Genomic DNA, 144,179 nt, shown 5'->3' with positions numbered 1-144,179 from the left:
ATGTGCATATTAAGAATGCATTCTATTAATAAATGCCAGGAAATGTAGCACATTCTCTTGATAAGTAGAGATAGCTGTTTATTGATGCCCCCTGGTGGCAGAGTGCAGGTAACCGAAACGGTCCTCTCGTTGCCCTCTTTTGTGTTGACAGAAATGGGAATTGTGGGCTTTTTGTTCACTAAGCTCTTCTGTTGATCATACATTAGTGTAGATTGCAGCTGTTTCTTGGTAGTAAACTGTCACGCTGGAGCAGCTTTAATGGTCAGTTCTTTAATTTGGAAAGGAGAAGTGCAGGTGCCGACCCATTCGAGTGGGGGTGGGGTTAGGGGCGGGGTTTGGGGTAGAGCTTACAGCAGGGCTAGGATAGGAGGGGCGTGGCCTGTTGCAGCAGGTGCACTGCACCGGGCCCAAAGGTGGAAAAGGGCCAATCTGCCCCGCACCACCTGATGTTATTTCAGAGGCCACCTGTTCTGGGTTTTTAAACCCACACAGTGCACGCCAGAGGCTTGGCTGCGTTTAATTTCAATGGAGAGGAGCACAGTGGGAGTAGAGGATAAGGGAATAACAAAGGAGTGATTTGAAAGAGAAGGAGGGGGTGAAAGAACAGAGAGGAGGGCAGAAAAAGGTGTCAGAATGAGAGAAAGAAATACGGCTGAGCGAGAAAGAGAAAAGAGACATGGGTGAGAAAAGTGGGCAAAGGAAGAGAAAGGAACCATGAAATAAGGAAAGAAGGGGGGGCGGTCATGAGAATGAGTTAGAGAGAGGGGAAAGCGAGGCTGAGAAAAGGGATAGAGAGGAGAGCATTCAACGGAGGGTGTGGTGGCGATAGGGAGGGGAGAAGGAAATATTAGTAGCATGAGAAACTTGGGGACCCATAAATTACATAAGTGAAGTAGGTACAGTAACACTGGGGTCCAGGAGTATCATGGGCGTACTACACCTCAATTATTGTGCTTTTTAAAACTGCCTGGGGGCATAGATGTATTGCTTGCTGCAAAGGCTATGACCCCAGGCTATGCCACGGTAAGACAGATGTGCCTCAGTGGTGGCTGGAGATCTTTGAAAGTGGGGCTGTGTAACATCTGTTAAGGTGGCTGTAGCGGAAGCCCACTTGTAGCACAAGTTACTGAATATTTGGGGAATTATGGGAAGGGATTCTGCAAGACGGAGAGAAGCCCTACTCTTCTACCTGGCTTGGCACAAAACACTACCTATAAATCACTACAACACAAATACTTTTTGGGGTAAATAAAACCTCCTTTACAGTGTGATTTATACAATAAAAGTAACTGTAGGAACATACATATTATTAATGCCACATGTGTTATGCCAAGATTTAGAGCATGCACTATTAAAAATTAGTTCTATGGCGTGTGTCTCCAAATTCTCATGATTCTGTGCGATCTGAGATGTTCTCTACAGGTGAGACCTGGTTCCTGGACTCTCCTAGCTCCAATCTATGGGCATCTTTGACCATTTTGCCATTGTCACAAGCTCCCCTTCCTGGGTAATTCAAGCTCTGCTTCTGTGTAGGCCTCTTAGATCTTCTACTGCTGTGCCTAGCTCCCGTCCTGGGTCATCCCATCTCCATTTCAAGGTGATCCTCGCAGGCCAACTGCTGTAGTATCTAACGCCCACTCCTGTGTTACCCTAACCCTCACTTCTGGGAACGCCTCTCAGACCTATTACTGTAGTGACTGAACTACTTCCTCTTTGTCTAGCTCCCCGCTCCCTTCCTGTGTTTTCATAACTCACCTTTCTGGGTGGGTCTCTCAGAATTATCACTGAAGTGTCTAGCTCCCATTCCTGGATGCTACTAGGTCCACTTCTGGATGGATCTATCAGCCCTTCTTCTGTAGTGACTAGATCCCTCCATCTGTTATCCTTGCTCCACTTGGCCGGTACAAACTAGTAACGCAGTGCTTAGTTTGTCTTCTTTTCTTTTCGTAACCCCACACTCCTATGTATGAGTCTCAGACCCACAACTGTTATGTACAACTCTCTTTTTCTGTTGTACTAACTCAGATTTGAACTGGACCTTTCAGAGCAGTAACTCTACAGTCTACTAGGCCGGACTAGGGAACCAAAAGATGCCCGGACAAACATGCCCACACCAGCCTTGCTCCATTCCTCTCCTTGCCCTATCTCTCTCCTTGCATCCATCCATTCTTTCTCTCTCCTTTTCTCCTTGCTCTCTTCCCCCTTTCAGATATTTTTTTCTTTTCTCTACCTTCCTCCTCTGCTCTCTCTTTCTCTTGTTCCTGAAGGTTCCTTGTGTCTGTAATTAATCCCTGGAATATGTCAGAAGAATCAGGAGCAGTGCTGGGATTTCAAATGTAGCATCTAAGGATTCCAGTTCACCGGCAAAATTCCCGGAGGAATAAAAGTCCTGTCCGCCCCTGCCTGTCTAGCTCCCTTCTGGGTTTGCTCTAACTCTAATTGGGGTCGGGTTGCTTAGGCAATTGTAGTGTCTATATGCCATGTCTGGGTTCCTCAGTTTGTGGTGGGCCTCTCTACTGTACTACTGCAGTGACTAGCTCAGATCCTGGGTTGTTCTTGCTCTGCTTCTGCTGGGCCTCCTAGACCTGCTACTCCAGTTACTGCAGTGCCTAGCTCTCTTCTTGTGTTATCACACCTTCCCTTTGGAGTGTGGCTCTTAGACCTACTAGTGAAGTGTCAACCTCCTGTGTTCCCTTAGGCCCACTTCTGGGTAGGTTTGCCAGACCCACTCCTTAGAGCCTTGCTCCTCTCCTGGGTGATCCTTACTTCATTTTTGGTGTGGGCCTTTTGGGTCTACTATTGCAGTGTCTAGCTGCTTCTCTTGGGTGCTCCTAACTCTGCTCCTGGATCGGCCTTTCAAACCACACACTCACAGTACTGCTTATGCACATTCCCCACTGAACTCAATAGCTGTTACTACTATAAATCACAAGAGCCTGAGTAAACTAGGGGAACTCAACATCTGGTGTGACAAACTAGAACTAACAATTAATCAGTAGATTTGTAGAGCGCTTCTTGTCACCTGTGAGAGTTTTGAGGCACTGGCAGGGTCTGGTTGATTAGCCGAGTAGCCAGGTCTTCAGAGACCTTCAGCACTCTGCAAAGTGATGGGGAGGTCTGTAGATGAAAGGGTAGCTCGCTCCATGTCTTTGCTGCTAGGAAGGGGAAGCAGAGACCAATACTTCTGCAATGCCAGGTTCGGAGGCTCAGGGTTAGAGAAAGGAACTTGGACTGGATATGTCCGGTGAGCTGATGGAAGTTCAGGCAGTAATTGAAGTAGGCGGGACCACCGTTGTGTAAGGCCTTGTATGCATGGTCCAGGAGCTTGAACTGAGATCTTTTCTGTCCAGGGAGCCAGTGGAGCTCCCTGAGGTAGGTAGTGATCTGGGTTTGTCTAGGGATATCCAGGATGAGTCTGGCAGTGGCGTTCTGTGTGGCCCGTAGTCCTCAGAGAAGGTGAGCTGCCACCCCTGCATAGAGTGCATTGTTGCATCCGAGTAGACTAGGGATGAGGGTCTGAGTAATGATGTATCTTGAGCTTTGGGATAGCCATTTGAACATCTTACAAAACATGCAAAGGATGAACAAGCAGAAGAAGGACACAGATTTGAACTGAGTCGTCATGGTTAGCTTCTTGCCCAGAATAATGAATAGGTTCCTAGCATAGTCAGTAGGGGGTAAAAGTAGGCCCAAGGGTTGAGGGACACCAGAATGCATCCTGTGGGTTGGGTTTTGTCTCAGAAAATCAGTACCTCTTTCTTGTCAGTGTTGTCAGCTCAACCGTTAAGGCTCTGCCCTTAGTGCCAACTTGAGCTTCAAGTAGGTGTTTGAGGCCCTCCTCCACCTGCAAACTCCTGCCTGTGCTTCATCCCTGGTGATCTAGCGAAAGAGCCTGCTCTTCTGCTAGTCCGCTCTCTGTCTGTCATCCTTTTCTGTTTTACCTTTTTCTGTCTTGCCTTCTTCTGTCTCATCTTTTTCTGCCTTGCCTTTTTCTGTTTTGTCTTTTTCTGTTTGCCCTTTTCTACTTGCCTCTTCTGTTATCTGTTGCTTCCCGCCGCTGCTGCTCCCACGGCCGCTCCACCCCAGCGGTTTGCTCCTACCTCCCAGCTGCTCCCCCTTCCCTGACCCCCACTTAATGGTAGCTGCAGGGCACCAAGGAGAACAAGACCTCTGACCTCCTGGTTGGATTCACTGCCCTCCCCCCGAGCAGCTCCACTGTTAAGGCTCTGCCCTTAGAGCCAACTTGAGCTTTAGGTAGGTGTTGGAGGCCCTCCTCCACCCACAGGGTCCTGCCTGCACCTCATCCCTGTTGGTCTAGTGGAAGAACCTGCTCTTCTGCTATTCTGCTCTGTGTGTGTTATATTTCTCTGTTTTGCCATTTTTTGTCTTGCTTTTTTCTGATTGCCCTTTTCTAGTTGCCTGTTCAATTTTTTTTTGCTCCTTGAGGATGTTGCCCCCACGGCCCATCCCAACCAGCGTGTCACCCCCTCTCCCACCTTCCAGCTGCTCACCCTCTCCCTGGCCCCTACTTTATGGCAGATGTGTGTAGAAGGCGTGCCGCTGGTGCGCCAAAGGCAAGCCCGTCTGCGTTTGTCAGGGAATCGACTGTGACCAGCGCATAGGGACCCTGGTTCTCCGACCCCACCACAGCTATTACCCCGGCACTCTCCATGCACTCAACCCCGGACGAAACAACTGCCAGCCCTCAATGCCGAGCTAAACCCAGAGCCTGATCTCCTGCTGACACTGCCTTCACCTTCCCCCGGACCCAGGCAGCCACCCCCAACCCACTGAAGGCCACCCCACAGAAGCCACTGAACTGCATCCTCCTCTATGTATGCTCCCTGCACAGACACACCGTAGAAATCTGGGACCTCCTCAACACTCATTCACCTGATCTTGCCTCCCTCACAGAGACATGGACCAACACCAGCTCTGCGCCCGACATTGCAACTATCATCCCCAAGATTCTGAGGAAAGACCAACCAAACTCCCCAGGAGAAGGCCTCTCAAGTGTCTACAAAGGCTCCCTCCTACTGACAACCACCAACTCAGACGATGCCTTGCTCCTCATGGAACACGTCCGCTTCCAGATCCAGCCCAACCCTATAACGAATGCTCTGGACAGACCACCATTGCATCCACTTGGACTTCTCAAAATCCATCGCACACAAGCGCAAACCCTGCCCCCCATGCAGAAGCTGGAATAAAGTCTCGGAAAAACACCTCACTTTTGCCATCAACTGCACTCCTCCCCCAAATATGACAGATGCCAACACAGTGGAGAGCAACCTTCACCAATGGATTGCCAACTGCGGTAACACTCTCGCCCCCCTCCAGAACACTACCAGACGACACAACAAGAAAGCCAACTGGTTCACCATGGACTGCCAAGAATCCAAGCGCTCTTGCCAATGACTGGAGAAGACTGTAGAAACAGCAAAACCCCAGAGGCACGCTCCGCCTACAAGGCAAAAGACACACAATTAATGGATGGAATGCAGAACAAATCAAAGCATTCACCCCCAGTCAAGAGATCTGAGTTAAATCCATCATTCTTTTGCTCACCATGTTACCCCAGTTTAGACCTGGCCATATGCAAATCAGTCTTTACCCTGTGCCCCATGGGAACAGTCCAGCCGAACTACCAAGCCAGGTCCCCCCTGGAATGGAAGCAAGCATCCTACGACCGGTTTTGGGAATTCACCACTCTTCAGCCAGGATAGCTTGATTCCAGTGGCACAGTGAGCCCAGGACCCACGTCTGGGCATACCTGGCACACTTAGGGCGAGAAAGCAAAAGACACACAATTGATGAACGGAATGCAGAAAAAAATCAAAACATTCATCCCCAGTCAAGAGATCTGGGATAAATCCATCATTCTTTTGCACACCATGCTGCCTCACTTCACCTTCCCCCAGACCCAGGCAGCCACCCCCAACCCAGCGGAAACCACCCCACAGAAGCCAATAAACTGCACCCTCCTCTATGTATGCTCTTTGCATAGACACACCATAGAAATCTGGGACCTCCTCAACACTCACTCACCTGATGCCACCTCAATCACAGAGACCTGGACCAACACCAGCTCTGTGTCTGACATTGCAACCGTCATCCCAGACGAATGCAAGATTCTGACTAAAGACTGCCCCAACTACCCAGGAGAAGGTCTAACCATTGTCTACAAAAGCTCGCTCTGACTGACAACCACCAACTCAGACGACGCCTCACCCCTCTTGGAACACATCCACTCCAGATCCAGCCCAACCCTAGAATGACCTCTCTGGACAGACCACCACTGCATCCACTTGGACTTCTCAAAATCCACTGCACACAAGCGCACACCCCATGCCCCACACAGAAGCTGGAATAAAGTTGCTGAAAAACACCTCACCTCTGCCATCAACTGCACTCCTCCCCCAAATATGACAGACGCCAACACAGTGGCGAGCAACTTCCACCAATGGATTGCCAACTGCGGTAACACCCTCACCCCCCTCCAGAACACCACCAGACAACACAATAAGAAAGCCAACTGGTTTACCACGGACTGCCAAGAATCCAAGCTCTCTTGTCGATGACTGGAGAGGGCATGGAGAAACAGCAAAACCCCGGAGGCACGCTCCTCCTACAAGGCAGCCACCATGGCACGCCACCAACTCATCTAATCAACAAAGAGACAAAATCCTCTCCAACGCCCACAATTCCAATGAACTCTTGGCCATCATACAAATACTCACTAGACCCAACAACAAAGCAACCAAATTCCCTCCCTCCCTCCCAAGACCTCTGCAACAAACTTGGGGCCAGATGTAGGTGTCAAAATACCGGTCGGAAACGGCCGAAAATACAGATTTTCGGCCGTTTCCAACCGGTATTTTGACATTGGTATGTAGGGCATTGAAAATCCTACAGATTCAGTAATTTTACCGAATCAGTAATTTTACCGAATCGGTAAAATTACCGATTCTGTAAAATTACAGAATCAGTAAATGTTACCGATTCTGTAAATTTACAGATCGGTAAAATTACCGAATCTGTATTTTCCTATGTAGGTAGCACTTCTAACAATGTTACAGGGCCTTTAGAATTCGTTATTTACCATGTAATACAATTGCATGGTAAATAACAAATTCTTGTGTACATGCACATCTGTGCATGTACACCAGTTCCATGTGACCCACATATATGCCCTTGGGCATGTATGTGTGCCACATGGCACACAAGCCAGAAACAGGGGTGTAACAGGGTGTCAAAGTGACACCCTGTCCCCCTTGGCAATTCGTTATTTTTACCGATTCGGTAAATACCGAATCGGTATTTGCTATTGAATCCCATGGGCTTCATGGCCCATAGGATTCAATAGCAAATACCCATTCGGTATTTATCGAATCGGTAAATACCAAATCTTAACGATTCGGTAAAAAATACCGAATTATTACCTTCATCAGATTTACCGATTCTAAAATACCGAATCGGTAAAATTTGGTATTTTAGGATCGGTAAATCTAATTTACCTACATCTAGCCTATAGCTCCTTCTTTTACCTCAAGATGAAGATGCTCTACGACAACTTCGATGATGAAGACCACAGAAATGCGTCAACTCCCAACCCCCAGTGACGCTATCCAACAGACCCTCCTCACCAGGACCCCTCTCACCAGAAAAGGCACTGTAAAGACAATGAGAAGCATCCACTCCGGAGTCCCGGACTCCCGCCCTTCCTCTCAGAAGCAACAGAGATCAGATGAGGAGTATCCCAAGGATCCTTCCTCCCCCGACACTCTCCAACGTCCACATGCCCCCCTCGCAACCATCGTCAGAAACCACGGACTGAACATAGTCTAATATGCTGACGACACCCTGCTCATACTCTTCCTCACCAAGGAACACAACATTACCAGGCTTAAAGACTTCTCAACCTGGATGAGCAACAGCTGCCTGAAGCTCAACTCGGAGAAAACAGAAGTCCACATCCTCTGCTCCACCCCTCCGCATGGGACAACACCCGGTGGCCCCCGCCCTTGGAAACCCACCCACCCCAATGGCCACACACGCAACCTCGGCATCATACTCAACACTTTACTCACCATGAACCACCAGATTAACACAGTGTCCTCCACATGCTTCAACACCCTCCGTATACATTGGAAGAACTTCAAGTGGGTCACCCCCAGCTCCAGGAATACTCTCACCCACACACTCATCACCAGGAGAAAGACTACGGAAATGCTGTCTACACCGGGAATCAACAAAAACTTGTCTGCAAAGTCCAGAGCATCCAGAACACCGCAGCCAGACTTATCCTCAACATCCCATGACATGACCACATCACCTAACACCTCCACAACCTCCACTGGCTCCAGATTGAAAGAAGAATAACCTTCAAACTGCTCAGATACACCTACAAAGCACGTCAACAACACTAATCTCCTTCTGGGCCCTCAAGAAAAAGCTCTGCTCTGCCAACCTCACCCTAACCATGGTCCCTCGCATCCACAGGGCCAAAGCAGGTGGCAGATCCTTCTCCTACCTCACAGCCAAGACCTGGAACAAACTCCTTTTTGCATCCAACGAAGCCCAACACTGCACCAGTTCAGAAAGGACCTCATGACCTCGCTCTTCGAATGACCAATGGAGATGCTCAGCCCCCCCCCCCCCCCCCCCCCATTCCCCTGGGCCTTGAGACTGCATGGGTGAGCAGTGATTGATTGATTTATTGAAGAAGAAGTCTGACTCCATTCTGATTAGCTATTAAGTGGGTTTATTGGTAACATCCAAGGTCAACACCAAACAGGTCCTGCTCAATCCTCAGCCCTTTCCAACTGCTGATGTCCTGCCCTTCCAACATTCCAGCCAGAACCCAGTGTCACAGTTGCCTATTATTCCCTCACAGCAACAGCCCTGGCTATTAAAACATAACACATCCTCCTTCCATAATACAGAGAACACAAATTAAAAGCTAAGAACATAGTCTGTACAACTAATAACTAGATAATATTGCAAAATATAATATAAATACAACACATTTACAAAAAAACAAATGTACCTAAAACAACTTAAAAGAAAATTTGAAATGAATATATACATATATATGTATTCTTGAAAACATGGTTGACCAAACTTTTATTTTTTGCAATAATCTTTCATCCATACAAGAATCCTCACCATTTTTTGTGGTCAATTGTCACCACCGAAATGTGAGCTGTTGCCAACCCATTGCTTGAGAGCATCAACCACGTTTTTTGTGATATTCAATTTCAGCCACATCCTTTCCATCCATCTTTTACTCTCACCCCAACAAGCTCCACCATTCCCCTGTAAGTACTCACATAACATTGTGTTTCACTTCAATTACTCTGGAAGGTCCAAAAAATGCACTCTTCCCTTTTGCATGAAACCATGGTCACGTGATCCACACCTCATCCTCCACTGATCATACCATGTTCTTCATGCCATGTTTGCGAACAAAGTTGACTTTGTACTTCTCTCGATATTTGGTAATTCTTTCTCTTACATTATGAATGAATGTGAGACTTTTAAAGCGCGGACTTAGCCCAAGGGCGTCAAGGCGCTAAAAACAGATCAACATGCACGCAATACAGATTTACTACTCAAACTCGTCTCTCAGGGAACAACCATGTCTTCAGAGTCTTACGAAAGATTGAGTGTACTCGTTCCCCTGAAAGAAAATCCGGGAGAGAGTTCCAAACATTGGCAGCCGCAAATGAAAAGGCCCTCCCGCCCCATCTCATTTTTTTGACCCTAGAAACAACAAGGAGGTTCTTTTTTGCTGACCTCAGGTTCCTGGAGAGCACATACTGTTGGAAAATGGTCAATGCCTGGAGGGCCCAGGCAATGGTATGTGTTGTGAGTGAGGCAGAGGGTCTTAAACACAATTCTGCGATCCACAGGGAGCCAGTGAAACGAACCAAGAGGTGACAAGACCGAATGATGTTTGGGAAGGTCCATCACAAGCCTTGCAGCGGCATTGTGCACCAACTGGAGGCAGCTCAACTGACCTTTATTGATGCCTAAATAGAAGCCGTTGCAATAGTCCAATCTGGAAAATATTAGTGCTTCCACCACTCTTTGCGTGCTTCAAATGAAAGGAACTGAGAGATTTTCCTTATGATCCGAATAAGCCCAAAGCAGGTGGCAACTGTCCTAGAGACCTGCAAATGAATGGATAGGGAGTCATCCACCACCACACCCAGATTTTTACCATGGGAGACAGGAGTTGGACAGGCGCCCAGGGAGTCAGGCCACCACTTCTTAGACCAGATGTCAGACCTGTCTCCAAAAATCAGAACTTCCGTCTTCTCGCCGTTCAGTTTTAGATAGTTTTGTACCATCCATGACAAGAATGCTAACATACAGTTCTTAAAATTCAGCGCGGAGTCCGTGGTGTTTTGCGTGATTGACACCATGATTTGGGTATTGTCCGCATAGGACAGAACTTCCAGCCCAAATGACTTAACCACCCTTGCAAGCGGGTCCACATAGATATTAAATAAAGTTGGGCTCAGGGAGGAGCCCTGAGGCACTCCGCAGACAAGGGGGTTAGACTCCGAATAGAAGCTTCCCAGTTTGACTTTTTCAGACTGCTCATCCAGGAAGGTAGCCAGTAGGTCCAAAGCCGAGCCCCCAACCAGGGCCGGACTGGGAACTGAAAGCAGCCCTGGCACATCTTGCCAGACCAGCCCCCGTCTGGCGCGTTGCGAGCTCGCCCACTAGCAAGAGGTTTTGGGGGGGTTTCCTCCCAAGAAAAGTTTGGAAAAAGACAGGCCAAAATGTTGAATTTTACAGCACATTTTTCATTACATAATCAATTGTATCAACTATCAAAGCACAGTAAATAGTAGATGATGACCTTAAAGTGCCCCAGGTTACACACCTAGTCATATGTACCCCTAGACATGCCTACAGAGAGCACCAAAAATAGACACGAGTAGTGAATCAGAGAGAACAAAGTAAAAGTGAGACCAGCCCCTATATGGTGTGTAGCTAGCAAGTGTAGTGAGCAGGCACTATTAGGGGGAGTTTGGGGGGGTTCTCCCACAAAGAAAATTTGGGAGACATAAAGGCCAAAACAAAGCATTTTTCAACACATTTTTCATTACATATTAGATATTATTAACTTTTAAAGCATATTAAATGACCTGAATTTAATTTGGAGGAATCTGAGGCCGTAAAGGACTAACCATGTCTCAGCAGTCAGTATGAACAATTTGTATCTAAAAAACACCTCACAAAGGAGGCCTGTGGAAGACTTGTGCTACAGCTCACCATCCCTGAAGAGCATCTCCCCACCAAGTCCCAGTATCATTTTGAATGTTTAACACAGGAGAGAGTTTACGGATGAATAGTCTTTAACCCCTTCGCTGCGGGGTGTTTTCCCCCATGGTGGTGACGAGCCGAGCTCGTCATGAGGCACAGCGGAGCAGCCCTCATGACGAGCTAAGCTCATCACAGCCGCACCCATTTTTAGAACGTTCAGCACAGTGGGGTAATTACCCCCGCGTGCGAACGTTCCAACGACCGTGACAATCTCAGCACATCATGATTACAGCTCAACTGTACTCCATGACGAGCTGAGCTCGTCATCAGCATGGATGAGGTTAAAGCACTGTGAGTGCAACTACTTTAGTAAGTGTATGGCTAGTGTAGTGTATCACTATTCATTGTTGCACTTTTCTGAGCATAGCTATTTCCACTGGGATTAAGAGTGCTAGCACCGCTGGCAAGGGCTCTATTGCTCCACACCTTATTGGGTTGATTTAATATTGCCTCTTATATCATATGGTAACTCCTTCTAGCAGTGTTTAGATATTGACAAGGCTTCAAAGGCCCAGATGTGCCCTCTAGTAGTAGTGCTTAGTAGACATTGACTGGGGCATGTGCTTCGTCTGAAGGTAACCTGTACCTACACCCTGCTTCTGCTAAAAATAACTACTCTAGAGAGTGCAACAGCAGGGAAAGCGTTGGATAGCGTAGGCATAAACTGTACTATTCCCACTCCAGTGAGTGCAACAGTAGAGAAAGTGTTGGATAGCGTAGGGGTAAAGATTACTATTCCCACTCCAGTGAGTGCAACAGTAGCGAAAGTATTGGATAGCGGGAGGGTAAAAATTACTAATCCCACTACAGAGAGTGCAACAGTAGAGAAAGAGTTGGATAGCGTAGGGGTAAAAATTACTATTCCCACTCCAGTGAGTGCAACAGTAGGGAAAGCGTTGGATAGCGGAAGGGTAAAAATTACTATTCCCACTCCAGAGAGTGCAACAGTAGGGAAAGCGTTGGATAGCATAGGTATAACATATACTATTCCCACTCCAGTGAGTGCAACAGTAGGGAAAGCGTTGGATAGCGTAGAGGTAAAAATTACTATTCCCTCTCCAGTGAGTGCAACAGTAGGGAAAGCGTTGGATAGCGTGGGGGTAAAAATTACTATTCCCACTCCAGTGAGTGCAACAGTAGGGAAAGCTTTGGATAGCGGGAGGGTAAACATTTCTATTCCCAGTCCAGAGAGTGCAACTGTAGGGAAAGCGTTGGATAGCGTAGTAGTAAAAATTACTATTCCCACTCCAGTGAGTGCAGCAGTAGGGAAAGCGTTGGATAGCGTAGGGGTAAAAATTACCATTCCCAATCCAGAGACTGCAACAATATGGAAAGCGTTGGATAGCGGGAGTGTAAAAATGACTATTCCCACTCCAGAGAGTGCAACAGTAGGGAAAGCGTTGGATAGCGTAGGTATAAAATACACTATTCCCACTCCAGTGAGTGCAAAAGTAGGGAAAGCATTGGATAGCAGGAGGGTAAAAATTACTATTCCCTCTCCAGAGAGTGGAGCAGTAGGGAAAGCATTGGATAGCGCAGAGGCAAACATTACTATTCCCACTCCAGTGAGTGCAACAGTAGGGAAAGCGTTGGATAGTGTATGGGTAAAAATTACTATTCCCACACCAGTGAATGCAACAGTAGGGAAAGCGTTGGATAACGGGAGGGTAAAACTTACTATTCCCATTCCAGAGAGTGCAACAGTAGGGAAAACGCTGGATAGCGTGGGAGTAAAAATTACTATTCCCACTCCAGTGAGTGCAACAGTAGGGAAAGCGTTGGATAATGTGGAGGAGTAAAAATTACTATTCCCACTCCAGTGAGTGCAGCAGTAGGGAAAGTGTTGGATAGCGTAGGGGTAAAAATTACTATTCCCACTCTGGAGACTGCAACAGTAGGGAAAGTTTTGGAAAGCGTATGAGTAAAAATTCCTATTCCCACTCCAGTGAGTGCAACATTAGGGAAAGCTTTGGATAGCATAGGGGTAAAAATTACCATTTCCACTCCAGTGAGTGCAACAGTAGAGAAAGCGTTGGATAGCGTAGGGGTAAAAAATTCCTATTCCCACTCCAGAGAGTGTAACAGTAGGGAAAGTAAATACTTCACATATGAATAAAAATAAATTAAATATTAATACCAATTACAAATTAATTAAAAGTAATTAACTATTGTATATAATATAATAATTAATCAATTAAAAATACAAATAAAAATTATTGTTAAAAATAATTACATATTAATACACATTATTTACCAATTAACAATTAATTAATTAAAAATTACAAAATATTTAAAAATTAAGAAAAAAACAATAAATAAAGGATTTTTTTAAAATTAATTACAATTAAATTACTTCCCACCCTATTCCCCTATAAACCAACAACCCGCAACAGAAAATACATTAATAAAATTAACATAGTTATCAATTAATCAATTAATAAAAAATAATTACCAATGATATTTTAATTAATCACCAATTAAAAATGTAATTAACAATTAATTCAAAATAAATACCAATAAATAAATTAAAATATTTAATTAATTATAATTTAATTACTTCCCACCCTGTCATATAGTTAATGCTTTTCTATATATTGTGTTAAGTTAGCATGAGTTTATTAAATGTTTAAACGACAAATTTTCCTTCGGCTTCAGTTTGCACACGGCACATAATTATTATTGTAGCTTTCAACCTAGACGAAAGATGTGATTTATTGAAAATAATATGTTATTGCTCTGATATCAGTCGTGCCTGGGACACTTGGTACACTGTCTGCACACTGAGAGCTATAGCCTCTGCGAATAATCTAACACAAGGTTGTTGGGAGGCCTGATCCTCGCACCACATTAGACATAACACAAACAATGTTGCTGCCAACAATGGGCTCTACGCGGGTTTAAGATAGAGTTACTGAGAATGCAAAAACACACTTGATGGTGCTTCACATGCAGGGAGTTGCTAGCTGATGATGTGATCTGCTTCTGCTGACATTTAGAGGTATGGGCCCGCCCTGCTAAAACCCAAATGAGACCTTCTTAGATATTATATAGTATGCTAAATAGGGTGCGCGAAATATAGGTGATACAGATTTCTATAGATTTTGCATTATAATATGCTATCACCGTTCGCTTACTATGGATTAGTGACTATGCTGATAACTCTGATTTTTATAATATGTATGTTTGTATTATATAAGATACTGCGTTTGAGAACCTTGCATTGAAAAAATAAATATTTCAAACTTGCACGTGTGTTCTTTTACTCCCCGTTGTGGTTTGAAATGATTATAGAGCGAAAGAGTGTTCATGTGTTCCACAATACCTGAGGTACCCTAAGTTCATGTTCCGGATTGCCTAAGTCATTGGGAGTTTGTTATGACCAATGAGACACTGTAGCTAGCTTGGTAAGGGGATTTCTGATACTAAGGTGAGTTTTGGGTCACCCTAATTCACCCAGGTTCTAGATCTCTGTGCCCCAGTTCTGTGGGAGAACGGAAACCCTGCTACAACCCTATTCCCCTACAAACCCACAACCCGCTACAGAAATTAAATTAATACAATTAACATAATTATCAATTAATCAATTAATAAAAATGAATTACCAATAATATTTTAATTAATTACCAATTAAACATTAATTAACAATTAATTCGAAATAAATACCAATAAATAAATCAACATATTTATTTAATTATATTTAAATTACTTTCCACCCTATTCCCCTATAAACCCACAACCTGCTACAGAATTGTATTAGGCAAAAATTAAATACCATAAAATTAATTAATTAAAATAAAGTATAAAATAAATATACACTTTTCACACATATACTAACATAAAAAACACTTTAAAAAATTGGATATTATTAAAAAATGTATATTAACTTACTTACCTCAAATTTGATATTTTTGTTGTCTATATTCTGTCCATTCAATATTTTTGTTGTCTATATTCTGTCCATTAAATATTTTGTCCATTCTATATTTTGAATTCGATATTACTGCTATTCTATTCGATATTTTTGTGGTCTATATTCTGTCCATTCGATATTGTGTCCATTCTATATTTTTAATTCGTTATTGATGCAAATCGATATTTAAAACACGATATTTTGACTGCATACCTGCTACCACTATATAGATGAACTACGTTTTTAAAACTCAAACTTCTTTCCCACATATAATATTCAAGACTCAGAGTATGCTTTTTGAAAACAGAAATACCCTCCTGTGGAATGTAGAAACACTAAAACTACAGTTCTTCTTGTCCCCAGGAATTGGGCAACCACGTACCATGTCGACGGAAGTGAAAAACGTGGACTGATTATGGAGTTTTTATAATCTTTCTTTAATCTTTACTCAAAAAAGTGAATAGAGACTCATTCTATATGATGATAATGTTATGATGCATTTACCCTAGCCTTTGGCTCTCACATGCAATACTTTCATGCGTGATGCTTGTGATATCAAAACTGTAAATGGATTTTATATCAGTCTGACAAAGAAATTAATTGGCAAACTACAAAGACTTTGAGACATGGCATCTTGTCAAATCCTCAACCAAAGCAGGTGGGTCTATATTACCCCTGCACCTAAAGCACAGGACTGGTGAAGAGTAGGAGATCCATGGATTAGGACCTGGATTGTTACAATTGGTACTCAAAGAAGTATCTTCATATAAAGGCTGGGCCCGGTACTGATAATTCCTACATTACATAAAACCTGCATAGATAGCAGATGCTGCATGGTACAGACATGTGAGCTATACTATAAACTGCCAAAGAAATAAGTTTCATCAAGAATCATTTACAATTCAGGAGAGACAAACAGTCTTGATTTGTTCTATAGTCTATGACACGATTACATCTTGGGCTGCCAACCCAACAGATTTGAAGTTCATGCTGCTTGCAAACCTATACTTACACTTCCTTACTTTCCTCCACACACCTAAAATGTGATAATACACTGCCATGTCGCAAACACAATAAAAGTTTAAGGCGAGGTCTCAATAAATGAATCCCTTGCTCATCCCTTGACAACTGGCAATGAGCAGACAGGCTTAACATAGGAGACAGGCATTTTAAAACACCAATACATAAAATAAGAAAGACACAACACACAATAAAAATCTACGTATAAAAAGAAAAAAATATCTTTATGATTAAAATGACATCAATACAATACAAATCCAAAGTAGAGAACTAGAGGTATGAATTTTTAATGATTAAAAGTAAAGGTAAAGTTTAGAAGCAAATAGCGCTGAAAAGGTTAGAAAAGGTTCTACTGGAACAAAGTCCAGAGTTCAGGCCATCCATGATATAACACTTTTATAGTTAGCTCTGGGAGTGTTTCTTGATGCAGAATAGTGGTCCACAGTGCCAGCCAAGTGTTCAGATGGTCTGGTTTCACTCTTGGGGTTTTGGACTACAACTCCCACAATGCTCCTGGAGCAATTTACAAACTTTGTGCCAAGCTTGTCCAAACGTCTGGAATTTCCTCCTAAAGTTCCTCTTTTGGGTTCAAAGTGTCCAAAACACAAATTAAAGCGTCTAGAAGCTCTGTGATGGTCTTTGAGATATTTGGACTACAAATCCTACAATTCACCTGGCAACATCCTTAAAAGTCCACTGGACGCACTCCAGGATGGGTACTTCTTTTTAGAGATGATGCAGGTGGGCTCTGTGAGGCTGCAGCTTGCATGAAGTCCACTCCTTCACTTTTGTGAAGCCAGGCAAAGTCCTTAGGGCTGTTGTACCCGACTGTGCAGCATGTGCAGTCCTTCAGATTTCAGTCCTTTGGTTGCAGATCAGGATTCCAGCAAGGTAGTCCTTTTTGCCTTGTTGTTTCAGGCAGTAGATCTGTTTGGCAACTCTTCAATATTTATTCAGTGTTCCTAGGTATCAAGCAGGGGGGCACCCCTGACCATTGTGATGCAGGTTGCCACCCTCAGGACCGTACCCCATGTTCGCTGGGTGTACGGTGCGTACATCCTGTGATCACAGGGGTACGGTGCGTACACACCATGATCGCAGGGGTACGCACCGTACCCCGCGATCATGGGGTGTACGGACTTTACGGTGTGTATGTGATTTTGTGCTTTTCTGTACGAATCGCCCTTACCTGATGTGGACCGTACGAATCGTGTCCTCATACCCTGATCCGGATCGTACTTGTCGGGTCGTACGGCATGTTTAGGAATCGTACGGAGACGGCTCCGGATACGAATCGTACGGACGTTTTTTTTCCAGGATCGGAATCGACCCCTATGTAATGTAAATATTGTAGACTGACACAGCAGTCAAAAAGAATATGTGATATCACAGACCAATTCAAACATTCAAAAGCTGGCTGAGGAGCCAAATGTACATCCCTGAAATGTGCCGGTGACAAAGCTCTCTAAAGAATTGTCCTTATTTCCAGGGTATTCCTACTCCCCTAGGTCTCCCAAACTGTGATGACAAATGGTTAACCTTGTAAAGGGCAGCAGATAGTGCAGGATGTTGACCTCTTTAAGAGATTCTACAACTCTAATCACAATGGATAATGAGCTTTGGGACTTTAATATTAAATGAACCAATTTCATTAATATGCGCTGCCTAGCGCCAACACAGGTACCCTTGCACCACAGTGCAAAGGTGCCTGTGTTGAGGGAATGGTTGTTTATGTGCATGAAGGTGCACTTTCCTGTCCATAAACAATCAATAATGGTGATCTGTAACTCCTATGTGTGCGCAGCACACATAGCAGTTGCATATCAGCATTTGTTTAATGATTATTTATGTGTAGGAAGGTATACTTTCCTGTACATAAACAATCATTCATGGTGATTTGCTGTTTCTATGTGTGCTGCACAATGCGGCGCACATAAAAACATCAAAAACATGGAACAATTAATAATTTCTCTTAGTTTCACCATGTTAAGATCAGGTTATTTTTGGTCTTAATTTTGACAACTGGCAATGAGCAGACAGGCTTAACATAGGAGACAGGCATTTTAAAACACCAATACATAGAGTAAGTAAGACGCAACACACAATAAAAATCTATGTTTAAAAAGAGAAAATATATTTATGATTAAAATGACACCAATACAATACAAATCCAAAGTAGAGAAATAGAGGTATGAATTTGTAATGATTAAAAGTAAAGGTAGAGTTTAGAAGCAAATAGCGCTGAAAGGGTTAAAAAAGGTCATGCTGGACCGGAACAAAGTCCAGAGTTCAGGCCATCCATGATATAACACTTTTATACTTAGCTCTGGAAGTGTTTCTTGATGCAGAATAGTGGTCCACAGTGCCAGCCAATTGTTCAGATGGTCAGGTTTGCCTCTTGGGGTTATTGGGTCAAGAAGCTCTTTGATGGTCTTTAAGATATTAGGACTACAAATCCTACAATGCACCTGGCGAAATCCACTGGACGCACTCCAGGATGGGTACTTCTTATTAGAGATGATGCAGGTGGGCTCTGTGAGCCAGCAGCTTGCATGAAGTCCACTCCTTAACTTTTGTGAAGCCAGGCAAAGTCCTTATGTCTGTTGTACCCAATTGTGCAGCATGTGCAGTCCTTCAGAGTTCAGTGCTTTGGTTGCAGATCAGGATTCCAGCAAGGTAGTCCTTTTTTGCCTTGTTGTTTCAGGCAGTAGATCTGCATGGCAACTCTTCCATATTTATTCAGTGTTCCTAGGTATCAAGCAGGGGGGCACCCCTGACCATTGTGATGCAGTTTGCCACCCTCAGGTATGACCACTTCCTCCAAAGCAAGGCATATTCTTTACTCAGAAAGTACTATTCTTCTAAAGTCCAAGATGGAGAAACTTTCTCCTGGAGGTTTAGATCTGGCGAAATCAACCAACTGGAGTGGCTAAACCACAGGAAATCCTTTGTCTCTTTAGCAAGCCTCTTCACACATCATTAAGACAGCTTGGCTCAGTCTGGCAGAGGCTGTCCAATCAGGAGAGGGCAAGTGGAACACTGGATATTGGCTTACAGAAAAGAAAGTTCTATGACTTCTTTTCTGTAATAGTTATAACAAATCTAAAAGTGGCAAGTTGTTGGATTTATCATAACTATTTTTTTTAATGTCTTGAAATACATTTCCAGCTTGCATCTTTCAATATTTACACTTAAATAAAATATTCCCTTGTTAGCCCATGGAGCTAGTTTTTACAATGGGGTATTATAAAAGTGGTGTTTTTTTCTTCACCAGGGCTCATAAAACATATTTTAGAATGTTCCTGCGTATAGTTACTAGGTGCCCTACCCCTAGGGTATCTGGGAAACACCTTATTGCTGACTTGTATGTAAAAATAAGGTAGCCTGAGACTTTGGAATTACGTTTAAATACAAAGTTGATTTTGCGTATACATGTATTGCAAAGGAATCTTGAAAAGCATGGCTGCCTTTAAAATCACAGCAGGCACCACATTAGTGCACACTTAAGTGCTTTGTCTACTAGTCCTCTAAAACTACTGACCCTATTATATGATAGGGACTTACAAATAGGCTCTCATTACCAATTTTAATTACACTTAATTACCATTTACTTTTAATCAGAACACAGGTCCCAGGTCTGGTTAGCAGAGCCCAGGGCACAATCAAAGTCAGAAAACCAAAACCTAGTAGTCAAGATGGGGGCACAATTTGGGGAGACACTGCAAACAGGTCCTGATGTTTCACAGCTATCTACATATGAATGCCCTGGGAGGCAAAGGTCTTTCCATTGATTACATATGGTGCAGAGAACTTCGGGGTCCTCTTCCCAGGTAGTTACATATACTTGGATGAGAGTCCTGGAGATGGTTTCTTGGCTTACTTCTTTTGGACTCCTTGCCTCACCATACAGAGTAAGCTAGGCCAAGTCCCATTACATTGGCCACCTTGTAGTTGATCAAGGTGGGTGAGACGCTAGTGGGGAGAATGTTCACTGAACAGCAGAAAACATTATGCTTGTGGATAAGATATGAAAGTAGAGGCATATATATTTCTGTACACGGTGCTCTGAGGAATTATTTCACTCTTTATATGCATCTTCTTTATTTAACACGTGTGTGAATAATACCACTAAATTAGTGTTGCGATGGGCATTAGTTTGTATACTACATATCCCAGTAGGCAACGTACGCTGCACGCATGCGCGTAAGATTAGTGTAATTGGCACCCGCCTGCGATGTACCTTCCAGTTTTTTTCGGGACACACACCTGTTCCGAGTCAGATCTCTTAGATACCGTATTTAAGGCACGACCGAATGGGCGTCTTTAACTTTCGGTCATTTTGGGTACCAATGGATAGGGGAGTGGTTGATAACTAGATGCTTGACTTAGGAATGTATTATTACTTTTACTGTGGCTGATTGATTTATTGTTGCTACATTTATCAGCACTCTGGTCTGATGTTACCAATATTGAGTGCGAGGGATGGGAGTAGCAGAAAATGTGTCTATCTTTGAATATATTCTTTTCAGGTAAAGGCGGTGGTGTTTTAGAACCATCCACTTTAAGACTTCTTGTGTGGAAGTGTGTCTTTGAAGACAACTTAGTGCTGAGCTTTCTGTCATTATTGTTAACTAAATGACTGGATTTATACACTATCGTTCTAGCATTTTATGACTAAATATCTGTTACCCAGATATCAAGATACAGTTTTATGAACTCTGAGTTTTGTACAGAGATCTCTCACTTTGCCTCATGTTTGCTCATTCATTTAATTGTTGCGTGATAAACACACGCTTGAACAGCGCTTTGTTCTGACACTTGCACCCTGCTCACTTTTCTTTAGAGCGGTGCCCCCTATCCTGAGCTGTTGCCAGGTTGAGGTGAAGCCTTCTACCCAGTCGTCACAGTTAAGAAACTGGTGTTCATCTCATTCTCTACACACATATATGGTGTATGGTGCAAGGAGAGGAATGGTGTTCGTTCCCTCTTGTATTTTTAATGTGTTTTGTTGTAAGCCACTGACGTTGTTACATATGTGTTTATCTCTTTCCATTAGGTACAGCCATATTTCTGAGTACAAGGACCGGAAGTGCCTTTGGTTCCGTATTCCAATTTCTTATTTTTCAATTTCTCTTTTGTTCAAACACAATATTTTGCAGCAGCATCAATAGGGTCCAGACGAAAGCCTTGCCACAGTATGTGTTGTTATGGCTTAAACATGTTAACCACACTATTTCGTATGACACATGCGATTTAAATTTATACCGCAGGTGCACTGTTTTTAATCCTGGCAGCGAGAATCTATATCTATACTAACATAATAAAGAGAGAGCCCAAACCTTTGAGGCGGGTAATCTCAGGAACCACAGCACCAATCACAACAACCAATACAGCGTTTTGAAAGGGCAGTTGCAGCAGAAGGACATAGGCTATGCAGACGCCCACCATATACATTTAAAAGGTAAAAGAACCGTGCCAGCAAAGTAGTCCCTTGTGGGCGTGTCTGCGTTGTGCTGTGGGCGTGTGCTGTGGGCGTGACAAATGCTGGGGGCGTGTGGTACGCTCCGCCCTTCATGCCATGTCTCATATCGTGTGCTGTGGGCATGTGCTGGGGGCGTGGGCCTGTGCAGGGCGCGGAATTACGGAAAACAAAAGCGAGCGGTGTGCCCAATATTTCATTGTTTTTTCTTCCCAGGTTCTGTACATTCCAGCTCCGGGTGTCCACCCTGCTCCCTTTAAATACCCGTGCACCTCATAATCATAACCCACCCTTACTCCTTAAAATACCCCAACACCCTTAAACACTAACCCATCTTAGCCCTATAAATATACCCTGTACCCCAAAACCCAAACCTATCCCTGAACCCTAAAAATACTCCTCTACACCAAAACCCAAACCTACCCCTGAACCCAAAAATACCCCTGTACCACAAAACCCATACCTAGCCCGAACCCTTAAAATACTCCTGTACCCCAAAACCCAAACCTACCCCTGAACCCTAAAAGTAGTCCTGTACCCCAAAACCCAAACCTAGCCCTGAACCATAAAAATAACCCTTTACCCCAAAACCCAAACATACCCCTGAACCCTAAAATAACCCTGCCCCCAAAACACAAACCAAGCCCTGAACCCTAAAAATACCCCTGTACCCCAAAACCCAAACCTAGCCCTGAACCCTTAAAATACCCCTGTACCTCAAAACCCAAACCTAACCCTGAACCCTAAAAATACCCCTATTCCCCAAAACCCAAACATAGCCCTGAACCCTAAAAATACCCCAGTACCCCAAAACCCATACCTATCCCTAAACCCTAAAACTATCCCTGTACCCCATAACCCAAGACTATATTTGAACCCTTAAAATACCCAAACACACCAAAACATATACCCTTATACCCATACATACCTTATCCAAAACTTTAAAAAATCATGCTTTTACCATTCATGCATTTACAGCGAATTTCGTTGTAAATGTATGCGTGGTAAAAGCATATAAAATGTAATGCCATGCAGTATAATAGCATTGGGGAGTCATGGTACTTTCGTAATGAAAGTATGCGGAGTGATGGTATACGGAAAGAAAGTTGCGGAATAATGGGTGTTTACCCTCCCCCGGTAAGTACATTGGTGGCACGGCGGCCCACATCTCCAGCAACATACTCATATTTTTTCACCACCAATTTGAAAAATGCACAGGTCTCTCTCATTGATGGCCAGCACCGACATACACTTTTAGACACACCTCCCGCCTCAAGTTCTAGAATTGCGAACTTTAGAGCTGGGGAACTACGTTCGAATCTCGGCAGCAGCTCAACATCCTGTGATTCCAGGCAAATCGCTTTGTCTACCCGTGCCTACCACAAATGAATATGTTCTTCTGTAATGTAAATTGTGCTCATACCATGTTGTTAAGTTCGCGCTATATAATATTGCAAGGAAAAATAAAGTAGGGAAAATCGAGCTCACACACTACTGAACGCGCACTCTTAAGTGCATCAGCAGTGCACTATGAATCGGAGCGTTTCACAGGCCTGTCACAGGTAAGAAATGCTATCAAAACGAAATCCTACAAAACAATATACTACTGGCCGGCAGCAATTCATACCCAGACAACGTCGGGACGGGCTGCCAGTATATGAAAAAAGGATGTGCCATATTCTCTCTAGCTAGTTTTCACATCACTCCCTTCACGTTACTTCCCTCTTTTGCGCTGCACCCTCACCCATACCTTTGCTCTCATTTAGTGGATATATAATATCCGTGTCGGATAGACCTTAAAACGTCCCTGAGGTTCTCCCTCTCAGAGAGAGGGTAGTAGCCCTCAGAGGAACTAGGTTTCCTCTGAGAGGAGAATCCCAAATGATGAAGCATGCCACCTTTGGTGGGTGAGGGATTTCGTCCTAAAAAGGGATTTTCCCATAGTCAGATCTGTGTGATATTGTCAGTGTCTTCTTCTTCTTTTTCTTTTGTATGTGTGTTCTTTTTCTAGATCCCAGGATTTTTGCTTAGTATTTTGTTATGTTAAATTGGGGATGTAATCATGTGCAGGTCTTAAAACTTTCCCTAGGTGGAGAGACGCCCTGATGGCGCCTAAAGTATTTGCGGTCTCGGCAAGGCTCCGGCTGGTCCAAAGGAACTTCCTACATGCAGCCTATCTTACACTGCTGCATCTCAACCATGTGGGGCTTTAGCCTGATGCCCTCTACCCCGCTGTCCCCACTCCCAGGCAGACTTCTATCATATGGTATGACTTTGCCCTGTGATACAGGGGTATTGGGAGTCAGTAACGGGAGAACTCATGAAGGTCTTGGGCTGGGAGGTTCCTCTTGATCCTACACATGTTCTCCTGGGCATCGCTGAGGGGCTGGATGGCAACAGGGCTGAGAAACTCTTCCTTGATACAGCACTAGTAGTAGCCAAGAGGGATATTGCAGCTCACTGGTTGAACGCTACCGCACCTACATTGGCGCGATGGCGCAGAGGTGCGGACTGGTGTGCCATGCAGGAACGGCCTCTCTATGTGGGCAGGGGATGTCCTAAGAAATTTCACCGAATGTGGGGCAAATGGGTTGGAGTGATAGAAGACTAATTTGGATTGATATGATATCTAAATTGGAAGTGGATATGCTGATATTGGCCTTATGTGTGTCTTTCCTTTTATGCCAATGTGATGTGCTGTTGCCTTGGTTCTGCCTTTTAAGATGTAGTCCAGAATGGTGCTGTTTACTTTGTTGCAATCAAAACTCAATAAAATTGGTTATAAAAAAATAAAACTTTCCCTAGGACTGTCCATTCAAATTTTTCTTTGTTGACTACAAATTAGCCACGTATCAACAAGGAGAGAGGTAGGGAGAAGGGAACATTCTTTTTCCCCACTGATCAACATTAACAACAACAGAAGAGTGTTTAGAGCTCGTCGGGAAGGACGGGTTTCAGAGCACAAAGAGAAGAAAGTAGAAACACCCTCTTGGTGTCTATAGAAAGCCCTCACTCGCCGACCTGGTCGGTGACATGCTTCATCATCGGGCCCCACTGGGAGTGGCCGAGAGCCACCCCAGTGTGCTTCAACGCCAGATTACTGCGGAGCGGGTAATGTGAAGTCGTGAATGGCTAAGTGGTTGTGTAAGAGACTAGAGAAAGTGTAAGTGTTGAGATTAAAAATGCCTTAATTTTATCAAAAAGTTCTTTATTGCCTGATCAATAAGACATATTAAAAATATGTGTTGGAAAACTCAGCCAGATGAATTGAGTGGCTTGTTTCCTCTAGATTTATGTGCTGGTCAACATGTTTCTGCAAATGTCGGTGTTAATTTACCTGGCATTTGTCAGGACCTATAGTGTAATAAACCCCAGCGGTATGGACGAGCTAAGTCCCACCCTACCAAGGGACGTGAAAGTAAAAATAAAAATACTGTCAAAAAGAAGTGCAACAAAATGGTAGGTTCTCGCAGTTTAGGAGACCACACAAAAATTAAAATGCACTTGACCGTTGTGAAACTATCACACCATAGACTTCGGGATGGGGGTGGTGATGCAATTGGCACACCGCCCTCAGCATCAAGCACCCGCTTGGTACCTGCGTCTGCCCTCGGTAACCGGGTCTCGTTAGACAACCAGAAGCACAAAATTATTAAATTATCATCTGCCATCAATGAAACACTATCTATCCATGGATCGAGCTCCAGGTCTCTGGTCAAATGCAGCATGCTCTTTCAATGCTTCCTCCCAAAGTCTCTTTTTGAAATTGCACCTGGATATTTTTAAAACCCCATACAAATTAGGGCTCAAATTTATGAAGCCTTCGCTTTCTCCTTGGGTTGTGCAGTGCAATGCATGGAAAATGCAAAGGTTTTTGTAGCATGTACAGAGCCACGCAAGGTGCGATTTGTGTCACTGTACGTGACTTTATAACGAAAAGTAACACAACACAGCAGGTTGCACTGCGTTAAGATACATTTCAGCTTGGGAGACATGGGTGGAGCATGGGCATTTCCATGTATCCACCACTGGATTCTGGCAAATTCCCAGATTTATTAAAGCTGGTAAACTTTAGAATGAGTAACAAGGAAAATATCTTTATTTCCTCTCGGTATTGCCTCTTCCGACATGCTCTACCTTCTGCAGCACACATAGAGAGAGGAAAGTGCCTCTAAGGACAATTTTTGTGCAGGAAGGTGCCCCTTACTTTGCAGAAACAACCCTGCCTGTAACACGGCACTCCTGCACAATGGTAAAAAAAGCAGGAGTGCTCCTTATCTTTGTAAATATGGAACATTTTTGCTCTCTCCTTTTCACACAGCACAGCATCTTGGCTTTCTGCCCTGCGTGAAATATTAGTTAATGTGCCCCAGGGTCTTTATGCAGAGGTAGTGCGAAATGACAGATTCTGATTTTGCAAGGGTAATGTTTTATGTACTTTGGTGCGAACACATTATCTTGACGGGTCTTTAATATGTAGAGAATACAATGATTTATTGGGTTTTAACAGTGCATCAGGGTAGTGCATTGCCCGCAGTGATCCTCCTTATAATGCTCCTAGTCTTCTACATTGCTCTGTCTTCCTGAAAACCCAACGTTTTCATGAACAGTGCAGGGCTCCGGTCAGCTGATAACAAGAGGGGGAATGAGCCCACCCCACTATCCATCAGCATAGTGCTGCTTAAGAAAATGTCTGGGTTGTGTACTTCAATTGCATCCCCTCACACAGGTGCAATCCATATTATTCATGAGACATAATTTGCATGCCAAGGATAGAGCTGCATATGTAATAAAATGGGTCTGTCAGGGAACTATTCAGTGTATTCCTGTGGACAAATAAAATCCACACAGAGTAGCAGTGACAGGATCCCAAGCCCTGTTCCAGCTTTTGGTAGGCACATCTTGGACTTTCAGAAGCTAGGAGCGGTCTTGAGGCTAGTCTTCCTTTCATCAATTATGCCTCTTCTGTCCTGTCAGTCTCCTCATTTTCAGTTCCTATTTCTAGACCAAATTCCTATTCTGCTGCTCACACCAGTGGAGGACGCAAGGTAAGTAAAACATGTTTCCATTGTTGCCCTGTGCACATGAGTGAGTGAGTGAGCGTGACTGTGAGAGTTAGTGAGATTGGGTGTGAGAGTTAAATTGAGGTGAGTGAAAGTGAGTAAGAGAGAGAGACTGACTGATAGTGAGATTAAGTGTGTGTGAGAGTGAGTGAAAGAGAGTGACTATTACTGAGTGAGTGAGTGAGTGAGTGAGTGAGTGAGTGAGTGAGTGAGTGAGTGAGTGAGTGAGTGAGTGAGTGAGTGAGTGAGTGAGTGAGTGAGTGAGTGAGTGAGTGATTGAGGGAGTGAGTGAGAATGAATGAAAGAGTGACTCAGTGAGTGTGTATTTGGAAGAGCATCAGTGAGCAAGGAATTAAACGAGAAAGATTGAATGAGTGTGATAGTGAATGGGTAATGAGTAATACATTAATAAATAAAAAAGTGATTAAAGGAGAAGGTTAGTGGGTGAGTGTGAATGTGAAATAGAATGTGTTACTGAGTGTGAGTGCGTGAGAGTGAGTGAGAATGAGTTTGAGAGAAAGTGAGAATGTCTGATAGTGTGTGAACATGATTGAATTGGAGACTGAGTGTGGTTGAGTTTGGCTATGTGTATGTGTTTGAATTAACATGTGTGCATGTGAGATTAACATAACATAAAATGTGTATTTGTAAAGCACACTTTCAACACTATGGGTATCTTGACGCTGAATAACAGATGCTTGTTGTTACCCAACTCAATGGAACTTTTATCGATCTCAGGTAAATGAAAGGTTGAGTGCACCCGCAGGGGTTTGAACCTGTGACCATGAGGTCAAACACAGGACCATGCAGTAGACACATTAGTCCACTGAGCCACCAGACCCAGAATGTGTGTAAACGTGCGTATCATGCTTGTCTGAATGTGACTGAACCTTGCATTTGAGAGACAAGTATTGGCTTACGAAGGCACCAATGGCAGAATGCATGCTGGATTTGACATTCTGGATGTAATTCTTCAATAATGAAATCAGTTGTGGTTTTTGATGTACTGGGCAACCATGTCAAATGTCAGTCCCCAGCATACCGAAAGTAATTCTTAGCTTGGGAGACACTTGTGGTAAAATGCTGACATACTGGAGGTCATTCTTGGTATTTGCGGACATCATGGCTAAAGCTAGCTTCACAAATTGGATGTAATTCCTAGTACATTGGAGGTAATTCATAGCATAAGGGAAAGTAATCATGGAATATATATGAGAGGCTGGTGCCCGAGGCAAAATTATAGCAAAAGACACACAATTGATGGATGGAATGGACAAAAATCTAAACATCCAAACCCAGTCAAGAGATCTGGGTTAAATCCACCATTCTTTTTCCTCACCATGCCACCCCAGTTTAGACCTGGCCATATGCAAATCAATCATGACCCTGTGCCTCATGGGAACAGTCCAGCCCGAACTGCCAAGCCAGGTCCTCCCCGGACCGGAAACACGCATCTTGGACCGGTTTTGGGGTTTCACCCCTCTTCAGCCAGGATAGCTTGATTCCAGTGGCACAGTGAGCCCAGGACCAACGTCTGGGCATACCTGAGGCACATAGGGCAAGAAAGCAAAAGACACACAATTGATGGACGGAATGCAGAACAAATCAAAAAATTCACCCCCAGTCAAGAGATCTGGGTTAAATCCATCATTCTTTTTCCTCACCATGCCACTCCAGTTTACACCTGGCCATATGCAAATCAGTCTTGACCCCGTGCCTGTCCATCAATAGTTCTTTTTGCATTTGTCACACCGAGTGGGACGGGTATGCTCAGACTCAGTCCCATTATCTCCATGCCACTGTAATCAAGCTATCCTGGCTGAAGAGGGTTGAAACCCCCGAAACCAGTCCTAGGATGCTGGTGTCCAGTCCAGGAAGCACCTGGCCTGGTAGTTCGGGCCGGACTGTTCCCATTGGGCGCAGGGTCAAGACTGATTTGCATATGGCTGGGTCCAAATTGGAATGGCATGTTGAGCAAAAAAAACGATGGATTTAGGCCCAGATCTCTGTATTGGGGTGAATGTATGACATTGTTCTGCATTCTGTTCATCAATAGTTCATTTTGCATTTGTCACCATGAGTGGGACAGGTATGCTCAGATGTGAGTCCCGTGCTCTCCATGCCACTAGAATCAAGCTATCCTGGCTGAAGAAGGGTTAAACCCCGAAACCGGTCCTAGGATGCTTGTTTCCAGTTCAGGTAAATGTAAATGTAAATGTAAATGTATAGGCATTTATATAGCGCACTACTTACCCGGAGGGTCCCAAGGCGCTTCGACCGCTGCAAAACCCTTCCTGGCTTCCCTGAGAGATGGTCCCTTACTGGATATCTCCAGGGTGAGACCAGGCATCCCCGGCGGTCTGGTGGGGCCGTTAGTGAAGATGAGGCAAGCTAATGCCCAGAGTTGCCGAGTGTGATCGCTGATCAGAGTGGGCACCGAGGCGAGAGAATTATCGAGTCCGCTGACCCTGGTCCAGAAACCTGCCGCGCCGGGAATCGAACCCTGGTCCTGGGCCGTCCTCTGCTCTAGGGTCTGCCGCCTCTAACCAGTGAGCCACACTACTTCACTAGGTAGGACCTGGCCTGGCAGTTCGGGCTGGACTGTTTCCATTGGGCGCAGGGTCAAGACTGATTTGCATATGGCTGGGTCCAAACTGGAATGGCATGGTGAGCAAACACACAATGGATTTAGGCCCAGATCTCTAAACTTGGTGAATGTATGACATTGTTCTCCGTTCTGTCCATCAATAGTTCTTCTTGCAAGGTAAAATGATGACACTGGCATCTTGAAGGTAATTCTTAGCGTATGGTAAAGAGCAAATAATCTGCCACTGGATATTGTAGCTTATTATGGTATTACAGGGCAGCCCATGACATGAGGGGGGGGGGGGGTGAGAGGGCAACCATGACAAAATGCTAGCACTGGAGTTAACTCTTGACATGTGGGAACATTCACATGAACCCATGTCTTCAAAAGTTGAAGGGAGAAATGCTTGCAACAAGTCTCATAGGCGGCAGTTGCTCTGGGTAGCATTCCAACCCATTATTCTTTTGCCAACCATTCCTCCTCGGTTTGGACTAGACATTTGAGAATCAGTTTTGATCCTGCTTCAAAAGGAGCATCCAGCCGGAACTGCCAAGTGAAGTCCTCCTTGAACGTGAACAAAAGCAACCAAAGACATGTTTTGCCCTGATTAGTACTCTTCAGTCGGGTCTAATTGCGGTGTCTCCAAAATAATAGGACATATAGTGGGCATATTCTACTCAATGTTCTTGTAATATTTATCAGTTGGTAAATCTGGTGGGATTAGGCACAATTGATCTGATGCATTTTCTCAATTGATGTATTTTCGAATATTGACTTACACAATTTAATCAAAATTGGGCAAATTTAGATAAACATAGATAAAGTGTACCCTGCTGTAGATTTGCAAAAAATTGTCCAGAAATTGTTATAGATCTTTCTGGCTGAGAATGTGGCGCTGCCAGCATCATCTTGAAGTGTTCTTAGTTGAAGACTATGGAGCATATTTAATAATTCTGTGCCGTGGGGCAGCGCATCAATTCAGTTTTCTGCGCTTCACTACATCAAAGGGAATCGGAAGGAATACACTGTATTTATCCAATACAACACATCCCTGTCCTTTTTCCTTGCACTGGTGCCGTTTTAGCAGCCAAGCATCAACACAGGCACTTGTGCACCAAGGTGCAAGGCAGGGCCGGACTGGCCGTAGCGGTCATGGGTCAATCCCCCAGTGGGCCGTGTGGGTGGGGGCCAGTTTTGGGCCCCTGGGGGCCGATTTTGTTACAGGGCCGTTTTTGCAGGGGGAGTGAGGGGGCCAGCCGAGCACTTTGCCAGGGCCGGTTGTGGTTCCCAGTCCGGTCCTGGTGCAAGGGTGCTTGTGTTGTAAGCAGGTTTGTTTTTGTGCAGGAAGACGCACCTCCATGCACAAAACCAATCTTGTGAGGCTTCTCTGGCATTCTGCAGCACACATAGAAATAGGAAGTAGTGAGGAGGTGAACATTTTTGGCACATTCCCAAGTTTACAAGGTCTTGTAAATCTGGAAATGCGTCAATAACCATATGAGTTTTGTGGGAACACCCACACAGCACCCATGAAACGCCTACCCATGGAAGAGAAATGCATGAAGCGATTATCGCTGCCTTGTGTTACTCAATATATTTTGAGCCACTCCAAGGCACACCAAGTGGCTTTGGTTGGCTTAAAAAATATGACTTTAGGTTTGTGTTGCTTTTGTACCCCGTTGCATGGTGCAGGAGCGACACAAACTGGGTAAGAAATGTAACTCCATGTACATAAGTAAGCTGAAACACATAAATCCATTTCTAGTTACAAGTGCCCTTGGAAATTATAATCCTTGTGGAAACCGGTGTAGGGCACCATCAGTAAACTATAATCTAAATCCATAAATAAATATAATCATTCACTCTCCCTAAAATGCCACAAGATAGCAATCCAATGAAATAGGATTGCTCACGACACACACCTTTAAACAGTATAGCGTATTGTTGTCTTGTTTGTGTCCTTTCCATATGGAGTTATATCGCTGTAATAGTAAAAATATTTTACCCTCTGGACTAAGAAATGAATCAGCTACTCACTCCAGACACTCAGCTTTCATACTCTGAAACAACTCCAAAAGAAGTATTCTATATAGATTGTACAAAAGCTTATTTCTTATAAAATCATATAATATTAAAAAACATAAGTTCATTTTATGGTTTTTAATATTATATGATTTTTTATGAAATAAACTTTTGTAAAATCTATATAGATTCTTCTTTTGGAGTTGTTCCAGGGTATGAAAGATGAGTGTCTGGAGTAAGTAGCTGATTCATTTCCTAGTCCAGAGGGTAAATATTTTTACTATTACTGTAAGTGGTGCTCTGACCCTTTTTGGACTATACAAGCCCCTCTCCTTGGTTTTCAAAGTTATATCACTGTGCCATTATTGTGCAGCAATGAAAAGGTCATAGCACTTTTTGAAATATAACATCATTCATCTGCGAGCTAAAATTATGGACTCCAATTTCAACAACAAATTGAGCTCATGAACCCATCCTGCCTTGTAGTGCCAAATAATGCAATTTTTTTCAAAAGAAAATTCACAGAGCTGAAGATGTCGCTTATGCATACAGCAAAATAAAATGAATTTAGAGGGTGCTAAAAATGTTTCAAGAAATGTATTCATGAATATTGGTTTGCTTTGCTTTTCATTCCTCCTTTGTATTTTCAGCTTGACACTAATGGCGCTACGATTTATTGTTCTGATAATTGTTTTTCTACAGTGTGCAAAATGGAAAAGCTTTTAGAGACTTCCGTTGCTGAATGACAGTGGAGGTGAAGGCAGCGTGAGATTTAAACTTTGTAGGAGACAGTTCGGTGCACAGATGTCACCCATATGAAATGCACGTTGATATGTCTCAGTCAGCCCACTCCTTTTGATATATTTCCACATATCTCATTCTTTACACATAGCCAGCAGTGTAATTTTTTCAGTAATAGATACACGTATAACTTATTTTCATATTACTTTGTCACGGTTAACTACCTGAGGGATCTCGTATGCATTATGCACTCAAAGACACTGGAACTTCAGTCGTAAACAGTGACTCAGGTAAGTGCGGTGGGGTGGGGTGGGGAGGGCGCGGAAGGGGGGAAGCCGACAGACGACGGAATAGGTATTATTTATTTAATTATACCTATTACGTCGTCTGTCGGCTTCAAAGCCCTCCCTCCCATGCCCTGCCCCGCCCTACCTCCCCAAAGTGCTTACCTGAGCCAGCCGGGGCTGGTCCTAAAAGTCAAAATGGGCCAACACCTCCAAAGAAAGTTACAAAGTAAGAAATATAAAATACAATCAAATTCTGAGAGGAGCTAGAAAGCTTTCTTTCTTTTATATGTACTCCATATGGGGTACTTTTTCTTTCTTGACATAATTCCCCATTGACTACTTACTTCAAGCTCTTCTCTCACATGCTGCATCCTTTATAATTCAACAGGTCTGTTATCATGGAGGCAGTGGGAGGCCAGCCCACACATTCAATGGTGTATGTTATTTACCGAGTAGAAATCCCACCAGATCAATTTTGGAAACCTATTCTAAGTAAGTATACCTCTCCTGGCACGTCTTCTATTATATGAATAGATGCACCAAATTGGCCTACACATCCCTAAGTTAAGGTAACAGGTACATGCCTGAATCAATCATATTTTGGGGGGAGGGGGGGTTTGTGATACACTGCTCAGCAACAGACCTTATGAACCCACACATCTGCAGAGTATGTTTATGTTTTAAAAGATACATCAAAGAATTCTCCAGGATCTTAAAGCACTACAGATTGTTGTGCAATCGAATGTGCATAATTATTAAACCAAAACATTACATGAGTGATGGTTTTGTTACTGCACTGATTTTACAGCAATGTCTCACACGTTGCAAAAGAGATACATAAAACTTGTGGGCAGACATGATACATGTGAGTTTGATATAGCCATATTTTGCATGATATACATATAGCAATAATGTATATTCATCCATTAAATACAGAGATGTGCTAGTTATTTGTGGGCAATGTGACTTGATCCCTTTCCAACCTTATCTCTAATTTCCCTTTTTCCATACAACAATTATTTTCCCCACATCTTTTGATGGCTTCCCCACCCTACCTAGAGCAGGACACAAGTCACTAGATCTTCCTGCATTGGATAATCAAGTCTGGCATGGCAGGGTAAACAAGCAATAGCCCAAACACAAAGAGAGAAAATATCATGAGTTGCAAGGTCGAAGATTTTTATTTCTGAAACAAACTCCCACTTTGTAGTAGTAGTAGTAGTGATTTATTCGACCAGTTAATGAGTATTCACAAAATAAAACTGTTGAAAAGTATGAATGAATGATGAAGGAGCCAAGGAATGTGAGTAGGAGTCTTTATTCTGGTCACACACTCTCCACAATGAACAGTAACCCCAACATTCTAACATGAACTCCCAGAACGTTCTATCAGGCAGGAAAGGGGGGGGGGGAGGGAAGGAACGTATCAAGGGGAACAGAGAAGGGGTAAAGCAAGGAAGGGGAGTAGGTCACAACAACTCTCCCTACACAGGGAGGGATGAACATGACAGCATTGGAGCCTGTGCACTTCACTATATCCAACTAATCAGCCATTACAAGCATATCCCCACTCCATGTGTGCCCATCCTCAAGGCGTACCACATTTCTGCCTATATTTCTTAATCGTTGGGATGGGTAAAATTTGCTGTGCCTAGCCTGGACATGGGTAGGTTTCTTTACCATAACCGAGTTGTTGATTCTGAGGTTATGTTCTTTTACCTCATGTTTTTCGTCATACCAATTTTTGTAATCACCTTGGTGTTGCTAGACTTTCTTTTGACCTTCTCTGTGGTTGTTTACCACTTCCTTTCCACCTTTCAGCAAGAGAGGGTTCATCTTGGTGCCTGTCTCTCTTCCTCTTAGTGCCACAAAAGGGGAAATTCCGGTGATTAGATTAGGCACGGAGTGGTAAGCCCATATGCATTCTCTGAGAGAATCTTCTATCTTGTGGCCATTAGTGTATATGTTCTTTGATCATGCGGTTCGTTCTTTCTGCTAAGCCATTGGCTTTTGGGCAGTAGAGTGCAGTTTTCTCATGCTTGATTTTTAATTCCTCCAGAAATGTCTTCATGTCTTCAGATGTAAACCGCACCCCGTTGTCTGTTACAAGAACTGCTGGTATACCTTAATTCGAAAAGACAGATTTTAGAAACATGATGAGACTGTTAGTTGTAGTTGTGGATGTGAATCTGACATTTACTCAGTGTGATGTGTAGTCCACCAGGATGAACATAATTCTCTTTTGTGACCCCGATGTTTCCATAGGGCCAATTATTTCCATAGCAAGTTTTGTCCATGGTACCGTGGGTACCTCCACCGGAGACAAGGGAACTTTGAGTAAGATCTTCCTTTTGTCGCTTCTAGCACAGCTGATGCACTCTTTTGTCGTGTTTATATCTAGGACCCTAATTCAATATTCCCGCTTTATGCCCTTGTGAGGTTATAATCAATAATATCCTGATAAAGGCATAAGAATCAGATCCATATTCAGTAATAGCCCATGCAGTCCAAAGCACAGCACGGCTACTACCATCGACTCCTAGAAAGCATAACGCGTTCTTTAAACAAACCAAGCCTCCAGCAGCCCGGGAAAATCCCCCCTGCTTTTGTTTTGATTTGAACAAGAACTCCTGAAGTCCAGAAAGAACTGTTAGTTCTTAGTGACGTCTTATGTCCAACATTACGTCAAACCCGGCACCTTCCAGCTATAAAATACCAACAGTTGCCTTAAGCAAACACACAGTAGTTTGGAGCAGAGCGGCCATCTACTTGCACGAGAGCCCAGCTGATGCGAGAGCCCACGGAAGCTGCCCCTCCCATTTGACACACTGAGAGAGACGCTGTCTTTTTCCCCAGCCGAGAAAATCCAGCTCCGGTGTTTCCAGCCTACTCTTGCGGGTGGCTGGGAGTTCGAGTCCTGAGGAAAGAGATACCAGACCTCCCACATTTTATTACCAAGGTACGGAGCTGACTACACCCCTAAGAGAAATCTTGATGCAGATTCTTGGCAAAACAATCTTAAACAACTTAACTTAAACTGCTACTTACTCATCCCTTCCCAAGTATTAGGCTTAGGTCAGCTACACCGGGGTAGGCTTAGTTAGAAGCACCAGTTGAGTACGTTAGTCAATGTATTTATGTATGTATATATGTTATCCATTTTAAAGTATCATATGGCTAAGAAACCATATCAATGCTTTTACAGTATTATTTCCTAATACTACTTTTATTGTACGCACTTTACTTTACTTTAAGTATTGCAATTGTGGCAATTCATTTCTCTTGCAAGAGAAAGAAGACTGCTCAATAAATAACACCTTTTATTGAAAACGCCCGTCTCTCTATTTCTCTGCACTCTGGTGAAACTAAGTATGCACGATTGACTGAGCGAAATAGCTGTCTATTGTTTTCCCACGACTCAAGAGTACACTCTTATTCTGAGGGAGCAAAGTTGTCATGTTTATGCGGTTGTCGGAAACTGAATCCCTTCTTGTCTGAGCCAGGGAAGTTTTTTTTTTTTGTTGTTTTTTTTTTTTTGTTCCAAGACCTTTATTGTTTGTATGCACACAAGTTACACAGTGTAGCGCCTACAACCTTATAAGAGAAGGCCGGCGGCATGTTATTGAAGCAAATTACCGTGAGCAGATTGCATGCATAACATACGTTAACGTACACAGCAAGTCGCCTACAACCACTGTGGGCCGGCCGCGTTTACAAAATCAGTTGGTCTCAGTTTTTGTCTAATTTTATTTAACAAACCAATGTCTTAACTTAACTTGATCAGTCCACTACCGCATTCCAACACCAGCTCCACACGTCTATTGACTCGATATATGGGAAACCACTATACAGTAATACACATGCTTGCCACCAGGTAATATCAGTGACGTTATGTGCCCCTCATTCCTCTAGTTGTGTGTTTAAATACGCTGTGAAGTATGACCAGTAGTCTCTAGGTCTAGATCTCAGTGGTAGAGATTCCTCGTATGTTATTAGAGTATCTTGGCAATACGCCATATCTTGCATCCATAATTTGACTTGGGGTGTGTGTGAGCTATCCCAACACATTGATAGTCTGCGTTTGGCTAGTAATAGTGCTATGACACAGAATTTACGGCGCACCGCCTTCACGTTATGCAGCAGGCCCAATAAACAACTGGTTACCGTGCATGCGATCGGCACTCCCACCATGTCGGTTAGTTTTCCGGTCACTGCTGCCCAATAAGCTTGTATCGCTACACAGTTCCAAGCCAGGTGTATAAAGTCTGCTTGGTCGTAACCACATCTTTTACATCGTGCTTCTTCGTGTAATCCGTATCTGTATAGTTGGGCCGGAGTGTAATAGACCTGGTGGAGATATTTGAAGTGGATTATACGTAGGTTGCCATTCAGCGTTAACATTTTCGTGAGTGTGCATGTAGCCTCCCATTCTTTATCTGTAAGTGGGGTGTCTAACAGTGCATTCCATTTCCCCAGTGCACTAGTAGCCCTGTGATCTAATTCCGTCTGTGCTTGCGTGTACAGTCGCGAGACCAGATGTGAGGTATTCTTAGATGTTATCAACATTTGTAGGGTGTCCATCGTTTGGGGTTCGTTCGGGAAGGTCGGAAAATGTTGTTTCAGTGCTTGTTTAAGTCTATAAAATGTAAAGCGGAAGAGTGATGTCTGATTTTGAATAAAGGCTAAATCCTGATCATTTAGAAAGACCCCGTCCTTATAGACGTCACCCATTGTGCATAAGCCCACCTGCTTTAATAAGCCCATGCCCACTTCTTCGCTTGTGACAGATAGATTTGGGTGATGATGTAGTGGCAGTGCCGGAGCGTAGAGTGGGAGTTTGCGCATCATATGGCCTAGAGTTTTCCAGGCAGCATTGGTAGTGTCTATCGTGTTAATATCCTTGTTATGGAGTGGGGGTCTGTTATGCGTTATTATAGCGTCCAGTGGGGTAGGGGCCGCGTCTCCCTCCTCCACTGCTACATGAGTCAAGTATGGTGTCGTGTGATACCAATGTGTGGCAAATTGGGCCTGTGCGCACAGATAGTACAACCAAAAATCTGGCACCCCCCAACCCCCCTTGTGAACTGGTAGAGTTAATGTGTCTAGTTTTATGCGTGCTTTTTTACCTGCCCAAATGAGCGTCAAAATCATGGACGTGATGCGGTTGAAAACCACTCTCGGTGGTCGTATCGGGATGTTGTTGAAAAGGTAAAGTAATTTAGGGAGCACTACCATTTTCACAATCGCCATCCTATCGGCCAATGATAGCGGGAGTTGGATCCATCTTGCGATTTTATCTTCAAGCGCGTCAATCGCCCTACCATAATTGGTTCTAATAACCACCTCTGGGTCTCGGTGGAACCAAATGCCTAGATATCGGACAGGGTCCGTCTGCCACTCTAGTGGGTATTCCGTCATATGTCGTTGGGTGGAGTCAGTCAGTGGGAATATGGAGGATTTATCCCAATTGATTTGCAGCCCTGAGTATCCACCGAAACGGATGTATACTCTTAGGAGCGGGTCCAGATTGACAGCTGGGTCCCTGACGTATAATAACATGTCATCCGCATATAAGGATATATGCAGAGGCCGGTTCGGAAATTGGAGTGCTAGGTGGTGATGTTTCTGTCGAACTATGCAGGCTAGAGGTTCCAGCGCCAGTGCAAATAGAAGAGGGGACAGGGGGCAACCCTGTCTAGTCCCTCTCTCTATGGCAATGGTCTCTGACACGTAACCATTGATCTTAATTCTAGCCACTGGTTTGGTGTAGAGTAGTTGTACCCATTGAACGAAAAGCTGTGGAAAACCCATTCTATGCAGTATCGTTATAAGGTATGACCATTCGATTGAGTCGAACGCTTTAGCAGCGTCCAGCATGATCGCTGCTGCCTTGGTGGATGGTGTAAGATAATGTGCGGTGGCAAATAATGTTCTGGTGTTGTGCGTGGTGTTTCTGGAGGGGATGAATCCCGATTGGTCTGGAAGAACTAGTGAGGCCATAAGCGGTTGCAATCGGGTGGCAAGGACTTTAGCTAGTATTTTGGAATCGACATTTAAGAGCGACAGAGGGCGATAGGAAGCGCAGGCCTCTGGATCTTTACCTGGCTTCAATAATGCTATTATCACAGCCTCACGTAACGTTGCTGGGAGGATCTGGGCTTCTAGTGCTTCTCCAAACATGTCTACTAGGTATGGGGACAGTAATTCGCTCAAGGTCTTATAGAATTCACAAGTGAATCCGTCGGGCCCCGGTGCCTTCCCATTCGGTAAGGATGCTATGACTTCAGCAATCTCTTCTTTTGTCAGTGGGTGGGCCAAGTATTGTCTCTGATTATCTGACAGCCAGCCAATAGCAATATCATCAAGGTACTGTAGTGTTTCGTGTTGTGTGGCAGTGGGTCGTGAGGTATATAGGTCCTGATAAGTGCGTACAAAGCTCCGGAGTATGCCTTCCTGGTCGATGTGAGTTTGCCCGTCTTCACCAACAACCTTTGTGATGATGTGTTGTTTGTGCCCTGTGCATATTTTGGTAGCTAGGGCACTTCCTGGTCTGCCACCCTCCCCGTATGCTCTGGCCACAGGACGCTTGTTTAGATATTTAATTTCGTCAGCAGCGAAGTCTTGGTGTTCAGTGAGTGTAGTTCTGATGTCGCTTAGTATGCTTTGTGTCGGGGTTTGTTCGTATTGTCGTTCTAGAGCACGGAGTGTAGATTCACATCTTGCGATCTGTGCTCTGATGTCTTTCAGTATACCGGCGGTTGTACTTATACAAACTCCCCGTATGGTCGCCTTAAAGGCTTCCCATAGAAGCCCTGCGTCTTCCGTGGTGTCTGCATTATGGTTGAAGTACTCTTTGATAGCCTTACCAATGGTATCAACATATAGTGGGTCTGTAAGTGCAGTGGAATTGAAACGCCAACTGTATGGCGGTGGCACGAAATTAGGGATGGTAAATGACAGTTTGACAGGGTTGTGGTCAGATAGTGTCTTGGGCATGTGATCGACTGCGTGTGTCCACAGTGAAATGTCAGCCGTCCCCAACCAGTAATCTATCCTCGACCAGCTAGCATGGGCTATCGATGTGTGTGTCGCCTCAGTAGTCTCAGGGTTTCTCACCCTCCAGATATCCTGTAAGGATAGATCTCGCATGATGTCTAGCAGCTCAGTTCTAGCACGTGTGTGATGTTCCATTGTGCCTTCTGATCTATCAAGGGCGTCGTCCAGAGCAATGTTGAAATCTCCGCCCCACAGTATTGTCTGATCGGTAGCCGTGTGTAGGTGGCGCCAGATTTCTCGGAAGAATTCCGGGGTGTCCGTGTTCGGTCCGTAGGTGTTAACTAGTGTTATGTGCTTACCACGTATGTCACCCTGAACTATGACATATCTCCCACCGTCATCTATTTTTGTCGTGCTCACTTTAAAGTTCGTGCCTTTTTTAACCATAATAGACACACCCCTAGCATAAGATGAATATCTCGAACAGTGCATAGACTCAGCCCATCTGCGCCCCACTTGGGCATGTGTGTGTGGAGGTTCGTGCGTTTCCTGAAACATAACTATGTCTACGTTCCATCTGTTCAGGCAGGCAAATATACGACGGATTTTCTTGGGATTGGCGTAGCCTCTGATGTTCCATGAGAGGACGTTTAGGACTTTGGATTGAAATGCGGGATTAACCATAATAGGGGTCATATATAAATTCATACGCTCTCTGTGTCCCGCCTGAGGGGAAGTTTAGTAGCTTAGGAGTGTAATGCAAGTGGTTACCGTAGTCACAGTGATAAATGTGGTACAACCGGTTACAGGCAATGCATCTCAAGCGGTCCGATCCATAAATAACAAGAACAGCCCCACCACCCTCCCCCCGCCCCACAACAGCAGCCCAAATCTGCTGAGGCCATACCCTCAATGAACATCCCATCAATATGCAAACTGTGGTGGGGGTCACCCATGTGGGGGGCCCGCCAGGACTGCACATCCCTGTCCGAGATAACGAACGTGGACGGTTACTTAAATGTACAAGGTCATAGGTCACACCGCCATGAATACTATAACAGTGCATAATATCCACACAAATGCCCAAGGCTAATAGAGGTGTAGCAACAGTCCCACACAGCCACTCTAAAATGCAAAAAGGAACATAACCATAGTCACATCATAGCATGCATGTGTCTTCTTACATGTCTAGCGTAACTATATGAAGCTTGCAATATATACGGGTTACCACAGAGATCATACGCTATATAACTCGTTATGGTTGCGTAGGAACAAGAAAAACAGAGCGTATGAAGCTGTGACATTTATAACAGTTCTACCTGGGCCCTGCGACCGAATAATGATATGGTACAGCTGTGCGACTCATCATACCGTATTAGGAGTGGGGGACCATTAGTGTTCTGCACCTTTGTGCATCAACAATAGTTAGTATCTGTTACAGCAACACTGTCTATACCAGAAAAGTCTGTAGGTACAGAGATTGCCTCGCTGTGCAGATGAGTAACATTGGGTCAGATTATGCATGTGTGCATCAAAGGGTGCATCAGCCACATATGATGTCAATGGACAGCTTAGTTCAGTATTTAGTAAAGAGCTGTCTGCACGAACGTGTCCTGCTGTTTTTCAACCTTGGTATGTCATACATGCCAGATAGTTTGCACACTTATACATACTGTTGTGTGGTGCAGGACCTTCAGTAGCAGTTAATGGTGCAGTGCAAACAATCCTTACCCGCTGATGCCATATTTAAACACAGTTTACGCACCAGTTAGGGGCTGGTAGCATCCCCAATGTATAGCTGCGCATAGTCCGGCAAAGTGACTAGTCGGTGCGTTGCATCCTCTCCCTGTGGTCAGCCTTCTTCTTGATCCTGCTGTTGACGTTGATCACTTTTCCGGTGGCTCGCGATTTTCTTTATGAACTCGTTTGCTGCTTTGGGTGAGGTGAGCAGCGTGGATTTGCCTTCCCAGTTGATTTTCAGCCGAGCCGGGTAGAGCATGGCGTAGTCCACCTGGAGTTCACGCAATTTCAACTTCGCTCCGTTAAATTCTCTTCTTGCCTGTTGGACTGCTTGCGTATAGTCGGGATAGAATGCAAGTTTGTTGGATTGATATTGAAGATCTTTTTTCTCCCGGGCCATACGTAGTATTGCATCTCTATCCCGGTAGTTTAGTATGCGGGCCACTATGGGTCTTGGTGGTGTACCAGGAGGTGGTCGTGGTGCAAGTGTCCTGTGTGCCCTTTCTACGATGAAGACTTGGGACAGTTTGTCTTTGCCAAACAGGGATAGGCACATTTCCTCCACATAAGCTTCCATATTACCAATGTTTGTTGATTCTGGTACACCCGCTACACGTATGTTATTGCGACGTGACCTCGCTTCCAAATCCTCAGACTTGGATTTAATAACTTCTAGGATCTTCTCAAATCCCGTGCATTTAGAGGTGCTTGCACGCGATTCATCTTCCACTGCAGACAATCTTGTCTCTGCTTCATCCAGCCGTTCTCCATGTCGATCCACCTTGGCCGCCATGTTATCCAATCGCGTCGTTAGATGGTCCATTTTACCATGCATATCCTGCAGGCTGTCTTGAATTGCTTTCAACATCACCTCCATACTGTTAGGCGCTGTGCGCTCCGAGTCAGTCTCTGTGTCTGATTGGGGATGGGACCCTCTCACAGTCCGGCGTTGTTCAAAGTTGAGCTTTGGTTGTTGCTTGTCCGGTTTCCCCATCCTGCGGGGTATCTGCACCTTTGTATCTTGTGATGATGGGTTATGCAGCTAGTAGAGGCTCATAGAGCAGGCACGCTGTGCACCGGTGCCCTGACAGCATGTAGAGGTGAGATCAGCAGTTACGCGTTTTTGCGCCAATGAGACGGTCGAACAGTGCAGATGAAGAAGGCAATGAGGGCATTCACACTGCCATTAGTGCCACGTGAAAATGACAGGCAGTGACATTGAAGTTGGAGGTCTCTGCCCTGGTGGACTGTTGTGTGTATCACATTAAAGAGCAGTCACAGACATGGAGAGAGCGGTACAACACAGCGCTGAATGGTATGACAGTATCCTCCAGCAGTATTAAAAGAGCTCCTGTTCACCCTCAGCAGCGGTTTGGAAAGCCTGCCACTGTATTTGCTCGTGGTTAATGTCACTTAAAGTAAAAGGAGCAAAATATTGGAAGGAGCCGTCTCCGTGTTACATATATCTGGTGCACTAATCAGGTAGCCGCCGCCTATTCACAGCGGGGACAGACACAGGAGCTGTTCCGTTGTCAGGTTAGCAACCGAGTGCTATATTGCGTGGTGTGACATATAAAGCGTTAATTTGGGCACATCAACGTGTTTAACACGGGCGCTGCACATGCGTGACCGGCACGATCGACATTCCAAAACGTGGTGTAGATCACTTCCAAAAGTCTATCAATGTGTGTGCATGGTTGCTGCAGACACAAACCAACGTTTCAGTAGATGATCCGGTGTCAGCGGTGTGTTATCTCTGAGCGGGCACCGCCATTTCGGGGAATATGTTTCGCGCCTTTAGCCACAATGCTGCCCTGCAATGAACACTTTATTGCTGAGTCGCTGCTGAACGGCAGCTACGGCCGTGATTACTCTCGCAGCGGCGCAGTACAGGCAGCCCAGCGATGTTGCAGACAGTCCCGGACTTGATAATTCCCCCATGAAGCGGGAGGGGTCTGGTGATCAGTCGCCGTTATGAGCCCAGATTGTGTTTATGCCATAATTGCGTTAGTTAGTCCGACAGCCTTCGCCAGCATCGTGGTGTATTGTAAGGAGTACTCACGGGTCCGTGATTAGGCTGCTTCGGGGCTCTGTGACGCGTGTCACTGTCACTGTCCCAACCGCTTACAGGCAGCCGCCATCCCGCTCGCATAGGTCGCGGACCATGGCGGAGCTTGGTTCTCGGATTTCTCTGCCGCACCCGCTCACAGAGCTACGAAAAGGGTATCAGGATGCGCCGCTCATCTTCCGCCGTCCGATGGTACCTTTTGGCAGCGGGTTCCTTGATCTTGTTCACGTTATTATTACGGATAAACGGAACCGTCCGGCGGAGCTGCCTGACTAGCCAGCCATCCCGCAGTGCGCCCTCTAGCGCCACCCCCTGAGCCAGGGAAGTTCATCCCTCCCTATTCATTCAAGAAAGTTTCCCGTGACCTCTGAGTTAGCTGGCGCAAACCTAAATTAAGTTTAACATAGTCAGTAGAGACCTAGATGACCTCAGTCCTATGTCTACTCTGCTGTTTATGTTATTCCAATGCGCATAGCCTATTGGGAAAATAGGAACTACACTACATGGCGCCCAACTTTTGGTAAGGCGATAATCTAACGCAAGACACTAGAGTAAGTCAGTCGTGCTTTTTCACACAGAACCCTTTTCCCGTAAAAACTCCAATAGACGTCTGGAGTGGGTGAAAGGTTAATATCCGCCGGAACTTAGAAGCATGAGAATCCTATGTAGTAGTTTTTGGTTTGATCAACATTGAAGGATACAGTGTTCCAAAATATTGTGCACCTAATCTTTGTTTCCTTGAAACTCGATCTGCAAACAAAAAATGAAAGTGACGAAGAGAGAGAAAGAGAAGCCTTAGCAGCTCAACTCATAGCGGACGACACACTTCTGCAAAACACCGACCCGGATGCAATAATTATTCCGGTCAATATAAGAAGAACTATAACTCTTAAAATTATAGAAAATGGACTGACACCACGAGGTGGTACAGTCATATTCGTGGTAGGGGCACATGAATATCGGCAGACAGAAGTATTCTATTCATGGATACATTTTCCAGCAGCACACGCTATGACAAAAGACTTCCACTATTACAAAATAGAGGAACCTCCGGGAGAATACACTTCTTTCGAGGAGATCGACATCCCACTAAATAACCAAGAGCACCTGCTCTGGTTTAATGGAGCCCTAAAACATAATAATCACATCAGCAGGCTTGGTCCACTAAGTAGACCAGGAGCAACGTGGCCGGTTCTAGCCAGCTACACACCACATCCAGACATTGATAAAATGTCAGTTCCTGGACTTTTAGCCCAACTAAAACTCCTAATAAAAATACATAGACAATTGGTCCAGTATGTCATGCGGACTTCAACAGTACAACCGAATATTCCACAGCAGACCCCTCACCAGGGGAACACAAACAAAATCACACCACAGAACATACAATCATGTCTTAGTAAAGTACCCATAAAACGGGAACAAATTCCATTCTGGTTAGCACAAAAAATTAGTCAAATAGAGGCAGTATTTCCAGATACTACTCCTACTGAGAAACACAGAATTCTGACTATCTGTCTTCCAATGGGGATCGCACCACATGTGGAAGACTGTGACACTTGGGGCACAGTCTTTGCTTTGATCTACACAAAAACACATGGTGTCCCGTCTATGGCAGTGATACCAGATATACTAAGACAGATTCAAAATGAATACGCACCAGAACCTGCTTTAACGCTGGGTATGAAATTACTAAAAGACTTCAAGCAAGTCTCGGCTATATTATTAGCCAACATAAAAGGAGAAGCAGCATCTGTGGCGATCCGCCAAAAATTGAAGGAAACAGATGTAGCAGACCAACCACTTGAACTCGCCGGAATCATAGAAAAATCCTATGAAGAGCTAGGAAGAGATAGTTTGGGTCGGAAACCGGTAAAACCCCAACTAACTGAAAATCCTGAAAAAATATTTATTAAAAATAATTTAAGAACTCCAAAAAAGAGTTGGGATGGTAATAAACAATCCACTCCCAGGGAAAAACATTTCCAGTCCAGAGGAAGGTCTCCTCAGCGTAGAGAGAGATCTCCAGGCCGAGAAGACAAGTCTCCCCAAAGGGAGCCCTCTGAAAAAAGATGCAACCTTGGAGATAGGGATAAAATAAGAAAACCAGACAGATATCAAGATGTTGATTTACGTCCCTGTCGATCCTTCTCACTCAATCTTTCTCTATCTTCTTCACACAAATCGGAAAGAAGAGGACGGTCAGAACACAGAGAAGAGCACGTCAAGTCCAAAGACAAGGAACCTGCTCATCAAAGTAAAAAATTACAATTTCCCAGAAAGAAGGTAGCAAGTAAGCATGGGGGAATTTTGCAAATTTGCGATCCGCGAATTTGCAGATTTGCGAATTTGCAATCCGCAAAATTCGTGAGTTTGTGCGAATTTGCGGATTTTTTTATTTTTACGAGTTTGCGGGTGTTTGCGGTGCCCTTTGCGTGTTCGCGGGTGTTCGCGGGGCGCTTTGCGTGTTCGCGTTTTTTTTTTTTGGCCTGGTTAATCACTGCCACCCTCTCATTTTTTATGCCCTTCTGCCCTCTGTACCACTTGTTTCTGTGCCCTTCTGCCCTCTGCCCCACTCATTTTTTGTCCCCTTATGCCTTCTAATCCACTTTAGTGCCCTTCTGCCCTTAGCCCCACTTAGAATGGCGCCGGCAAGCTGCCAGCGCCATTCTAAAACAGCTACAAAGAGCTTCAACAGGAAGCACTAATAGATAAAGTAAAGCAGGTGCTCGAGTTGAAGGTCAAATTAAGTTACACAATCATTAATCCCCCCAAGTTTGGGGTGGTTAATGATTGTGTAACTGAATTTGAGCTCGAGCACCTGCTTTACTTTATCTATTAGAGCTTCCTGTTGAAGCTGACTTTTGTAACTATTTTAAATGGCTCTGGCAGCTTGCCGGTGCCATTCTAAAAGAGTTACAAAAGTCAGCTTGAACTTTTGACCCAATCCGTTCCGCTCGCGGATTTTGCGGGAAATTCGCGAATCTCGCGGATTGCGAATTTACCGAAAATCCGCAAAATCCGCCAGCAGAACGGATTTTCGGCCCATGCTTAGTAGCAAGTATTAAAATTAAACATGCCAAGAATTCTGAGGACACAACTGAAAAACGGAGAGTGGGCACAGACAATGCTAGACAGCACAGCAGAAGTGACCATAGCTCACAACATCCTGATGAATCTTCTGGAGACAGTGGACACGAATGAGTACATTCAGGTGGAAACTGCAGACACACGAGTTAGTGTGCCCCATAAATTATATGAAATAACATTACGTATAGAGGGAGATAGAACTAGGAAAATAAAAGGTCTTTTTTGGGAAAAACTTTCTAAAGGCTATGACATCCTGTTAGCTGAGAAAGACTGGCCACCAGAGATTGTCAGGGAGTGCCCTCATAGCGAAGAAAGGATTATGCCTGCCTTCTCAAATCAAATTCCGATTCATAAAAAGTACACATTGGCAAGAAAATGGGCAGTGGCTCAAGCTCCTGCTTTATACAAAAATCATGTAGGATGGGATGAGGATTCGCCTCACCACAAAATCTAGTTAAAAAAATCAGCCCACTGTACAAAGGCAGTACCCAGTTAAACAAGAAGCTAAAAAGCAAGTCAGGGAGATCTTAAATCAACTTGAATTTCAAGGGGTGATCAAAACATGCACCTCTCAAATGAACAATCCTTTGTTTCCTGTCTCCAAGCCAGAGGATTCATATCGTCTAGTTTTGGACTACATACATTTAAACTCCTGTTGTAAAACATTTGCAGTACAAAACTCACATAGTGCAGCACTAATGAATAACATTGTGCGCAAAAATATAAAACGACATTAGATATCTCTAATGGATTCTTCTATCAAAACATTGCACCTGAAAGCAAGTATTTGACCGCTTTCTCAATAATGGGGTCGCAAAAACAATTTTTCCGACTCCCACAGGGATTCAAGAATAGCCCAGAATTATTCTCAGCAAGGGTAACAGAGTTACTACAAATATATGATGATGAAGCATTATCATATGTCGATGACATCTATCTTACAGATGATGACCTGGAGACTCACTTAAAAAGGGTGAACACCATAATACTTGGGTTCGCAGCAGAGGGTTACAAATTCAACTTTAAAAAGTCACGAATTGCCCATCTAACTGTCCTACTTTTAGGATATGAATTATCAAGTGAAGGCAAAAGCCTGGCAGACAATTTCTTAGAGAAATGTGAGGTACTCCAAGCACCAAAAACGCTGAAGAATTTACAATCAATACTAGGTTTCCTGAATTTCGGAAGAACATACATTCTAAATTATGCAGAGAGGGTTAAACCTCTCTATGAATTAATAAGACCAGATTTCAAACAAATCAGTTGGATTCAGAAACACACAGAGATTTTGAGATCATTGCAAACAGACATGTTAGCTAAAACAAAATTACAAACTCGCAAAAACATATGCAATCTTGTAATCCGAGTCATCCCAGGAAGGTGCGGATTCACATACCTGACCTCTAATGAGGGAGAAACGGTACCTATAGCTTACAAATCTTATTTGTACACTCAAGCTGAAATGAAATGCAGTTCTACAGAAAAAATTCTGACAGCGGTTAAAACTGCTGTAACAACAGAAAGACATCTAGCCCAAGGCAGAAGAATAGCTGTTTTTACAGCAGAATCAGCCCTTGAGGCATTAACAAGTCCACGTAATCTGATTACAGTGGCCTTAGATCCAAAATGGATAGAATGGGAAAATACTTTTGCTACAGAAGACGTGAAATACTATTTTGACCCAAAAACTGAAAAAACTAGATGATCTAGAATCTGAACGAGAATATCCTCTGCCAGCTGAAATTCTGCCTCTGGAACAATACACCTGTGTAATCTATATGGACAGATTCGCACAACACTACAATGTAGATAAAAAATCCTACAATGCAGCGTGTGCGATTGTTAAAGGTCGCTGGTGCTCTGGTAAATTCAAACCAATGATTACCAAAACTGAATCACTCAGGAACTGTTCAGCTCAGAGAGCTGAAATAAGATCATTAAAAATGGCGCTTGAAAATGCCGACCGCGAATTCCCCACACTAATAGTGTGTGATTCGTATTTCTGCGTCAAATCTTACAACAGTGATATGCAGACATGGAGTAAAAACGGTTACAAAGATGACACAGGTGCCACAATCAAGCATAAAATGCATTGGGAACAAGTAGTTCTTTTAAAGAAAGAACTACGAAAGACTCACGTGATACACGCACTGAGTGATCGACGTGATGGCATTCACGTTGCAAGGAATTCATTGGCTAACACAGCCACAGCAGAAGTGGTTCAACCGGCTTCCGTAGCCACTGAAAAGCGTTCAGAAAAACAAATAGATGGAGAAACCATGCTGGCGGTAAAAGCCTCATTAGAAGGCGATTATGCAGCATTACCTCTCAACTATCCACTCAGTAATAATTGATGCAAACTCCGTTCCGTTTGCTCGAATCCCTGGAGTGGGGGATAGAGTAATTCCAAACACGAACCGGAGAATCTTCTTGCTACAAGAAGCTCATATGGGGTTGGGTTGAGGCACCAAGAAATCCTGAAATCTCTGATGGAACTACAATCAGAGTACTGGTGGCCGGGAATGAGCGTAGATATTTACAAATTTGCAACAAATTGTGAGGACTGCAACAGAGATCGCAGTTGTGAACCAGACCAGCCTGTAGCCCAGATACCACTATTAGATAGCATCAGGCTATCTATAGCGCAGAAATCCAGTCGGAGAAATGCGTCCCATAATTAATAAAGACTTAATTTACTTGAAAATGAGGCCCCCAGCACTCGGCTGAAGCCATAACTGTTATAAAAGATTTGCGAGTCTTTATCGGCACATACGCAATTGGCATGCTATATTCTGATCAGGGTCCTGCGTTTAGCTCTCGCGCTTACAAAGAGGCCATGAACAGCATGGGCATCACATTGCGGTACTCTTCTCCCTTCCATCCTGAGCGAAATGCGGTTGTGGAAAGAAAAAACCGGGACATAAAGCAATCTATAACGGCGAGGTTATTTAGTTCGGCTGATGAGTGGGTCAAACATTTAACAAGTCTTAATAATCTGCCAAGAAACTCTCTAAAAGGTCTCACTCAATACGAACTATTGTTCGGAACTAGAATGCTCATTCGGGACCTTGATTGTCACACTTCAGTGGTAGAAGAAAAATCCTTTGATATCAAAGATCGTTTGGCTGTTTTACAGGACTTAAATGAAACAAGAAAAAACCTGAGTAACATAAAGTTGAAACAGCCGACAGCCACTGAAGAAAAACCACCTGTCCCAGCAAGACCTGTCTGGATTCCAAAGATTGGGGATCTGGTCAGAGAGAAGATTGCGGTAAAGAAGGAATTTGGGCCTTCTTACAGAAAAGCAGTACCTCTCTTAGCTATCAGCGGAACAAGATCAGTTGTACTACCGCCCCTTGCTGGTAAAAAGGAGAACAGAGTTGTATCCATCGACCTGGTAAAACCACAATCATGTGGCCAATAATAAGTAGTAGGCCAAGTGGACTACCAACAAATAGCAGAATACCGAAATTTGCTACAATCCAAGAGGGTATTACTGAAAGACTAATCACATTTGATAAATCTGCAGTGGGTAACAAAGGACTAAGCAATAATGCCATGGAACTAATGTTATGTTATGTTATGTTATGTTAAATGGGATTTGTAAAGCGCGCTGACACCATGGGTTTCCTGGCGCTGTAGGACAGAGGTAAGGCTGAGGACGGGAGGCGCGTGGTTTAGCAAGGTGGGGGAAAAAGGAAGGTTTTGAGCAGTTTCCTGAAATGAAGGAGGGAACTACAGGATTTGATGGTCAGGGGAGAGAATTTCAGAATTTAGGGGCCAGGAGGGCGAACCGACGGCCACCGAATTTGTTGGTTTTGGTTTTGGGGACATCAAGCAGATTGAGGTGAGCTGAGCGGAGGTTGCGAGTAGGGCGGTGTTGGTTGATGAGTGAGGTAAGGAAAGCGGGGCTGGTAAAGTGGAGGGTTTTGAACGTGAGGCAGCCTAGCTTGAAGGCCGCCCTCTGTTCTATAGGCAGCCAGTGCAGCTTGTGCAGTAGGGGTTAAGCATGGGCGAATTTTGCGAATTCGCGATCTGTGAATTTGCGGATTTGCGAATTCACGATCCGCAAAATTCGCGAATTTGTGCGAATTTGCGGATTTTAGTTTTTTTTGCGTGTTCGCAGGGTTTTTTTGCGTGTTCGCGGGGTTTTTTGTGTGTTAGCGAGGCTTTTTGCGTCTTCACGAGCCACTTGCATAGCGAAGGTACCCATGCAGTCGTTTATGGGAGAGGGAGAGAGAGATAGATAGATAGATAGATAGATAGATAGATAGATAGATAGATAGATAGATAGATAGATAGATAGAAAGAGAGAGAAAGCGAGGGAAAGAGAGAGGGAGAGAGAGAACGAGAGAAAGAAAGAGAGGCCAGATCTCTAAAGGGCCAGATTCCTGAGTTGCCCCTACAGAACATACAGCTTTTTATTTTTAGCAAAATGCATATGAAAATTGTGCTGTAAAGGTTTAACCCCTCCTGACAACTCAAAATGGGTGTATTTGCCATCCTCTCCCTTCTTCCTGTTTTTTATATCTGTAAGTGCTTCCTGATGAGGTTTAATTCCTTGGACAGGTGCCTCGTTGCCTACTTGTAACTATTCTGTGACCCTGCTTCAATGGTCAGAGCAGGGTCAGAGAATAGTTGCAAGTAGGCAACGAGGCGCCAGGAAGCAATTAGCAGCAGGTGTCCAAGTTGAAGTTATTTTGTTTGTAACCCTTTTGTAAAAGGTTACAAAGAAATTAGGTTTGACTTTTGCACCTGCTGCTGTAACCCTTGCTTGGCTGAAAATTCGTCCCCGCTGATTCGCGGATTTTACTGCAATTTCGCAAGATTCGCGGATCGCGAAATTGCGGAAAATCCGCAAATTCGCCCGCAAAACGGATTTTACGCCCACCCTTAGTAGGGGTTTAGCCGACTGCCATTTGGGGGTTTTGTAGATGAGACGGACTGCTTGGTTCTGCATGACCTGGAGGCGGTGTAATAGTGATTTTGGGAGTCCTTGATACAAGGAATTGGAGAAGTCCAGGCGGGATAGCACCAAAGAGATGATGACCTGAATCAGAGCGGCTGGTGGGAGTAGATGACTGACTTTGCGGATTTTGCGAAGCTGGAACGTACATGATGAGATGACTGTGCCAACTTGGGGTCTGAGGGAGAGTTCGGCATCAATGGTCACACCGAGACTCTTTACCGATTTCGCTGGAATCGGGGGAGGACCTAGTTTGTTAGGCCAGGACTGCGGACCCCAATGAGAGGGGCTGGATCCGGGAAGAAGGAGGTCAGTTTTTCCCAGATTTAGTTTTAGTTGATTGCAGTTCACCCACTCCTGGATGTGTATCATGGAGGAATGGAAATTGTCCACAGCGTTCCGAGAGTGGAGTGGAAAGATGATCTGTAGATCGTCAGCGTAATTGTACACTGCGATGTCCCAGTTTTGAAGTGAGTTGATCAGGGGCCAAAGGTAGAGGTTGAATAGTAGGGGTGACAGGGAGGAACCCTGAGGGACTCCGCAGGTAGTAGGAGTTTTCGGTGCTTTGTACGGGCCCAAGTGGACGGCTTGTGTTCTGCCGGTCAGAAAGGACTGGGTCCATTTGAAGGCAGGACCCTGGATGCCGGCCTGCTCAACACGGTGAAGAAGGATGTTGTGATCAACCGCGTCGAACGCGGCCGACAGGTCTAGGAGTACGAGGGCCTGGGGGATGGATCCCTGTGTCGGCGTTCCTCCTTAGCGTGTCAAGGACTGCTAGGATGACTGCCTCGGTGGAGTGAGCTCGCCTGAAACCGGCCTGGTTAGGTTCCAGGTGGCAGGAGGTCTCAATGAAGTTGGAGAGACACCGGGTGACGTGGGCCTCCATTAGTTTTGAGAAGTATGGCAGGAGAGATATGGGGCGGTAGTTGGCGAGTTCCGCCGGGTCAGCGCCAAGTTTCTTCAGGAGGGGCACTAAGATGGCCTCCTTGAAGGAGCTGGGACAGTGCCCGTGCTGAGGGAGGGAGCCATTCAGCAGAGGTAGGATGCAGTCGGGTAGATTGAGGCAGATGGTCCGTAGGACCGAGGGGGGGCAGCAGTCATTTGGAGAACCTGATTTTACCCGGTTCGCGAGTTCAGCTAGTGAGTTGGGGTTGAGGGTGGGGAAGAGGGTGAAGATCGATGAGTTATGCAAAGGAATGTCTAGGGGATGTGTCTGAGGGAGGTGGGGGATGAAATCCTTGATTTTATTAATTTTCTCAACAAAAAAGAGGTTGAGAGCATCACAAGTATCTTGGGTGGGGGTCTGACCTGGGAGAGTTCTGTCGTCTGAGGTGAGTTTGTTCATAATTTTTAAGACCTCCTTTGATTTATTGTCCGCGGACGAGATTCTGTTTGAGAAATGTTCGGATTTAGCTGAAGAGATTGCATTTTTGTATTCTCTGCGGGCTATAGTGTATTGTAGTCTGTAAGGTTCAGAGTAATTGTGTCTCCATGTCCGTTCCAACTGGCGGACCTTCAGTTTGTGTTGCTTAAGGTCGTCCGAGAACCATCTGTGGGAGTTGGGGTGTCTGGTGGGGGGAAATTTGGTGAGGGGAGCGAATTGATCACTGGCCGATTTTAGCCAGTAGCCAATGTCGCTTTCCATCCTGTCGATATTAGTTAGCGGATTAATGGCTGGCCGGGTGTCAGATAAGGTTGAGAGAAAACCTTGGGAGTCATGAGAGCTCCATTTGCGTGAGAGGCCACCGGCCATTAGAGGGTCAGGGGTTCTGCCAATGACGGTGAAGGTGGTATCGACTAGGTGGTGGTCTGACCAGACGCAGGGGGAGACAGATGGCTGGGAGAGTGTTATGTTTTGGGTCCAGATCTGGTCCAGGATGTGGCCCTTGATGTGGGTGGGCAGGGAAATTTGTTAAGTCATGTTAAGACTATTGAGGGCTTCGAAGAGTTCTGTAGCGTGGGGCCCGGCGGTGGCGTCGTTGAACCAGTAGTTAGGGAAGCCGAAGAGAGCTAGTCTGGGATGCAATGTAAGTAGGTCGGACAGCTGTTCGATCAAGGTGACAGCGAAGGATGGCATAGAGTGAGGGGGCTGATATAGGAGAAGGAGAGTCAGGGCTCCTACATCCATTTTTAGGCTAATGATTAGGTTGTCTACTTCCGGGAGGACAAGGGAAGATGTGGAGATAAAATTGAGGTGTTTTGATATTATTGCTGCCATCCCACCTCCAGGCCGATCTCCAGGGCGATCGGCATGCAGGATGTAGTAGTCTGGGGGGGAGCCGCGAGGATGTCATGGAGAGAATCTGTAGTCAGCCAGGTTTCCGTGAGCAGAAGTACGTCTGGCTTGTCATTAGACAGAAGGATATAGATGTCGGCTTGGTGTTTTACTAGGGAGCGGGTGTTCAGATACAGCACCCGGATGGAAGTGTTACTTCTGACCGGTATAGCGGGGGGGTGCTCCGACTGGAGGGGAGTGGGTCTGAGCATGCGAGACCGGCTGTGGTGATGCGTCCGGTGGTGGTGGGAGAGGGTGAGCGGTGGGGGAGTTGTAGTTCTCTGAGCGAGTCGGCCGAGTATGAGATGAGGTAGCCGGCTTGGCTGGCCCCTGGGCCCAGTCTGGTGTGGACAGGCGCAGACGGGCTTGCTTTTGGTGCGGCCGCTGCGCGTCCGAGGAATGCACATTGATGTAGGGTGATAGGGGGGCGTGGCCTCACGTAGGTGGGCGTGGCCTGTGGGCTTGGCGAGTGATGGCGGCAAAGGATTTCCCAACCCTCTGCAGCGCTTACATCGGCTGCGCGGGGGTATTTCAGCAAGGATTGGGGGGAAAGGTGCACAGGAGTGAGTGAGCAGTTCAGGTAAAAACACAGTGCAAATTACAGTTTTTTTTTTAAATTAGCGAGCGATTCTCCCGGCTACTGCCTCACGAGTGTTCAATGTCCTCTGGCGCGGCTTGTAATCAGCGCGACTTATATATGCTGAGGAAAAACGGGCGTGGCCTCACGTAGGTGGGCGTGGCCTGTGGGCTTGGCGAGTGATGGCGGTGATGGATTTCCCAACCCGTGGCAGCGCTTACATCCGCTGCGTGGGGGTATTTCAGCAAGGATTGGGGGGAAAGGTGCCCAGGAGTGAGTGATCAGTTCAGGTAAAAACACAGTGCAAATCACTGTTTTTAAAAAAAATTAGCGAGCGATGCACCCGGCTTCCGCCTCAGGAGTGTTCAATGTCCTCTTGAAAACCCAAATTTTAACAGTTCGTCAAGAAACACCAGTCTACAATGATGTAGACCCTGACTATGCTAATGAAACAAAGAAAAATGCAAAAGCAAATGAGAATCCAGAAAAAATTCCAATAACTGATAGAACTGCATCTGGCTACTTCATCAATTTCGACGACTTCTCTGAAGATCCAAGTAAGCATGAAGAAACGCCGCAAACAAAAACTTTCAAAGACAAAGTAATTGAAATTTTTCACCAACTAAAAGAAACATATCTGATTTCACCATGGATTGAATTTTGGATTGTGTTAGGTGTACTTACTCTCCTGCTTTAGCTCATCATGGTTCTCTGTTTGGGAAAATTCATTGATGGAAAATATTGTACAATGGACACAGCAAGTCAGAACATCAACTTGGTCCTAAAGCCTCACACATCCTCCTGCATCGAGAAAAGAGAACTGTCATCTGTAAACATCTCAGCCAATCTAATACCCGGTGGGGTAGCATGGGACAGAACTGATTATGACATTTTTGGCCCGATTGAACTCCTGAAATATCCACATCAGTTCAAGGTTTCATTAAGTGACTTCGTGACACCAAGTACATTCTCAGATGATTGGGACTTTGAAAACATTAATAATATGATGTCAGATTTAGTAATACAAAAAACAATTTGATGGACAGAATGTAGATCAATGTCTTACATTCACCCCAGTACAAGGATCTGGGCCTAAATCCATCGTTTTTTGCACTCCACACCACCCTGGGTCAGATAATGGCTTTATGCAAATCAGCTCTGACCCTGTGCCCCATGGGAACAGTCCAGTCTGAACTACAACAGCCATATCTTTCCCAGACCGGAATCAAGCATCCGAGGACCGGACCGGTTTCGAGGTAACACTTCTCATCAGCCCGGCTAGCTTGACTCCAGTGGTGTGGAGGCTCTGGGACCCACGTCTGAGCTACCCCAGTACACTCAGGGAGAAAATTACAAAAAACAATTTGATGGACAGACTGTAGATCAATGTCCTACATTCACCCCAGTACAAGGATCTGGGCCTAAATCCATCGTTTTTTGCACTCCACCCCACCCTGGGTCAGATAATGGCTTTATGCAAATCAGCTCTGACCCTGTGCCCCATGGGAACAGTCCAGTCCAAACTACAACAGCCATATCTTTCCCAGACCGGAATCAAGCATCAGAGGACCGGACCGGTTTCGAGGTAACACCTCTCATCAGCCCGGCTAGCTTGACTCCAGTGGTGTGGAGGCTCTGGGACCCACGTCTGAGCTACCCAGTACACTCAGGGAGAAAATTACAAAAAACAATTTGATGGACAGAATGTAGATCAATGTCTTACATTCACCCCAGTACAAGGATCTGGGCCTAAATCCATCGTTTTTTGCACTCCACACCACCCTGGGTCAGATAATGGCTTTATGCAAGGGCATGGCTTTTGTAGTTCGGACTGGACTGTTCCCATGGGGCACAGGGTCAGAGCTGATTTGCATATCGCCATTGTCTAACCCAGGGTGGTGTGGAGTGCAAAAAAACGATGGATTTGGGCCCAGATCTTTTGACTGGGTTGAATGTGTGACATTGATCCACATTCGGTCCATCACCTGTTTTGTTTGCAATTGCCGCCATAAGTGCGCTGGGTCCCAGGTACTCCACACCACTGGAGTCAAGCTAGCCGGGCTGATGAGAGGTGTTACCTCGAAACCGGTCCGGTCCTCGGATGCTTGATTCCGTTCTGGGAAGGACATGGCTTTTGTAGTTTGTACTGGACTGTTCCCATGGGGCACAGGGTCAGAGCTGATTTGCATATCGCCATTGTCTAACCCAGGGTGGTGTGGAGTGCAAAAAAATGATGGATTTGGGCCCAGATCTTTTGACTGGGTTGAATGTGTGACATTGATCCACATTCGGTCCATCACCTGTTTTGTTTGCAATTGCCGCCATAGGTGCGCTGGGGATGCCCAGACGTGGGTCCCAGGCACTCCACACCACTGGAGTCAAGCTAGCCGGGCTGATGAGAGGTGTTACCTCGAAACCGGTCTGGTCCTCGGATGCTCGATTCCGTTCTGGGAAGGACATGGCTTTTGTAGTTCGGACTGGACTGTTCCCATGGGGCACAGGGTCAGAGCTGATTTGCATATCGCCATTGTCTAACCCAGGGTGGTGTGGAGTTCTGCATGACCTGGAGGCGGTGTAATAGTGATTTTGGGAGTCCGTGATACAAGGAATTGGAGAAGTCCAGGCGGGATAGCACCAAAGAGATGATGACCTGAATCAGAGCGGCTGGTGGGAGTAGATGACTGACTTTGCGGATTTTGCGAAGCTGGAACGTACATGATGAGATGACTGTGCCAACTTGGGGTCTGAGGGAGAGTTCGGCATCAATGGTCACACCGAGACTCTTTACCGATTTTGCTGGAATCGGGGGAGGACCTAGTTTGTTAGGCCAGGACTGCGGACCCCAATGAGAGGGGCTGGATCCGGGAAGAAGGAGGTCAGTTTTTCCCAGATTTAGTTTTAGTTGATTGCAGTTCACCCACTCCTGGATGTGTATCATGGAGGAATGGAAATTGTCCACAGCGTTCCGAGAGTGGAGTGGAAAGATGATCTGTAGATCGTCAGCGTAATTGTACACTGCGATGTCCCAGTTTTGAAGTGAGTTGATCAGGGGCCAAAGGTAGAGGTTGAATAGTAGGGGTGACAGGGAGGAACCCTGAGGGACTCCGCAGGTAGTAGGAGTTTTCGGTGCTTTGTACGGGCCCAAGTGGACGGCTTGTGTTCTGCCGGTCAGAAAGGACTGAGTCCATTTGAAGGCAGGACCCTGGATGCCGGCCTGCTCAACACGGTGAAGAAGGATGTTGTGATCAACCGCGTCGAACGCGGCCGACAGGTCTAGGAGTACGAGGGCCTGGGGGATGGATCCCTGTGTCGGCGTTCCTCCTTAGCGTGTCAAGGACTGCTAGGATGACTGCCTCGGTGGAGTGAGCTCGCCTGAAACCGGCCTGGTTAGGTTCCAGGTGGCAGGAGGTCTCAATGAAGTTGGAGAGACACCGGGTGACGTGGGCCTCCATTAGTTTTGAGAAGTATGGCAGGAGAGATATGGGGCGGTAGTTGGCGAGTTCCGCCGGGTCAGCGCCAAGTTTCTTCAGGAGGGGCACTAAGATGGCCTCCTTGAAGGAGCTGGGACAGTGCCCGTTCTGAGGGAGGGAGCCATTCAGCAGAGGTAGGATGCAGTCGGGTAGATTGAGGCAGACGGTCCGTAGGACCGAGGGGGGGCAGCAGTCATTTGGAGAACCTGATTTTACCCAGTTCGCGAGTTCAGCTAGTGAGTTGGGGTTGAGGGTGGGGAAGAGGGTGAAGATCGATGAGTTATGCAAAGGAATGTCTAGGGGATGTGTCTGAGGGAGGTGGGGGATGAAATCCTTGATTTTATTAATTTTCTCAACAAAAAAGAGGTTGAGAGCATCACAAGTATCTTGGGTGGGGGTCTGACCTGGGAGAGTTCTGTCGTCTGAGGTGAGTTTGTTCATAATTTTTAAGACCTCCTTTGATTTATTGTCCGCGGACGAGATTCTGTTTGAGAAATGTTCGGATTTAGCTGAAGAGATTGCATTTTTGTATTCTCTGCGGGCTATAGTGTATTGTAGTCTGTAAGGTTCAGAGTAATTGTGTCTCCATGTCCGTTCCAACTGGCGGACCTTCAGTTTGTGTTGCTTAAGGTCGTCCGAGAACCATCTGTGGGAGTTGGGGTGTCTGGTGGGGGGAAATTTGGTGAGGGGAGCGAATTGATCACTGGCCGATTTTAGCCAGTAGCCAATGTCGCTTTCCATCCTGTCGATATTAGTTAGCGGATTAATGGCTGGCCGGGTGTCAGATAAAGTTGAGAGAAAACCTTGGGAGTCATGAGAGCTCCATTTGCGTGAGAGGCCACCGGCCATTAGAGGACCAGGGGTTCTGCCAATGACGGTGAAGGTGGTATCGACTAGGTGGTGGTCTGACCAGACGCAGGGGGAGACAGATGGCTGGGAGAGTGTTATGTTTTGGGTCCAGATCTGGTCCAGGATGTGGCCCTTGATGTGGGTGGGCAGGGAAATTTGTTAAGTCATGTTAAGACTATTGAGGGCTTCGAAGAGTTCTGTAGCGTGGGGCCCGGCGGTGGCGTCGTTGAACCAGTAGTTAGGGAAGCCAAAGAGAGCTAGTCTGGGATGCAATGTAAGTAGGTCGGACAGCTGTTCGATCAAGGTGACAGCGAAGGATGGCATAGAGTGAGGGGGCTGATATAGGAGAAGGAGAGTCAGGGCTCCTACATCCATTTTTAGGCTAATGATTAGGTTGTCTACTTCCGGGAGGACAAGGGAAGATGTGGAGATAAAATTGAGGTGTTTTGATATTATGGCTGCCATCCCACCTCCAGGCCGATCTCCAGGGCGATCGGCATGCAGGATGTAGTAGTCTGGGGGGGGGCCGCGAGGATGTCATGGAGAGAATCTGTAGTCAGCCAGGTTTCCGTGAGCAGAAGTACGTCTGGCTTGTCATTAGACAGAAGGATATAAATGTCGGCTTGGTGTTTTACTAGGGAGCGGGTTTTCAGATACAGCACCCGGATGGAAGTGTTACTTCTGACCGGTATAGCGGGGGGGTGCTCCGACTGGAGGGGAGTGGGTCTGAGCATGCGAGACCGGCTGTGGTGATGCGTCCGGTGGTGGTGGGAGAGGGTGAGCGGTGGGGGAGTTGTAGTTCTCTGAGCGAGTCGGCCGAATATGAGATGAGGTAGCCGGCTTGGCTGGCCCCTGGGCCCAGTCTGGTGTGGACAGGCGCAGACGGGCTTGCTTTTGGTGCGGCCGCTGCGCGTCCGAGGAATGCACATTGATGTAGGGTGATAGGGGGCGTGGCCTCACGTAGGTGGGCGTGGCCTGTGGGCTTGGCGAGTGATGGCGGCAAAGGATTTCCCAACCCTCTGCAGCGCTTACATCGGCTGCGCGGGGGTATTTCAGCAAGGATTGGGGGGAAAGGTGCACAGGAGTGAGTGAGCAGTTCAGGTAAAAACACAGTGCAAATTACAGTTTTTTTTTAAATTAGCGAGCGATTCTCCCGGCTACTGCCTCACGAGTGTTCAATGTCCTCTGGCGCGGCTTGTAATCAGCGCGACTTATATATGCTGAGGAAAAACGGGCGTGGCCTCACGTAGGTGGGCGTGGCCTGTGGGCTTGGCGAGTGATGGCGGTGATGGATTTCCCAACCCGTGGCAGCGCTTACATCCGCTGCGTGGGGGTATTTCAGCAAGGATTGGGGGGAAAGGTGCCCAGGAGTGAGTGATCAGTTCAGGTAAAAACACAGTGCAAATCACTGTTTTTAAAAAAAATTAGCGAGCGATTCACCCGGCTTCCGCCTCAGGAGTGTTCAATGTCCTCTTGAAAACCCAAATTTTAACAGTTCGTCAAGAAACACCAGTCTACAATGATGTAGACCCTGACTATGCTAATGAAACAAAGAAAAATGCAAAAGCAAATGAGAATCCAGAAAAAATTCCATTAACTGATAGAACTGCATCTGGCTACTTCATCAATTTCGACGACTTCTCTGAAGATCTAAGTAAGCATGAAGAAACGCCGCAAACAAAAACTTTCAAAGACAAAGTAATTGAAATTTTTCACCAACTAAAAGAAACATATCTGATTTCACCATGGATTGAATTTTGGATTGTGTTAGGTGTACTTACTCTCCTGCTTTAGCTCATCATGGTTCTCTGTTTGGGAAAATTCATTGATGGAAAATATTGTACAATGGACACAGCAAGTCAGAACATCAACTTGGTCCTAAAGCCTCACACATCCTCCTGCATCGAGAAAAGAGAACTGTCATCTGTAAACATCTCAGCCAATCTAATACCCGGTGGGGTAGCATGGGACAGAACTGATTATGACATTTTTGGCCCGATTGAACTCCTGAAATATCCACATCAGTTCAAGGTTTCATTAAGTGACTTTGTGACACCAAGTACATTCTCAGATGATTGGGACTTTGAAAACATTAATAATATGATGTCAGATTTAGTAATACAAAAAACAATTTGATGGACAGAATGTAGATCAATGTCTTACATTCACCCCAGTACAAGGATCTGGGCCTAAATCCATCGTTTTTTGCACTCCACACCACCCTGGGTCAGATAATGGCTTTATGCAAATCAGCTCTGACCCTGTGCCCCATGGGAACAGTCCAGTCTGAACTACAACAGCCATATCTTTCCCAGACCGGAATCAAGCATCCGAGGACCGGACCGGTTTCGAGGTAACACTTCTCATCAGCCCGGCTAGCTTGACTCCAGTGGTGTGGAGGCTCTGGGACCCACGTCTGAGCTACCCCAGTACACTCAGGGAGAAAATTACAAAAAACAATTTGATGGACAGAATGTAGATCAATGTCCTACATTCACCCCAGTACAAGGATCTGGGCCTAAATCCATCGTTTTTTGCACTCCACCCCACCCTGGGTCAGATAATGGCTTTATGCAAATCAGCTCTGACCCTGTGCCCCATGGGAACAGTCCAGTCCAAACTACAACAGCCATATCTTTCCCAGACCGGAATCAAGCATCAGAGGACCGGACCGGTTTCGAGGTAACACCTCTCATCAGCCCGGCTAGCTTGACTCCAGTGGTGTGGCGGCTCTGGGACCCACGTCTGAGCTACCCAGTACACTCAGGGAGAAAATTACAAAAAACAATTTGATGGACAGAATGTAGATCAATGTCTTACATTCACCCCAGTACAAGGTTCTGGGCCTAAATCCATCGTTTTTTGCACTCCACACCACCCTGGGTCAGATAATGGCTTTATGCAAGGGCATGGCTTTTGTAGTTCGGACTGGACTGTTCCCATGGGGCACAGGGTCAGAGCTGATTTGCATATCGCCATTGTCTAACCCAGGGTGGTGTGGAGTGCAAAAAAACGATGGATTTGGGCCCAGATCTTTTGACTGGGTTGAATGTGTGACATTGATCCACATTCGGTCCATCACCTGTTTTGTTTGCAATTGCCGCCATAAGTGCGCTGGGTCCCAGGCACTCCACACCACTGGAGTCAAGCTAGCCGGGCTGATGAGAGGTGTTACCTCGAAACCGGTCCGGTCCTCGGATGCTTGATTCCGTTCTGGGAAGGACATGGCTTTTGTAGTTTGTACTGGACTGTTCCCATGGGGCACAGGGTCAGAGCTGATTTGCATATCGCCATTGTCTAACCCAGGGTGGTGTGGAGTGCAAAAAAATGATGGATTTGGGCCCAGATCTTTTGACTGGGTTGAATGTGTGAAATTGATCCACATTCGGTCTATCACCTGTTTTGTTTGCAATTGCCGCCATAGGTGCGCTGGGGATGCCCAGACGTGGGTCCCAGGCACTCCACACCACTGGAGTCAAGCTAGCCGGGCTGATGAGAGGTATTACCTCGAAACCGGTCCGGTCCTCGGATGCTCGATTCCGTTCTGGGAAGGACATGGCTTTTGTAGTTCGGACTGGACTGTTCCCATGGGGCACAGGGTCAGAGCTGATTTGCATATCGCCATTGTCTAACCCAGGGTGGTGTGGAGTGCAAAAAAACGATGGATTTGGGCCCAGATCTTTTGACTGGGTTGAATGTGTGGTATTGATCCACATTCGGTCCATCACCTGTTTTGTTTGCAATTGCCGCCATAAGTGCGCTGGGGATGCCCGGACGTGGGTCCCAGGCACTCCACACCACTGGAGTCAAGCTAGCCGGGCTGATGAGAGGTGTTACCTCGAAAACGGTCTGGTCCTAGGATGCTTGATTCCGTTCTGGGAAGGACATGGCTTTTGTAGTTCGGACTGGACTGTTCCCATGGGGCACAGGGTCAGAGCTGATTTGCATATCGCCATTGTCTAACCCAGGGTGGTGTGGAGTGCAAAAAAACGATGGATTTGGGCCCAGATCTTTTGACTGGGTTGAATGTGTGACATTGATCCACATTCGGTCCATCACCTGTTTTGTTTGAAATTGCCGCCATAAGTGCGCTGGGGATGCCCAGACGTGGGTCCCAGGCACTCCACACCACTGGAGTCAAGCTAGCCGGGCTGATGAGAGGTGTTACCTCGAAACCGGTCCGGTCCTCGGATGCTTGATTCCGTTCTGGGAAGGACATGGCTTTTGTAGTTCGGACTGGACTGTTCCCATGGGGCACAGGGTCAGAGCTGATTTGCATATCGCCATTGTCTAACCCAGGGTGGTGTGGAGTGCAAAAAAACGATGGATTTGGGCCCAGATCTTTTGACTGGGTTGAATGTGTGACATTGATCCACATTTGGTCCATGACCTGTTTTGTTTGCAATTGCCGCCATAAGTGCGCTGGGGATGCCCAGACGTGGGTCCCAGGCACTCCACACCACTGGAGTCAAGCTAGCCGGGCTGATGAGAGGTGTTACCTCGAAACCGGTCCGGTCCTCGGATGCTTGATTCCGTTCTGGGAAGGACATGGCTTTTGTAGTTCGGACTGGACTGTTCCCATGGGGCACAGGGTCAGAGCTGATTTGCATATCGCCATTGTCTAACCCAGGGTGGTGTGGAGTGCAAAAAAACGATGGATTTGGGCCCAGATCTTTTGACTGGGTTGAATGTGTGACATTGATCCACATTCGGTCCATCACCTGTTTTGTTTGCAATTGCCACCATAAGTGCGCTGGGGATGCCCAGACGTGGGTCCCAGGCACTCCACACCACTGGAGTCAAGCTAGCCGGCCTGATGAGAGGTGTTACCGCGAAACCGGTCCGGTCCTCGGATGCTTGATTCCGTTCTGGGAAGGACATGGCTTTTGTAGTTCGGACTGGACTGTTCCCATGGGGCACAGGGTCAGAGCTGATTTGCATATCGCCATTGTCTAACCCAGGGTGGTGTGGAGTGCAAAAAAACGATGGATTTGGGCCCAGATCTTTTGACTGGGTTGAATGTGTGACATTGATCCACATTCGGTCCATCACCTGTTTTGTTTGCAATTGCCGCCATAAGTGCGCTGGGGATGCCCAGACGTGGGTCCCAGGCACTCCACACCACTGGAGTCAAGCTAGCCGGGCTGATGAGAGGTGTTACCTCGAAACCGGTCCGGTCCTCGGATGCTTGATTCCGTTCTGGGAAGGACATGGCTTTTGTAGTTCGGACTGGACTGTTCCCATGGGGCACAGGGTCAGAGCTGATTTGCATATCGCCATTGTCTAACCCAGGGTGGTGTGGAGTGCAAAAAAACGATGGATTTGGGCCCAGATCTTTTGACTGGGTTGAATGTGTGACATTGATCCACATTCGGTCCATCACCTGTTTTGTTTGCAATTGCCGCCATAAGTGCGCTGGGGAAGCCCAGACGTGGGTCCCAGGCACTCCACACCACTGGAGTCAAGCTAGCCGGGCTGATGAGAGGTGTTACCTCGAAACCGGTCCGGTCCTCGGATGCTTGATTCCGTTCTGGGAAGGACATGGCTTTTGTAGTTCGGACTGGACTGTTCCCATGGGGCACAGGGTCAGAGCTGATTTGCATATCGCCATTGTCTAACCCAGGGTGGTGTGGAGTGCAAAAAAACGATGGATTTGGGCCCAGATCTTTTGACTGGGTTGAATGTGTGACATTGATCCACATTCGGTCCATCACCTGTTTTGTTTGCAATTGCCACCATAAGTGCGCTGGGGATGCCCAGACGTGGGTCCCAGGCACTCCACACCACTGGAGTCAAGCTAGCCGGCCTGATGAGAGGTGTTACCGCGAAACCGGTCCGGTCCTCGGATGCTTGATTCCGTTCTGGGAAGGACATGGCTTTTGTAGTTCGGACTGGACTGTTCCCATGGGGCACAGGGTCAGAGCTGATTTGCATATCGCCATTGTCTAACCCAGGGTGGTGTGGAGTGCAAAAAAACGATGGATTTGGGCCCAGATCTTTTGACTGGGTTGAATGTGTGACATTGATCCACATTCGGTCCATCACCTGTTTTGTTTGCAATTGCCGCCATAAGTGCGCTGGGGATGCCCAGACGTGGGTCCCAGGCACTCCACACCACTGGAGTCAAGCTAGCCGGGCTGATGAGAGGTGTTACCTCGAAACCGGTCCGGTCCTCGGATGCTTGATTCCGTTCTGGGAAGGACATGGCTTTTGTAGTTCGGACTGGACTGTTCCCATGGGGCACAGGGTCAGAGCTGATTTGCATATCGCCATTGTCTAACCCAGGGTGGTGTGGAGTGCAAAAAAACGATGGATTTGGGCCCAGATCTTTTGACTGGGTTGAATGTGTGACATTGATCCACATTCGGTCCATCACCTGTTTTGTTTGCAATTGCCGCCATAAGTGCGCTGGGGATGCCCAGACGTGGGTCCCAGGCACTCCACACCACTGGAGTCAAGCTAGCCGGGCTGATGAGAGGTGTTACCTCGAAACCGGTCCGGTCCTCGGATGCTTGATTCCGTTCTGGGAAGGACATGGCTTTTGTAGTTCGGACTGGACTGTTCCCATGGGGCACAGGGTCAGAGCTGATTTGCATATCGCCATTGTCTAACCCAGGGTGGTGTGGAGTGCAAAAAAAAAAACGATGGATTTGGGCCCAGATCTTTTGACTGGGTTGAATGTGTGACATTGATCCACATTCGGTCCATCACCTGTTTTGTTTGCGTCAGATTTAGTAATGTCAGCAAAATTTCCAGAACATGATTACTTACAGGGTTCATCGAATTATGAAGAGTTATACTGTTATAACCATTATGGTGATCACTATTTGCATAAAACTACTCAGCCTAGAAATGTTTTATCTTATAACCAATGGGAACACTGCCCAACTCCACCAAAAGGCAGTTTGAAAACATTTTATGAGAAATTCCAGTACTTCTCAGGGTTTAATAACAGTGATCCAGAAACGTTTTATTTTGAAATATTAACTAGGACAGGAATGAAAACAATGTTGACAAATACTAAATTAATTTATTCTGAAAACTTTTATGACAAAATGTCTACATTTGGTTTCGAATTTTGGAAAAACACCATTGAAACAAAAATGATCTGCGGTTCCAAAGATTGGCAAGTACAAGGCCTAGAAGCACTAATTAGGGCCTGCATGATCCCAGAACAAATGATATTCTTGAATGACACAATTCAACAAACTACTTGTCTTGGCCTAGCTAAGATAAAAGACTTAAATACACCGTCTATTCCGAAACCCATAACTGATAGTGACAGCACTACAGATGTGGAGATAGACGTATCCCATATTTTACACCAAAACAGAACACATCCTGATTGGAAAAAGTGGTTTATCTGGCCAACAGACACGAATAACTGTCAAGATAGATTCCTGAACAAAACACAGGGGTTCAAAATGACCAGACCAGACCTTAGATACTCCCAGAGACAACATCCAGGGATAGTTACAACATACAGTGTAGGGAAACTATGCCTTGAGTGGCTAGAGAAATCCACACTGGCTGAAATTAAGCAACACTTGACTTTACTTAAAGACGGTGCTGACTTGCGTGATTTCATATTGGGATCACGCAAACAGCGTCAAAAACGTTTCATAGCGGCCGGTATATACGCTGCATACAACGAAGTTTGGAAAGTAATACAAATTGAGACAGCAGAAAAAATATGAGAAATTGATTGTATAAATTTGGAAAAATCACTTTCTGTTGTGGACAATGGGTTAACGACTCTGTCCTCCAGAATATATTCACTGGACAGCATTGTATCATCTGCTTTTGATATAATAGAGCAGGACTTACTAATGTTACAACATGGTCAGTCTCAATTTTTTTTTTTGTGAAATATATTTTTATTGCAGGAATCAGCAAACTGTTACATATATGACCAGCATCAGAAATCCACAGAAATCAATTAACTGCATCCCGCCCACCCCCCGCAGCACGTTTTCATACATAATCATTCAGCCCACAGTCCAAAGGTCGGGCGACAAAATCCAGTAGGGGCTCAGCAGGAGAGCAAGGCTGGTCCGGATGATCCACTATCCGTCATCTGCTTTTCTAAACAAGCCCCAAACCCCCCCCCCCAAAAAAAAAAAAAAAGGTCCCACCCACAAAACACTAAATTACAAAGAAATCCCTCCCCCACCCAACCCCGCCATCAGTGTATGGTAGCAGCCGCAATAGGATTCGTGAGAGGACCCAAGATGAGCGTATCAGAAACAGAAAACGCAATCGCCTATCGGGACTCAGGGCGCGCTGCAATCTCACTATCAGAGTCGCTGGGGGTGCAATAGTCTCTGAGGGCCTGCACTAGTGTCTCCCATTCTAGCGCTGCCTCCTGTGCTTTTTCGTTACGCTGTCTCCCAGCCAGTTGGTATCTCAGCGTGCTTTCTCCCGCCGCCCACTTCAAGAGTTCGCTATGCCACCTGCTCCCAGTCGGACCAGCTCGTGCCTTCCAGTTCCTGGTCACCTCTCGTTTGGCCAAGAGAAGCCCTAAATCAATAAATTTACTGGAAATTTTATTTTTGGGGGTATGTGGAAACCAATGCAAAAGACCCACCGCCGCATCGACCGATAGGGGTCTCCCCGTCACCTCCGTCAGGGTCTTCCCCACTTCCACCCAGTAGGAGGACAAACCCGGGCAGGCCCACAACATATGGAGGAGGTCCGCCTCCGGCGCCGGGCATCTGGGGCAGGTTGCCGAGCCCGTGGCGAAGTACTGTTGGATTTTCGCCGGGGTCAGGTATGCCCGATGGAGTATGTAATAGTGGACCAACTGAAAACGGGCGTGGTGCGTCCCCTTCCAAGCTCGCCGCACGAGCTGAGACCAGGTCGCGTCCGGGATTTCCTTGCCTATGTCTGCCTCCCAGCGGGCCTTCAGGGTCGTAAGGGGGGTCAGCCCTTCATCGATCAATCTACCGTAGAGGCAGGTAACCGCCTTCACCGTGCCCGCAGACATCATGACGTATTGGCACACCGGAGACGTAGGAGGTTCCTCCTGTCCGCCTTTCCAATGCGCCTGGATCGCACGGACCAGGGCAGAGTGCAACAGGAAGTCTCCGCGGGGAATCTCGAAGCGGTCAATGAGCTCCTGAAAGGGCAAGAGTACCCCAGCCTCATAAAGATCCCCCACCAACTGCAAACCCGCGTCCTCCCAGTCCGCCAATCGTGACCAATCACCGCCATGGGGCAAGGCCGTCAACATCCCCAATGGTATTTCAGGCGCATATGGTATCCGCAATTGGCCCCGGGCGTGAGCCCGGTTCCAACACAGGCGAATGGTCTTTTCCTCCAGCGTCAGGTCCTGCAAGGTCAAACGTTGGCGTAGAGCTATGAAGGATAGGACATGCCTGGCCATCCCTATACCTCTCCTGTCCTCCGGGCCTCGGAATTCCCTGGCAATCTCCTGGGTGAGGGTCTGGAGCTGCGCTGCCAGATAGTATTTCTCAAAATCCGGCACCGCGAGTCCACCCTCGGCTTTCGGCCTCATCAGAGTCTTAAGGGCCACTCTACGGCGGCCCGAGCCCCAGAGGAATCCGACTATCATCGACCGTAGGAGCCTAAATGTGGCTGGTGGGATCCAAACTGGTAGCGCCCGGAAATAGTACAGCAGCCGGGGAAGAGCCACCATTTTGAGGAGAGCGACCCGCCCCGCCAACGAAAGCGGTAGCGTAGCCCAGAAGTCCATATTCCCCCGTAGAGCTCGAATGCATCTGGTAATGTTTCCGTCCAGGAGGTCAGATGGATCATGATAGATGTACACTCCCAGGTACCTGAAGCAGTCAGGTTCCCATCTAAGCTCTCTATTGAGGACTGGACTAGGGGTGCCTCTGCGAACCGGGAAAAGGCATGTCTTGGCCCAATTCACTCGTAGGCCCGAGACCTCTCCAAACGCCGTGAGCGCCGTCTCAGCTCCATGTAGGGCCTCGACTGGGTCCTCAAGGAAGAGCAACAGGTCGTCGGCATATAACGAAACGTGGTGCGGGCCCGAAGGTGTCCAGAAACCATTGTAATGCGCCCCCGATCGGAGTAGCAATGCGAGGGGCTCCACCGCCAGAGCGAAGAGAAGTGGGGATAACGAACAGCCCTGTCTCGTGCCTCTTTCTACTGGGTACTGTCAGGAAATTAACGGACCCGCCCGCACCCTGGCCGATACGGAGGTATATAAGACCGCGGTCCACCTGATGAAGCCCTCGCCGAGGCCGAACCGCCGCAACACAGTGTGTAGGTAGTCCCATTCCAGGCTATCAAACGCCTTCTCTAAGTCCACCGAGAGGACCACCGGGCACGGAGCATCCACCAGCGGTTCACCCAGCAAGCGGAACAACCTACGGATGTTCATTGTCGTGTTGCGCTTGGGGATGAACCCAGCCTGGTCCTCATGCACCAGGGAGGCCATGTGACCCAGCAGTCTCGAGGCCAAGATGCTGCTCAGAATCTTATAATCGACCGTCAGCATCGATAAGGGCCGGTAGGACGCCGAATCGGTTGAGTCCCGCCCCGGCTTGAGGAGGGGAACCACCAGGGCCTCGCGCATCGAGCCAGGAAATCGGCCAAGCCTCTTCGCCTCTCTATAAACAATCACCAGTCTCGGAGCCAGGAGGTCGGCATAGGCCGCGTAAAATTCCACAGGAAGACCGTCTAGGCCTGGGGTCTTATTCCGCGCCATCTTTCTAATGGCGCTGCGGATCTCCCCCAGTTCAATATCGGACCCCAGGGCTTTCGCCACGTCAGGCTCCACCACTGGGAGCTCTAGGGGCCTCAGATAGTCCTCGAGAAGGTCAGGGTCTTTGGCAGCACGACTGCGATATAACTGGTCATAGTAGTGCCGGTAGCAGCCTAAAATCTCCGGTTGAGTGTGCACCATGGCCCCGTTCGCCATGCGCATGGACGTCGTCAGTGAAGTCTGGCGCGTAGGGTTAGCCAGCCATGCCAATAATGCGCTCGATCTATCCCCTTCTGCAAGGGACCGAACCGTATAGGCCTTGTAGTCGAAGCAGCGCAGCCGCTCGACCTCAGCCGCCACCGCCTCCTTCGCCTCCGCCGTGCGTCCCTGGAGTTCAGGGTGCCCGGGGCGGCGGAGTTCCAACTCACGAAGCCTCCGATCAGCCACGTCCAAGTCATCGAGGATAACCCGCCTCATACCTACCTTCTTGGTGATGCAATAACCCCTCACCACCACCTTAAAAGCGTCCCATTCCAGTGCTCTCGAACTCGCAGAGCCCCCGTTGGACGCGAAATACTCCTCGATCTTATCACCTAAGTCCGCTCTGAATACAGTGTCCTCGAGGATCTCAGGGCGTAACTTCCAGGTGGGCACCGCCGGCGCCCCCGGAAACCAGCGAAGGGCCAGCAGGAGGGGGTTATGGTCCGAAATGGTCCTAGTCAAGTATTCGGAACGGATGGCCGCTGAAACCAGTTCAGTCGAGCCAAGAAACCCGTCCAGCCGAACGTGCAACTCGTGAAGGCCCGAAAAGTAGGAGTAATCTCTAGCGTCGGGGTGTTGCGCTCTCCAAATATCCGTCAGACCCCACCGTGTCTGCCAGTCCCTATGGCCTTTGGCCACACGGCGGACCGGAGAATCAGGGAGGGGCGGGTGCGAACGATCGGTCTCCACATCCACTACTGAATTGAAGTCCCCACCGAGCAGGAGGGGCCCGGTGAAAAGGTGGGCCAGCGAGCCCGATAACCTAGAAAGGAAGGCAATCTGGTCCATGTTAGGTGCGTAAACACAGCAAACGTTCAGGTCCCTCCCCCCCAGAGTGCCCGAGATGGCCACGTAGCGCCCCTCTGGATCTACCACTGAGTTTGTGACCTGGAAGGGAACCCCAGCCCTAATCCAGATTAGCGCCCCCCTGGCATACGCTGAGTACGACGTGCAGAAGACCTGCCCCCTCCATCTACGCTGTAGCGCCGCCCCCTCCGCCTTGTTCAGATGGGTCTCCTGCAGCAGCGCCATTTGTATTCCCCTACGCACTAAATAAGCGTGGACTTTGTGCCGCCTAGACATGGTATGAAGCCCCCGCACGTTCCAAGTAATACACTTCACATTAGCAACGTCAGCCATTGTCCCATACTGTCCGTGCAAAGACACCCCATCTGGGTCTCAACAAAAAGCGAACAACAATCCCCCCAGCACTGATGGCGGCCATTTCCCCCAACCAAAACTCAACAACTCTTACGTTAACCAAACGCCTGCCCACCCTCCCCAGAACAGGACCCAAATAACTCCATCTAGTTCCCATCCAAACCATGCCCTCAGAAAAACCCTTCGTCCCAAACTAATCCTACGGTCGCCACCGTAGGAAGGCCTTAAGGGCCAGGTGCGGGCTGGGTGGTGGCAGTGGGCCCTCGATGCCCTGGCTACCAGGACTAGAGCAAGCCCCAAACAGTAACGGAAACCCTCGGGGCAAAGGCAAGGCACCCCACCCCCCGCTTCTCCGGAGATCATGCTGAACCATCGGCTCCCGCCACCCCCGCTACGGGCCCCCACCCAAAAGGACGCAGCTCACCCCATCAACCCTGTCCATCAAGAAGGTCCTCAACCGAGTTTGGCGTGATCACCGGTGTGCCGGTGCTATCCGTCACCGAGTTCTCCAAGTCCGTCGATGCTCCCTCGTCACCAGGGTTCTCTTCTTCCGCGATGGTATCATCTCGTGAACCAGACAGTGCAGACAACACCTCCAGTACTCCTTTCCGCTCCGTCGACGTCTCCGCAGTAGAAGGGCCGCCCGACCGGCCCCGGCGACTCCGCACTCTCGTGGATCGCCGTCGCTGTCCCGGCTCCGCCGTTGGCTGAGATGCGGAGGCGAAGCCATCCTTCCCAGCTCTATAAAGTTCAAGCCAGTTACAGGCATCCTCCGGGGTATCAAAAAATTGAGTCTTGTCATCGACAATGACGCGGAGCCTTGCAGGAAAGAGGAGCGAGTATTGGATGCCCTCGCTCCGGAGCTCGCGCTTGACCGCCAAGAATGAAAACCGCCTGCGTTGGGTTTCATAGGTGTAGTCCGGGAAGATGTTCACCTGGCTGTTCTCCACCTTGAAGGGGCCATTATGTCTAGCGGCATTGAGGATGAGGTCCCTGTCGCGAAAATGTAGGAGGCGCGCCACCACCGGACGCGGCGCACGGCCCTGTTGCGGTGGCCTTGCTGGGACTCTATGAGCTCGTTCAAGGGTGTAGAAAGAGGATAGGCCCTCCGGGGCCACCGTGTCTCGGAGCCAGGCCTCCAAGTTGGCCACCATGTCGCCATCCTCGATCTTCTCCGGCAGGCCTACCACTCGGATGTTATTGCGCCTGTTACGGCCTTCCGCATCCTCCGCTCGCTGCTCCAGGGCAGAAATCCGGGTTAGGGCATCTTTCATTGCCGCGGCCAAGGTTCGCTGCGCCGGCTCCAAAGTTTTCACCGAGCCTTCCACTTCTTTGACCCTGTCCGACAGCTTGCCATGGTCCGCCCTGAGGAGGCCCAGGCTCGTCGCCACCTGGGCAATGTCCTGCTGAAGGGCCGAGCGTGTGGTCGCAATCGCCTCCAGGACACGATCAAACTGTTGCTGCAGCGGCGCGCCACCAGCACTCCCCGGGTTTCCATGGCCTTCCTTGTCCGGGGCCTCTGAGTCAGAGGCGGCCGGGGTAGTCCCTTTGGCCCCTCTCGGCTTCCCCATGTCGCGGGAAGCGCACAGTGTGGACTCAGATGAAGGTGCCACCGAGTGCGGGCGCCGCCTATAACTCTCCCGAATGCAGGCCCTCGGGGTGAGGGCTGGTGATCCTCTTCTCCAGGGCCAGGTGGATCTCCACAGTTTCGGCTCGCGCCACCACCGTGTCGTCTGAGAGCGCTGAGGAGGAGGCGGAGACACTCGGCGCCAGGCCGGGCAGGCCCGTCTGGTTGACGAGGATCCGGAGCGAGGGCCACCCACACCACCAGAGACTTTGTGGCGCCAGGGGGTTGTGCTTCCCATGGGATCGGGTCGATCGGGTGATGCAGCCAAGCGCCGCGCCGGGGGTCGGTACCACCGTCAGGACCTCCAAGCGTCCGTGTGCCGGGGTTCACTATGGTAGGGGCTTCCGACCGTCCGGGCGCAGTCACCAATATCAGAGTCTCAGCAGGGCAAGGTCCAGCTCCTCACTCTTCAGGAAAACACAAGAGCAGAGGGCACGCTATGACCAGCGACGTTCTTCCAGGCTAATGGTCCCGTCCAAGGGGACAAAGGGGTCCGGGCGCCATATTGGGTCGCTCTCCTCGGGACCACAAACTTCGAGTTTCGGGCGGATCACCACCCGTCCAGGCTGTGCCAGGCGTCTCAGTAGGGTCCAGTTGGGCCGAACGACGATTCGCGGGGGCTAGGGTGCCCCGCGGCCTCCGATTAACAGGATAATCCCGGGCTCAGTCCCGGAGCCGAGCTCTCAGGCGACCATCGCCATCGGCGCCCAAGCCACGCCACATGGTCAGTCTCAATTACGTTCTATTGTACATCTTGGTTGGACATTGCAAAATCTGCATTCAGACTACGTACCATGGCAATTAATCAACACAACGTCATTATTCTGTATCTTTAACCTTACTGATAAACAAATCAGTTTGGCACAAAAAGGAGCAGACTATACAATTCTGAGCATTGAAAAACTTGAGAGATTACCATTGACAATGTCAGAGAGACCTGTCATTGAATGGATAATACATGGAACAATTACAATTCCGATAACAACTTTCCAGTTTAGATACTTCCAAGAGTATATACCTGCAGGCCAGTATGAAAGGTTGGGTAAAGAATACATCAAATCAATTATAGTGAAGGAAACAAGGAGGTATTTCTTAGTGGTAAAAATTATAAAAAATCACTAAGTGGTACACTTCTGTGTCAGGGTTTTAATTTGCATGGAGCCTGCGAAGGGTCTTCAAATAATCTTTCATGTCACCTGCATGGCACGCCTGCAAAACGGATAGAGCCATTTTTTAGACCACTTTCTAACTGCAGTTACGTTTTAATAAGTGACAACAGCTGTTGTGGCATGCTGCCAGGAAAAGCCTATCTGACAACTGTAACTTCCAGGGCCGTTTACTGTATGCGAGTATTGTATCCACACAGCAATCCAGATATGGGGGCTGCGTTATGGCCTTCGTTGAATATCTCTTCTATTCAAATTGATACTTTAAGCAAAATGAAGTCAATTCTTTTACAGACAACTGTGCCTTTAACGTCATCAAAAGAAATGTATGATCTGCAAGTGGCAAGGACATCGGCAGAAAAATATTTCCTTTTATCGACAAATTGCCCCATGCATTTCGTAGAAATACTAAGCCAAATCTTAAACATGTCTGATACCAGTGGAATCGCACATGTATTTAAGACAATTTTTTGGGACTATTAGCCCCTTTGAAACAGTTCTGGGCATCTTCCCGAATTATGTGCATTCTGTCTTTGGCGACCTACCCTTAATCTTGGGACTCGTGGCAGGAATTTTATTTTTGCTCCTTCTGCACCGATATGGCAAGCAAATCCACAGACAAGACTCTAGCAATGATGGAAGAAACGATCCTAGCAATACGATACCGAGATCGTATCACTAAGGTCCTCAGATTGGCCCGGCTAAGAGATCTGAGTACAACCTGGTTTCTTTCAGTTAGACCGATCTGGCAAGATTGCGTCATACCTGTGCTTCAATGTCTGCTATGCAGAGAAGAATGCGTGTTGGACGTCTGTCTTACACTACAATCCACAGTACCAATGGATATCGATACTTTGCTAGGTCATGTTTTCCCCAGCGGCTACAGATTCTGATGACGGCATTCGTTAAGACTTTACCACTACGAATAGGTGGCGGTGAGGTACCAGAGGAGAGCAGCACCAAACAGGTGCATACATTATCTATTTCTCTGCACTCCGGTGAAACTAAGTATGCACGATTGACTAAGCGAAATAGCTGTCTATTGTTTTCACACAACTCTAGAGATGCACTCTTATTCTGAGAGAGCAAAGTTGTCATGTTTATGCGGTTGTCGGAAACTGAATCCCTTCTTGTCTGAGCCAGGGAAGTTCATACCTCCCTATTCATTCAAGAAAGTTTCCAGTGACCTCTGAGCTAGCTGGCGCAAACCTAAATTAAGTTTAACATAGTCAGTAGAGACCTAGATGACCTCAGTCCTACGTCTACACTGCTGTTTATGTTATTCCAATGCACAGAGCCTATTGGGAAAATAGGAACTACACTACACTTTGACGTTCACTTCCACCATTTAGTCCATCTTGGGGAACCAGAAATTGTTCCTCTCTTTATTTTTTATGATGCTTCTCCCTAAATGTCCTTCATGGGCTGGGTATATTATTTTGTTCCTGAAATAAGAAGGTGGGATTATTTTCTTGTTGCTATATACTTTATCGTCAATAATGGTTCATTTGTGTCTTACTTCCCAAAATTCTTTCATATCTTCATCAACTTCACTGCATCTTTCCGGCCAACCATTAACTATTAGTTCTTTAAGAGAGTTTATTTTAGTGTCTTTTCTCATCCGTTCATCCCATTCTTCCTTGGTAAGGGACGGTAGTTGGATGGTTAGGATGGGAGCATCCAAAAGACCTTGCTAGTGGTTAGTTATTACGGGGGACCTCGGTAAGTAATCTGTTACCACATTTTCTTGTCCTGGCAGGTACTCGATTCTAAAGCAAAAGTTCTCTCGTCCCACTTGTTTTGGTGAAAACATAAATGTTAAAGGTTTGTAGTCTGTGCGGACAGTGAACTTGGCACCACATAGAAAGAATTTAATAATGGTTAATGGCCCAATAGCATGCAAAGTCTTCCCTCTCAATTACAGAGTAATTACGTTCTGTCTGACTCAAGTTACGAGAAACGAAGGCTATGATGGTCTCGCCACCTTCTCCTTTTTGTAATAGGGTTGCCCCTAACCCTTTGTTGGAGGCATCCGTGCTTAGTATAATTTTCTTCTTATGGTCAAAGGGTCCAAGGGCTGGTGACTCAATGATTTCTTGCTTCAATTTGTTTACCATCTCACAGTGCTTCTCCTGCCATTTAAATTCTTGTTTTTTCTTTAACAGTTCACATAATCCATCGCATTTCTCTGAATGCTGAGGAACAAACTTGGCCACATACTCAATCAGGCCTAAAAAGGACTTTGTTAGTGGGGTACGGGGCATCTCTCATGGCTTGAATTAAGCAATGTTACGGTCTGACACCTTCTTGTTAGATTGTGTGTCCAAATAGTCTACTTCACTTACTTTTAGCTTGCATTGATCACTCTTCTCTTCACCATCGCCCCTGCCTCTGATAGACTTTTACACACAGTTTTGAAAATAGTATCATGCTCTTCGGCAGTTGACCCGTAAATCAATATGTCATGTTGGAAACACATAGTGTTCGGGATGCCACTAAGCACTTGCTGCATCATCTTTTGAAAAACAGCGGCAGCTGAAGCAAATCCAAATGGCATCCTAATGAACATATATGCTCCAAAGGGAGAAGAGAATGTAATTAAAGGTCTAGACTCAGGGTGCAGTTCTACCTGATGGTACGCCATAGACAAATCAATTACAGAGAAGAACTTGGCTTTCCCCATGCTGCTCAGCATTTCATTTATATGGTGCTCAGCATTTCATTTATATTGGGGAGGCGAAATCTCTCGACCCAAATATTATTGTAAGGCTGCATCCATGGGTTGTATGACGCCCAATTGACACAAACTATCCAGCTCATTCTTAAGAGGCTGTCTCCTGAGTACAGGAACGGGTGGGTTTGTGAACCACAGGTTTTGCTCCTTGTTTGACTTTTATCTTATGTTGAAAATTCTCAAAAGTCCCAGTTCATCTGAGAAAAGACTCGGAAATTCATCACATAGCGTTTTGCCTCATTCAAAATCTTCCACTCGAATAACTTGATCTCTATTGTTGGAGTCGAGTATAATGCCCAACTCCTCTGGTGTTACCAGCCTAGAAGATTTGATCCTTCCCATATCAGGTGCACCTTACCTACCGTGGTCTTTCCTTTAAAATGTATTTGTGCTTCCATTCTACCTACCAGGGGAATGGGATCTTTGGTGTAAACTTCGGGAGTAAAGTCCGGTTTTGTTATGACGGCACTTTGGTCTCCCAGAAATCTTTTGTAATCCTCAATATTTTGCAAGGTAAAGTGTGAACAAGAGTCTGTAAACATTTTTACGGTTTTGTTATTAAGTAATACTTTACATTTGGGATATTCAGGTCTGGTACCACTGCTTACACTTTTCACTTGAAATACAAATTTCTGTTGTTGTACACTCTCAACGTTAACTGATTTGACTTGGCTATTATCTCAATCCCTACAAACTCTGGCTAAATGACCTGTCCTGTTGCACTTCTTACAAGTGACATTACGGGCAGGAATGTGTGGGCTGTTGGCCAAATTGTTATTACTTCCACATCTGTAGCATTTTAGGCCATAGGTTTGTTGTAGGTTGTAGGGTTGGAGGGTTCCCCTTTGTTTTTTATTTTAAGAACAGTCCTCTCGGAAGCCTGCAATTTCAAGAGTATGACCTTCAATCAGTCTGAGATGTTTCAACTAATACCATTAAGCATGCTGGTACTTGTAGTTTTCAATGCCTCTTTTAACCCCTTCCATGCTGATGACGGCCGAGAGCCGTCATGGCACACAGTGCTCGTGTGCTGATGATGGCTCCCGGCCGTCATGACCGCACCCGCAATCGGAATGTGCCACACAGGCGCAGAATCACTGCCGGGCCCAAGGGGTTAAAATACAGTTATATTAGTCATTACATGTTTAATGCTGTTATATAAAAATTCAGGACTGCATCAAAGTCAGCATCATAATATGGACCAAGTTTATGACTTTGGACTAACACATCCATAGGATTAAGGGAAGCTTGAACACTGGGGCGGGCCCAACCCTTAATTGGAATCTATTACTCACTGGAAAGTGAACAGTCATATATACAAGCTTTGCACTGTTAGTTTTTAGCATGCTCACTTCTAAAACCTCAATGGCTGTGAGTAGTTAAATATCAATGATCAAGTTGAAGAAATATTTGAACTTATGGGACATGAAACAAACTATTCACCTCATCATTAATAATAAAGCAAACTATTTTAAGTAATTTGGGTCAGGGAGAAAAAGGTTGAGCACAACTTGATGTTCGATTGCGCAAGTAACAATGTAATACTAGATGGTTGATGGCAGTAGATTTTGCAACTGGGCCATGTTTTATACAAGAGAATAAGATATCTGGGAGAATAATCCATTAAAGAGGTGCAGCCCGAAATACACTGTCAAACTAACTGTGCCTACATTTAGCAAAGCGCAGTGCCCCAAAGGTGAACTTCAAGTGGTTTCAACCACGAGTATAATTGAGTTGGTATTTTTTGAACCCCTTTTTCTCCAATGCACTTTCAATGAGTCCACTAAAGCAGCCAACTATGGAACCACAACATGCAAGTGTGAGATTAGAGAGAATACATATCTCACCACTAAGAGGCCAATTACGATGCCAGAAGGAAAGGGTCCAAATGGGATTTGGTATTGCAGAATCCGATTTTGAACCTTGTTTCCTACCGAATCGTACAGATTTCCCAATGACCGATTACGATGCCCAGAAACCGTTTGAGCAGCCAGAATCTATTCCATAAGGCATTCGGACAGCCTGAGTCTTTCACAATCGATTCTTTCAGCTTGATGGACAAGGTTTCTTGACGAAAGAATACAATGACCGATTTGGAAAGCTGTCCTGATTCGGTTTGCCCGAGATCAAACAGCTTCCAGAATCCGTCTTTGGGGGACCGTTGTGGGGTACTCAGGGGACCCTCTTCCCAACCATGCCCAATGTGGTAGGTACCATGGTGTGCCCACCACAGGGTGCAAGGTTTTCCCCAACCACCACTTTTTTCGATGGGAGCCTGTGTTCTCATTCGGAACACAGGATCCCATTGAAGTCAATGCAATTACGACCGAACGATGTTGGCAGGCATCTTAATTGGTCATCACACAACCGATTTGTTTGGAAACTATTCTAGGACCAATTTGTTCGGTACAGTTCCATAGTTACATTATAATCAGACCCTAAGTATTTGTTTAAACTCCCTTCCTGGTTCAATATGTGTTGTCTCATCTATTCCCCTATAATACTCCTCCGTTCTCCACTTTCAGTGATCTGGTGTGACTTTGAGGTGCTAAAAACTCTTAGTTACAGTTTTGACAAGACTACCTCCCCCTTTGAGACTCCTCCCCCTTTTAGACTCTCCTGTGGGTTACTTCCTCTTAAGCACTTGCTAAAGGCAGAGCTACAAGTTCCAGAATACAAGGTGTATCTACATCAATGACTGGCTGAAAACATCATACATAAAATGGCGTCACCTAGCAATTGTGATGTCAGTTGTTTGTAAAAAGAAGCCCCAGGCCTGAAAGAACACACCTTTGTTGATTTTGTGAAGACACACTGCTCCCCTAAGGACTTTACACATGTCTGTAACTCCTTCCGGTCTGGTCACCTATACCATTACACAGCAACTACTGATGCCATGACAACCATACTCAGCGCATTTCCGCCCAGAGCATATTACCCACCAAAATACATTGAATCAAAGGAGACAGTTTCTCATAGATTTGGCGTAGGGTGCTGCTGCTTCAAAAATGCTTTTCCAAACATTCCTAATCACTGTGTCCAAAGAAACCAGTAGTGCTGACATTAATTCCGCTGGTGGAGCAGAGGAGCAGAATTTATTAGCAATTCCATGTTACAAGTATAAGAAGGAATAAATGCATTTCTCCTTTCTGCCGGCGGAGTTAAGAAGTGTCTGGCTGTTGGTGGACTGCTAGAATTATAATCGAGCGCATGGTGTTGGGCATTGCCCTCTCTGCAGGATTTTCCCCAAAAGTTTTGCCTTTAACATCCTGTTTTCTTAACCCATTTGTACTGGCTTTTTAGGACTTTGAACAATTTACCCCTGCTTATCAGTGATAAAGTGCTTGTGCTCTCTTTTCTAAACATGGTAGAATTGGCTTAAACCCAATTGGCACATTAAATTTACTTGTAAGACCCTAGTAAATTGGTACTACATGTACCCAGGGCCTGTTTATTCAATAATGCTAATGCTAGTGGAACTGCAGCACTGATTGTGCCATCTACTTACATAGCACTTTTAAACATGTCTTAGGCCTGCAATAGCAGCCCGTGTGGGCAGTTTTAAACTACCATCTCAACCTATTGCCAGGCCCAAACCTTTCTTTTTAGTTCATATAATTCACCCCTAGAGTAGGCCCTACACAGCCCAGAAAGCATGGTCTAGTGCACTTGGACAATATTAGATTATCTTATTTAATTTAATAAGTGATAACTTTTTATTGAAAGCAGGCAGGAATGTTGAATTTTGTGTTTAAAGAGACATAACCTAAAACCCTCTTTAATGGTAAAGTTGGATTTTAAGTCACAACTCTGACAAAGTCACGTTTAACAACATTTCCCTGTCCTATCCATTTGTTGCCTGCAGCTTAAGCCGGTGTCCTGTCTCACTGGACTGTGAATAGCTTTGCAATTGGCCTTTGTGTGTTGCTCCTAGACTTTGAGTTGCTGGCAGGATAGGCCATCCTGCCAGGTTGTGTGGGGCAGAACTGTTCCTTGCCCCACTTACATAAAAATGTAAATTGATACTTGTATAGCGCACTACTCACCCGCAAGGGTCTCAAGGCGCTTGTACGAATACCGCTGTGGAACCCATCCTGGCTTTCCCTGTGAGGCATCCACTCCTGGGCACCCCCAAGGTGGAGGCCAGGCATCCTTAGAATTGTGGGGGCCGTTGTGGAGATTAAGCAAGCTATTGCCCTGTGTTGCAGAGTGGGACTCCATGATTGGAATAGGCACCAAGGCAAGAATTATCAGGTCCGTGGAATTTGGAGCCTAAGACCTGCCGAGGCAGGGAATTGAACCCTGGTTCTGGGCAAGACCCCGCATCAGGGTCTGCCGCTCTAATCATTGAGCCACACTTCTCTACATTTCAAAGGGCTGCCTCCAGCACACACACAAAGAAACCTCGCACCAGTCTTTTGTCACCCTTGACGTCTTGGGGCCTTGGCACGGGAAGGGGAGAACTTTCCAGAACCAGATGTGGGAGAGGCAGGATGTCATCCCCACTTCAAATGCTGCCACTGTGTGTAACTATTGGACCTCCTGAAGCACTTCTTCATTACACTCCTGGACATGTGGAAGACTTCAGAAGGACTTTCTTGCACTCCAAAGGCCAGCCCTGCTGCTTAAGTCCTGCCTTTTTATTTAGAAGACTGTCCTGCTGTTTGAGGCCTGCCTAACTGCTTGACGGAGAGAGGAGTATCTTCCTGAACAAAAGAGTACCAGAATGATTCCAAGGGCTGATTACCTGACCTCCTATGTGAGGTACAGGGACATAAAAGCTCCAGGGACCTTGAACCTTGCACCCGGACTCTGCTGGAGTGAGTACTAACTCCCAAAGTGGTGGCCCTAGTTCCTGGACCCCTGAAAGTGGTGGTAGAGGCACTGCTTTTGCCTAATCCTAAAAGTTGGGACGTAGAATGATTTTTACAAAGGGTGCTAGATAAACTGACAGAAGACTGGGACCTACTAGCTAGACGATCTGCCTGAGGTGCTTCATCAGATTCCCTGATTTCTAGGTGGCTCCCATTATGTTCTTCTTTGCAGTAGCAAATCCTGTTCAGCGGGACCTTTGAGTGATGGTATCCAGCCCTCTATGGTAATAGCTTGCAACTTGGTCGCTCTCGAGGTTTCCGAAGTTATGTAGGTCCAAAATTAAAAATCATGGCTCGACAGCAACAGGCTCCCAAGTGAAAATTACAGCCCCCTTGGACTGGAAATCTAGCTTATCCCACTCAGAGCTTTCACTTGTCATTGACGGCTTCACCAACACCTCGTCCAGGGCTCCTGGGCGACAACAACTCATCCTCGGACACAGCCTGCTGCCTTGCTTCACTGTACTCAATCTACTCCTTGACTTTTTCTCCAAATGTTTTCTAAGCAAAAACTAGGCTAAATCCACCTAGTCTCTCTGAAGTGCATTCCATTATGGGTGGCCAAATAGCTTGACTTTGCACCAGTCTTGTGTGAGCAGATACCCGTGGTCGGTGCACTAAACTTTTAGGCACTATTTTCCACAAAAAAATGTAAGAATTCATAACTCTGGTTCTACTGATTACATTTACGTCATTTCTGTGTCATTCTATGTAATATTCCTTGCTATTTGTCTACATTGGTGTGGGATTTTTCTTCTGTTGTATTGTCAGGTTATTACTGTTTGTGTGCTGCATAAATACTTAACAGAGTGCCTCTAAGTCAAGCCTGCTTTCTTTTGTGCCAAGCTACCAGAAGGTTAAGCAAAGGTTAAGTTAGTGACTTTTGTGGTTCAACCTGACAAGGATTGTGGCTGTTGCTTGAGTAGTGTTTCAGCCAGGGGCGTAACACAGGCCCCCGCAGCCACCGCGTTGCGGGGGGCCACGCTCTCCAGGGGGCCCCGGGCCGGCCCACTCATTTGATTTACACATGCATGATTTTAATGGTGCGCTGTGCGCACGGCACGCCGCGCGCCCGGTGTACCATCGTTTTGCAGCTTAGCTACGCAGTGATCCTCCTCTTAATAAATTGTTGCATGGGTCCCGGCCGGGGCCCCTGGGGCTCGTCTTCAGAAATGGTGCGGGGGCCCCTAAGGCTCTTATAAATGCTGCGCGGCCCCCGGCTGTGGCCCCCTTCAGAAATGGTTTGCAGGCACTGGCCGGGGCCCCTGAGGCACTCTTTCTATTAAATGGAGCCGGGACAGGATGGGTTGTTTACTTGCAGGAGTTGCCCCGCGTATGCGCATTGTACAGGGTAAGGGGCGGGGGGAATGCCCTGATTACATTTGTCAGGACATGCTCATTGAGCGCACACGTAATAAAAAATGTGTGGGCGCCTAACTCTGAGCTGCAGGACAGGCCCTGGTCAGGTGAGTGAGTCTGCATCCCATCTGACAGTCCGAGCGAGCCTATTAGGCAGGAGGAGTGGTTCGGGGGTGGGGGGGGCGAGGACCGTCTGAGTCGGGGGGGCGAGGACGGTCTGAGTCTGGGTGGTGGTGGGTTGGTATTGGCGCGCGCGCATTCCATTCCTGATCAATGCACAGCCTTTCCCCAGTACGTACACAGACACTTTTCGATCAGTGTAATGCTCCAATCACACCATAGGCTGGCGAGCACGATGACAGAGACTTGTCTGAACCGAGCACTTAGGTCGGCTTCGGACAAACCTTTAGTCTGCAATAGTGTTTTCACTTTTGAAGACACATACACACTGCCCCAGAGCAGTGCACACTGACAGTGCTGCAGGGAAGTGCCTACATCCCTTGAGGTTGCAAGTGACTGTGAGCAGACCGGGACAGGACCACAGGTATTCCGTGTGCAAACGTCGACGAAACACTGGGGGCAGGTGGTGGGGCGAAGGTCGGGGTGTCGGAGCACGAGCCAGGGTCATCGGAGTAATTGTAAGAGCTAGTCCATAAATCGTGTTAGGTTTTAATTTACATTTAATATTCTAACACTTAACTGCCTTGGACGTGGGTATTTAAAGCTGCCAAATATATATTGCACCTGTTCGCATGGCCATACGGGTGCAGATCTACAATACAGACGTGGAACATCCTTTGTTTTTGGGAGTAGTGAATTATGTATAGTATGCACACAGCAACGAGGTCTGAGCTTTCAATTTTCTCGGGTACAGGCGTGGGTAACTCATCCAGTCTGGAATTTAAGGTTGCATCGTGGGACATGTAGTACATGTTTATACCATTAAAACAATCAGGACTACAAACACCAGATTGAAAAGAAAAAAACCTGGACCGGGTGAGCTACTTGAGCAATGACCTGGGAAACAGAGCGTTCGAGTTTCCCATGTTTTCATGAAAAAAACAGGACAGGTCTTTCTTGATCTTTTGGGATTTGTAGTTCTGTTTTATTTCATTACAAAATCAGGACTACAAGTAACTGACTACCAAAAGTAAACCAGGACTGTTTGTACTACTCACAAATGGCCTTTGGAAACCTTAGGAGGTTTAAATGTATTTTAACTTCACATCACCTTTATGAACCAACACTAAACTGGCTATTTAACAACTCTCTCTCAGCAAAACACAAGCAAGCACCCATGCAGAACCATGAAAATCCCATAACTGTGTCCAAGGGACACCCAGATTCTGTACCTGCAGCAGCCTCATGATAAGGGCCGAAAGTGCTAAACGATGCCGTCACAATGAAGACAATACCCGATTCGAATGACCTTAGGGACTATTTCAAATATGTAAAGGCAAGAGAAGGCTAATGCACTGCTAGAAATCTGGTGTGCTGAATATTCATTTGTATTGATACTTATATAGTGCACTACTCACCCGCAAGGGTCTCAAGGCGCTTGTATGAATACCGCCATGGAACCCATCCTGGCTTTCCCTGTGAGGCATCCACTCCTGGGCACCCCCAAGGTGGAGGCCAGGCATCCTTAGCGTTGTGGGGGCCGCTGTGGAGATTAAGCAAACTATTGCCCAGAGTTGCAGAGTGGGACTCCATGATTGGAATAGGCACTGAGGCGAGAATTATCAGGTCCATGGAATTTTGAGCCCAGGACCCGCCGAGGCGGGGAATTGAACCCTGGTCCCTGGCTAGACCTCTGCATAAGGGTCTGCCACTCTAATCATTGAGGATTTGATCACTTCAAATGTAAAGGTCTTCCTTGGAACTTTATCCTTTCTGCAAGGACACCCCACATTTTCTATTTTTTCCTTTTTATGAGCCCTATTTTGCTTGCTATGTTTTGTGCTTTCCTATTTCTGATTTATTCTGCAATAGTTGAACTGTTCATTTACAGGCATCTACATTTTGTTGTGTGCTAGAAAAATACAATTGTACATCCTGGCTCCATAAGAGCTCCTAACAGACCCCGAGAGCATGTGATGACGCAGCAAAAGTGGACATGCACTGAGAGGGGAGAGAGAGAGTGGAGAGAGAGAGAGATTGGAGAGAGAGAGAGGGAGAGAGAGAGAGAGAGTGGAGAGAGAGAGAGAGAGAGTGTGGAGAGAGAGAGAGAGAGAGAGAGAGAGAGGAGAGAGAAAGAGAGTGGGGAAAGAGAGAGAGTGGAGAGACAGTGGAGAGAGAGAGAGAGTTGAGAGGGAGAGTGGAGGGAGAGAATGGAGGGAGAGAATGGAGGGAGAGAGTAGAGGGAGACAGTAGAGAGAGAAGAGAGAGAGGAGAGAGAGAGAGAGTGGAGAGAGAGTAGCGAGAGTGGAGAGAGAGTTAGACTGAAGAGAGAGAGAGTGGAGAGAGAGAGTGGAGAGGGTGGGAAGAGAGAGAGTGGAGAGAGAAGAGAGTGGAGAGAGAAGAGAGTGGATGGAGAGAGAGTGGAGGGAGAGAGAGTGGAGGGAGAGACTGGAGGGAGAGAGAGTGGAGGGAGAGTGGAAAGGGAGAAAGTGGAGAGAGGGACAGTGGAGAGAGAGTGGGGAGAGAGAGTGGAGAGAGAGAGTGGAGAGAGAGAGAGTGGGGAGAGAGAGTAGAGAGAGAGAGTGGAGAGAGAGAGTAGAGAGAGAGTGGAGAGAGAGAGTGGAGAGAGAGAGTGGAGAGAGAGAGAGAGTGGAGAGAGAGAATGGAGAGAGAGAGTGGAGAGAGAGTGGAGAGAGAGAGGGTGGAGAGAGAGTGAGACAATGGAGAGAGACAGTGGAGAGAGTAGAGAGAAGAGATAGGGTGTAGAGAGAGAGTATAGAGAGAGTGGAGGGAAAGTGGAGAGAGAGTAGAGAGAGAAAGTGGGGAGAGACAGTGGAGAGAGACAGTGGAGACAGAGTGGACAGAGTTGAGAGAGAGAGAGAGAGTGGAGAGTAGAGACTGACTGACTGACTCAGAGACTGAATACTCACTGACCGAGAGACTGACTGGCTGAGAAACTGAGAGAGATATAGAGACTGGCTGACTGAGAGAGAGACTGACTGACTGACAGAAAGACTGACTGAGGTAGAGAGATACTGACTGACAGAGAGAGACAGAGAGAGAGGCAGAGACTGACTGACTGAGAGAGATAGACTGATTGACTGCGAGAGACTGACTGAGAGAGAGGCTGACTGCGAGATAGACTGATTGACTGAGAGAGAGAGACTGGCTGACTGAGAGAGAGAGAGAGAGAGACTGGCTGACTGAGAGAGACCATCTGCGCTGCTACCTTCCAGTCAGCAGCCGGACCCTTCTTCCAGGCGCGGCCCCTATTCTGTTTCATTACCAGCTGAGAATACGTTGTTGATCTCTCACCTATTTGCACAATTCTATTGTGCCATTTTTTATCCTTTTGGTTTTATTAGATCGAAAACAGTGATTCCGCTATTTTTTCCACGGTGTTGTTACTTATCCCTTTAGCTTAATCAGACCGGAAACAGTGATTCCGCTATACTTTTTAATACATCCAAGGGATAAAGAAACTGTATGATTGGTCTCCTTATTCCTCCTCAGTACCCTTCTCCTACATATGTGGCGTTGATTGCTCACTCCTCCAATGAACTGTCGAAATCATCATTAAGGTATGGGAGATACTATCTTTAAACAGACTGCCATACAGAGCTCTATTTTTTCGATCTAAACTTATGGTGAGCTCCTTGCCTTACACCTCCTTCTAGACGTCGGATTTATTTTAGTCCTAAAACACTAGGCGCCTTTCCTTATAACATAAACAGTGAGAATTGTTTATCCACAGGAGAATTCAACATATTTCATGATCCTGATATGTCTGTGGACCCGTGCATTGGTGATCCGCTGTTTAGCCCTGATTGCCATACCTGTATAGTCATCTTTAAAATCCATGGCATACCGTGCCTGTCGATTTTTTTAACTGGATAGGGCATGAGAAATATGAGTCATTCTGATATACTAAAAAACATTTCTTTTTCCTCTATTTACCTGCGATAGCGACCTGATTAGAACAGAACGTAGGAGCCTCCATCTAACAGACCGGAGACTATTGTTAAGGACTAGATAGTCTTGAACCCTTTGTATCCCGAATCCGGCTGAGGACCTTGTTCTTTACAGGTATGTCCTTTTTCTAGAATCCTATCTAAGAACATCATGTCGCTGATATAGGGTTCTGAGTGATCTGAATGGACTTTTATGTCTCCCCCATTCTAATTAGAATGTTGAAGATGTTATCTACGATTGAAAATATCTGACACACTATCAAAACCCACTTCCGATCACTGACCCCCTGTAAGTATGCCCATGATCAGTGGGATCCATATGTCTGATGGGACCTGTAAGGACAGGGTCAGGAGGTAACTCAAATCTTTAGCCATCCCGAACCTGAATAGGCTGCTCCCGTCTTTAAATGACCAAAGAATTTTTCTCTAGGCTTGTGTGGAATTTTAAGGGCTTATTTAGTATAACCTCAATTTTGTTAGACCGTGTAAGGATAGGATTAGGCGGCTTCTTTAATCCTTAGCCACCCTTAGCGCCAGCTGGCAGCCCCTTTATGAATTAACAAGGAATTACTATGATGCTTGTAAGTTATGTGGATGAGTTGTGTAGGAATGTGTGTAGCTAGTGTTGAATCTGTAGAATGTGGATTATCTTACCTTCCCCGTGGTCTATCTTTTCTCCAACCACTTGCTTCCTGATTGTGGGAGGCTTGATCTTGGGAGTGTATATATGGTATCTGAGCCTTGACATCCATTTTTAATACATCATAAAGCATGAGAATGATCAGATCTCGTGTACCAGTTTGTTGTTGAAAGTATGTATTACATTTAATAATCATGTGACATTAAGAAATGTTTTTTATCCACAGACCGTGTGTTTTTTCCCCTCCTGGATGTACCCGCTCGCCCTGACGAAGGTGCTCAACACCGAAATGCGCGTTGGCGTTATACATAAGAATGGCAGTACCCTAGGCCATGAGGATAATTGTTTTTTCATCAAATCTGCCTTCCTATTTTGCACCCATGTCCATGCACCCCAAATTCCATTCTTGTGGTGCAGGCTATGTGGAGGATATTTATGAAAGAAGTGTATGTATGAATGTTGAATGTGATTGATCCCCTGGATATATGAGTGTATGTGAAAGCCCCTTATTTGCCCGGGAGTGTGTGGAACACTGGTACTTATTGAATTGTGTCTTTTGAAATATCACATGAAATCTCTGTCTTTGACCTATCAGTTTTTATCAACAGAATCATATATATATGTATCTATTGAATGTTTTGTATTTAAGAAATGTCAGATCTAATAAAAACATAAAAATGTTTATAAAAAATATATGAATTGATTCAAATGTTCCTTGATGTCAGTGGCTCTGATACTTAGTGAATGACACCCCATTTACAATTGTTGCGGATCCCGAAGGGGACCATTTTGAAGTACCTAGACAGGGTCTCTGTTTTTCTATTTATATTATATTATTTTCCTCCTTCCTTCCTATATCGGTAATTCCCTTGGGGAACCCCCTTCTATTTTGTTTTGACTGAGAGAGAGACTGACTGACTGACACAGAGAGAGAGAGAGAGAGAGAGAGAGAGAGAGAGACTGTGATGGAATTGGGGTCAAAGTGTGTATGAAGCTATGCAATGCCTCTTACGATTGCTATTGTCTACTAATAAAAATGTATTCTCAAAATGTGCTCTTTGTAGTTTCATCTGCTTTTGAAATACTGCATTGTCGCATTGTCTAATTTTTAAAACGGAAATGAGAAAGAGCAGTGGATGCACTTTTGTCAAAACTGAACGATGAGTGGGCCCGATGTATGTCATGACAGGAGTCTGCTTCAGAAAACCCACCTAAAATTGGGCAAACTTTCCCGGCCTACTGATGGCCGGGACCTGTAATGAAAGGACCACCACCTTTGATAGCCTGCTGGCAGACTAAGCCCAACCTTTAACTCCACCATCCAGTGTTACTTACAACAGCTGTATTGGTGACAGTGGCGTAACAATAGCCCCGCATCCCCTGCAGTATGGCGGGTCGCAGGCCTGAGAGCTCTAGAATGGCACGGAGACTGGGGGGGGCCCTCCATGTAGTTTGCAGGGGGGCCCCCTCAAGTTTTGTTACGCCACTGGTTTTAGCCTATTTCAATTAAATAACACCATTTCCTACAGTCATGTACTATGAGTCCAGTTTCTTGAATAACAATTTTAGAGGATTTTCTATTTAAATAAACCGTTGCTCATATATGAGTAATGCATTTGGTTAAAGGGGTCCCAATTTGGGCATCTACTTCTCCCAAATTTGTATTTGCAACTCAACGTATGTTATAGCAGGTTGCTTCACAAAATACACTAAGATTCACCACAACCTCAGGGATAGTGGCCTGCTTGGGTCTGCAGACCACCATGCCTGTTACTGCTTTTAAATAAAACATGTTTTTTTAATTCAGCCCAATTATTTTAAAAGAAAAAGGAATGTGTTAAAAAAAAACAATGAACAAGCTACACAAACCAATTCTAGAAGTAGGCAGTTATACAAGGGTCCCTGTCTACTCTTAAAAAACATACGTTTTTGTCAAAATTTTCAAAGGAGAAGCGATCACTTAGGGGGACCCTTTCCCATTTGGGAATGGTTGACCACCTTCTTTGAGTCGTTGGTAAGATAAAGTTTTGTGAGTGCCAAAAAGTAACACATATAAAAAGGATTCTGTATATGGAAGAGACACCCGAGACACGTCCCTTCCAAATACAGATTCCTTATTGTTTTCTTAACCCTATTAATGTTTTCAATTAGTTAAATGGATGTAGTATATTTCAAACTTGTTTACACTGTTGCAATTCCTCAGATGTACTGAATTTGAAGATTTGCAATTGTTAAAGATTGCCTGAAATAAGAAGTTCCTCAAGGCTCGATCATATCACCAGCCGTATTCAACCTCTTTCTTGAGCCACTTTGGGAGACCTTTAGGATCTTTGGGATTCTCTTATACCTATATGCTGCTGACATCATGATGTACCTGAAAGTCTTGAAGACATTACCCTTTTCTCCAAAATCATGCAAAGAATTCAGACATGGATGTCAACTCACCACCTTAAACTTAAACCTGTGAAAACAGAAATTGTTCTTATATCTCCAAAGAAATACAATCTGCCTTATATCTCCAAAGAAATACAATCTTCAATAGAAACCCTCCCTGCCCTGGATTACCAGTCCACCATTGTTCACAGCACAATGTAGCTTGGTGTCATCCACGACAGTTAGCAAAACTTCCTGAGTCAAAGTTAGGCTATGGCAATGAGTGCCCAGTTCCAACTAAGGGTGTTCTGTGAGAGCAGGCATGTTATACCATAACAGGACCTAACATTTTTTGTTCAGTATATGTTCTCTACAGACCTAGTTATGGGCATGCATTGTTCTCAGGCTGCAATTTCAAACAGCGTGCTTTAATTTCATTTTTTCTTTACCAAATAACGAAGACCGGCGCTTGCTCCTCACCAGAGAGGTTTGAATTGGGGCATTATAAATGCCAGACTGATGGGAATTCCACCAAAGGATTAAAAATACAAGAAGCAAGAGGGGCGAACTACCCGTCCCAGAAACCTGTCGACGTGACCGAGCCCACCGGAGGGCGTGTCCCACCTGTGGTTGTCACAGTTTGAAAAAGCGGAGAGACCCGGTTGGCTCCTCCACCCCACCCAGCTGACATTGCCCAGTGCCTGTGAACAAGGAGCAGGAGCTCCGAAACGCATAGGGCTGGATCGTGACAAGCGCTGTGAAATCCGGTAAAGAAAAAATGAAAATCAACGACGCTGTTTGAAATTGCAGCCTCCGCCTTTTTTCTCAAGAGCCTCTTCACCTGGGGGCACCCTTCTGTTGAACTTATTTTCGGCCCGTCCCGGCCGAGAGGACTGCACTCCCACTCAATAACATGGTGGGCTGCGCGCACAGACTGCTTGAAGCGCACCGCAGGCTGACATCAGTTTCATGAAAATAACGAAGACCGATGCTTGCTCCTCACCAGAGAGGTTTGAGTTGGGGCATTATAAATGCCAGACTGTTGGAAATTCCACCAAAGGATTGAAAATGCAAGAAGCAAGAGGGGTGAACTACAGGTGCCAGAAACCTGTCGACGTGACCGAGCCCACCGGAGAGCGTGTCCCACCTGTGGTTGTCACAGTTTGAAAAAGCGGAGAGACCCGGTTGGCTCCTCTACCTCACCCAGCTGACATTGCCCAGTGCCCGTGAACAAGGAGCAGGAGCTCCGAAACGCGGAGGGCTGGATCGTGACAAGCGCTGTGAAATCTGGTAAATAAAAAATGAAAATAAAGGACGCTGTTTGAAATTGCAGCCTTCGCCTTTTGCCTCATGTGCGTCTTCACCTGGGGGCACCCTTCTGTTGAACTTATTTTCAGCCAGTCCCGGCCGAGAGGACTGCACTCCCACTCAATAACACGGTGGGCTGCGCGCACAGACTACCTGAAGCGCACCGCAGGCTGACATCAGTTTCATGAAAATAACGAAGACCGGCGCTTGCTCCTCACCAGAGAGGTTTGAATTCGGGCATTATAAATGCCAGACTGATGGGAATTCCACCAAAGGATTAAAAATGCAAGAAGCAAGAGGGGCAAACTACAGGTCCCAGAAACCTGTCGACGTGACCGAGCCCACCGGAGAGCGTGTCCCACCTGTGGTTGTCACAGTTTGAAAAAGTGGAGAGACCCAGTTGGCTCCTCTACCTCACCCAGCTGACATTGCCCAGTGCCCGTGAACAAGGAGCAGGAGCTCCGAAACGCGTAGGGCTGGATCGTGACAAGCGCTGTGAAATCCGGTAAAGAAAAAATGAAAATAAAGGACGCTGTTTGAAATTGCAGCCTCCGCCTTTTGTCTCATGTGCGTCTTCACCTGGGGGCACCCTTCTGTTGAACTTATTTTCGGCCCGTCCCGGCCGAGAGTACTGCACTCCCACTCAATAACATGGTGGGCTGCGCGCACAGACTACCTGAAGCGCACCGCATGCTGACATCAGTTTCATGAAAATAACGAAGACCAGCGCTTGCTCCTCACCAGAGAGGTTTGAATTGGGGCATTATAAATGCCAGACTGATGGGAATTCCACCAAAGGATTAAAAATGCAAGAAGCGAGAGGGGCAAACTACAGGTCCCAGAAACCTGTCGACGTGACCGAGCCCACCGGAGGGCGTGTCCCACCTGTGGTTGTCACAGTTTGAAAAAGCGGAGAGACCCGGTTGGCTCCTCTACCCCACCCAGCTGACATTCCCCAGTGCCCGTGAACAAGGAGCAGGAGCTCGGAAACGCGTAGGGCTGGATCGTGACAAGCGCTGTTAAATCCGGTAAAGAAAAAATGAAAATAAAGGAAGCTGTTTGAAATTGCAGCCTCCGCCTTTTGTCTCATTTGCGTCTTCACCTGGGAGCACCCTTCTGTTGAATATATCTATATATATATATATATATATATACATATGTATACCATTTTTAATATTTTTTCACATATTTTGATTTTTTTTACATTTTGCAAATATGGCACAATTTATTTTTGAACATATACAATATGGGGACATATTTATGTAGATTTTATGCAGCACAGTGCAATGCAGGAAGCCATCTTGCTGCATTGACTGAAAGGGCAGGAATGGACAGTTTTTTTATCACAATATAATGCATTCTTGTCCTCTCATTGCACTGGTGCCTTTTTGGCTGCCTAGAGTCAATGCAAGTACCCTTGCACTGAGGCGCACATGTGCCTGCGTTGCAGTCAAGATTTTTCCTGTGCAGGAAGGTACCCGTTCTTGCACCAAAGCAATCCTCTGAGGCTTTTACCTCTGTCTGAAGCACACCTAGAAAGAGGAAAATACAAGGAGAAATAAAAATATGTCTTCTCATTATGTCTCCCCTGGGAAGCCATCTCATTTTGTAATTCCCAGGTTTACCAGTGTTGGTAAATCTAGACATGCACCGAAATCCATGGGAGGATGTGTGGAAACAGCCACGCTTCACCTATAGAACGCCTCCCTGGGACAGAGTAACGCAACCCAGCAATTCGCACTGTGTTTAATTACTCTGAATGTATCGAACCATGCAGGGCCACGCAAGGCGGCCTTGCTCTTGCACCCCTTTTGCTTTGCGCAAGGGCGAAGCAGAACCTTCATAGATATTCCCCTTATTATACATGCATTTTATTTTTATAGCAGAGTTTATATACTTTTGAAATTTGGACAAAATATCGAGTTAAAAATATTGTGTTACAGAAATATGGAAATAAAATATTGTGATACAAATATACTGTGATGCAGAAATATCATTGTCAAGAATATCGATTTTTTCCATCTAGGTAATATCGTTGGTAAGAATTTCATTGTTGTTAATATCGTTTTCACTAATGTAGTTATAAAAAAATATATTTTTTAATTATCTTAATATGTTAAGTGCAGGCTGCTAGGTGTGTCGGGTTATAGAGTGGGAAGTTAATTAAGTAATAAATACATTGCAATTATTTTAATATTGTTGTTTAATAGTTAGTTAAATTGTTCAATTATTTTTATATATCTATTATGTTTCTTGGTTACACTGTTAATCTTCATATTAACAGTTGTATATTTGTTATAAATGAATGGTGGTGTTAAAATATGCAGGGGCAGATTACTATGAGTGTTGGAAAGCCTTGGAGATAGGCCCGTAATCCAAATGGAAGGCGTTTCGGCATTCTGGATTACAATGCACGGTTCCCCCAGGGTTTTCATATCGGCCTTTCAGATTGGAAACTCTGTCGGAAAGCCTGTTTGGGGGCTCCTGCCAGAGCCCTCTTTTGTTTTCACCTTCCGGTTTGGGGCTGAGGGGGCACCATAGTTGCCCTCCTGTTGCTCCCTGCACCTTGAGGTAGGCACCTTGATGGCCTGCCAAGGGTGCAGGGAAGAACACAGACTTCCATTCCTCAATGGGAGCTTGTTTAACGGCCAGTTTACAGCCATAACATGAGCTCCCATATAGGAATGGGAGTATGCGACCGCACCATGTGCAGTTCCATTTTGATTAAATGGTCAGGACCCCTTACCGGAAGTTGGTTGGTCGTTTCTGCGACAGTGTTGGGCAGACACAAGTCTGCCTGACATCAAAATAAGCCTCGTAATGTGTTTGAAGTGAACTACTTTCCCTACTGTTGAACAGATTGGAGTGGGATAATAAATGTAACCCTTCCGAACTCTAACTCTTTCCCTGTGGTTGCACAGACTGGATTGTGAATAGTTAATTAAACCAGTCCGAAGTCAATGCTTTACGTGCTGTTGAAAAAACTAGAGTGAAAATAGGACATTTAACCCCTTCGAAGTTCAACACTTTTCCTACTATTGCACAGACTGTAGTATGAATAATATATTTTATTACGCCAAAGTCCAACGCTTTCCCTTCTGTTGCACAGACTGGAGTGGAAATAGTAAATATTACCCTTTGAAGTCCAATGTTTCCTGCCTGTTTCACAGACTGGAGTGGGAATACTAAATATTACCCCTCCTAAGTCCAATGCTTTCCCTTTCTGTTGCACAGTTGTTTTTTCATGTTACTTGGACCACTTCTTTTTTATTTTTTTGTTTTTATGTTTCCACATGACTTTGGATGACTTTGATGGATTTACCCTTAACTAGCTTATTTTGCGTTTTTGGGGGTTTGTTGGATTTCATTTTATTTTTTTTGGTATATTGGATTTTGGAAGAATGGACTTGGAAGAAGAGCTGCAGCTACAAAACTGCAAGTTTATTTATGTTCTTGTGGGTGTGAAATTTTATGTTTAATCTTCTATGTTTATTTGCTGTAATTTACATGTTTTGTCTTTCTTTCTAATGTTGAAGTGTGTAGTTGTTGATGAGCTGGTTTTATTAATTACTAAATATTTCATAGTTATTTATATGTCTTCTTTTCTATGTTATTTATATTTTTAACTGATGTGTATGAATTAGTTACTTAATGTTTAAATGAAAACAATAAGTTGTGGTGATTACCTTTGTTAAGGTTTGTTGGCTAGTGCGTATGTAGCTAAGGTTTTTATAATTGGGATTTTGCTATTGATTAAAAGTAGTGTACTCCTTTGTTGTTCAACAAGATTCAAACTTTACATTTTAGCATGTTGTGCATTATATTGGTATGTTGACTTATCCTAGGTTAAATTTGGCTTCTAGATTTTTCATTTCCTAGATGTCGGTAGCTTTGTGTTTTTTGCAGGGCTCCTATGAATTTATAGAGGGGAGGTTGGGGTCTCCCTAGAGTGGCTTGGAGGGCATTGTGCCATACATTTACTACACTGTTGGTTTTGTTTGGCTTCTTGAGCCATGATGCTGTTGTAGACATTCCACCATGGTATTTGGGATTTGTCCTGGCATCTGTGTTCAGAGTGGTGCAGTCTGCCAGCCCAAGTGTCTTCAAAGTAGTCAATAAGGGGACTTCGTTTTTGTTCATTTTCTTGGTAAAAAGGAGTTTTTATACATTTGTTTTAGTGTAGTTTTATGTTGCAGGGACATTGACTAGTGCAAGTAAATAGCTGGGGTTATGCACAGCTTGATCCTATTCAGAGAGCAGAGAACAGGTTTTTATGCTCATTACTATCAGTCCCCCATCTACCCCAACGTATTCAATTCATTCGGAGGTGGGCTTGGATTTCATAACTGATAGGATAAACCTGGCCCCATTGATTTACTGGCTAAAGACGTGGCTTAATAAAGAGGTAACCTTGAACCACTTTATTATGGAGGATGTCATGTCACTGGAACACCTCAAAAAGATTCCTTGGCTAGACTATCTGAGGAGGTGTTTTCATCGGTTAGGAAGATTGGAACTTTTTGAATCACCTAAAAGCATAACAAGCAAGGATGTAGTTTCAACAAAAGGCAATTTCTGTCCCTGGCAAGATCTAACCGGGAGGAAATAGAACTGCAGAAGCCCTCAGTCAGGACTCATTATCTAACAAAATGCTCCCCTGCTATGGAACCTTATCTCACAATAGTCACAAGACCATTCCATAGGTTCCTCCTGACTAAATTTAGATTAAATCTGATCCCTTACCTACTGGGAAATTATCCATCTTGGGCCAAGCCAGCGTTAGCCCCCCTGTGCTCTTGCGACAATCATTCAATATAGGACACCACGCACTTTGCTCAGTTTTGCACACTGTTCTTAGTGCCCCGAAAGAAATATTTGCTCCCAATTTTAAGGGAGGCGGGCTTCAGACAAGTTAAACCGGTACTCCTATACTTACAATCGATGAGTACTATTCGTATAATCTTTTGTATGGGAAGTTTCTTGGCCGCAGCAGCACGCATTAAAGCTAAACATGTACCTATTGACAGCATATAATGACTTCCTTTTGCTGTAGACTAAATTGCTTATTTGCACTGCACCTGCCGTTACCGATATTGTTTAGTTTTTTAAATATGTAAACTGCTTTTTATAAGGTTGTATTGTAAAGCCTTGGTCATGCATTTTAATCCCTTTTTACCATGATTGTACTTGATGTATCTGTAAATGTATTCATGAATTTTTATATGAAATGTCTTTTTATGATTTTTATCAAAATCGAATAAAAGTACTTTGACTGACTGACTGAAGTAAATATTTTATTTCAAATATTCTACACTTAGGGCCCGATGTAGGTAGCCCTATACCGATCCGAATCGGCCGAAAATACCGATTTTCGACCGTTTCCGATCGGTAAAGGGCTACCGAGATGTAGGGGCACATTTTCGGTAATTTTACCGAATCGGTATCATTACCGAATCGTTAAATTTACCGATTCGGTAATATGTACCGAATCGGTAAAATAATTACCGATTCGGTAACATTTACCGATTCGGTAAAATTACCGAAAATGCAATGTAGGTAGGCAATGTACCTTCTGCACATGGCTTACAGAATCGGTATTTTACCATGGAATACAAATCCATGGTAAAATACCGATTCCAGTGTGCATGCACATGTGTGCATGCACACCTATGTCATGTGACAGGCAGACCTGCCCTTAGGGCAGGTATGCCTGCCACATGGCACCTGTGCCCGTTTTGGGGGTGCTAGAGGGTGTCAAAGTGACACCCCCTGCACCCTTGTGAATTCTTTAATTACCGATTCGGTAAATACCGAATCGGTAATGCCTAATCATTCCTATGGGCTTCAAAGCCCATAGGAATGAATGGGCATTACCGATTCGGTATTTACCGAATCGGTAATTAAAGAATTGCTAAGGATTCGGTATCGAATCCAGATGTTGGGACCTACATCCCATTTACCGATTTTGAAATACCGAATCGGTAGGATTCGGTATTTCAAAATCGGTAAATGGGATTTACCTACATCGGGCCCTTAGTGCTGTTGATGTCTGCATATGCTTTGAATAAAATGATATTACCAGCTTTGAATGGATGTGCACATTTAGTTTAAGAATAGTTTGTATCATGGCTTGTTCAAAGATGATTAACATTTTATGTGGGATGTGGTTGTAGTTTTAATTTTAACGTGGTTTAGCAGTTCGCTATAGGTGATACTTTGGTTATTAGGTAGCACGGGGTATATGGGGGGTAGGTTAGTTTTTTAATATTCACAATGCATTCAGTATATGGAGGAGAAGTGTGGCTCAATGGTTGGAGCGGCAGACCCTGATGCAGAGGACTAGCCCGGGACCAGGGTTCAATTCCCCGCCTCGGCGGGTCTTGGGCTCAAAATTCCACGGACCTGATAATTCTCGCCTCGGTGCCTATTCCAATCATGGAGTCCCACTCTGGAACTCTGGGCAATAGCTTGCTTAATCTCCACAACGGCCCCCACCACGCTAAGGATGCCTGGCCTCCACCTTGGGGGTGCCCAGGAGTGGACGCCTCACAGGGAAAGCAAGGATGGGTTCCACAGCGGTATTCGTACAAGCGCCTTGAGACCCTTGCGGGTGAGTAGTGCGCTATACAAGTATCAATTTACATTACATATCTGAGTGAATGATATAGAGCACATTTTGAAAGTTCTGTCCATTGTCCATGTTTAAACTTGCTTAGTCTTAATAATTTATCTGCTGTAACAAATATAATAATGCTCTGCCATTATTGAGATTGTCATGTAGGAGGAAGGGTTCATCATTATGTGTGGCGGTATAGTATTCAGGCCTTAGGCTGTCTTAGTATCTTCTAGGGGCAGCAGAAGTATTACTAGTGTCGTTTTTAGTTTGTGCTAATAGGCTTTTTAAAGTGTTTATAATTGGTAGCCATCCTGTGATGTTCTCAGGTAGTTTAAGAAGTATATTTTTTAGAATTGTATTAGTAGGCTCTTGGGCAATAGTGCTTGCCTCTTTTAATTCTTAGAGTACATGTCTAACTTTGATTTCAGTGACATTTGTGGGGTGTTTGGGATCTCTCACATTGATAACAACATCATTATTCATGCTAGCACTCCCACAACAAACATTTGGGTAGTGTTTTTTTACATTTCCAATAAACATTCTCAGTGCTTGTGTTTTCTTGGTTGTAAGTGTAGCCCATGTGCCAGAGTAATTATTTGTCTTTCTGTGATGTGATATATGTTGCTCTTCCGGTCATTCTGTCTGCAAATCCTTTACTGATAAAGTTAAATATCGTGAAATGATTTTACTGTTGCTTTGCAGTTCACTTTCAGTTTGCAATGTGGACCAGTGATTAGTATCCTGTTGGGGAATAAAGGTGGTTGTTATATTTTTTACATTTGTTTGTGGGTAGTTTGTAGGGCTTTACAGTTTCAGTTCTAATTTTTTACATTTAAGGTTTACCTGATGTATAGAAGAACTTTTATTTTATTGACTTTGTAGGTGCTTTTCTCCAGGCGTTCAATTGTTTAATTGCATTGGTTGTTCTGTAGGTTGTGGATTATGTTGTCGTTCTAAAGTACCAAAAATTTGGTAGATAAAAATAGAACATTGGTGAGTTATTTGTAATTTAACGTTTATAAAAAATATATATTTTCACCATGGTAATTTAAATATTTTACATACTTTTGAAATGTTTTATTTCGCTTTTCTGTTTTGGTTTTCTTTTGACACCTCTTAGATTGCATTTTTAATTAATTAAAACATTTTAATATATATTTCGTTTTTTGTGGTATTTTGGATATGCCTCTTAAGTTTTAGTTTATTAATTAATTGTTATTTATGATAACATATTAATAGTATAAATTATTTATTATTTGTTAATAAGTGATGTCAACAGTGATGTCATTTGAGATGTCATCAGTGTTGTCATGAGTGATGTCACTAACCATGTCATGAGTGATGTAATAAGTGGCGTCATCAGCAGTGCATTACGGGCGCGCGAGTTATAGTTAGCTGAACTAACTATAACGGGGGAATTTCAATGGTTTTGTATGAGTGAAATGTCCAGCTAACTATTACATGTGTGAAACCTATGGTTTTTTCAGTGAACTTGCAAGGTTTTTTAAATGCTAATTGCTAACTATATGAACTATAGTGGCTGAAACCTATGGTTTTTTTCAGTGAATTTCAAAGGTTTTGTAAATGAAATTTTTAAATGTATTAATTGTTATATCTTTTAATACTAATTTACCACATTGTTTTAAAGTATTTATTTTTAGATATTTTATTTTTTAATTTACATTACATATTTTCAATACAAATTGAAAAAAAGTGTTTTTAAAAGTATTGAAATTGTAATATATATCTTTTTATTTAACATTGTTTTAATTTATATATATTTTATATAGCAGGCAATCATATCCTATGGAAGGAAATTCAAGTTACTGGTAAGTACAGTTAAATTTACTTTTCAGGAATACTAGTGAGCTGAAAGATGCAGCACTGAGGTATCTCCTGTTAACAGGTGAGTAAATTGGAATTCGTAGTTCACCTGATTTTAGAGGAATTTTTTTAAGTTCTAAAACTCCACACTTCGAAAAATTTCCAAGTGAAACCAGTCAATGTTAGCCTAGGGAAGGAAATTCAAATTACTGCAAGTATGATTAGAATTACTTTTCAGGATCAGTAGTGCGCTCAAAGATGCAGCACTGATGTTTCTTGTGATAACAGGCGAGGAAATCAGAATTCGTAGTTCGGCTGATTTTACAGGAATATTTTGCACAATAGTGAAGGAAGGGGGCGGGGCCTGAGGCAACATGTGTGCAAACACGCCCTGTAGTGCATTTTAGATAGGGGAATTAATTCCTCTTCAATCCTGATATCCCCTGTGAGCCAACTAGCCCACCAGGTACCTCCAGTATGCGTCAGGCAGCTGCGTTGCAGAGAGGTGTTCAGAGGGCACGCCCCCTTTTTGCAACACTCTGCAACACAGCTCGGTGGCGCTTACTGGAGATACCTGTTGGACTAGTTGCCCCCTAGGGGACATCAGGGATGTCATTTGAGATGTCATTAGTGATGTCATGAGTGATGTCACTGACCATGTCATGAGTGATATAATATGTGACACCATCAGCAGTGCATTGCGGGCGCGCGAGTTATAGTTAGCTGAACTAACTATAACAGGGGAATTTCATAGGTTTTGTATGAGTAAAATGGCCAACTAACTATAACTGGTGTGAAACCTAGGGTTTTTTAAGTGAATTTCAACGGTTTTTAAAATGCTAATTCCTAACTATAACGTGTGTGAAACCTATGGTTTTTTCAGTGAATTTGCCAGGTTTTTTAAATGCTAATTCCTAACTATAACGTGGCTGAAACCTATGGTTTTTTAAGTGAATACACACATTACCTACTGGCGGTCGCCAGTGGGTAGTCATAGTTAGGACCTACTTTCTATAGGAAATCCACAACATTCTATTTGGAATAACTTTGGCGCTGGTGGACGAATCTTCGCAAATTTTTCCAAGAAAGTGGCCTGCTTCGCTCCGCTCCTTCGCTGAAAGTTTGGGTGTGATTCATCAAGTGGGGGCCGAGAAAAAAGGAGGGTCCCAAAATGTGTTTTCCCCATGCAACTTTCCATAGGGACCTTTAGCCAAGAAAACCATTTAGAGACTTATTTACCCATTCAATCTTTCATCAACCTTTAGATATACATATATAAAAAATATTTATTTATTTTTCAGAAAGATACACATTCACTTGATGATGTCATCAGTGATGTCATCAGGGTTGTCATTTGAAATGTCATCAGTGATGTCATGAGTGATGTCACTGACCATGTCATGAGAGATGTAATATGTGATGTCATCAGCAGTGCATTGCGGGCATGTGACAGGGGACTTTCATAGGTTTTGTATGAGTAAAATGGCCAGCTAACTATAACTGGTGTGAAACCTAGGGTTTTTTAAGTGAATTTCTTGTTGTAAAATTGATTGTATAACTGACTTAATAAGTATATCTTAGTGAATAGGTGTATTAGCAAGTAATCTTTAAATATTTAAATATCTTTATCAGTGTCTCACTTTGTATATAAGTGGCTGCATAGGATAGTGAGTAGCTAGTAATCTTTAAATATTTAAATATCTTTATCAGTGTCTCACTTTGTATATAAGTGGCTGCATAGGATGGTGAGTAGCTACATTAGTGTGTCTATGGGTTATCAGTTGTTTTTTAAGTATCAGAATGAGTGTCTGTATGGTTCGGTGGGGAGTATTACTTAGTGCACAGATGCATGAATGACTGACTCACTGTTTGTATGTGTTTTGAAGACAGCATGTGTGCAGGACTGTATAGGTGGATGAGTGTGTGGATGGGTGTGTTAGTGAGTTAATGACTTACTCAAAAGTATCTTTATGAGTAACTACATATGTTTTAAACTAGTTTATGTGAGAATGGATGTATACAAATGAGTATACGTGAGAGCGAGAGATTGTAAGAGTTCCTGTATAAATAAGTATGTGTTTCTATAAGTGATTGTTTTAGAGAGTAAGTATGTGAACGATTCTGTAGAAATTAGTGTAGTGGTGGGTGTATAGCTGTATATGCAAGTAAATGGATGTTTGATAGTTTATTTGCATGTGTGAGTAACTCTATAGATGAGTGTCAGGGTGTAATAAGATGTATAGGTGTATGAGTACATATGATGAGTGAGTACATGTATTAGTGCCTATATAGAACTGTTAGTGAATGACTGGATATGTATGTAGATTTTGAAATTACTGAATAGGTTGTTCTAACTGGAATTGGTATCTCCATTTTTATGAAAATGTTACTTTCTATTTTTGATCGTGTGTACCAAAGGTTATATTACGGTGAGAGGAGGTCTGCCACAAGGATGATGTCATCAGTGATGTCATCAGTGAGGTCATGAGTGATGTCACTGACCATGTCATGAGTGATGTCACTGACCATGTCATGAGTGATGTAATATGTGACGTCATCAGCAGTGATTTGCGGGCGCGCGAGTTATAGTTAGCTGAACTAACTATACCAGGGGAATTTCATAGGTTTTGTATGAGTAAATTGACCAGCTAACTATAACTGGTGTGAAACTATGGTTTTTTCAGTTAATTTAAAAGGTTTTTAAAATGCTAATTCCTAACTATAACGTGTGTGAAACCTATGGTTTTACAGTGAATTTCTAAGTTTTTTAAAATACTAATTTCTAACTATAGCGTCCCTGAAACCTATTGTTTTTTCAGTGAATTTCTAAGGTTTTTTTAAATATCGAACTACTATTATGTATTTGTCATTAGTACTGTCTTTTCTAACTTTTCAACTACATAAAATAAACTGCAAAAATTGATATGTAATGTTATACATTTCACATATTACAATGAGTTTTTAAATTATACAAAATATTTTAACATTCAGATAACAATTGTTCTCCTTTTTAGCTGTCATCACTGTTCACAGTGATGTCAGAGTAGTTTGAACATAACAGCAGGGAAAAAACAATCAACTATATTGTTAAAAAAACAAATCCCTAATTCTCACCAATATAATACAAATTCAACACAAATAACACATCTAATACTATTTCCAATCTTCAAATCTTACCTTTACTTCGTTGTTTCTGTGCACATTTTCCCAATACGCCAAATAATGTATCGAAAATCTTTCTTTGAAAGCACCCAGTATGAATTCCTTAAAGTATCTTTACAGCTTTTCACAAAGCCGAATGGTGTATCTAAAATCTTTGTTTCAGAAATATCAAGTATGAGTTGGGTAATTCATAAGGCAATCTCAGTTTCATTTCCAAGTGTTTATCGTTGTAGTGACTCCACCCATTATTACACTTCAAATAAACTGTATAATGTCCACTTGTAGTAGTACTTCCAACATGGAAAACATAAGCAATTGTTGCAATATGTCTTCCAGAAATAGATACTTGACTAGCAACTTTTTTTTAATTTTGGTTTCCACTTTTCTTCCATTTGGTCTACAGCTTTGCAGGATTATAATCAAATATTTTCCATATCTATGTAGGCATAATGTAGTTAGCATTGTTGATTTACACTGAGAACACATCAACTCATGATCAGCTTCTTTTACTAATTTGGAAAATGGTACAGATTTGCAGTCAGGTATTGTTAAATATAGAAATCGCTCTCTGCCAACTATAGCGCTTGAATTTAATAAACTATGTTTACATTTATGTTCCCATTTGTAACTGAGTCCAAATAAATTCTCAATCTGAATTCCTTCATCTTCTAGTACTCCAAGCATAACCATCAGAAATTCTAGTGGATCTTGTTGTATATTAGCACTGAACATTAAAGATCCAGTACATGTACCCAACAGTTGGCGAATACCAGAAGCAGAATGGATCGTACCTCTATCAGTTCTCAATTCTTGAAATAAAGTATACAGTGCTGAATATAATCTTTTTTCCTGACTTTCCATAATTTCACCATAACCATCTTCAAGATAAAATATAACGTTTAGAATAACATTACCATAGCAGTTGACACCAGAAGCATTTTCTAATTGGTATCCAACAACATCATCACTTGTTTGATTTTTTCTGTATCTTTACATGTTTTCTTTTTTCTTGATTTTCTTTCTGCTTTTTAACCACAGTTGATTCTTCAACATGTTTGAGTTTTGAACACACAAGACGATCCTCATAAATAGGATATTCACCTAAACTTGGAGCATAAAGCCTTCTGAAATGAATATTTTCTCTTACACAACTAACATCAGCACTAACCTTGTGCTCATTAAAATCAATTAAATACAAACCAGACAATGCTCTAACACAAGATAAAGCAACATATACCATTCCCTCTTCAAACACAGTTCTTTCGACATTTACCAAAGCATTAGCTACACTTAAACCTTGAGGTTTATTAATAGTTATTGCATATTCGAAACAGAAGGGAAACTGTTTTCCATGAACGTACAAGTCTTTTAAAAGCAAAAAACGTGCAGCAGAATGCGCAATCTGTCTTACCTCTGTAATCTGACCAAATTTAACTTTCAAGAATTCAATTCTATTTCTATTTTGATATTTCACAAAATCTACAACTTTCCCCATTGCTCCATTCACTAAACTTCCTTCTACATTCAGATTACGCTTCAAAATTACCCTACAGTTTACAAATACATCTAATATTTTTTTCAGCCATCAGTTTTTGATGCAGCCTTTTCTAAAGAATCCAATTTAGTCTGTAGTCTTTCTGAAAGGATAATTGTTATTCCTTGATGCTTGATTTTATCAATAGCTTTAATTGAACTATTTCTTGATTTTCCAATTTCATAAACTCTCTATTAAATGTATAACACTCTTCCACTGTAGGCATTAACCAACTACAGACTTTTTTCTTTCAGTTTCTTGTACATTACTTCTGCTGGTGTGTTTTCATTTGTAAACAAGTTCTTTGAAAAGCTTGTTTACCATGTTTACTTAGAACACTAATTCTTACATCTTTTGGAATAAATACATAATGTTCATCTCTTGCTTTCACAATTTCTGAATGAGTTCTTTATATTCCAAATGTAACCACAGATTCATATTTCTAATACTTCCCAAAGATTTCTTAGTGTCTCCATGTAGAAGAGTGTTAAACACTGGTTCTCCTTTTACAGGGGTTAGTTGTAGCAGATCTCCAAATACAATTAAATGTTTTCCTCCAAAGAGTACGTCGAAATCTGTTTTTAATACCTGTTGCATTCTTAAGTGTACAAAAGCAAGCATTACGTTTGAGACCATGCTCACCTCATCAATAATTAAAAGTTTCATTTTCTTCTGCACTCTTAACACTATATAAGAAGCTTCTCCAGACAACTTCTGATATTCTAATTTATCATCATGCTCAACTGGTAACATTAATAATCTATGCAAAGTAACTCCTTTAACATTGTGTGCAGCTAATCCAATTGGAGCTGTTACCACTCAACATAAATGTGTACCAGTAGTTGTTTTAAGATAACTGGTCAAAATTTTAATTAAAACACATTAACTTGTCCCAGCTTGACCACTGTTGTACATCAGAAGAGGTTTAAAAGATGAACACACATATTCTTTTTTTCATGCAACTAACCATGTTCTATCCATTCTCTCACTTGTACATATATTTCTTTCTGTTGAACATTTACTTGATCTACTAAGTTTTCCAATGTAATATTCTCCTCTTGTGCTTGTTGCATTGCAATTTCGACTTCATGCATAGCAATCACTGCTTCATTTTCCAACATTGGTTGTCTAAGAGGATCTTGACTACATGGAACACTACTTTGACTATCTGGAGAACTTTCATTAGCTATTTCAGCTGTAATAGTCTTTTCCTGTTGAACTTCATCAATCAACATTTTTAAATATGTAGGAAAAATTGTACATGCAATGCTATCTTTACATGCAGTAAAAGAATATTCATAGAAGTCAGAGTCTCCAAGTAACTCACTTTCACTACGCCATGGGTTAAACAGTTGCAGAAGGGCTAAATAGTAAACATTCTTCCTTATCTGAAGTTTTAAAACTTAGGGGCCTATTAGGATGACGGGCGGACTTTGTCCGCCCGTCATCCTAGCGGGGTTTGGGAATGCCCGCCATAAGGGCGGGGGTCCAGTGGGGGGTATTAGGATGAGCCCACCACAGTGGCGGGCCCATCCTGCATTTTTAGCATTTTGGCGGGTGGTGCTCTTTGCACCACCCGCCACAATGCTAAAAATACATTAAAGCATTTGCATAAACAAAGCGGCAGGTACCGCGCGGTGCCTACTGCTTTGTTTATGGGGGCCCCCAGAGTGAAGACCGCATCCGATTTGGCTCATCCTAATATGGCTGGCGGTGTCTAATAGATACCACCACCATATTAATCCTTTTCCGCCCCGGCTGCAAGGCGACCGGGGCGGAAAAGCGGTCCCCCTGCCATTCAAATATGGCGGGAGGATACAGGAGAGGATGTCGGGCAGATTGCCCATGCCAGACCGGCGGTGGCTACCGCCAGCCTGACGGGGGCAATCTGCCCGACATCCTAATGGGCCCCTAAGTTTCTTGTGGTTTATTAGATTACCCTTTGCATGTTTTCTTAACAACCATGACATCCAACTACTGCATATTTTCCTTCTTTTAAATTCTGTTTAACATTTATTTTGAAGCTGTAATGTTGAAGTACTTCATACAGACATAGCACATCCAGATGTCGACTCCATTTCGGATAGTATTTGTCCAACATATTAGTTTTAAGAATGTCTGTACTGTCTGGTTCATTTGCTGCTAATTCTTCAATTCCTTCAAATGATTTCAACACTCTATATCGTTTGCAGGCAAGACCTAAACTTACCCAAATGATTCCTCATGACTTTGTATATAACCTTGAAGAGCACAAGTGGTCTGAACATTCATATGATCCAATTTCTCGGTGGGAAAGCATTTTCAAAGTAAAGCTGCACAATTTTTTACTAAGGCTTTTCTCTTGTGCAATTTCGTCCCACATTTGTTTCATATCTGTTTTTTCTGATTTTGTTATGTACGATGTAACATAACGTGCAACAGCAATTGAGTAATCTGCAACATACTGAATGTCCATGTTCGCATCCCACATTGTTAAAATAACTGGATTGTAATCATTGATATACTTTGACACTTCTGTTCTTTTTAAGTTGTAGGTATTCTTTGGAGATTTTCGAGTTATTGTGTGCCTTACAGAAGAAGAAAAAGAATGTACTCTTCCTGTACAAACGACTGGATGGGGAAAACCAAACCGACATTTGGTGTAAAATATTCCTTTAGACATTTTTTCTTCTGCAATACTTTCCACAATGGTGACTTTGGAAACGTAAAACTTGCTTTCTCAAGCTTCTATCTCCTTTTTCTCTTGGAATCTCACATGTTGCATACTGTTTGATGAAAGACAATACTGTTTCATCAGAATCATTTCAAAATTTAGGTGCATCCTTGTTCCATAGTAAGATATGTATATGAGGTGCACTTCTTGCTTGATACTCCTTTCTGCAAAAGAAATCAGTAACTTCTCCAAGAGGTGGATTCTTTTTATTGCAGATACAAGATATCATTGCTTGAAACCTATGATTAAAATATCTGTACACATTTACAGGAACCAATGAACATAGTTCGCCAGGAGTCTTCATTTCAACATTTTGTATATTGGAATTTGCTTCTCTTAGAAATTCAAGCAACTCTTCCCATGCATACTCTGCACAGCTAAGTGTGACAAACCTTGTTAGAGTACCTATGTTCCGTAACATACACTTGAGTTCTCCATGACAACAATACCAATACTCATATGGCTGAGATACCCGCCACCCCCTCTCAACACAATCCCCAAGGATGGGAAACCGGAAACAGTTCTGAACTTTTGGAAGGCGGGAGGGAGTTACCCTCCCGGCCGTATTTATTAAAATATGAAACAAAATCAAAACATTAAAATAACAGTTTCATATCATGTACAATTTCATTTCCACATTACGATGTTTTGGCTAACCTTAACATATTTCTAATACAAAGGTTCTCCTAGCCGATACTAACATCCTACAAATACTTTCTTAAATTGAAATTGTACATCCTAACGTTAAGGGCCAACGGCAAGGTCGTAACCGGTGTCAGATCCCTAAACCAGAGCTACCCCCTCACTTGTGAGGTGCGGCCGCACAGAGGACTGTACCTCATGTGCACATACCAATTTCCCTTGTCTTGACGGGGGCCCCAATTAACTCAATGCCATTTTATGGTCGTCCGAGGACTCGTGTGAGGTGTCTAGAAGGTAGCGTAGACCCCCCTCCCCACCCCACACAACTTACCACATCTGCCGTCGCAGATGTCCTGGCCCCGGGAAATTCCCAGGAGGGGCCCGTAGCCCCTCCTATCCAGGGAGGTGCCTTGACCGCCTTCCCTTTCCTTTCGGCGTCCCATCCTTAGAAGGGACCGCCTCCCCGTTGAGGGGCCAATGGCCACCTCCCCCCGGGCGCTCCCATCCGTAATGGGTGACGCCCCCCCCCCATAGGGATCTTCCAATTACTGCTCACCGATCATGACCTTACCGCCCGACCGAAAAAATAAATACGACATTAAACTAGAAAGACTAATTACTAAAAGATAACAGGTGCTCGAAGTATGAACTATCGAAACATCACTGATCAACACTGGTGCAAATACTTTATTCGACAAAATATACTGTAAAGAACTATCCACTTTATTGCATAATGAATCACAACTTTAATCACAGCAACCTGTAAGAAAATTGAGTTACCACATCACAACTTTATTTCAAACCACTTGCTGTCTCCAGGGGCTGGTGGGTGGGTTAAAAATGGCTCTTCGTTCCGTCTCGAGCTCACGTGCAGCGGGGAGGTGCAGCTTCAGAGCACAGGAACAAGAGGATGCTTCTTTGGCTTGTTGCTCCTTTTATCCTTCTTCGGGCGGGCGTAAACCCGCCTCCGCCCGCCTCCGTGGGCGTGGCTGGCGGCTTCAGTGTCTAGGACAACCCACTCTAGGGCGGGAAAAAGCGCGCCCCGGCTACGCCGCTTCGGGCATACCAGCCGAGACTCGCCTCCCGCCCAAGATGGCTTCCCGGGGGGATCGGGGTACTCCACCATACGTTCGGGGGGACCGAGTGGTCGCCTCTTTCCATATGGCTGAGATACCCGCCACCCCCTCTCAACACAATCCCCAAGGATGGGAAACCGGAAACAGTTCTGAACTTTTGGAAGGCGGGAGGGAGTTACCCTCCCGGCCGTATTTATTAAAATATGAAACAAAATCAAAACATTAAAATAACAGTTTCATATCATGTACAATTTCATTTCCACATTACGATGTTTTGGCTAACCTTAACATATTTCTAATACAAAGGTTCTCCTAGCCGATACTAACATCCTACAAATACTTTCTTAAATTGAAATTGTACATCCTAACGTTAAGGGCCAACGGCAAGGTCGTAACCGGTGTCAGATCCCTAAACCAGAGCTACCCCCTCACTTGTGAGGTGCGGCCGCACAGAGGACTGTACCTCATGTGCACATACCAATTTCCCTTGTCTTGACGGGGGCCCCAATTAACTCGACGCCATTTTATGGTCGTCCGAGGACTCGTGTGAGGTGTCTAGAAGGTAGCGTAGACCCCCCTCCCCACCCCACACAACTTACCACATCTGCCGTCGCAGATGTCCTGGCCCCGGGAAATTCCCAGGAGGGGCCCTCAGCCCCTCCTATCCAGGGAGGGGCCTTGACCGCCTTCCCTTTCCTTTCGGCGTCCCATCCTTAGAAGGGACCGCCTCCCCATTGAGGGGCCAATGGCCACCTCCCCCCGGGCGCTCCCATCCGTAATGGGTGACGCCCCCCCCATAGGGATCTTCTAATTACTGCTCACCGATCATGACCTTACCGCCACAGGCCGGATAGTTGACCGGCTATCCGGACCCCCCACAAAAAACTCCTACCTAAAGGTGATGCTGTAAACACTTTAGCCAGGCTACGAGGTCTCCTATGAGTAACTCATTCCCCACCCAGGACAAATGGACCCCATCCTCTAGATACATACTGTCCCCCCTGATACAACCATGAGGAATCGAATGCAATGAACTTGAACGGAACAGTCTACCCAATTTGTTATTTACCTTCTTCACTGAATGATTTATAGCAGACACAGAATTCGCCCCCCGCCACACCTTTCGTGGAATCATATGGGACCATGCAATCGTGCACCCTGGAACCCTTCTCGCCAACCAACTTACTGTGGATAGTATTGCCTCGGGAAGTAGTCGTCTACCAGTGGTCACCAAATCATTGCCCCCAAGATGCACTATGATAATAGATGGCGATGACCTTGTCCGCCCTAACAAACCCTCGAGAAAAGGTTGAAACTGGTCAATACAGAGCCCGCCCCTTCCGTAGAAGGTCACCCTGTACCCGTATTCCCCAGCCATGTGAATCATGTCACCTGCTTTGAATACGTCCGCGGCACGCCTCACGTATGAGTGGCCCACGACCCACACCACTTTTTCCTCAGCCGGTGATCTTTGACCGCTAGTTCCCAGGTGTCGGGTCGACTGCACAGTCCGCCCCGCCTCGTAAGCTTGCGAAACTGTAAACCAAACAAAAACAAGAAGCGTGAGTACATGATTACAGCTTCACAACATGTGCAACCGCACATACCTTTTGTAACAATTCGAGGACCAACGCCCCAATTGTTTCACTTTGTCCACACTCAGACCCCTGGCTGTAGCCTCTGTAGCAGCCCCTATCCGGAAGGAATGGGTCCCAAAATCACCCGGGTTCAAGCCCGCGGCCGAAATTGCCATTGCAAGCACCCGCTGGAACTGAAACCTCGTCAGTGGGGTGGCATCAGTGTGTCTCAACAAGGTCCCCCCCATGATGCCGCCCTTTGCGCCAAATATTCCTCAACGCATACGACGGGGCACATGGGAGATCCGGGCATCCGAAGGACTACTACACTGTCCCCGATCGCACCCTGATCGGTCTTGGACCTGGCAAACGAGACAATCATCGTGTCCCCCTTAACTTGAACGTGCTCTCGGCACAGTCCCCCCCCGTATCCTGCTTGTTCCTTGCCACCCGTTCGCTTACCCGCATAGCCCCATGGAATGCTAATGCAAACGCGGCCCGGAATAACACTGTTTCAGACTGGGATGAACATATCGCAGGGAGTACGGACAATAACAGGGCCAACCTTTCCAGACCTATCGGGTGCCTTTCATCTACTCTGCGACCCTTAAGGCGTTGCCACCCACGCAGCGCTTTCTGTACTACGAAAGATGCTGTAGGGTCCTGGATACCATGAGCCCGCGCCATGAAGGAAATGGCGGCCCTATGCTTCTGGGCCGTGGCTACCGATTTGCCTGCCTGATGTAAAGACAGCAAAAATTTTACGACAGACTCCTCCTGGCCCCAAAGCTCCCCCCTAGCAGAACCCAAAAAGGACAAATAGGAACGGAACGCCCCTTCATATGCCTTCCTTGTCCTGGGTGCTAAACTCTCTCCCACGAGGTTTTGTAGTTCGGGGCACCGAGAGACCAAAGAGCTTCGGGAAATGGTGCCGCCACCGGGTCCGCTGTGGGCAGAAAACCCCAGAAGGCCTGCATACAGAAACGAGAAAGCGCATCAGCGGCCTGATTAAGTACTCCGGGCACATGCCTTGCCCTGAAGAGCACGTTCAATTGCATACATAGTAACACAATTTCCTTGAGCAATCTCAGAATCCATTTGCATCGTGCTGCCTGACTATTGATACACTCAACCACGGTCATGTTATCAGACCAGAACACCACAGAGTGATCCCGGAACCCCTCAGGCCATGTTTTTAGGGCCACCAGAATAGGGAACAGTTCAAGAAAAGCAATGTTACTCGTTAGCCCACCCTCGTGCCACCATGACGGCCACTTTTGAGCCGACCAGTGATTACCGAATATGGCGCCAAAGCCTATACTCCCCGCCGAATCCGTCCACAGCCCCAACTCCTCGGAGGACACCGCCGGCTTGTTCCAGACAATCCGACCATTGAAATCCGCCAGGAATGCCAACCAAATGCGCATGTCCTGGCGAATCTCTGCCGAGAGCCTCGTGCAGTGGTGTCCCTCTTTAAGACCGACCATGGCTTGTGCAATCGAGCGGGAAAAAGGGCGGGCCATTGGCATAACTCTAAGGGCAAAATTCAACTGACCCACAGTTTGCTGCAATTGATGCAAGTTCACCTTGGTCTCCCGAATACATGTATCGAGGGAGGCCCTGAATTTCAGCACCTTTTCCTTGGGCAACCGGAAGCAACCGTCTTCTGAATCGAGCTCTATTCCAAGAAACTCGAGCGAAGTTGATGGCCCCACAGTCTTACCTGGCGCCAATGGCACACCGAACTGATTCATCAGACCACAAAATTCTTTTAAGGCCTGTGCACATTCCGGATCCCCGGCTGCTCCCAGGAACAGAAAATCATCAAGATAATGCATAACATGCTGAAACCCGTCATTCTTGGGAAAACCCATTGCAGAAAACAACTGAATTTCTCAAAATAAGCACAAGAGATGGAGCATCCCATCGGCATACATTTATCCATGTAATAGCGACCCTGAAACATAAAACCCAGGAGACGCTGATCGTCTGGGTGTACCGGGAGCAACCGGAACGCTGACTCGATGTCTGATTTGGCCATCAGCGCTCCGGGCCCCAGGCGATTCAACATGGCGACGGCCTCATCGAAAGATGCGTACCGCACCGAACACACCTCCGGGTCTATCGCATCATTAACTGAAAGACCTCTTGGGGCTGACAAGTTATGTATTAATCTGAACTCACCCGGGTCCTTCTTGGGGACCACTCCCAAGGGGGAACAAACAAAGTTAGCAACTGGTGGCATGTCGAAAGGTCCGGCAACCCGACCCCGGGTCACCTCTTTCCCAATTTTCGCCTGTACCACCGCCGTATTCTGCAGGACCGACAGTTGGTTCCTACAATGTGCCTTACCCTGAAAATTCCCCACTGGGATGCGGAAACCATACGAAAACCCGTCTCGCAACACCCCAGCGGAGACATGATCCGGGTATTCATTGAGCCAAGGAATCATTGCCATGGTATCAACCGGGGTAGGTAAAGGCGCCCCTCGGACTATTTCAGACCTGTTTGGCGCTTCCCCTACCACCGTTATCACCTGTTTTGGCTCTGCACATGGTCTCAGGATGAGAGGACTGCCCACACCCCCCACAATCGTGCCTAAACTTGCATGACCCCTGGGGCCTTGTACATTTCCCCCTGTTAAAATTCCAGCAGATCCCTTTTTTACCTGTGTTGCCAGTTGACCTTGAGTGGTGCTCGTTACTTGCACCCACCCGAAAGGGCGCCCCAGAAGAATGGCGGGAAAACTCACCCCCGTTTCCCCCCGACAATGGTGCCTTTAACATGCCTGATTTCTCCATCTTTTGCCAAGAAATGGAGTCGTAACAACCCCACGTCAAAGATGCGTCGAACTCCTTGGCCTTCCGAAAAACATTATCATAGCAAAACCACTGATTGCCCTCATATGACTGAGAGTACTCCATAATACGTGTCTGGTACACGGGCAACTCGGCCAACAGTTCAGGCCTTCGTTCCCCCATAATTGAAGTGAATATGCCAAACGCTCTGCCCCAGTTACCTATGTTCTCATCGACCTTAAAGGCGGCCATCTTGGCGCGCCAAACACTCGGATGCAGAAACTCTTTTTGACCTTTCACATGCTCGATCTCGTAATGATCAGTTAGCAAAGAAAACATGTTTACATACTTCTCAGCCCAAATCTTTTCCTTGACTTCAATCGGAATATGCTGAGCCACTTTCTCCCTTCGTGAGGGTACAGACCCCTCCCCCGCATCGGCAGTAGCCGCTTACCTAAATTAGAAGCTGTAACCGTAGTCGCTGCCGAACTCGTGCCCGCTGCGGTTTCACCCACTGGAGCCTGTGGGGGAACAGAAGAACATGGTGCCTTTGCAGCCTCCCTTGATTGCCGCAACTGCCTCATTACTGCCCTGGCGTCATCTGCCGTGGTGCCCTCACTATCTTTCCCCTACCACGCTGCCAGCTGTGCAGCCAACTCGGGAGGCATGTCCTCCCCGTTCCCAGGAGTGACTACGACGGGTATTGGTTGCCCCTCCTTCGGAACCGGGATCGGCTCCTCAGTCGTTGTATCGGGAAGCGCCGGCGGCGCCTCGGGAACCGGGGCCTCTCCCCCAGTTGCCCCCCTCTTGGACCTCTTGCCTCTCCCGCTGGGGACTACTCCCGGCAATGCTGGTCCGACGACTCGCTTAGGGCCCCCTACACCGTTCATTGCCGCCATCTGCTTCTTCATCTCGGCCATGTCTTTTACGAGCATGCGGAGCATCTGATCGGTACCGACCCGCTTTCCGACCTTCTTGCCCGGCATTCTCCAACGATGATGTCTGAAAGAACAAAGACAAAATTACAACGCTCAAAAATGGCTCTTCGTTCCGTCTCGAGCTCACGTGCAGCGGGGAGGTGCAGCTTCAGAGCACAGGAACAAGAGGATGCTTCTTTGGCTTGTTGCTCCTTTTATCCTTCTTCGGGCGGGCGTAAACCCGCCTCCGCCTGCCTCCGTGGGCGTGGCTGGCGGCTTCAGTGTCTAGGACAACCCACTCTAGGGCGGGAAAAAGCGCGCCCCGGCTACGCCGCTTCGGGCATACCAGCCGAGACTCGCCTCCCGCCCAAGATGGCTTCCCGGGGGGATCGGGGTACTCCACCATACGTTCGGGGGGACCGAGTGGTCGCCCCTTTCCATTTGTTCCATGTTGACATGCCACCAAATTGATTACCTGTGCTTCTAATTTCTCATCTGTTTCTTGAACTTTCTCCCCAAATACTTTCACAGAAAGAAGTGATTGATGAACTCCAGTTTTAAGTATGTGGTTCATTGAATACGACAAAGAAAACAGATCACTTTCAAACAACAGGTGAAATATGTATGGAATGCACTGTCGAAATCTAGGATCTTCACAATATAATCTTGTTGACCGATATTCTGAAGCTGGAATCCATACAGGTTGATCATCATACGTCCACCTTATCCACTAGGAAAGAGCTGTGGAAAACAATGACCTTCCAAGCTTTTCTCCCATACACTCATTGGAGTTCCCTGTGCTTTTTTCTATTACTTCTTTTGAATTAAAGGACATATTGTGTAATGTTCATAAATCTCTTCAGTCCTTTGACGTGCCCACTTTCTCTATTTGACCACTTTAAATGTCAGATTCATCTTCTAAACTTATTACCTGATCATCCACAATTACAGTTTTATAATAAATATTATTCTCTATAAGATATAAGGTAGCTTTTTGCAACTTTATTAACATCCACAAATTCTTGCAATATTTTCTGACTCTTTGTTGGTACACCATTTACTAGAATGATTACTGCCTCATTTTCCTCTTTCTCTCCAGCAATAGTTTCAATATTTTTCTTAAAATCCAATACACCACTCTTCATTTCAACCCTCTTTTCAAGTCTGTTGGTGGCAGTTTAGCCGGCGGTGGCGATCTGCCCGCCATCCTAATGGGCCCCATAGTTTGCTATTTCAGAGCACACTTCATTAAATTTTATAATTTCTTGTTCAAACCGATCAGTGCTAATCAATTTCCCATCTCCTCCAACAACTGTAATTGTCAAACTTTCACTTTCTATGGACTGCTCTTCTGAACCAAAATATTGCATTTCAATATCATCACACTTTTTTTGAACATCTGATATAGAACCGTGTGAAAGACATGTATTCAGTTCACTTAAACATAATACAGGACTTTTCACATAGTACAGTTTCCTTACAAACTTCCGCATTTCTGAATGGTGTACTGCTAACATCCTCAAATGATAAAAAACACTTTTAAAAACTTTTCTTTAAAGACAAGCCAGAAAATGCCCATACTTCTCAGTATATTTTCTTAAATTACATGGATCTAGTCCTAGTAACAACTTAATCTTCTGTTTAATACTTTCTGTGTATATTCTCGCAGCAAATTTCCCATTATATCAATAGATTCCTGTCGACTACTACAAATACTTCTACAACCCCACTTATACACAGGAGCTTGTGTACTTTTTCCTTGCACTTCTTCACCTATTAACTCTTCTGCACTTTTACCAACCATTTCCACTTTTGGAAAAGGACAACCATCCTGCACTTCGTAGTAACGACCTCCAGTATCAACTGCAAATGGTAAACTATTTTCCTGGAAGTAACTTTCCTCATTAAAAAAGGCTCACTAGTAGAAGTATGTTTCCAATGTCCACTAAAGATTTTGCAAAAATTGGTTCTGTTTACAAGTCTTTTTCTTCTACTTTTGTCTTTCACCACTTTGACTATTTTATCCAACACTTGATTCTCTTCAAAACCAGAATGAATACCTTCTGTTTTAAATTGAAAGCACCATCCACTATACTTTCAATACGCTGCTTCTCTTTGAATTGCAGCACTTTCTTTTCATATTTGCAACATGTTTTTATTAAATTCAAAACCACTCCAGATTGAAAAAGTCTCTGACGAATTTCTTGAAATTGCTATTGTCTCTGAGTAACAGATACTGTTTCTTTATCATGTTTCCTTTTCCTGGTATTTGAAATTTAAGTCTGCTTCTCCTTACTAGAAAAACTCTTCTTTTTGCTTTGTATGATGTTTTTTTTCATAAAATGTTCCTAATATTTGTTTTAAAAATTGTCTAGTATTTTTACTACAAGACACTGCTTGTGTACTACTCTCACTTTTTCCTAATTGAAAATCTTTTCCTTTGGTCAAATATATATATTTTTTTCTCTTTCCTTTTTTTCAGTTCTTCTAGGCATTTTCAAATTTGAATCCAAATGATATCATTTCCTGAAAGACAAAAAATTATTTTTACATCTGTTCAATATGTAACATATTAACATACAATTACATAAGTTCTACTGATAGCTTCTAGAAGGCACTGCTGCAACGTGATGGAGCACGGCAGAGGAGCAGTAGGATGACAAGTAGTACCATAGAACATACACCAAGTATTTATTTAATTATTTATATACACCTTTACAATGTATATATAACTGCTCTACCTCACACTTTTCACCTCTCCGACGCACCCTACCAACCCACAGCACTCCCTATGCAACCCACCGCAGACAACTTTATAGATATTATTTTTTTAAATTGTAATCTATTTACTTAGGATGATATTATCAACCAAACGGCACACACAAAAATTACCATTATTAGCCTAACAATTTCGCAAACATAACACTGCACCCTTGGGCTTTCCAGTGGGGGGGAGGGGTCTTACCAACGGTAGTTGTTTTTTTGGGGGGGACCTCGAAGCATGTCTCTAAGGGGCTCTATTTTTGAACCTCGCAAAGGTAGTCCGTTGTTGTTTTTTTTGGTTGCACTGCACTGAGACTGTGAGAGCATGCACATTGCTCACTACTGAGAAGTGGAGACATCATGCCAGGTGAGTAGCATTGTAGGAGAAGGTAACTCCTTTCTAGAGAGCCATTTTCCATCATGATTTCCCTTCTCTTTTTGCAGCACAGGAGCAACATCATCGTGTGGTGATTAGCAGAGAGACCACCATGCGCGCAATACTCAATGATCTGGACTCTATGAGACAGCTACCCGGGCGCACACACAGACCCGCACCCTAGTACTTCACAGATCATTTGCTTGTAAATGAGACTCTGTTCTTTTTCACCCCTTTTTAGAGCTTCTACATCCCCACTCTGCCTGTTGCTGAAATAATTTGTCCCCCTCGAAATTTTGCTCTGGTTGTTCCTCTGGAGACGACCACATGCAGCCAACTCCAGCAAAACCCTGCTTTGACCTTTCACAGTGTTGTGTTTTAGTGCTACGAAAACACCCGCTTTGCCTAGCTCACTTAGTTTTCACACCCCCTATTTAATATGAAGATAGTAACTTTGGAATTACCTTTATATCCCTATACTTTGCTTCACATGGAAATATATAAGTGTAGGTTCTCACCACCCCAAATTAGCTGTCTGGTATACCCGCTCATATGTAAGAACTACAGGTATTCAGCATCTGTCAGTCACAGACAGTTTATAGCAGTGTTCTTATATTAAAATGGACAAAATATATGTTTCTAAATTAACGTCTTACACTGAAAAACTGCTATACATTTCGTTCGCTGGATCAACATTTGTTTAAAACACCACCAAAGAAGGGTGGTGAACTATGGTCTACAAAGAGCAACTGAAAGCTTTCTTGTTTTTTATCAGAAATATCTCCCTGTCAATGCTTATCGCCAGCCTTTTCAACCCCTTAAGAGGCTGGGTAGATGAGTATAATACGCTGTCTTTAGGAATGGGCGGAAGGTGCACGGAAATAAGGACGGATAGTAGAATAAAGGGCAAGTGGATGGATGGCCAGATGGATGAATGGATAGCTACATGGAAGGATGTATGGATGGATAAAAGGATGAATGCATGCATGGATCAGTACTTAGGGTGGGCTGATAGATGCTTAGGATTGGTTCTGGGACAAATGTATTTATGGATGTATGAGTGTATGACTGGATGGATGGCGCAGTGCTTACTATAGGCAAGTGGGCTGATAGATGCTTAGGATATCTGCAGGGACAGATGAATGTATGTATGGAAGAATTGAAAGATGGTTGGATGGTGCAGTGCTTTAGGTGGATGAATGCAGGGCTTTAAGTGGGCCGGGTCTCAGCACCGTCGGTTATTTTCAGGGGTCTTCGAAACAGGTCTCTATTGAGCACCAGCTAAGAAGAGTGTGAGAGGGGGACCTAGGTGGTTCAATCAGGAATGCCCAAAAGCTGCACGCAATTTAAGAACTGCCTTGGCAGCTAGACCCAGAATTAAAGAAACAGTCCAAGGGTGCTGCAAAGAATATAAACTAATTACTGCCACCCGCAAAGATTTCCTAAGAAATGAAGCCTGGAATGAGATTCTGGAGCCCCCTACGTTAAGCAACAGCTCCAGATTCTGAGCGGTAATTAAGAAACCTTTTCTGGCCCAGGACCCGGGAGAAGGGCTTGAGAGTGTCATAACAAAGGAGGAGTGGGAAGCTCATTTTAAGCAACTATATTGCTGCACGTTGAACAACAATATGAATCCCCTCTCCGATAATGAGGGTGGATCCATAAGATTTGACAGAGGCGAGGTTATTGTTGGGATAGAGGGGCTTACAGCTGGGAAAGCTCCCGGACCTGACGGGATTCCCCCTGACTTATATAAATCTGATCCGAACTTCTGGGAACCGATTCTTGAGGCGGTTATTAATGCGGCTGCCACAACTGGCTGTCCACCGTCTTGGGGGGTTTCTACCATCGTCCCGGTGTTTAAGAAGGGGGATAGGGATAGCCCACTCTGCTATAGGCCCATTTCTCTAATTAATTCCATGGTCAAAATAGTGGGGCGAATTATACTACAGAGACTGTCTGATTGGGTTCTGGACAATAACATCATGTCCCATCTCCCAGTACGGCTTCTGTAGTGGTAGATCAACTATAACGTAGTGCATTAATCTCTTCCTAATCCTTAATAAATACACCATAGCCCAAAAAGGTACTGTCCATCTCGCCTTCATGGACTTATCCTCTGCTTTCGACTGTGTGAACAGAGGAGAAGGGTGTGGACAGCAGGATTGTTAACTTTTTGGTGGATCTACATAGTAGTACTAGGGCCAATGTAAGGTATTCCCAAGATCTGTGCACAACTTATAATTCTATTATAGATAAGGGAGTTCGCCAAGGCTGTTTCTTGGCCCCCTTTATTTTTAATTTTTATATAAATGAATTAGATAGCGTTCTGCAGGATGTGAAGGCTGACTGTCCCAGAGTCGGCAGGCGGAGTATTCCTGTACTTTTAAACGCAGATAACGCAGTTTTAATCTCCAGAACCGAGTTAGGTCTCCAAGCCTTGCTTAACGCTTTTAAACTGTTTATGACAGACAGAGACCTATTGGTCAATAACTCTAAATCATTCATCATGCAAGTGGGTAACCGCCCAAAAAGGAACTATACATTCAAACTAGACAATGTAGTAATCCCATTGTCAAATACATTTTCATATCTGGGTGTTCTTTTTGACTCCAAATTATCTTGGGGACCCCAACTTGCTAAAAAGAGAAGTGATGTGACCAGGGTCAATGCCTCCATTTTTAACTTTGCTTCAAAACTGGGGAAAAAATCGACCCAGGCCATGATGAAACTTTATGATGCGAAATCAGTGGCAATTGCAGTCTATGGCAGTGAACTATGGGGGTATGTGCCCGGCGAACAACTTCAGATTGCCGAAAATGCTTTTATGAAGTGCCTCCTTTGTGTCTCGGCCGGCACGTCTAACTTTGCAGTGCACGAGGAGTTGGGGGCGGAATATTTGAGTGATATCTTCTCCCTACGCCCGTTAACCTGCTGGTTAAAACTGTGGCTGAATCGAGATATTCCGTTGACACATCTGATTGTAAATGATTTTCTGTCTCAAGACAATGCAATGGGCACTCCCTGGCTAAAATATCTGAAATCATGCTTCTCTGGGCTGGGTCGACCAGAGCTATTTGACTACCCAAACAAAATTGTTAAGGGGGATGTTGAGCTAATTAAACGAGCTTTCCTCCTGGACAGGAAGACCCAGAGGGAAGGGGTAGAGTTACAGAAAACAAGTGTAAGAAAATATGTTATGGTCAAAACTTGTCTGACAATGGAACTCTACCTACTTGGTACACAGAGCACTCATCAGAAGTTTTTGCTAACAAGGTTCAGGTTACATCAGTTTCATCACCTGCTTATCAGACCAAAGAAAGATTATTTTAGTAAAACCCCAGCACCCTGTGGCTGCGACGGAAAGTCTCCACAGGATATGCTGCATTTGATGTTTTTATGTGGCTTTATGAATACCAGCGTAAACGCTACTTGACTGTGCTTTTAAAGAAACTTAATTTTAAACAGATCCGACCAGCTTTGTTATATTTACAATTATTGCATACTAACAGTATTCTTCAAGTGACTGAATTTTTTTAATTGTCTCTTAGACTGCGAAATTGCCTGGATCAATTAATGTTACTGTATTAATGTACCAGACCATTAATGAATTAATGTACAAAGGGTATTACATCATCACACTTGCACTTTAACAATGTGACTATGTCTTTTTAACAATTGTATTTTATGACTTGTGTACTTTTATGGTTGAATCAAACCGAAATAAAGTCTATTTGATTTGATTTGATTTACCTCTATTTTCAGCCCTCACTTTTCTTTTTTTGTTTTCATTGGACTGCAGTGAGAGCGTGCACATCGATGTGCGCATTCTCATTTTGCTCACTACTGAGAAGTGGAGACATGCTAGGTGAGCAGCGTTGTAGGAGGAAGGGAAATCCTGTAAAGAGTGAGTTTTCCAAACATAGGATAATTGGAGGGGATTTTCTTAAGCACACAATTCTAGTTATCTTGATTTAGTCCATGCCCCCTACTTAGACAGCCCACATCCTTTTCCAGAAGGTTGCCCGCCCCTTTTTGAGCAACCCCAGTTTTCCCACTTAAAACCCTGACTAGACCACAGTAGCAAAGAAATAGTCCAAGCTTCCATTGAAATCTACAATGGCACCACATTTCAAAATTTGCCATCAATGCTGGCTGCCTTCTACCACAGTGCAAGAGTGTCTATCAGCACAAAGATTTGTTATTCACAGTAATGTTCTGTGATTTGCGTAGCTGTATGCTGAAAAACTTATCACCAAAAGGTATTAAAACATGCAAATTTGTGAGTAAAACATATACCATACCATAAAGTGGTTCATAAATAGGCCCACTGCTACTTAACCTTACGAAATCAATGAAAGAGGCCCAGCAAACCTAGTAGAGCCACTATAGCAATACAGGAACTTCATTTTAACAAGTGTCTGCCGATACGCTCAGCAACAAAAGTTATGAAAACATGCACATTTCTGGATAAAGCATTTACCATTCCATAGAGAGGTATATAAATGGGCCCAGTGGAACTACATCACCCTTACTAGCTACACATGTCCACGGTACAAATGTCCGTGTTATAATCAACAACATACCTACCTCCCCCACCCCCACCCTTGCCCTTGCTTAACCGTACGAAATCAAAGAACGAGCCCCAGCACTCCCGTTAGTGCCACTATAGCCATGTATAGACTTAATGCCAACAGGTGTCTGCCGGAACGCTCATCATCAAAATGTATTAAAACCTGCAATTTTGCAAATAAAACTTATACCATACCATAAGACGGTTTATAAATAGTCGCAGTACCACTACACCACCTCCACTACCGCCCTTGCTTAACCGTAAGAAATGAAACAGAAACCCCCACCACTCCTAGTAGCGCCACTATACCCACACACTGAGTTAGTTTTAACCGGTGTCTGCCGGAACACTTATCAGCAAAAAGTATGCAAGCATGCAAATTGGCAGGTAAATCATAACCCATCCCATAGTACAGTTTATAAATAGGCCTAGTGGAACGACATTACCTTTGCTAGCTAGACATCTATATGTTACTAAAGTTGTTTAAACACTCTGTAGAGTGTATAGCAGGGGATGAAGAGAGTAAACAAAGCTGTAATTCCCAAACTTTTGATATACCATTCCTTTACTATACGTATATTAAGGACATTAAATGTAATGTAAAAATGTACGACTGTCTCAAAAGGGATAGTAAAGCTGAGCACCAGTAAAGCACGGACCACTTAAATATCTATAAATATCCAGCACAGGGACACAGCCTGACAAATAGTTTCACTTATAATCACATGAAGTTTACTAATGTCACGAAAGTCATACATAAAATATACCGCACATTTTAATTTCTTTTTTATCTATCACGCATTTATAAAACATCTCTTCTAACCACATCGGTGCTCATGACGAGGTACAGTGGCACTGTGCTCATGACGAGCTGAGCTCAACATTACCGCCGCAGAAAGCCCACGTGGGGATAATTCCCCTGCTGTGCTGGGCTTTCCATTAAACGGACGTGGTCATGACAAGCTCAGCTCATCTTGAGCACAGCGCCACTGTGCAGCGTGATGAGTAACCCTGGGTGGAGAACTACGCTCCGCTCGCGGAGTTTGCGAATTTTCTGCAAATTCGCGGCGAGCGCGAAGTTGTCGACTACTTCGTTATCTACAGCGTAGCGTAATAGTTTTTCTTCCTCGAGCGCTCAATAGCATTCTCGCGTGTGCGGTAATGACTTACTGTGGTTCTGCGTTCACTTTCTCGCTTTTCTCTCCCGGTCGCGTTCGCTACGATGTTTGGAATCCAGCCGCACAATCCCATGCGACTGTGAGAACGCAATAACATCATTTGAACGCGCGAACACGTCATTAGGACGCGTGATCTTCCTTGCAGCACCATGTAGGTAAGATCGCGTTTCCGAACACGCAGAAACTGCAATCTGGTACAGAATATCTCTCAAGCTTGTTAAAACCTTCTTAAAAATTATCATTTTGCTCAGGAAAACCCCTCAGATTGTGATTTGGCTGTATTTTTTTGGGCAAGGAGTCCTCTTTTTGTTTTTACTTTTTATTTCAAGAGAAAAGAAGTTCCCCTGAGTCTCCAACTTCCTCTTCCTGTCCACCAGGCTCCTCCCAGTGCTTTGTCCATGTGGTGTCCACTTTCATTTGGATTTGGAGCTGGAAGGATCGCTCTTTGTGTGTGTCTGCTGCATCATAGCATTTGTTTGGATTTATTGAGGAATTTTGGATTTGAACTTTTCTTTTACAAGTAAGTTTGAGAATTGGTGCACTGTAAATGTTTGTTTGGTTTGGGTTTTTTTAAACTACAGTTTTCTGTGCTTCTCAATCTTTCTTAAAAACTTATTATTGAGGGAGGCCTGTTCTTTCATGAGGGGCCAAGTTGTATGTCTTTGAAATTTCATCCAGTAGGCCTAGAGGTACCCACGGGTCCAACCATGTTTCTGTGGTGTCTATAAAACATCATGGATGGCATTGGATTCAATTGCAAACTCTGTTGTAGTGGAATTTCATTTTTGTTTAGTAAAATTAGGTAACCCTAGTAGTTTATGTAGTTAGTGTAGGCCTGCTTGAGTTCATTTACTCTCTGTGGGTGGCTTGGCCAGGTGGTGGCAGCCATTTTGTGTTTTAAGCCACTGTGTTTTTGCCATAGGCCTCCAAGCCTGTGGCCTACTCTGCCAGTAGGCCCAAGGGTACTACTAGAGTCATCATCATGGGTGCATGAAAGCTGTTCAACTGTTATTGTGGTGTTTAAGTTGCAAGTGTAACATCATGTAGGTCATGGATGGCTTTAGATTGATTAGCAAAATGTGTGTTTGGTGTTGAATTGCAGGTTTTGGGTGTGTGTTGAATAATATGGCTTTTTCTGCGCACTAGGTAACCCTAAAAATCAGCTTGCGTAGTTTTGGTAACTTTGCACAGTGCGACAACTCGACCTTACAGTTTTTGTCTTCTTTGCGCGCTCAATGTGCGTGCCCGCGATAATGGCGTTTTGTACAATTCGCGCTGCCGAACAAGCCGATTTTGCACTCTCGCGAGCAATATGTCTTGAGTTGCATAAAACCTTCTAAAAAATGTTGATGCTGTTCATTTTAATAAAGAAACTCCTCAGGTTGTCATTTGGTTGTAGTTTTTGGAGCAAGGACCACTTACTGTTTCTGTCCTCTATGTACTTTGTTGTTTGAGGGTGGCCTGACCATGTGGGTGGCGGCCGGCCATTTTGTGAAGCCAAGCATTGTCCTTTTGCCGTAGGCATGTATTGTCTGTCTTCTCTTTCTTTTCATGTTGTTCGGGATGGCCAGCCCATGTGGGGGTGGCATTTTGTGTGACCTTCCATCATGCTTTAGATTTCTTCTGCCAGTAGGCCTAGAGTCCCAGAGGTAGTCAGCGCAGCGGGGGGCTTGATGTAGTGGTTTCCATGTTGTCTGTTGAATTTACCATCAATTAGGGGGTGGATGGCAATACATTGAATTTCCAAATGTGGTGTTTGGGGTGTAGTTAACTGTTTGGGTATATGTAAAAAACTGTAAATGCCTTTGTTGTTTGTGTTGTTGTTGTGTAACTTTCAAACCTTTTAGCCATGGGAGTTTTCTTTTTTTGCATTAAGCTGTGATGTGTAACAGGCTTCCTCCTTTTTCTGGCCATATAGGTATATAGGCCTGCTTGAGTTTATTGTTTTCTGGCCTTTACCCATGTACCTGTGATATGTGCCCATGTGGCTGGGAGCTGTGGTGGTAGTGTGCTGTTTTGTTTTTGACAAAGTGGCCTCTGTCTTGCCATTGTTCCTGTTGGCTTACTACTGCTCACATCCCTATTGCTATTTGCTGCAAGTCACTGATGCTGCATCCATCCGAAATGATGCACAAATTAAGGATGAACAAGTTCCACTTCCACTACATTTGCATGTTAGTTATTTGCTATTCTTATTCTTACTCTTACTGATTGTACTAATACTTCTAGTAGTAATTAAAATTAAAGCTAAAAAAATTCCACATTCGACTGATGTTATTCTGCCTTCTTTGCTTGTAGGTGCACAAAAGACTGAAGATTGAGAGGAGGTGTCTGTCATCATTCATCGCCTGTTCTACTGCCAGACGGACGTCCTTCTGTACTACGTCACATGTGGTGTGACTCACCTGACCAGATATCATTCTCAGCAACTTGTGCAACTGAGTGCTGCTGCTGACATCTGAAGAAGATGGGCCCAAAGAAAGCAGGTACCAGGTCCTCTAAGACCAAGAAAGTTGCTGAAAAGACGGAAGAATAGAAGAAGGAAGTGACACTTAAGTCTGGTGTTGACCCAAAAACCTTTTTTGGGAAAAGAAAAGTACGCCTGCAGCAGCGGTGACCGGGGTCCAAGCTGGGGCCAGCACCTCCGCCTCAGCGGGCTCAAGCCACTAACCCAGGCCCAAGCAGATGAGTGGGGAAGAGGTAGCCAGCCTAATGGTGGAAAGCAGTGATACTGAGCCTGACCTAAACTTAGCGCTATCTCAAAGTAGTACACAATCCATGCAAGAGGGAACACAGCAGAAATGTGGTGAACAACAACCACCGCCTGCAATAGTAGATGTTCCAAAACAGCATCCACAACCACCAGCCGCAATAGTAAATGTTCAACCTGAGCCACCGCCCGCAATAGTAGTTGTTCATCAACCACCGCCCGCAATAGTAGATGCTCAATGAAAAGAACAACCACAACCACCGCCTGCAATAGTAGCTGATCCACAACCACCGCCCTCAATAGTAGATGTTCCTTGAAAACAACAACCACCGCCTGCAATAGTTGTTGTTCAACAATCACCACCTGCAATAGTAGTTGTTGTTCCTCCCAAAGTGGGGGCAGTTCAGGAAATTGAGCCTGATACAGAGTAGGCATGGGCGGATTTTGCAGATTCGCAATCCACGAATTTGCAGATTTGCGAATTTGCGGATTGCGAAAATCCGCAAAATCCGCGATTTTTTTTTTGTGTTCGCACGGGTTTCTGCAAGTTCGCGAGGGTTTCGTACAATTTCGCAAATTGCGAACGTACTTGTCGGGTCGCCAGTTTTGCGAACTTGTTGTTTCTACGTGCCCAGCCTGTTTGCAAGCCTTTCTTCATCACTGCCACCCTCTGTCACCACTGGCACTCTCTTTGTTCACCCATGCCACCCTCTGGCTCACCCATGTCACCCTCTGTGTCATCACAGCACCCTCTGGTTCACCAGTGTACATTATTGGGGGAAAGCAAAGCACTGCCATCCTCTGTCAACACTGGCACTCTGGTTCACCCATGCCACCCTCTGGCTGGCACACCCATGCCACCCTCGGTGTCATCACAGCACCCTCTGGTTGACCAGTGAGTGTACATTATTGTGGCAAAGCAAAGCACACCTGCTAAGTGCTTTAAGTTTTGCAAAATTAAATTACAACAACACCTGCCCTGCCCCAACTGACATTAATGAAGGCTGGCACCTGTTTGTCTGCTCCCTTTACTTTGTGTTGCAATGTAAAAAAAATTTAACAGGATGTTTGTTGGCAATGGCATACTTGTAACTATTCTGTGACTGTCAGAGCAGGGTCACACAATAGTTGCAAGTAGGCAACCGAATTCTGGAGGGCCCCTTCAGAAAGCACTACAGGGAATGGTTACAAATGATGAGGTTGAACTTTTGCACCTGCTCATTGCTTTTGCTTTTGCAAAAATTGTTTTTCGGTAATTTCGCGCTATTCGCGAGGCGCGGCGTGGTGCGAAATCGACCGTGAAGCAGCGAACTCGTGCGAATTACCCCAAGGTCGTGACGTATTTCCGTTTCCGCCCGCTATGTGTAATCTCGCGGAATGAGCACCTTGCGAATACAAGTTCGCACGAGTTCGCGAGAGAAATCGCGTGCGAACTTACTTACGCGCACGTGATCGGGCCGCCATCTTGTTTTTCATTCATTCCTATGTGTCTGGGCATGGTGTTTCTATCCTCTCTATATCTCTGCCATCCTTTGCTTGTTTTTATATTTTTTGAATCTATTTAAATTATTATCTATCCCTCTAGTTTTCTAGCTATATATTTTTGTGTTTTAGGCTACTTTTGTTTACTTTTCAACTACTTTTTTAAACTTTTATTTTCTTCTTCCCTAGTCTTATTCTTTTTCATTTTTTCTCCTTGTTGCTACCACCTGCCCAGACCATGGTGAAGCCAGCAGTCAAGCTACCCAAGACGGGCCCCTCAGCCCGTGCCCAGCTCCCGTGTGGCCGTTTGAGTGCGGAAATGGGGGTGCCCAGGGACATCTTCAGTCCTGAGGAGGTGGGCGCACTGGTCTACTATGTACAGCGCCGCCTCCCCAGGACCATCGCGGCAGGCGGCAGGATCGCTGCTGCCTACAACAACCGCCAGGAGCGATGGAAGCGGTGGGAGCAGGTGTGCCGGGCCCTGTTTGACATCTCGGGGGTCCAGCGCACCTACAACCAGGTGACCCACCACTGGACGGATATCCTGGACAGGGAGCGCGACCTGCTCGACCTGCTGGGAGTGGAGGTCCCCGGGCTTGGTGAGTAGTAGTAGCAATTTTTTCATCACTCACTACTCTGTTTTTTCTCCTGCTCTGTGTGTTATATTGCAAATGTTTGTTTTAACTTTTTTACAAAGAGCAATAATGCTGCCGATTACATTGATAGTAGAGGTAAATTAATATTTCAAAATCTTCTGTGCATTTCAGGTGCACTGCTCTCCTTCTCTGTGGCGGTGCCACTGCTAATTTGTTTTTTATTTTTGCTGGCCCTAGTAAGTTTTCATTTAAATATAGAGGACCTATTTTAATTTTTTTGAAAAAGTGTTTAGATAGGAGCACAATCCATAATACTACTGTTGCAGGGACAATTCTCCACAAACCGAACTATGGACACTAAACACCAGAGTAATAATATTTCAGAGTGGCGTGTTTGGCGCACTGTATAAACCTGGTAGTGTCAGAGGCACGGACTCCTCCTTGCAAAAATTGCAAAACCTTTCGCTCAGTCACTGTAGTCTGGAGGACCAAAAACCACAGAGTCTATTCAAGTTTAGAAGCTTTTTTAAAAGTAAACACATATATTAAAATTAAGTTAGCTGGAAATGGAAAAGTGCTTGGTGCTGAGTTGATGAGTAATGGAACACATTTCTTGTGGTCGAGCCGAGCTTTCACCTGGTTTGAAGTTGATGTTGCTCTTGTCCTTAGAACTAGAAGTCCAGCTTCTGTCTGTTCAGAGAAAAATGGTGTGTGTTAAAATTAAGCAAGCATTAATCAATTGTGACAAAAAAGTGCAGCAAGACAACAGCCTTCCCTGGAAGGAGGGACATTTTTAATTTAGAGTACACAGTCAATTACTTTTTCTGTTGGTTTCACATTTCTTCATTCCTAGACCAAATACTAGTGAGTGGTGTAATCTAACATTCTTAAATCTACTTTGTAGGTGGAACATCTGGTGGCGGGGCCAGCTCGGATGTGGTGGTGGTGGTCGACTCCGAGGACAACTCTGGGGAGGAGGCGGCGCAAGTGGCCCAAGCAGATACTGTGAGGAGGCAGACAGTGGTGGTGGCGTGTAGAGGTAAGCTAAAAATGCCAGAAAAAAACAATTCTAAATCAGGAGGATGTGGTTATAGAGCATGGGTCCCCACAAACTTTCTCTGGGGGCCAAATTGACAGTGTGGTTTGTGGCCAAGGGCCGCACCAATGGGGGCAGGGTCAGTGGGGGAGGGGGGGTGGATCTATAGCAACAAAAAAAACTATGACCACTGAGCCACCAGACCTAGCATACACACATCTTTCTTTCTCTCTCTCTCTGTCTCTCTCCCTCCCTCTCTCTCTGTCTCCCTCCCTCTCTCTCTGTCTCCCTCCCTCTCTCTCTGTCTCCCTCCCTCTCTCTGTTTCCCTCTATCTCTCTCTCTCTGTCTCCCTCTTTCTGTCTCCCTGTGTCTCCCTCTACCTCGCTGTCTCTCTCTCTCTGTCTCCCTCCCTCTCCCTTCCTCTGTCACCCTCTGGCTCCCTCCCTCTCTCTCTCTCCTTCTGTCTCCCTCTCCGTCTTCCTCTCTGTCTGTCCCTGTCTCTGCCCCTATCTGTCAGTCTGTCCCTGTCGCTATCTGTCCCTGTTTCCCTCCCTCTGTCTCCCTCTCTGTCTCTCTGTCTGTCTCTGCCTGTCTGTCCCTTTCCCTGTCTCTGCCTCCATCTGTCTCTGTCTGTGTCTCTTTGTCTGTCTCTGTCTCCCTCCCTCCCTACCTCTCTCTCTCTGTCTCCCTCCCTCTCTGCCTGTCTCCCTCTCTTGCTCTCTCTTCCCCTCTCTCTCTCTCCCTCTGTCTCACTCACTCTGTCCGTCTCCCTCTCTCTCTGTCTCCCTCCGTCTCCGTCTCTCTGTCTCCCTCTTTCTCCGTCTCTCTGTCTCCCTCTCTGTCTCCCTCCCTCTGTCACCCTCAGTCTCAATCCCTCTCTCTCTCTCTCTCTCTCTCCCTCTGTCTCCCTCTCCCTCTCCCTCTCTATCTCTCTGTCCCTGTCTCTGCCTCTATCTGTCTGTCGGTCTCAGCCTGTTGTAATTACCATATTGTCACTGGGCCAGCACTGGATGGACCTGCGATCCAGGGGGGGGCAAGCGCCCCCCCTTGCCACTCCCTGCGGACGCCCATGATACTGGCCTCAATAGTTTTGTACTGCGCTGGCTAGTTGCTAGTTGTACTGTGACACAACTTTCTGCTGAATCATTTTGTGTTAATCATATTCTTAAAGAGCATTGGTTACAGATTATGTCTTTCTTTCTTCATATAGTTGGTCGTACAAAAACATCCAAACCATCCCGGAGTATGCAGGCTCTACTGGCCCGGCAACGGAGGCTGGATGCCACTGTTGCCGAATATCGGCGGCTGGTGGAACTGGAGTGGGAGGACACGCAGTCCAGTACATCTTCTGGGACACCTGCATCCTCCTCTGCGCCCCCACGTTCTGCCGGTCAGCACAGTGCTCCGGCGGTACGGAGCCGGGCTGGCAGACGCCACCGCCGAGCAGCAAAGGCTGCCCCTCACAGTACTCTCAAGGCTCGCTTGCGCCGTGCAACCCACAGAGTGTCCGATCTGGAGGCGGAGGTCCGCAAGTTGAAGGGAAATCAAAATTTGTTGGAGGGCCTCCGCTTAGACCACGCCATCCTCCGGGAGCAGTACGATGCCCTGGCCCTAAGGCATGATGCCCTGGAGGCCAAAGTCCACAGCATGCATCCCTAGAGTGTCCCTTGCCCCTTTTTTAGAGACTTTTGGGGGGTGGGAATTGGGAGTTGGGGTTTTTGGGGACTTTTGAAGGACTATTTATTTGTTGGGGTTAGGGAGGGTCTTGTGGGAGATTATTTTGTTAGGGATATAAAAATAAACTTTTTTAAACTTTATCTGAGCATACCTGTTTTTTACTACTTTTGAGCCTGGTGGGTGGTGGTAAGTTAGTTTTACTGAACACTGTCATCGTGTTGGTTCACGTGTAATTGGCCAAATGTTTTCCAAAGTAAATGCCTGTCACAGAGTAAGTTAATTCAAGAGTCCTAGGACTTTACAAGTACCACTGTCACTCTCTCGCCTCTCCTAATACTCCATTATACTACCTCCCATCCAAACACTTATCTTACCTGTAATTTGTGTTTGAGGGCTGGCTCCACCTGGAATTCACAGTGTCCTAAAGCGTTCTGCAGCAGGGCCCCAACTGGAGTTTCCCGGCGTGGATTTGCTGAAAAACAAAAGCAATCAACATTAGAAATGTGGTAGCGGTGCTCGCAGACCCCAAAACCCACACCAAAAAACCTAGAAGCCCCACAGACAGCAACCCTATGACAGGCAAGCGAGCAATAACGCCTAAACGTTTTCACCTCCCATTTCCTCCTAACCGATTTCAACCCTTATAAGACCTTGCCAGCAATGGCCCAACCAAGACCCGTAAACCCAGAAGCAAACAAGTTTGACACCCCCTAACAGCCAAAAAGCAAATCCGGGAAAAAAGCCACATTTAGCAAATTGTATTTAAATGAGGACTCACCAATTCCAGTCCCTCTTTAGGTGACTTGTCAACATAAGTTTCTTCATTGTGCGGAATCCAGGCATCAGCATTACAGGAAATGGATAGGGTGAATCTGAAGGAGGAGGATAGACGACCAGGACTGAGTTCTTGTCAACCAACTTGTGAACCTAAGGAATGCTGCGGCATCAAAATTAAGACAGTTCTGCTGATGGGCTTTTTGTTGTGATTGGGTGATTACAGTTTTGTTGTGAATGTGATCAAGCACTTGCTAAACAAAGAAAGACAAACACACAGGAATAAAAGTGAATACGGACGAAAAATAAAGTTAGTGATTCATTGACTCATTTTCAGAACTCGCTGTCAGGGAAGCAGAACTCGTCCTCAAACTCTGCAAATTGAGTCGGTAGTACTTCTGGTAACTGAGGAAAACTTCCCTCAGGTAGGTCGGTGTCTTCTTCTTCCTGCGTGCATTCTCGTACTTTGAAATCTGGTGGTATTAAGTGCTGGTTCATCTTTATCATGGTGAGCCGCTCCACATTTGCGGGCAAGAGGCGGGACCTTTTGGAAGTCACAATGCCACCAGCAGAACTAAAAACACGTTCTGAAGACACGCTTGCGAGTGGGCAAGACAAGTAATTGATAGCCAGGTTGGTGAGCTCTCGCCATATGTTTCTTTTCCCATGCCAATACGCCAATGGGTCCTCAGTAATATTGACCGCTGTTGAGTCATCCAGATAGGCCTGCACCATTGAAATAATGTTCTCCCGGATTCCTGTACTTTGCACTTATGTGTCCTTTCTGGGACAAGGAAACCCTAGCTGACTTAGCCAATCCTCTTCAGACATATCGCCTAGGCCTGGTGCAGATGATACGGTTGCTGGTGTGGTTAACGGCTCAGAGGAAAAGTCACTCACTTCTGCCACAGGCACAGATGCAGAAGTGCTTTTTTGGGACGCCTGATGGCCTGCTGAGTCACTAGTAGTACTGTCTTCTCCTACAGTTTCCTTCCGCTCTCTTTCAAAACGAATGGCTGACTGAGCTAGCCAACCTTTGTACTCTGTAACATCGGATTGTTTCAAAAGGAATTAATACTTTGCCAAACAATGGCTTTTTGTAACGTGGATCCAGAATAGTAGCACAAATGTAGTGCGGTTGTTTCTTGATATTTACAAGCCGTTCATTGCTAACTAGGCGTTGTAATAATCTCTGCGCTAACTCATATGCTTCATTCTTTCCAGCATCCTTTAATTTTGAAGACACCGCCTTGACTTGGTGCTCGAGCTTCAGCAACAATGGGATAGCTTTTCCCAAATTACAGTCCTCCCTGCTGACTTCACGCGTGAAGATCTCAAAAGGACGAAGCATGTCTGTCAGGCTTTTAACTAGCTGCCATTGCTCCACGGCTAGCATCATTTCTGTCGTAGCACCACCCAGGTTGTAGACATACTCATTGACTACTGGAAACAGCTCATGCAGACGCTCAAGCATGTAGAAGGTTGAGTTCCAACGTGTTGCCACCTCCTGGATAAGTGCTTTCACTGGCATTCTACGTTCATTTTGCTTGCGCCTCAGCTCCTTCCGGGCCTTAAAAGAATGGTTGAAATGTGTGCATATTCTTCTGCAGATGGTCAGTATTTTGTCGACTGCAAGTTCTTTTTTCAAGAACTTTTGCACGACCAGGTTTATACAGTGCGCCAAACACGCACTCTGAAATAGTCACCGTCCTCAATGGCCTTAACTACATTGCTGCCATTATCAGTGGCAACATAACCAACCTTGCATTTTCTTGGGGGCAGCCATTGCGAGACCTTTTTGTTAAAGTCATCCAAAATGTTGTCTGCAGTATGACTTTTCTCCAAGCCAAACATGGCTAATGTCGCATGTTTACGAGCACCCTTAAAAATCTCGACCAAGTCACCACCTGCATTTATCTGTTTTGCAACTCCTGAAAAAGAGACCCAGTGTGCAGTGATGCCCATGTAATCAAGGGCTTGGCAACTGGTCCACATGTCTGTTGTCAGGTGTATAGTGTGAACAGCACTCTTCTGCAAAGCTTCCCCAATCAACTCAAGCACCTCTTTATGTAGTGCTGGAACAGCAACCCTGGCAAAATAGAACCGGCTAGGAACCTTCCATTTAGGGGCCAGTGTTGCCACGAGTTCAAGAAAACCCACACCTTCGACAAACGAAAAAGGGAGAAGGTCCACCGCTAGCATTTTAGCCAGCTTAGTGTTATACAGGCGCACAATTGGGTGGTTGCGTTGAAATGGCGCATCTGAGGAGAACATGGCTGTAATGGTGCGCTGGACAAATTTACTGGATGATGCTGATGACTTCTTCGACCCAGTTGTGCTTAGTGTTGACATTTTCCGCATTGGTGTGTCTCCCAGACTCTCAGTGTGCCTCATATGTGTTGCGGAGGGTGTGGTGCTGCCAGGGGTACTGGGTGCAACCGGACAAATGTCTGACGCTTCTTCTACCTCCCCGTCCTCTTCAGATGAAACACCTAGTACGGGTATATTTTGGCCACTTGCCCTTTGGGATTGCTTTCCCTTGATGTTTGCTAGGTGCGCAAACCATTCGACAGCGTGCCTTCTTCTAAGATGACCTATCTGGCCTCCGGTACCATAGTTGGTACCAGTCTTACCACGGCTAACTCTAGTCTTACTAATGGAACAAATGGCTATGTAATAATGCTTTGCATGGACACTAAAAAAGTTCCAAACTGGGGACTGGAAACTTCTGGTTTTGCCGCACGAGGTGATACTGCCAATGCCAGATGAAGCAGTGGTGGATGAGCCTTGCAGACATCTACTGGGTTGTGCAATTATTGCAGCAACCCTACTTGAGGGAGTTGAGCTGGATGGAGGTCCCCTCTGGGGAGAAAATATGGGAGCTGTAGGTTTTGTTGAACTTGTTGTACTACTTGACTGCGTCGGTGGTGCTACCAGTGCCACGTCGCCAGGGTCACGCTCAGCATGACGTCGGGATAGGGTATAAATGTCTGTCTGCTGCATGGCCGGTGTGGCTGGAATGACGTGTGTGATGACTAGGTCATTGCTGTCATCCTGTTCATCAACATCAGAATGCACCACTTCATCAAGTCCGACGTTCGGATCCATAAGTATGAGCTTTCCGGGGCCCTTCCTTTTAACATTTGATACCTTTCTCAGCTCATGGTGTGCCTCCCTCTCAGACGTTGGAGATGGTTGCCAATCTTGATCCAGATCATCTGACGGAGCGGGGCTTGAAGAGGAACTTCTACACACCCTGCGTGATCTTTTCCTTGCTGGGGAGCTGGGAGAAAATATATCAGGAGGAGAGGCTTTGTCTTCCTGACATGATACCCCGGCTCTAAAGTCAATTTCCTCCTTTGCCCCTACTTCTGGAAGAACAACCATTGTGGGCACTTGCACTGCTCCATGCGCCGCTACAAGGGCCTCTTCACTGACCTCTACTTGCAACTCTCCATGGACCTCTCCTTCTCGGCCTTCTCCTTCTCGGCCCTCTCCTTCTCGGCCTTCTCCTTCTCGGCCTTCTCCTTCCTGGCCTTCTCCTTCTCGGCCTTCTCCTTCTCGGCCTTCTCCTTCTCGGCCTTCTCCTTCTCGGCAAGCTCCTTCTCGGCCAGCTCCTTCTCGGCCAGCTCCTTCTCGGCCAGCTCCTTCTCGGACAGCTCCTTCTCGGCCTTCGTCTTCTCGGACAGCTCCTTCTCGGACAGCTCCTTCTCGGACAGCTCCTTCTCGGACAGCTCCTTCTCGGACAGCTCCTTGCGTATGTACTTGTGCTTGTACTAGTAGCCCATGCAGTTGTTGTTGCGGCTTTGGTTGTTGAATAGTACTTGTGAGATGAGTTACAACCTGTGTTGATTGTGTGCTGCTACTTTCTTGCGATGAGCCAACATCACTGGTCGTTGGTGATTGAACCACTAAACAGGCTACCTGTGCAGCACTCATGGTGGACTTTTCTTTTTTCCACAAAAATGTAGTGATCAAGGCACCAGTCTCCTTGGTAAGTGGTGCCACTTGCTTCTTCTTCTCCTTAGTAGAGACATCTTTCTTGGAAGAGGAGCTACGGGCACGTCTTTTTGGAGCCATCTTCTTCAGATGTCTGAACAGCAGGCCGCAGCAGGACTTCTTCCTGGCACTGATGCTCAACGATGATGCGGAGTTCTTGACTTTGTGCACCTAAAAGCAAACGAAGATAGAGGAACATCAGTTAAATATATGTTGCATATGTAGCGCTTCAATTAATAGTTTGCAAGTAGGCATTTATGAATACACACGTGCACACCACAATATGGAAATATCAAAAATAAGAATTGCTAAATTTTTGGGAAACAGGAATTTAACATTGATCCAAGAGAGCCCACAGAGAGGGTTGTAGTTTCATGTACCACTGACTCCCCCTGGGCAAAATGGGTGAAAACAAGGCAAAATGGGTGCAGGCCTATGGCACAAAGCTCACTGCCTGCCTTCAAAATGGCCGCTTCACCCGCATCCACATGGCCAGGACCATGCCTCAAAATGGCCCTCACCAACATAGCCAGCCCCCAACCCCTACTCCAAAAAGTCAAAAAACACAACACAAATCACCACAATCCAATGCCATCCATCAAGTTTCAGAAGGTTTATGCTGCCTGCTGGTGGGTTTCTGGTGCAGAATTGCAATTTTTGCAATTTCGCGAGTGCCAGATTGTTGCTTCACGACGCGAACGTGGCGAAAGACCCGCAAAATCCGCGAACAGACTGATTCTGGGCCCCCTGGGCATAATGAATTAAATCAGAGCACACTGGGTGCAGGCCTATAGCACAAAGCACACAACCTGGCTTCAAAATGGCCCCTAGACCCCCACCCACACGGGACCAGGCAATAAAATGGCCCCCACCCACATAGCAAACCCCCAACACCACCCCAAAAAGTCGTAAAACACACAAAAATCACAACAATCCAATGCCATCCATGCCCTAGGCAGAATCATGTTAAAATTCAACAAAACAGTTGTATCATGCACCCAGAAAAAATGGACAAAGCAATGGGAGGAGTTTGCTGGACAGAACCAGGAAGAACTTGGTGACTGGGGCACTTCCTTCACCCCAAACCCCCCCCCCCCCCACAAAATGGACTCCTTGCAATTAATTATGAAGCCTGCTGGTGGTTTTCAATTCATGTGCAGAATTGTAATTTTTGCAATTTCGCGAGTGCGAGATTGTTGCTGCGCGGGACGCGAGCAGTGCGAACACAAGCAAAAAAATCCGCAGCTCGCGAACTTGCAGATTTTCGGTAAATCCGCGGGTGTTCTAAGCCCCCTGGGCATAAAAATGAATGAAATCAAAGCAGACTGGGTGGGCCTATGGCACAAAGCACACTGCCTGACTTCAAAATGGCCGCTTGACCCCACATGGCCAGGACCTGTAGGACCATGCCTCAAAATGGCCCCCCACCAACATAGCCAGCCCCCAACACCACCCCAAAAAGTCGAAAAACACATACAAAAATCACCACAAACAAACAACAGAATCAACCTATCAACTTACTTGTGAAATCAAATTTCGAATCCAAAAGTAATCCAAAAGGCCTCAAATCCAAATATCCAGCAGCATCCTCAAAAAGTAATCCTTCCCAGTCAAGATCGAATTCAAAGTGGCCAGGAAATGGACTAAGCAATGGGAGAAGCTTGCTGGACAGGAACAGGAAGTTGCAGACTGGGGCACTTCCTTCACCCCACCCCAATGGGAGGAGCGTGCTGGACCGGAACAGGAAGATGGAGACTGGGCCACTTCCTTCACCCCTCCCCAACTGTAATTGTTATAATCCCGCAAGTGCGAGATTGTTGCTGCCCGCACCGCGGGCCGCGAGCAGTGCGAACACAAGCAAAAAATCCGCAGCGTGCGGATTTGCGGATTTTCGGTAAATCCGCGAGAGTTCGCGGATTGCGGATTTGCCAAAAATCCGCACAATCCGCGAGCGTAACGGATTTTCCGCCCATGCCTAATGCAGAGCAAGAAGAAGAAGAAGCACCTGATGCAGGAGATCTATTATTTTTCAAATCCCCACCAAGGAAAAGTTGGGTTAGTCCATCAAGTTCTTCGCCAAGCATCCCTTCTGATGATCTTGATTTCAATTGGGAACCACAACAATCTGAGCATGAGAGGGAGAGACATCCCAAGAAGACCAGGCTAGGGAAAAGGAAGGTTCCAGGAAGCCTTACACTTATGGCGTACGATGTTGAACAGCCGAATAATGATGGTGATGACGAGTCAGACCCAGTCATCACAAGCATTACTCCTGGGCCTGAGAACATGGAGACCAACATTTTAACCCTAGCGAGAATGGCTGCGACTAGTAGGGATGTAGCATGCATATCTCCAACAAAGGCCACACCAAAACTACCTCCAGCTTCCATTTTTACATTTGCACAGGGCCGGTATCGTCCTACATCCAGCACAAGTTCCACCTCAGCAGAAGTAGGTAGTGGTACTACTGCGCAGCCACATAGTGAAATTCAACACACAACCTCCAGTTCATCCGGCATTGGAAGTGGCACCTCTAGCAGTAGACAAAATTAAGCTCCCCAGTGTGGGACTTCTTTACAGTTAGCACAAATGAGGACAACATTGCTATATGCTTCATTTGTCATTCCTCTGTTAGTCGTGGTAAGCTTTGTACAAACTATGCTACCGGAGGCTAAATGACCCATTTGAAAAAACACCATGCAATCCAGTGGGAGGACCACCTACGTCGCATGAAAGCAGGAACCATTAATGTTGGTGGGCAAGTAGTAAAAGGTCCACTCACGGTCAAACAGGAAGAAGAGGGAGACATTCTATCTGGTAGTGGTACACAAAGTACCCCTGTCCCCAGCACTGCAGTGGTAAAGCCCACATCCTCCGCATCAGCAACATCTCAGTGGCACCAGAGTAAGAGTAACCCGGAGATACCAAGGAGTAGGGGTGCGAACGCAAAGTACTGCATCGAGCATAAGTGAAGGAAATACCAAGCAGCGTACCATTCTTAGCATTTTTAGGCAGGAGGGAAAGTATAAGCGCAACCACCCAATAGCACGTTTGTACAATGCTAAGCTTGCTAAAATGTTAGGACTGGACATTCTCCCTTTTTCTTTTGTTGAAGGGGTGGGTTTCCAGGAATTTGTGACAACCCTCTGCCCAAAATGGAATGTTCCCAGCCGCTACTATTTTGCCAGAGTTGCAATTCCAGCACTACGCCACGACGTGCTGGAATTGCTTGGAAAAGCCTTGCAGCAGAGTGCTGTTCATAGTATCCACCTGACAACAGACATGTAAACCAGTTGCCAAGCCACTGATTACATGTGCATCACTGCACACTGGATCTCTTTTTCAGGTGTTAGAGACAAGGTATCTGCAGGCATTGACACTACTGAGATTTTTAAAGCTACTCGCAGACATGCAACTGTAGCCATGTTTGCTATGGAGAAATCGCATCCTGTGCAAACATTTTGGCTGAGTTTAACAGCAAGGTCTGTGAATGGCTGCGACCAAGAGGCTTTAACATTGGTTTTGTTGCCACCGACAATGGCAGTAATGTAGTTAAGGCCATGCAAGATGGTCGCTATTTCAGGGTCCCGTAATTGGCACACTTCATTAACATTGTTGTTCAAGACTTTCTGAAAAATGAAAGCAAAGTCAGCAACTTACTGACCATTTGCAGAAGAATCTGCACGGATTTCAACCATTCTTTTAAAGCCCGGAAGAAGCTACGGGTCATTCAACGTGACTATAAAATGCCAGTCAAAGCACTCATCCAGGAGGTCCCAACACGTTGGAACTCTACTTATTACATGCTTGATCGGCTGTTTGAGCAGTACATACCACGTAATGCTTATGTCATGACAAGAGGATCAGGGGATCCTACTGTTAAAGCATTGACCGTTGAGATGTGGCAATGGGACCTCATTAAATGCCTGACAGAGATGCTACTTCCTTTTGAGGTCTACACACGTGCAGTCAGCAGGGAGGACTGTACTATGGGCCGAGCTATCCCATGGTTGTACATGCTAGAGCAAGAGCTGAAGGAGGTATCTGAATCATACGAAGGTGTTGAAGGAAAACTTGAAGCATGTTATTTGGCGAAGGCCTTAGCCGGCCACTTATCTGAGAATACAAGGATTCAAAATAAGATTGTGTCACATCAAAATTACATTACTGCCACAATTTTGGATCAACGGTACAAATTATTTGTGAACGGTAATGCAGTAATTCCTTTTTCAGAAAGGGATATTGCCAAGTAGAAAACCGTAATAGCTGAGGAAGCCACTGATTTAAATAATGAACGGCTCTCAGTTAATGGCCTGCCAGTGCCAGCCCAGGACAGTGCAAGTACTACTGAGCATCCTACAGAGTCAAGTTCTTCTTCACAGCATGAGAGCAGTGCGTTTGCTTCCCAGCAGTCACCAATGCTACCAATAACAACAACAGCACCAACAGGATCTGATTCATCTGTCACAACAAAAAAAATAGCTGCTTGGTTTCTACAGAAAGGGATGGGTAAGTCCGTTGCTGTCGCAAAACAAAAAGAGGACAAGCAAACCGGAGCACCACTGAACATTGAGCGGATGGTCCAGACCTATTTGGATGACACAACAGAGGTGTTCATGGAGCAAAGCCCATTGGTGTATTGGTATAGGAAAAGAAGCGACTGTCCAGTGCTCAGCAGGCCGGCGATAAAGTATCTGGCTTGCCCTGTTGCAAGTGTCTCTTCTGAGCGTGTTTTCAGTGCTGCTGGTGCCATTGTAACTGTGAAAAGGACCAGTCTCTCGCCCAAAAGCGTGGAGAGGTTAACCATAATCAAAATGAATCAGTACTTCATACCACCAGACTACAAAATACGTGAATCGCAGCTGGAAGAGGAGAGCGAGTCGGAAGACATAACTACTGGGTTACATGAACTACTTCTGTCAGAAGAACCACCAGGGTTTGAGGACGAGCTCCTCATTCCTGAAAACTAGGCTTTTAAATTGTGACATTCTCCGTTCCTTTATTTGTGTGTATCTGTCTTTCTGGTTCAAACTTCAAAACCAACACCATCCTTTCTCTTACTTTTTCAATTACCTATTGGAGTTGCATATCTGTGCATTTAACTGTGCACTCCACTCCTCACAGTCCTGCTCCATCTTCCTGACTCACCCTAAATACATTTCCATCTTGCCATACATTGGATGGAGATGGAGAATAGTACAATAATGTAGCGTCTAACAGTCCCTCCATAACAAGTGAAACGTATGTGACTGTGGCCATCTTCTGTTTTGTTTCCAATCTGAAACGCATCACTGTCTTAAAGCTACCACCTCTGTCTGCACTGGCATACACAACTCTTCAATGTCAGAACATGAGCAGGGCTCCAAAATTAAAGTAAACTCGTCATCACTTTCAGAAGGCTCTGCTGCATCTGTAATCTGACAGCCACAAAGAAGAGAAAGACAGGTATATGAAATGAATGATGCCATACATTGCATTGGATGCTTGCTGACTCAGAGCAAATGTGCATGAAGTAGAACTATACTAGTATATTAATATAATAACAAGGTACTTGTGTCTCAAGTGATGGTCAATGTTTGCATCTTGTTTAATAATATGTATCTATTGTACTCCTACTACTGCAGGTGCAGTCTGGACTTAATCGTAGTCACTCACTACAGACTGAGTTGATGTTGGTGGTCTTTTGGACACCACGTACACGTGCCACACCGGACGATGATGACCACCATACCATCTTTACACACTGTCAGTCAGTTTGATCTGTGATGATTGATGGAATACTGTCAGGATCTGGCTCATTGCGCCTACCCAACGGCTGGAAACTACATCTCCCATGAGCCTCTTGTGTTAGGAGTACATAATGACATATTGCGCTATAGTGAATGCGCGTTATTCTGTGTGTTTCCCAGTTGCGTAGCCAACGCCTCGGAGGATCTGTTCTCCCTACCTTGAGGCTCCCGAGTTGGTTCTACTATTCCTGTTCATTTGCTCAGCTAAACTCCATCCTTGGTGAGTTACCGGCGCGGCGGCGTTGCCTACACTTAAAGAACGGAACGCTGTGAGTCGGCTGACCACACGTTACCGTTATGTACGCCAGTGACATTTTGGATATAGTTGCGGGGCATTGTGGTGTACGCTACATGCTGCCGTAGCAGTGATTCGTTTCTACGTTAAAGAGCGGAACGCAGTGAGGTAATTGCCACGCGTTGCCGTCTTCTTTGGATTACTTCCTTATACAGAAGATCAGATTTTTGTATGTGAATAATACTTGTTACATATCACCTTGGAGAATCGTTTCATTGTTTGTACAACGGAGAACAGTGGTGACTACTACGTTATACCGTGTGTATACTGGATTACATGTGATGAAGCATTTTGTGGACCACAGGAATATGATAATACAATATTCCATGAACCTGATTGAAGAAGCAAGACGTTTCTTGAGTGCTTCTAAGTCATTTGACATTCACCAATATTCCTTGAGTGATAACTAGCCCATTCACTTCGAAAACCGTGTTTTCTTATTTAAGGATTTTCAGAAATTGGGCTTGCATATGATTTGTTACATTCCTGAACTGCTGTCTGTGTTCTGGTTCTAGTGGAGGTGTGTTTTTGGCCCTTTCTATATACTCCTTCTTAGCGAGAATTAATGAGTGTAGTGATTATATCATATGCATTGCTTAACGTTGTCCTTTATGTTTCTGTCATTTCGGAGCCTTAAATCCCAGCAGTTCCTTCCCCTTCCCTTTTATCCCCCGCCTAATGATTCGAACACCCTGTATTCTATAGGTCAGGGAATTGGTAACATTTGGAGGTGGACCCCTTTAAGCAACTACCGAATCCTGTGGAGCGTATTCCTGACAAATACGTTCAAGAAGTGGAATACAAGGTAAACACAACCAATCAACAAGAAGCACAGCAGACCTAGGCTACATGTGTGTGCAGTGGTGGAATAGAATAGTGGTATGATTGACTGACAATGGCGCATTGATTTAATCACTTGATTTGGAAAATGCTAGGTTGCTGTATATGCCTTTTGTCTGGAGCTGTGAAAAATTTAGGTAAATGGAGTTTGGGCCACAGACTCACGGCCCGGTGTTGTGGTGTTGTGTTCTATCTAGGACCCCGATCAATATTGTGACCTTATGCCCCTATACGGCTATAATAAATACATATCCCTATTATGGCATAAACGATCAGAGCCATATTTCAGTAACTCGTTTCTGCAGCTCATTACAGTACATGACACAGCAGAAGCCACTTCCTTAGATTCCTAGATAACACACCGAGTTCTTTCGACAGCTCAAACCCCCCAGCAACCTGGGAAAGCCCCGCTTGCTTTGTTTTGATTACTAATAGAACTCCTGCGAGCACTGTAAGAACGACCAGTTCTTAGTGACATCTTTATTGACGTCTTATGTCCAAAAACTTACGTCAAACTCAGCACCTTTCAGGTATAAATAATACCGACGTTGCCTTAAGCAAACACGACGGTGGTGGTGAATACTGGAGCAGAACAGCTGTCCCTTGCAGAGAGCCCAGCAGATGCGAGAAGCCCACGGACGCTGCCCCTCTTCGACGCACTGAGAAAGACGCTGTCTTTTCTCCTGCCCAGAAAATCCAGCTCCGGCGTTTCCAGCCTACCCTTGCGGGTGACTGGAATATCAAGTCCTGAGAGGAGATACCAGACCTCCAACATTCTAATCCAGAGGTATGGCGCTGACTAAACCCGTAGAGAGAATTCTTGAAGCAAACCCTTGGCAAAACCAACTTAAACTTAAACTGCTACTTACTTACTCCCTCCCACGTATTAGGCTTTGGTCAGGTACATTGGGGTAGGCGTAGTTAGAAGCACCAGTTGAGGACGTTAGCCAAATGTATATATGAATGTATATATTTTAATCATTTTAACCATCTTATGGCTAAGAAACCATATCAATGCTTTTACAGTATTATTTCATAATACTCCTTTTACTATACGCACTTTTTAGTCTTGCAATTGTGGCAATTCATTTCTCTTGCATGAGAAGGAAGACTGTTCAATAAATAATACCTTTTATTGAAAACGCCCATCTCTCTATTCTCTGCATACTGGTGAAAGTAATTCTGCACAACTGACTGAGTGAAATAGCTGTCTATTGTTTCACAGGACTCTAGAGATTGACTCTTATTCTGAGGAGCAAAGTTGTCATGTTAATGCGGTTGTTGGAAAACTGAATCCCTTCTTGTCTGAGCCAGGGAGGCTGATCACTTCCTATTCAGTCAAGAAAGTTTCCAGTGACCTCTGAGCTAGCTGGTACAAACCCAATTAAGTCTAACATAGTCAGTAGAGACCTAGAAGACCGCAGTCCTACGTCGACACTGCTGTTTATGTTATTCTAATGCGCAGGGCCTATAGGGAAAATAGGAACTACACTACAGTGGTGAGGTCCTGTAACTGTTCTGTGCTGGCTCCTATCTTGTTGCTCTTTTCGATGACTGCTGTGCAACTATAAAAGTAGAGTTAATCAATGTATCCAAGCCGCCTCAGTCTGAAAATCTTCTCGCTCATGAGCCTTGTCTTTTCTTTTTTGCACTACACCATAATTGATTTTTTAAAATGTTTTCATTCAGTTAACTTATTTTGGAACACCCCATTTCTTTTTTTATCAACCCTTACAGGCCGGCCTTTCACCAATCCTCCTCATCATCCAGCCAGAGGCGCCCAAGAATGATATTCAGTCACAGTGTCTATGGAAGGGAGGACAAAGATGAATGACGAGATACGACTACACATTTGGACCTGGATAATACATTAACTTTAGTATCATTTTCGTATTTTTTTTTTATTCCTTTTTCCTCTTCATTTATTTTACGTTTGTGTTTGGTAATTGATTGTTCACTTAAACTATTTCTTACTTTTCTTTGCTAGCTTTCAGCCCGCTACAGCAGGTATTACGGTTTCTCAGAGGGCATACAGCCTGGGCAAAAGTCATATTCATATCATATATAAGAAATACTTCCTTTGAATTGTGTAGTAGTAGTTAAGTACCACTTATTAGTAACCATCAAGTTATAACTTATCTTCATCATGCATGCATTTCGTTTTTCTGAACTTTAGATTTATTGGGTAGTAGTGGATCATCAATCATCGTCTTCATTGTTTTGCTTTTGTTGTCTCCATGCGTACTGTTTTTTCTTTGTCAAACCTTTCCCCAAACCCCCGTTCCCATCTATTCATCAAACCCTAACCCTCTTCCCCTGGGCTGTGTGGTTTTATATTGAGGTGTGATGTTACTACATTAAATCTCAACCAACAATTGATCACACGCTTGCTGGGGCAGATGTGGTGAAAGCAACACTAATGAAATCAAATGTCAATGAGGCAGGGCGAGGATCTGCTTCTGCT

At 45.2% G+C, this 144,179-nt stretch overlaps 1 protein-coding gene across 1 annotated transcript; it reads left to right on the top strand.

Annotated features, from left to right (window-relative positions):
• The first annotated feature begins 42,221 nt into the window (after positions 1-42,221).
• Positions 42,222-130,000, top strand: LOC147718433 (uncharacterized). The gene is made up of 3 exons (XM_086967200.1): positions 42,222-42,285; positions 128,209-128,343; positions 129,552-130,000. Exons 1-3 carry the CDS (start codon positions 42,222-42,224, stop codon positions 129,998-130,000), a joined length of 648 nt encoding a protein of 215 aa, XP_086823326.1.
• Positions 130,001-144,179: the final 14,179 nt, after the last annotated feature.

This window comes from Lissotriton vulgaris, chromosome 4_1 (genome assembly GCF_964263255.1).
Source record: "Lissotriton vulgaris chromosome 4_1, aLisVul1.2, whole genome shotgun sequence".
In the NCBI taxonomy this organism is placed as follows: domain Eukaryota; kingdom Metazoa; phylum Chordata; class Amphibia; order Caudata; family Salamandridae; genus Lissotriton; species Lissotriton vulgaris.
This window is presented reverse-complemented; position numbering and strand designations above follow the sequence as displayed.

Coding starts and splice junctions, on each gene's coding strand:
- LOC147718433 (XM_086967200.1), top strand. CDS start 42,222: ATGCAGCTAGTAGAGGCTCATAGAGCAGGCACGCTGTGCACCGGTGCC. Junction 42,286..128,208: donor TGCCCTGACAGCATGTAGAG/GTGAGATCAGCA, acceptor TCTACTTTGTAG/GTGGAACATCTGGTGGCGGG. Junction 128,344..129,551: donor AGTGGTGGTGGCGTGTAGAG/GTAAGCTAAAAA, acceptor TTCTTCATATAG/TTGGTCGTACAAAAACATCC.